Source organism: Hyperolius riggenbachi, chromosome 8 (assembly GCF_040937935.1).
Source record: "Hyperolius riggenbachi isolate aHypRig1 chromosome 8, aHypRig1.pri, whole genome shotgun sequence".
Classification (NCBI taxonomy): Eukaryota; Metazoa; Chordata; class Amphibia; order Anura; family Hyperoliidae; genus Hyperolius; species Hyperolius riggenbachi.
This window is the reverse complement of record NC_090653.1, coordinates 97,560,278-97,704,456: the sequence shown is the minus strand read 5'-3', so window position 1 is coordinate 97,704,456 and position 144,179 is coordinate 97,560,278. Positions and strand designations below refer to the sequence as shown.

Sequence of the window (144,179 nt, the reverse complement as noted above, 5' to 3'; positions counted from 1 at the left end):
TTTGCGCGGAAATTCGCATTTGCGCGCAAAAACGTTATCGTTTAGCGCGAAAATTCGCGATCGTGCGCAATGCGAAAATTCGCGCGAAAAACGGACGTGCTAACAGTTAGCACTCTTTTGTCAATCAAGCCCGATAAGTTTAAGCACCAACTGGGTTAGCACCGCAGTGCACAGCTGATCAAAAGTTTTGCGCTAGCAAAGTCTGGTGCACTTCACATAGAGTTTAATGACGCTGCTTTACGTGCGGGACTTTGCGTGCGATCTAAACTTATCTAAACTTAGCATGCCTAAACTTATCATGCCTAAACTTATCATGCCTAAACTGGCTTTTCACCAGCGTGGTGCAATGGTTATCATGCCTAAAGTCTCTAACTGGGTTAGCACCGCTTTGTGAATCGAGCCCCATGTGATTTCTGCCCTTAAAACGCTGCTTTGCGTCAAATCCAGTTTTTTTCCCCGGGACTGTTGGCGTCTATCCCACTAATCCATGCAAAAACTCAGATGTTAGACCCCTTGAAACATCTTTATCATCACTTTTGTGGCCAGCATATATGTTTCTAGTTTTCAAAGTTCGCCTCCCCATTGGAGTCTGCTGCGGTTTGCAAAAGTTTGCAAACCCGGTTCGTGAACCGAAAATCGGAGGTTCGGGCCATCTCTACAGGCAGCGCTTTGCTGAGCGGATCGAAAAAGAACCGCTCAGATGAGAACACTCTCATAGGGAATAATTGCACAAGCTTTTTAGGGTGATTTTCAAAATCGCCGGCGCTTGAAAAAAGGGCAAAAACGCTCTAGCTGTGAACGAGCCCTTAGGGCCCGTACACACTAAAAGCACCTTTCTGAGCGTTTTGCGATTGATGAACATTTTTTAAAATCGCTCCCATTCACTTTCACTTTCATTAAAATCACAGTAAAAATCACTGCGATTTTCGCATATGCGATCGTGAAATCGCAGCGATTTTTCTGCAATTTTCACAGCGATTTTTGTTTCAATCGTTTTTATTGAAGAAAAATTTTGAAGGAGAAAGAACAATTTTACAACATGACATTGCAGTTATAGGGATAAGGAAAAGCAATACAGTCATTTGATGCTAAACTTATTGTAACTTATACAATCATAGGACACTATTTATCATGTATCACATAACTGAAGGATTAAACATTAATTCCCAGGTGTAATCAGGCAAAATGTCCGGGATGCAAACTTGCAGGATAACCCGACATCCGTCACTAGCCCCAATGGGGTCGGATGGGGACTAACCAACTGTATCTTGTCCAGTACCTTTGGCCATAAAACCTGTCTTCCAGCGAAGTCAGGTTTTGCTAACTAGCTAGCATAAGCATTGATCAAATCAGTTAGGTACTAACTGCAACAATAGATATAGACTGTAAACTGGAAAGAAGTGACTTCGTTTTAATTTAGTGGTCATTATAATATTGTGGTATGAAGATCTAGCATCCATAACTCCACAGTAAGATCTAAAATAAAAGGGATTCAGCAGATAAAACAAGGTGCAAAAAGAAGTTTAAGAGTGTAGGAAAGTAAGGATAGAGAAGGAAAAGGGAAAAGTCGTAGAAAAGTTGTAGAAGTTCCGGAGACGAGGGATGCCCCAGCTGATCCTCCTTATACAAGTTATCCTTGCTTATGAGAAGTAACCATGACAAGGTCATTGATTACGCACCATCGCTATTTGTTCAGGGTTTAGTAAGTAGGTTATTAATGGGTCCCAGATTTTGTGAAACCTTTTCATATTGTCATTCATTCGGGCCCTCAATTTCTCGAAGAACAAGATATTGCCGTTTCACAGCGATTTTAATGAAAGTGAATGGGATCGATTTTATAAAACACTAATCAATCGCAAAAAACGCTTCTAGTGTGATTGAGCTCTCACAGGTGAGGTATTTAGTCTCAGCAGAGGTGATTGCATGTTTTATGGAAGCCCATAAAGATAGTCAGTGTTGGTGGAGCTTGAGGACACACTTTAAACAGTTGTCTCCTGAAATGAACTTTACAGACTGTTTCAGGTGGCAATTTTGAAATGCTTACAACACAAACAAGAAGTTTGGCATCCTAGCAGTGTGTTCTGTGGTGAGGAGAGGGGGTGGGCGATCTGCTGACACCTGCAGCAAAGCATAACAATTAGCAGTTAAGCATAAATTTCCAGGAAGTCCTAGCTCTAATCATTTCTCGCCAGTTACCTGTACACATTTACCCTGAGGAGATCTTGATTGGGTGATTGAATTTTAAGTGACTAAAGTTACAAATGTCTACAGAGCTCTAATCTTGATAACTGTTGAGTGAATATTTTCTTCCACAGTTTCTTTTTTACCATTTGTGGGATGGAGCTATGCATATTACCTCTTGTTTCTACCCCATTCCTTTAGATTGTAAGCTCGCAAGGGCAGGGCTCTCACCCTTTTGTGTCATGGACTGTTATTAATTCAATTGCTTGCACACTGTTAGACATTTATACATTTTAGTCATCATGTTAAATCAAATTGTAATCAGCAGTGCTGTATCTTGTATCAGTGTTTATATTTGATGTATATCATTGTCTGTATCACTATGTATCCCTTGTTTGTTTTCTTACATTGTGCAGCGCCATGGAATATGTTGGCGCTTTATAAATAAATAATAATAATATTACCCTGTTGGTGCACTCTGCTGCAGGGTAATATGCACGTGGACATGATGTGGTGGAATTGTCCTGCCTCAGGCATTCCTGCCGCAGGACAATCACACCGCACCATATGTGCACCTAGCCTAATACAAGCTGTACAAGGACTACTGTACATCATATCAAAATGTCATATCTTCAGTGTTGTCCCATGAAAACATGGAACAAAGTATTTGCAAAATGTGAGAGGTGTACTGTGAAATACTGTAGGTAGGACTACAATAGAAAGAACAACAAAAATAGTGCCTATCTTTTGGCCATTCGACCAAGAGAAAGATGTCTTTCTGATCAAATCTGATCGGAAAGATATCATAGTTACATAGTTACATAATTAGTTTGGTTGAAAAAAGACATCCGTCCATCAAGTCCAACCAGAAAGTAATGCCCAGGGGTTCATTCCCGGGGCATCATGTCAGGGTGCTTGCCCCTCAGGAGGAAGAGTTTAGAGGGGGGAGGTCACCTTTAAGATAGGCGAAAGTAAGGGGTGGGATCCAGGCAGGAAGGGGGAGCCACGGGGCTTAGAGGAAGAGAGGAAGTGACGCAGCGTCACATCGTAGTTTCTGCCTGGGAAGAAAGTCCTGCTGCTGCTGCTGCTGCTGCTCATGAGCACCGAGATGGCTGATCTTTGGCGGCGGCTCCAGGAGGATGCATGGCTACAGAGCCTGGTGGATCAAATTCCACCCTACCCTGCTCTAGCGCCACCAGCCGCCCCAGTAGCGGACCGCCCACAGAGGAACCGCCGTGCTGCCGCGAGGCTATCTCCCTCTCCTCCCCGCAGGTCTAGCAGGACGGTGAGTGCCACTTCAGCCGCCTCCTCAGGGCGAGCAAGCCCACACGGCATCCCGATCCACGCCACTGTTCCCCCGCCGGCAGATGGGGGGGCGGGGCCTTCCTCGGCACACGGTGGGACCCCTCCTCAGGCCACGAACCCTCATAGGGAGTTGCAGGCTGCTACAGCCAAAAAACGGAAGGGGAAGAAACGGACTGCTAAGGGAAGGAAAAACACTCCCCCTCCTCCTCCAGCCCAACAGGCCCACATGAGTCCGGGCGCCCCACTCACCACCCCCTCCTCCCTTTTCACCACAACAGCCATCGCCCTTCCACCTCCCCAGATACCCCTCTACAGGGGACGCAGGAAGTGACTGTCCCGGGCACCATTACGGCCGCAGGGCCCTTTCAGCCCCCTGATCTGGGTGGCCCCCGCGCGGTGGCCTCTAGCCAGAGCCCCCTCGCCATAAACACACCCATCTTCCCTAGCCCCACTCCCCTAGGGGTGGGGGTTTCCCATAGTCCGAGCACTACTAATACAGGTGCGGCGGCTGCTGCAAGTATGCTGGCGCCCCAGATACTGCTGCAGTTGAGCCTTGATGCTGCAGGAGCCCCAATTTGGGTCCCCTCGCTGCACCCACAGACCTCTGGGTCTCTTCACCCTGCTACCGCAGTGGGTTTTGCACCGGGTCAGGCGGTTGGGCACCTGACAGGCTCAGGTTTGTCGGCTGTGGGGGGTTCTGTTGACAACACCCCCCTAGGAAACTTTCTGTTATCATTGCAGACACCTGCAGCTGCTGCTGGCGGACCACGCGAGACTTCAACTGTGCCTCAGATGTCCTTACGTCCAGAACAGGGGACTGCATATGCGGCGGCTTCTCCTCAGCCGGCCGGGCCTACGGATGGCGGCCCTGATACCCCCGCGCATCCAGCTGGTGAGTCTTTGTTTTCCAATTTCTCTACTGCCAGCAGGGAGGCAAGGATGGGTGCATCAGAGGGGATTGAAGCCTCCTTGATGGAAAAATTGAAACAATTAATTGGTAATTTTGAGCACCCCTCGGCATGTGCGGGTGTGGGGAACCCGTTACAGGTGTGGGACAATGGCAGTGGTGGCCAGGGATCAAGTGTAAGAGCTTCAACCATGGTTACTGAACCAGAGGTGGCGACAGAATCTGGGTCGCAAACGACAGTAGTGGTGGAAGAATCGAGCAAAAAGAAGACCCCGATATCTGACACTGCACGGGGGCATTCATACATATGCTTTGAGGGGCCATTGGGGGCTCACGTGAAGATGGAAATGAGGGAAAAAATATGGAGGAGGGAGTATTTTGACATTTTTACGTTGCTCCCCCTAGAAAGATTTAATGTCGAGAAGTGGGAAAAGGGGAAAGAACATAGGAAAGAGGAGGACGAGGATCGGCGGAGGTACAGACTTATCCCGCGTACTTTCGGCAATTGGTTACAGGCGTTTGCCATTTTAGGTAGCATAATTGGGGAAAAGCATCCAGAAAAGTGCTCAGCACTATTTTGTTACCTTGATGCAATATGGGAAGCGCACAGGTCATACGGAGGCACTACGTGGCTCCGCTATAACGAACAATTTAGACAAAGGATGTCCGTCCTCCCTGAATTGGATTGGGATCATAGAGACATCGGGATTTGGATGAGGGTCATGGCAGGAAAGGGGGCGGGGGGCAAGTAGGGAGTAGTTCGTCCCCCTTTCAGAGTGGCGCCCCCTCAGTCGGCTTTGGGAGCGCGACAGCTACGAATAATCGCGATAAACGCGAATAAACGCGAGTCTGCTGGGCATTTAATGATTCACAGTGTAAGTGGGGAAACGGATGCCGTTTCTGCCATATGTGCTCAGGTTGTGGAGGAGGTCACTCGGTCGGGAAATGTTTCCGTAAAGGAAAGGGGATACCCAGAAGAGGCACTGATAGGCCTAGTAAAGGGGATGACTCCAGTGAAAGAAGAAGCGATGGCGCAGTGGCTAGATAGATATCCTCGACAGGACGCTGCAGTTCTATTGAGAAAAGGTTTTCAGGAGGGTTTTGTAATTCCCAGTAGCAACTTCCCTAAAACACGAACCACACGCAATTTAAAGTCTGCGCGTTTACACCCTGAAGTAATACGGGATAAATTGAGAAAGGAAGTGGAGCTGGGCCGCATGTCGGGTCCATTTGAGTGCTTACCGTTACCAAATCTAGTAGTTTCCCCCCTCGGGGTAGTTCCCAAGAAAGAGAGCAATAAGTTGCGGATGATTCATTATCTATCGTTCCCCAAAGGGAGTTTGGTCAATGATGGCATTGCAGCGGATCTGTCCTCGGTATCGTATACGTCGTTTGATTTTGCTTTGGATCTAGTAAAAAAAGCGGGCCCGGGTGCCTTTATGGCGAAAACTGACGTGGAATCGGCGTTTCGATTGTTGCCAGTTCACCCCGGGAGTCAGCATCTTTTAGGCTGCTACTTTGAAAATGTATACTTCATTGACAGATGCCTACCAATGGGCTGCTCCATTTCTTGCGCTTATTTTGAAGCATTTGCGACGTTTTTATAATGGGTAGTGAAGGAGCGGACGGGCCTGTCATCTGTAACACATTATCTAGACAATTTCTTCTGCACGGGCCCGGCTGGGTCTAGATTATGTGAAATTTTGTTGTGGGCAATTATTCAAGTTTTCAGTGACTTTGGTGTTCCAATCGCGCATGAAAAAACGGAGGGTCCTACAACGGTCATAAAATTTCTCGGGATCAAGATTGACTCAGTAATGGGTGTCTGTCGATTACCCGAAGACAAACTTCGGGATCTATTGGCAAGCTTGGACATGGCGGCACGGTCGAAAAAATTGCGCTTACAAAAATTGCAGTCCTTACTGGGCAAATTAAATTTTGCATGTAGGGTGTTACCGGTTGGGCGAATTTTTTCTCGCCGCCTTGCCATGGCCACGTGCGGCATTACGGAGCCACATCATTTTGTGCGTTTGAATAAGGGACACAAGGAGGACCTTTTGGTTTGGAAACACTTCCTTTCTCATTTTACGGGCCTAGTGTACTGGCAAACTCCTTCGGTGGATAATGACAGTTTGGAAATGTTCACGGATGCGGCGGGCAGCCAAGGATACGGGGCATATTTCGCGGGTCGTTGGTGTGCGGGGGAATGGCCGGTAACATGGGTTAGAGCAGGCTTAGTAAAGAACATGGCCCTTTTGGAATTTTTTCCAATCATGGTTGCGTTAGAGTTATGGGGGGAGATGTTACGGAACAAAGTAGTCCGTTTTTGGTGCGACAACATGGCAGTGGTGTCTATCATTAATACAGTTACTGCTTCTTCCCCTCCAGTTATGGCATTATTGAGGCATTTTGTTTTGCGGAGCCTGGAGCTCAACGTAACTGTAAAAGCTGTTCACTTGCCAGGAAAATGTAATGACATTACCGATGCCCTTTCTCGCTTTCAGTGGGATCGGTTCCGGCTCCTGGCTCCAGAAGCAGCAGTTCAAGGCGAACTTTGCCCGCCGCACCTATGGAAGGGGAAGGTATGTGGGCTTTGATAAAAAGGTCACTTGCACCAGCAACTTGGTCATCCTATGAGCGGGTTTGGTCGCAGTGGGATCAGTGGGAGAATACATTTGGTCCTGCACACACGGATGCGGATAGAAGGGATAGATACTTACGGGTAGTGGGTTTAGCCTTGGAAAAGGGGGAATCTTCATCAGCCATTCAAAAAAGGGCAGCGGCGCTAACATTTTTGTGCAAGTTAAGAGGCTGGGATAATTTTACGTGGCAATTTTGCATCCAGCAAGCATTAAAGGGGTGGAAGAGGGACAATCACAAGAGTGATAAGAGGCGTCCCATTACCTGGGAGATCCTAAAGACACTGTTGTCTACAATACCGTCCGTTTGTTTGTCACCATTTGAGACCTCTCTTTTTTCACTTACTTTTTCACTGGCCTTTTTCGGGGCCTTCAGGATCTCCGAATTAGTTAGCCGTACAGTTGATGTACAAGGGGGGGTTGTTGAGGGAAGATGTCCTGTTGCAAAGTGATTCTCTTGAAATTACGTTACGTAGGTCAAAGACCGACCAGGAGGCCAGGGGATCCGTCATTAAGTTATATTCCCTTCACGGCTGCCCAACCTGCCCAGTTAATAATCTCAGGGGGTACTTGAATACTAGGCCTTTAGGTAACGGGTCACTCCTGGTCCATGAGAATGGGTCTGCATTGTCACAATTTCAATTTGCAGCGGTTCTGCGTCAGAGCCTGGTGAAGATTGGGTTGGATGGGTCGGAATACACCTCCCACTCGTTTCGGATAGGCGCTGCAACCAAGGCGGATAGATTGGGGATGCCAATTGATAAGTTAAAAAAGTTGGGTCGCTGGCGCTCCAATAGGTACGCTTTATATGTTAGACCTCAAGGGGCCCAGAGTGTAAAAACAGTTGGAACATAGGTCACCCCATAGAGAGTCAACGCTTTTTTGAAGGTTTCGCAGAAGTAGCTGGGGGTTAGGGGGTTAGGTTTACTAGTTAAGGTTTCATTATATAGTATGCACAGTTTTTAGTTGTCATATTTAGTAGCATACTGGCACGTTGCTTTTTCTTTCTTTTAGAACGGAACTCCTTTGTCGTTTGGTGTATGGTCCACTCCTTCATGTATTGGGCGGCGCAGCGAGCAAATATTCGGCATAATAGCTCGCGTCTAGGTTTGCCGCCAGATCAGGCCCAGGTGAAATGGTTGAGGGTAAGGGGCCTATGCTGGGAAGAATTGCCTGACCAATTTTTCGATAGGGCAACCGCAAAAGGTTTTCCCGACGCGTTGATTTTACATGCCGGGGATAACGACTTGGCTAGGGTCCCAATGAGATCGTTAATAAGGTCCATAAAATGTGACCTGACTCATTTTAAAGCTGTCGCCCCCGGCATGATTATAATCTGGTCGGAAATAATTCCCAGATTCTATTGGCGTGGCGCGCGTGATATCGGAGCCATCAATAAAGCGCGGATAAAAGTGAACAGGGCCGTATCGCGGCTAGTGACTGAACAAGGGGGTTTGACTGTTCGCCATATAGATTTAGAGGGCGTTCGATGTTTTTTCCGAGCGGAGGAGGTTCATCTAACTGACGTTGGCCTAGATATGTTCAACTTTCACCTGCGTTTGAAAGTTGAAGTTGCGTTCGAGATGTGGCGGGCCGGTCAGAGTTAAGGTGTCAACTCCTCCCAGCTGGTGGCGGGATTCCTTTGCTCCTTGGAGGTGACAGGTCAGGATATCTTCGAGGTCAAGCCTGAGTTGATGCAAACGGCATGTTTAGCCCAGAGAGCCCAGAGTTAGCGATGCGACTTGGGCTTTTTGTTTGGTTACATGCGAAGATACCCTGGAGGTTACTGCTGGATTGCGTCACTCTGAGGGAAGCAAAGGAATCTATTTTCATGTTACGGTTTTTGGTTTGGAATGTAAGCTGTGGTCGATATCTATTAAAAGGTATCATTACCAACGTTAAGCAGGTGTTGTGTTTTATATATAGCATAAGTTGGGAAGGAAAGGGTAGAGGTAACATGGGAGTGGAACGAGTGGTTATGTTATTTTTATCGGAGTTAATAAAGTTAAAAGGTGTGGTTTGCTACTGACGGAAGAGGGTACAGGCTGCACCTGTCAAGGAAAAAACAAAAAAAGCACCAACCTTAACCTGCACATTTCCCAGTTGATCAAGGGCAAGGCGAATAACCTTACAAGGTCTGGGCCAATGAGCCTTAAAAAGGAAACATTCCTTCCCGACTCCAGATGGCAATCAGATAAATATAAAATATACAAATGTTAGGACAAATTTTAGAATCTGATGGTCAACCAGCCGCCAAGTCTACTAATGTATGTCCACCCTTAGTGTTAATAATATGCACCCAGCAAGCTATTTAACATGCGGCTAGTAGGATCTTATGGTGTTGTCTAAACATCTATGGTATTGTCATAGGCCAGCTTTTACTGTATAAACACATTTCCATTACTCTTGTGTGCTGTTGTGCAATATATTTACAGCAGATTCAGTTTATGTCATTCGATTCAGCAGGCTAATATCAGCTGTGGCCATTGTTTCCTTCTAAATAAAGTGTGTAGTGTGTTTTGAGTTATTGGATGATCAGGCAGCCTCCATCAGACCTGTTTACTGCACACTGGACAGAGCAACTGCCATTTACTAAGTGCTTTTAAAAATAAAGAGAACCCTGAGAACCCCCATGAGGAGATGGGCTAGTCCAAAACATTTCAGTTCTGTTTCTACTACCTACTGTAGGCAACAGCAACCTAGGAGAAAAGTAATGTATGGCTCATTTTACTCTGGAAGAAACTTACTTCTTATTTGTATGTATTTTACAGTAAATGTTATGATTTTCACTATAATAGCCCTTTAACATTAAATTTAGTCTACTTGTTGTAGAAGCTGGCATTACATCTGATGTCAAAAACACTCTTGTAGGATTTATCGGTCTATCTACTCTGCCAACTAATCTTCCTAAACATACATTAAATCATATGGTTGTATCCTCTTAGTCTGCCGCCGCTCGCCACACTCAATTGCTACTATTTCCTTTACAGAATCTGCAATCAAACTCAATGACCCAAGTGCAATTAGCAATCTGAACTATGCTTCCTTCACAGTTTTTTCACTGTGGGCGTGTCTTCTTATACAGCAGGGATACTCATTGTGTGCTTATGAGTGGATTTTTCTCTGAAAGAGATAGCTGTGAATACTATTATTTAATCACCAGTTGTAAACATGGGTCACTCAAACCACTAAACGTTCTGCTTATAGTCATTAGCAACCTGTTTTTCAAAAACCAGGCAACTTCCTTTCGAAGGTCATTTTGGAAGGAAAACTTGTTTATGAACCTAATCTTATCCTCTTGATTGTGAATCCAATCTTATCCTCAACTGTAGATTCAAGATAGGACTGTGTGCTGATAATCTGGCAGAAATTCAAATGGCTTCTGAGTAGTTACAGAATATACGGTTGTAAATCATCCATTTATTTTTTAATTAGGAAGTTGGCCACTGTCTGTAGTGCTCAATTAGTCCTGCTGCTCTTTCTGGTCAGTAGGGTCAAATTCACACACCTGAAACAAGCATGCAGCTAATCTTGCCAGATTTGTCATAGACATTTGATATGCATGCTTGTTATGGATTTATGACTTATAAAGTATAAGACCTCTTTCACAGTGGGACATTGCGTTTGATGCGACGTTAAGGTCGCACAACGTGCCCCTAACGCAATGCATGTTACTTTTGAAGTTGGACGTTATATTGAACTGCTTTATGCGTCTCTTGGTGCGCCGTTTTCGTCGCATACTGATAGAACGAAAACGGCGCATGCGTCACATTTAAAAAAAAAATCAAAAACATTACTGAGCATGTGCAAACAGCCCAACCTAGCTAATAACGCATATAATGCACAGCATGCAGCACTTTGTAAATATTGCTACATGTTACACACAACGCAACGTGAGCACTGTGAATGTCGCACAGACTTTGCATTGCTGTGCGTTAGTCTGCGTTTTTCCTTTTTATAACATACGACTTTAACGTCCCATTGTGAAAGCAGTCTAAAGGTGGCCATACATCAGAAGATTATGAGCAGATTCGACCACGAGACAAATGTATATGTAATTAAATCTGATTAGAGATAAATTTGTCTCTTGGTCGAATCTGCCCATACACTACAGGCCGATTCCCGTCCGATTTCAGCATGAAATCATCAGGGAATCGGCTGAGCCTGCCGCGTCTCGCCGGGTAACAGCCGCATACACGCTAGCGGCGCTTAGCATATGGCATCAGACACTATGCGACGCCGGCGTGTATGCGGAACCCGGCGAGATGGATGGAAACCGCGTGGAGGCTGACACCGGACTGCCGCGCACCTGACCAACCAACTTTGGCCCGACATCTTGCAGCATGCGCGATTGACCGTGCAACAAATTTCCGTCCCAAAATTGGTCGCTTTGTCGGTTGGGCATGAACTTGGCAGCATCAATTTTCATCCAATTTGATTATAATAATCAAATTGGAGGGTCGATTGGTTGGTTGATCCGCTGATGTATGGCCACCTTTAGAGGGAGAGAATCAGCAGGGCAGCCAGGTAATGTGCATTATTTAAAAGGAAATAAACATGTCAGCATTCATATTCCTCTCACCCCGGGCTCCCTTTAAATCACATGTGTTGAACTCCAGGCCTGGAGGGCCAGATCCATGCCAGTGTTTAGGATGAACTGAGAAAGAGAGGAATGTGTTCTACCTGATGGACCACACCTTTCCTGATTCAGACCCATCAATTCATTTGAGCTGTATCAAAAATGTGTGAGGATCCCTGCCCTCGTAGGACCGGTTTGACATACCTGCTTTAAATAAAGTTTACTTAGAGATCTGCTGTGACTTAAGATAAGATTAGAAAGCAGCATTAGGCTGGCTATACCTTCTCCCAAATCAAAATAGCAGCATCTTCTATGTCTTCCCCCCCCCCCCCCCTCCCTTTTCTTCTATGATTCATTTCCTTGTCATGGAAAATGTCAGGTCCTTGCCTGGGATAGTACATGACTAGAAAGTATATACCTAATTAAAATATTGTTGTGTAATTTCTATTAAATCAATTCTAACATAAAACTAATATTAACTAAAAAATTACATTTTGGTTCCTTCTGAAGATTAATTTTAGAGTGTGTTTTACTGAATCTGAATAAGCATTACCATAAAACATACACAATTTTACTACATTACAATTCAATGTTTTCTCCCCCAGTTAGTCAAATAGAGCAAAAAATTATTAGTATATGGCCCCCTTAATAATCAAATTCTGTTGAAACTATTGCATCAATATTACAATCAAAGTATCAATCTTATATAGACCAGAATGTGGGTAAGCGGATGGGTGTTTGGCGAAGGGGGAAATATTAGGGTTGCCAGGTCGGCTGATGGAGAAAACCGGACAGGGGGTGGAGTTAGGGGTGGAGTTAGGGGCGGAGTCAGAAGCACACTTTTATGTAGAGTGGGGCTAAGCAATGGGCTTTTTTAAAAAAAAAATTATAGTATTTATATCGCACTGACATCTTCTGCAGCACATTACAGAGTACATAGCCATGTCACTAACTGTCCTCACCAGTAGTACTGGTCCAGTGCACATAAGAGACAGTTTTTCACCAGTAAATGCACATTATAAGAGACACCTTTTCGCCAGTAAATGCACATAATAAGAGACAGCTTTTCCCCAGTAAATGCACAAGAGAGGAGAACAGTGCAGCAGAGAGAGAGCTGGGAGCAGCGGTGGAGAAGGGGGGCAATCTCCCCCCCCTTCCCTCACCTTAGGGTGCTCTCTCTCCCCCGCTGTCTCCTCCAATATGATGTGCAGGCTGGCAGGTGGCTGCGGGCGGAACTTACCTCTGTGTCGCAGGCGCCGGAAGTTCGGGTCCCGCAGCCGCTGAGATTCGACTCAAAAAAGATCCGGATCAAAGATTCGAATCATTCATGAGCCGGACAACACTATTCAGACTGATTAGTGTTGTCCGGCTCATGAATGATTCGGATCTTTGATCCGGATCTTTTTTGAGTCGAATCTCAGCGGCTGCGGGACCCGAACTTCCGGCGCTGGAGCGACACAGAGGTAAGTTCCGCCTGCAGCCACTCGCCAGCCTGCACATCATCCTGGAGGAGACAGCGGGGGAGAGAGAGCACCCTAAGGTGAGGGAAGGGGGGGAGATTGCCCCCCTTCTCCACCGCTGCTCCCAGCTCTCTCTCTCTGCTGCGCTGTTCTCCTCCTGCGCTGCGGGGGGGGCTCTAATTAAGTTGTCCGGTTTAGCATGCCTTTTTGCACCGGACACAGCGCACAAAAACCGGACTGTCCGGTGTAAAACCGGACACCTGGCAACCCTAGGAAATATCTGTTAAAATCTAGTCTAATAGCTAACTGTGCAGAGTGGTGAGAGAGGTAGATATTGTTACCTGTCCCACCTCTAATTGAATAGTGTATGGCTGCTTTTATGCCACCTCTTTGTGAGTGGAGAACTCTTGATGATCTTTGAAGCAACTAAGCATTGTTTGCCAATCACATGGACCTGTAGGCAATACCCCCCTCCCCCATTAATTACTTATCTTAATACAACTATTAGAGACAATAAACGACTCCGGAGCTGGCATTGCAAAGACCATGGCCAATTTTATTTGGTAACTATAAAGATAATAATAAATAATGAAATAATTGAGGTCGTTAACCAATTTTATTAAAATTGCACTTATTGCAAACAACACAAAATACCATATTTTTCATATCTAACTACCACGGTTCAGATATGATCTTATCACCAACAAAAAATACAACCCCAATAACTTGTCTTCAAGCTTGAACTTTCCAAATAAACTTGACCACAACAAATCCACGATGAGAAGAGGGGAAGGGTGGGTGGGGAGCTTACTTATGCCATGGAGGTTACAGGCAGCTAAATGGGGAACGGACCTCATTTATATACAGTTAAGTTGCCTCTGATTGGTTGGCCTAACCTTCCCAAGGGAATAGCAACACCTAGGTGACAACATTACCTAACCCTGCCGACCAATCAGAGACCCCCAAGGCTCCCCTGCACTGCAGTATTTTACTAACCACTCAGCATCCAGTTCACCTCACGGAGGGAAATTGAACCAGATGCTGGAAAGTATTCCTGACAGGCCTGACCCACTATACCTAACTATATCTAGTGGGGATTGCCAAAGGCCTATGTATGGCCTACCTGAATTTTCGGCCCTTTTTATGGACCTGTAGGCAATAGCCCCCCCCCCATTAATCACTTATCTTAACACAACTATTAGAGACAATAAACGACTCCAGAGCTGGCATTTCAAAGGATGTGGCCAATTTTATTTGGCAACTATAAAGATAATAATAAATAAATAAATAATTGATGTCGTTAACCAATTTTATTAAAATTGCACTTATTGCAACACAAAATACCATCTTTTTCATATCTAACTACTACAGTTCAGATATGATCTTATCGCCAACAAAAAATACGACCCCACCCGCCAGACTCCTAGACTGGCACCTACCCCATGACCATCTCAATGCAGCTCTGAGGGGCAAGGTTAAAGAGAACCCGAGGTGGTTTCTTAGAATGATATCCGCATACAGAGGCTGGGTCTGCTTATATTGCCCAGCCTCTGTTGCTATCTCAATCCCCCCTGCTGCGGGCTGTGTTGCAGCGGGCTGTGTTTACCTATGTAGTGTCAGTCTCGCCGCTCCCCCGCCTCCTCCATACCTCCAGTCCCCTCCCGCGTCCCTTCCCTCCTCGCTGATTGGAGGGAAGGGACGCGGGTGGGGACCGGAGCTATGCAGGAGGCGGGGGAGCGGCGAGACTGACACTACATAGGTAAATACAGCCTGCTGCATGTCGACAGCGCGGCTGTGATTTATGAGGGCATAGCAGAGCACAGGGGGAAATTAGGGGAGATTGAGATAGCAACAGAGACTGGGCAATATAAGCAGACCCAGCCTCTGTATGCTGATATCATTCTTAGAAACCACCTCGGGTTCTCTTTAAAAATATCTAGGCCTATTTCACTAAGATGGACCCCGTCCTGTCTGTACAGACCAGGAAGGCCACCCTATAAACGGAAAGAACTTGAGTAACCTGACTAATTCAGCTTTCAATTGAGGCCATAACATTCCCCTACAACCATACCAATTAACGGAGAACTTGTTCGGGTCCATATTCAAATTGGAAGAATAAGATCTTTTGCAAGCCCTTTGAGGTGCCCAAAAAATAAAAGAATGGCCCAGGATCCATATTACAGTTTTTCTACCTGTAAAACAAGAAACATAGTCAAACATGCACATACAACTTGTAAGCCGACGAACTCCAAAGCCCCACTCTTTTAATTACCCATTCATTAAGGCCCAGTTTTGCTGCCTCCATAGCCACACCTGTGCGAAATGAGTGGGCCGAAATTTTTAAGTGATCATAACCTGCTTGAATCACATATGGTTTCAACACAGCATTAAACTGAAAGAATGTAAGGGGCGAACCTAGCACATGCCTAAGCAACGTGCCATTCCCAAGGCCCCTAACTCACAAATAAGCATCCAGATTGGTGATCGGGCAAAGCCTAGTATTTGGCCAAGCATGCAATTCCACCTGCGTTCATTTACCCTCCTGGTCCGTTTTGGTATACATTAGCTGGATATTCAATTTATTGCCCGATCTACTCACATCCTCATTTCTCACACCCGAAACATTGGATTTACTACGTGAAATAAGCTCTGAAATCCAGAATGCCGCAAAAAAACATAAGTGAAAAGGAACAACGGAAAAGAAGAACTTCGAACTGCGACTCACAAACGAACGCTACTGCATCCCATAGCGCCGATAACACATCCAGTGTAATTGGGCTCCTACCATCCGGCACATGAGATTGCCTTCTGTATCCCTTAAGGAATTGTCAAACCAAAAAATAGGATTTACAGTGAGGAAGATTGCGTAACTTGCGTAAAAGAAACAAATTCCGGCAAAACACTTGGAGATATGAGAATGCGAGTAACCTTTTTGAACATTACTCACAATAAATTTCAAACCTAAACTTTTGGAAGCAGTACACTCATCAAAACCCAAAGTTTCCATGAAAATACTCCATTCTCTCCATGCGCTGGAGTATGCTTGCCAAGTTGCTTTGGAAACTGATTGTTGTATTCCCAAATGAACTAATTCCAAATCAGGTTCCACAAAAAGGCAGGAATTTCTTCCCCCAGTGGTTGCGCATGTGGAGCCAGAAGCCGAAATCTCCCCATCTGTAACCGGGATAGAGAATCAGCTATATCATTGTGTAAACCCGGAACATGCTGTGCTTTGCTCCATAAGTTACATTTTAATGCATACAAAACTAACCTTCTTAATAATTTAACCACCAAAGGTGATTTTGAGGACAAGCAATTTATAGCATATGCAGTACCCAGGGCCGGCCCTAGACTTTTTGCCGCCTGAGGCAAATTTTGAAAAAAATTGCAAAGCTTCTGAAGCGTGATCATCGAACAATCAAGCGTTTCATTCAAAATAGTCAACAGGGTCGCAAGAAGCGTGTGGAAAAACCAAGGCGCAAAATAACTGCCCATGAACTGAGAAAAGTCAAGCATGCCACTTGCCACCAGTTTGGCCATATTTCAGAGCTGCAACATCACTGGAGTGCCCAAAAGCACAAGGTGTGCAATACTCAGAGACATGGCCAAGGTAAGAAAGGCTGAAAGACGAACACCACTGAACAAGACACACAAGCTGAAACGTCAAGACTGGGCCAAGAAATATCTCAAGACTGATTTTTCTAAGGTTTTATGGACTGATGAAATGAGAGTGAGTGTTGACGGGCCAGATGGATGGGCCCGTGGCTGGATTTGTAAAGGGCAGAGAGCTTCAGTCCGACTCAGACGCCAGCAAGGTGGAGGTGGAGTACTGGTTTGGGCTGGTATCATCAAAGATGAGCTTGTGGGGCCTTTCGGGTTGAGGATGGAGTCAAGCTCAACTCCCAGTCCTACTGCCAGTTTCTGGAAGACACCTTCTTCAAGCAGTGGTACAGGAAGAAGTCTGCATCCTTCAAGAAAAACATGATTTTCATGCAGGACAATGCTCCATCACACGCGTCCAAGTACTCCACAGCGTGGCTGGCAAGAAAGGGTATAAAAGAAGAAAAACTAATGACATGGCCTCCTTCTTCACCTGATCGGAACCCCATTGAGAACCTGTGGTCCATCATAAAATGTGAGATTTATAAGGAGGGAAAACAGTACACCTCTCTGAACAGTGTCTGGGGGGCTGTGGTTGCTGCTGCACGCAATGTTGATTGTGAACAGATCAAAACACTGACAGAATCCATGGATGGCAGGCTTTTGAGTGTCCTTGCAAAGAAAGGTGGCTATATTGGTCACTGATTTGTTTTTGTTTTGTTTTTGAATGTCAGAAATGTATATTTGCGAATGTTGAGATGTTATATTGGTTTCACTGGTAAAAATAAATAATTGAAATGGGTATATATTTGTTTTTTGTTAAGTTGCCTAATAATTATGCACAGTAATAGTCACCTGCACACACAGATATCCCCCTAAAATAGCTAAAACTAAAAACAAACTAAAAACTACTTTCAAAAATATTCAGCTTTGATATTAATGAGTTTTTTGGGTTCATCGAGAACATGGTTGTTGTTCAATAATAAAATTATTCCTTAAAAATACAACTTGCCTAATAATTCTGCACTTCCTGTATATGTGCAAGTCCCTGGCCATTTACATTGTGCATCATTGAATGCATAGTATACTCCTTTCCTATATCCTGTAGTAACATTGCTGTGACCATGTTTAAACATAGAGACTCTTTGCGGCATCATTAACTCTAATCATAAACCCACATCCTCAGAGCTCCACTTCATTTCAGGATAAACAGCCAGCCTCTGACGAAAAGCCTCGTCGTATTGGTACCAGGCTAAGCCACCAAACGATCTATATGCTTCCAGTATGGAATCCAAATATCTGAACATGTGAGGACATTTTTTAGGATGCTTTTCACCTAAAACACCGACGTACACACAAAAGGCCTGAAGACAGTTATTAACAGACCTTGTAACTGGTCTTCTCCTACGTATCTTCTTCGCCTTTCTCATATACTTTCTCCTTTTTAACAAATTCCTTGGGTGCAGGTAACAAGGACAATAAGTCTACATAATCTCCCTTCCATATCTTTTCTTTAATGGTGGAAGATGATAAAAACCCAAGGGATAAATATCACAAGCCATGTTCTCCTTGTAACTAGTTTCAGCGACCCCCAGTCTAGTAACAGGAATGCAGGGGTTAACTGAAGAAGCTGGGGAACTAGCAGCAACCCTATCAGAATTCACAGCAGGAGAGAGCGACACAGCTTCACCTCCCTGAGTCTGGCTAGCTAGACCCATACCTGGTATATTGCTATCCCACACTGTGCTGGCACTGGCTATACCCTGCTGAACCCCAGCTTACTGCAAAGCTTGAAACAAAATATTTACAAGCGGTGATATATTTTTATACTCACCGACCACCGGAATGGGAATCGCAGGAGCAGGAGGCTGCCCATGGACTGTATTCCCAGCGGGAGCACCAGCATGAGACATTGCAGCACCACAAGCAGCAGCAGAAGGAGGCGCTAGCTGAGGCCCTGGAGATGCGCCTTAAGCCGCCGCTGTGGGCCTGCACCTGTCCCCACCGCCGGGCTCACCGCCATATCCAGCAAGCGCCGACTGCACTGATCCTCCGACATCAAGAGGGCGGCGGAACTCCAGGACTCCGCTCGCCAGACCTCCATTGGTCGCCGCTGCGGGGACGGGACCAGCGCCATCTTCCCGAAGCCCGAGACAGGGGGATCCAAAGGGCTCTCACCAGCAAGCACGACGACCCGATTGGTCGCCGCAAGAAGAGGGGGCCTGGGAACGCCTCCGCTTAAACTGGATTGGCCGCCGGATTTGTAACCAATCCACTCCTCCCACAATTCGGCGCTACGATCGGATTGGTCGGCGCCAAGCCTCTAGCCAAAGGCCCCACCTCCTCCGCTCCCGCATTGGCAAATTATCAAAAAGAACAGGTGCCATCACTCTACAGGCTGAAAATGCGAAGCACTTTATTAGTAGAAAAAGACACACATAGGGGTTGTACCATAAAACCATTTAAAAACACTGGAGCGCTCCAAATTCAAACACTGCCTGGAGCAGCCTTAGAGAGCAGCAGCACCCGTCTGGGCGTGCTCAGTAACGGCGGATCCTTCCACACCGCCACTGGGCTCCACTTCTTCCTGGCGAGATCTCTCCCTCTCCTCTTTAGCCAGCTGGAGGCATCGGGTGAGGACCTCCACACTGCCAGGTTCTTCGGCTCTTGAAGCCAACAGCCGCAGCACCTCCATAGTGGCAAGGTAAGCAGGTATTACAGCTCTATGTACTACAGCTCAGAGCTCACCTATGCCACGGAGGTTACAGGCAGCTAAATGGGGAATGGACCTCATTTATATACAGTTAAGTTGCCTCTGATTGGTCGGCCTAACCTTCCCCAGGGCATAGCAACACCTGGGTGACAACATAACCTAACCCTGCCGACCAATCAGAGCCCGCAAGGCTCCCCTGCACTGCAGTATTTTACTAACCAATCAGCATCCAGTTCACCTCACATAGGGAAATTGAACTGGATGCTGGAAAGTATTCCTGACATGCCTGACCCAATATACCTAACTATATCTAGTGGGGAGTGTCACAGGCCCATGTATGGCCTACCTGAATGTTTGGCCCTTTTTATTCTGATTCATACCTTAATGGTTTGCTGTTGTTGTTTTAAAACGTATTTACTTTTAGAGAGAATCTGTAACATAAAAAACGGCCCCTGGGGGGTACTTATTTTGGGAGGGGGAAGCCTCTGTGTCCTAATGAGGCTTCCCCATCCTCCTAAGCCTTAGGCTTCCAGTGCTGTCTGCCCCAAATATACAGCGGACAAGGTTGCTAACTGTAGCTCAGTAGCGCCTGCAATATTTACCTTCTGTGGTCCTGCGCAGGTGCAGTAGTGGCTTTCCAATCAAGCTCAGGCGGAAATAGCCAAGCCCAATAGGGTCCACTCTACTGCGCTGGCATGAATTGCCTGAGCAGTAGAGTGGGCTTGGCTATTTCCGATTGAGCTCGATCAGAAGGCTGCTACTGCGCCAGTTCTGGGGCTGCCAGCGCTGGATCCCAGAGGGTGAAGAGGAAGGGGGAAGCCTCATTCGGATCCAGAGGATTTCCCCTCCCAAGCTAATTACCCCCCAGGGGCTTTTTTAAAATAGATTTTATTTAATGTTTAGTTACCTTAAGCCCCCTTACCCTAAAGTAGGTTATTTAGGAGCGCGTCACTGAGCGCCGTGTGCCAAAGCTGAGTGCCGTCTTAGCAGCAATGCTATGCTGCATGCCCTGTGTAGCGGTAATTCGGGGCTCTGGCAGCTGCCAGACCCGAATTACATCTCCTTCCGAGTTGCAACGACATTTAACGCTGCCTCTGAGTTTAGCGGCACCAGGGAGAGCCGTAATACAGCTCTCCCTGCGCCAATACAATATGTACTTCCCCTACCCACCTCTCAACAAACAAAAAAAAAGGCTTGGCCTAGTGTATCGACTAGAGCTGTTCATTTTTCTACATTTTAGTATAAGCCTAGGTTCACACTTGTCAGTTTTTCTGTGCATTTTCTGCACAGAAACTAATGTTAATCAATGGACTAGACCAATACTTGAATGCAGAAAAACAATTTACAACAATGAATGCAGCACTGTCAGACTACTCATGCAGAAAACCGCAAGCAGAAAACTGATAGACAAGTGTGGATCCAGCCTTAGTTGTGGACCTTGTTACATTTATTAAACTGGAATGTAACCCTTGGGAAAGTCTCTTGTTCTGCATAGTTGTCCTGGGTCAATGACTCAAAAAGTATTGAACTCGCCAGGCAATTCACATGTTCGGTAGAGGTCAGAAAAGGGAATCCGCAAGTTTCTCTTAGTAGGTGTTGATACACTTTGTATTACACACTTTATTCTTCCGGGTTCAAAGAAAACTGATGGGAAGCTCACTGTACACTACTTATTTTTGGCAGCCACAATGTTTGCTCTTGACAAATAATGAAGTCTTCCTGGTTTGGGTGGTTAGTTATTGAAAATAACACACACACAGGAAAAATAATGATAGTAATAACTGAGGAAACATAAGAAATTGGCAGTCTGCACTATAATCCTATTCCGGGAGAGGCACAATAACTGGGTATTTTAGAATAATTACAGAGAACAGACTAGAATGGAATCTCCAAGACATAGGGCCCAATACAATTCACTTTTACTCCTATGTTTTCTATATCCTATGTGATATTTTCAAATTTTTTTTAACCAAATTGTTTTTAGGTCACCAGCAAGCAAGAAAATACTCAGAATAATGTCGACAGTACAAATTTAAATAAAAACACACCTGCAAAGCCACAATGCCATTTTATGAAGGATTCTGTGCAAACCTGTGATAATTTATAGCAATATGGGACCTGCTTTACTGGGAAGTGGGGGATAAGGTCGAAACATGAGGTATTTGCATGCCCAGTAGAACAAAGGGGCTTGTGCATGGCTTGTTCCTCTATGCTTGAGCGCAGGTGCAACAGTCGGTGATGGCTTGACTAGCCACTCAGCAAATCTGCCAGTCTGTGCGCTCTGTTGTGTACCTGTTCAATTCACTCCCTCTTCTGACTGTTCTCTGATGTTCCAGTGTCCTATCAGTTCACACATAGCTGCATGGTACTCACGTTGTGCCCAAGACATGTGGCAATTGTGTGCATTGGAGTAATGCAGCTCCAAGAAATGGTCTAACCTGAAAATGTGTGTCATGTGATCTGATATGTACAAAACATTTATTATTTGCATGTGACTCTCTGTTCTACCAGTATTGTGATTTGCATACGGCTACGTGCACTTCTTGATAATTTATACTGTGCCTTGACAAAGAAGAACCTGCATGCAGAGCCGGGACAAGGTCCTCCAGCACCCAAGGCTGAGACACCAAAGTGCGCCCCTCCATCCCTCCCACCCCAGCCATCACACACTGATTGCTATTAGACTAAGAGGCGCCACAGGGCCCACAACCTCCCCAACACCTTAATATCTAGTTATCTGGCTTGCAGTCACTGCCATGTATCCCCTTTTCTTATTTCTTTCTGCATCAAACACAATTAGGAATGACAGCTGAATGAATTCTGCGCCCCCTCCTACTCTGCGCCCTGAGGCTGGAGCCTCTACAGCCTATGCCTCGGCCCGGCCCTGCCTGCATGGCCCCTAAATGATCGTTGGCAATACAATCGGATGTGTATGGTGAACCCAAGTTTCTTAAAGGAGTTATCAGGCAAACAAAAAAATGAGTTTCACTTACCTGGGACTTCTACCAGCCCCATGCAGCCATCCTGTGCCCTCATAGTCACTCGCTGCTGCTCCAGTCCCCCTCCGCCAGCTAGTTTTGTTTTTGCCGACCTTGGAAGTCGGTGGGCCGCATTGCGTGAATTTTTACGCATTCCCGCTGGTGCAGGAACATTAACACATACGTTTTATGCATTACTGGTTCAACACGTAAATTTGTATGCGTTGAACCAGTAACGTGTAAAACCGTTAATGTTCCTGCACCAGCGGGAATGCGTAAAAATGGACGCAATGTGGCCCGCCGACCCCGAGGTCGGCAAAAACGAAACTAGCTGGCGACGGGGGAGTGGAGCAGCAGTGAGTGACTACGAGGGCACAGGATGGCTGCATGGGGCTGGTAGAAGCCCCAGGTAAGTGAAACTCATTTTTTTTTTGGCCTGACAATTCCTTTAACCACTTCGCCATATCTGGACGCATATATCCGTCCAGATAGGCAGTGGTGCTGCAGCCGTGTGGTGCGCGCGATCGGGCGCGCGCCCGCGCGCGCTCCCGCTGCCTCCCGCTGCCCCCCCGATCAGTGAATGGGAATATAATTCCCATTCACCGATCCAAGTCCCCGGCAGAAATACCGACGCTTTCTCATCAGAGAGCGTGGTATTTCTGCCCCCATGAAACAACTTCTCTTCATTTTAGTTCCTAGATGCGACATCGTTCGCATCTAGGAACTTTTTGAATGTGGCCATCTTGTGGCCAAATAGTAAACTGCACCCACATACCTGTATTGAATAAAAAATACATTATTTTACATCTAAAATTGGCTATTTACCTCCCAAACTAAAATTACCCAAATACATTTTTGTATTAAAAAAAATAATAAAAAAAATTACAATTAAAAAAAAAAAACTACATAAATAGTTACCTAAGGGTCTGAACTTTTTAAATATACATGTCAAGAGAGTATCTTATTACATTTTTTAAAATTATAAGCTTGTAAATAGTGATCGACGCAAATTGAAAAAATGCACCTTTGTTTCTAAATAAAATATCGGCGCCATAAATTGTGATAGGGACGTAATTTCAATGGTGTAATAAGCGGGACAAATGGGCACATAAAATGCATGGGTTTTAATTACTGTAGCATGTATTAATTTTAAACTATAATGGCCAAAAACTGAGAAATAATGTTTTTTTTCCATTTCTATCTTAATCTTCCTGTTAAAATGTATTTACAGTAAAGTGGCTCTTAGCAAAATGTACTACCTAAAGAAAGCCTAATTAGTGGCGGAAAAAACGAGATATAGATCAATTAATTTTGATAAGTAGCGATAAAGTTATTAGCGAATGAATGGGAGGTGAACATTGCTTGGATGCATAAGATTTTCGAAGCTGTAGGCTGAAGTGGTTAAAGAGGAACTGTTGCGAAAATCTTAAAATTTAAAACACATATAAATAAGAAGTACATTTCTTCCAGAGTAAAATGAGCCATACATTACTTTTCTCCTGCGTTGCTGTCACTTACAGTAGGTAGTAGAAATCTGACATTACTGACAGGTTTTGGGTTAGTCCATCCCTTCATGGGGGATTCTCAGCATGGCCTTTATTCTTTATAAGGACACTCCCTAAAAAAGATTTCTACAAAGATACTGGCCAGCCTCCGTGCTCGCTGCACACTTTTTTGGGCAGTTGGACGGAGCAACTTCCATTCACTAAGTGCTTTTAAAAATAAAGAAAACGCTGAGGAACCCCCTTCCCCCATGAGAAGATGGGCTAGTCCAAAATCTGTCGGTAATGTCAACGACCTTGCCTTAGCTAAAGCTAAAGGTAAATACTCCATTCTCCTCCTCCTTGACCTGTCAGCAGCTTTTGACACAGTAGATCATCCCCTACTCCTCCAGTCCCTCCAGTCCTTGGGCATTCACGATCTCGCCCTGTCCTGGCTTTCATCATACCTCTCCAACCGCTCCTTCACGACCGCCTTCAATGAGTCCTCGTCCACCCCCAACCACCTCTCGGTGGGAGTCCCCCAAGGTTCGGTCCTTGGCCCCCTACTGTTCACCCTATACACATCCTCCATTGGCAAGGCTATCTCCTCCATGGGTTTTAACTATCATCTGTATGCAGATGACACCCAGATCTACCTCCACACCCGTGACATATCCACCACGACCATGGACAAGGTCTCCTCCTGCCTATCAGCCATCTCCTCCTGGATGTCCGCTAGGTTCCTGAAACTAAATCTAGACAAAACGGAATTTATGATCTTCCCACCCCGGCCATCCACGAACCTCCCAGATGTGCATGTCACTGTTAACCACACTACCATTCGCCCTACCTCTCAAGCCCGCTGTCTGGGTGTCACCCTGGACTCCGCACTCTCCTTCACTTCCCACATCCAAAACCTCACAAAGTCCTGCAACTTCCACCTTCGTAACATCTGTAAGATTCGCCCTTTCCTGACCTCTGCCACCACCAAACTCCTCATCCATGCCCTCATAATTTCCCGCCTTGACTACTGCAATGCCCTGCTGTCTGGTCTCCCTATGACCCGAACAGCCCCACTGCAGTCCATCATGAATGCGGCAGCCAGAATGATCCACTGCTCCCATCGCTCCACCACGGCAGATCCCCTCCTAGAATCCCTCCACTGGCTTCCTATCCAGTCCAGAAACAGATTCAAGATACTGTGTCTGACCTACAAATCTGTCCACAAAACCTGTCCAACCTACATTTCCGATCTTACTCAGAGGTACACACCTAGCCGCTCACTCCGCTCTTCCAATGAACTTCGCCTAACCGCCCCCCGCATCACCTAGTCCCATGCACGCCTCCAGGACTTCTCAAGAGCTGCTCCAACACTATGGAACTCCCTACCTCCACCCATTAGGGCAGCCCCCTCCTTCAACATCTTCAAGAAAGCCCTCAAAACTCACCTTTTCACTCTGGCCTACTACCCCTCACAAGTGCTCTAAATCTACAGCTGAACTCTGGTCCCCTACCATTCGTGTCCTTACCTCTCCCTCTAGATTGTAAGCCTTTGGGCAGGGTCCTCCTCCTTTTATGTCCTACCTGATCTTGCACCTCCATTACTGTGAACCCATGCTATGCATCTGAGTGAACCTAACTTGCCTAATCTCCATGCTCCATCCAGTGACTGACTAAGCATTACCTGGTACTCATACTGTGCTGTGTGATCTGGTTTTCTTGTATTCCTGTATTGTCATATTGCTGTATGTCACCCCTAAATATTGTCTGTAACCTAAATTAATGTTCAGCGCTGCGTAATATGTTGGCGCTTTATAAATACAATAAATAAATAAATAAATGTCCGATTTCTACTACTTACTGTAAGTGACAGCAACATAGGAGAAAAGTAATGTATGGCTCATTTTACTCTGCAAGAAATGTACTTCTTATTTATATGTGTTTTAAATTTAAAGATTTTCGCAACAGTTCCTCTTTAAAGGAATTGTCAGTCAAAAAAAATGAGTTTCACTTACCTGGGGCTTCTACCAGCCCCATGCAACCATCCTGTGTCCTCATAGTCACTCACTGCTGCTCCACTCCCCCGCCGCCAGCTAGTTGCGGGGGCCGCAGGAAATAAGTAATTTATGGCTCATTTTACTCTGGAAGAAACTTACTTCTTATTTGTATAGGTTTACATGTATTTTACATTTTAAGATTTTCGCGACAGAGGTCCTTTAAGATTGTGGTGTGCGGACCTCCGTTTGTTTCTTCTATTTAAGTGGGCAACATATGACTGCTGGGTAAAAAACAAAGTAAGCTATTTGCAGAGATTATTTTTACGATTATTATTAGCATTGTAGGGATGTTTGCCAGTGAGTTAAGCTGGCCATACACTGGCCCGATTTGCCGCCGTTTCGACAGCAGATTCGATCACTGGGATCGAATCTGCTGCCAATCGTTCGCGCTACACGCCGAATTTCGATCCATTCCGTCCAATCCCGTCGATCGCGCCGTGCGGAAAATAACCGTCGATCGCCCACGGGTAAAGAGCGCATCGCTAGTGGCGTTCAAGTGCCCGACGACCGACGCAATAGAGCCGCAATACATTACCTGCTCCGCCGGCGCGACTCCCGGGTCTCCGCTCTTTTTCTCCGCTCTGGTCTGGTCTGGTCTCCGGCATGCTTCCCTTCTCCCTGTCCCGGCAGGAAATTTAAACAGTAGAGGGCGCTCTACTGTTTAAACTTCCCCCAGACAGGAAGAAGGGAAGCATGCCGGAGACCAGACCAGAGCGGAGAAGAAGAGCGGAGAACCGGAAGTCGTGCCGGCGGAGCATAATGTATGCGGGATGGGGGGAAGTGGCGGCAGCACCACCACCACCACCGATTGTGAACGGTTTCAGGCTGAAATCGGTTCACAATCTGTTTGCAGTAAAGGTAGCCATACGATTCCTCTCTGATCAGATTCGATCAGATAGGGATCTGTCTGTTGGTCGAATCTGATGGCAAATCGACCAGTGTATGGCTACCTTTAGGGTTTTTTATACCTGCTATTCCACTTGAACACTCAGTGCTGATTTTCTGAAAACTGCTTTCTCACACAAATTGTAAGTGATGTTATCATCAGGTTCTAACAAAATGCTGTACCCGATAAAGTTGTTGATGCAGTCAGAAAGCCAATGGCCTCAATTCACTAAAATCATGCTGGAGATAATAAGGCAAGAGAAAACTTGCCACCACACCGTGAGAGAGTTATCTTATCTCTTCATTCCTTAAGTTACCTCCTCTGTAGTTAATTTACCTCCTCTGTAGTTATTTTCACACACAAACAGCCTGTCTTTAACCTCCCTATCGTTTTGATTATGCGCAGCCACACGGCTGCGCATGGTTTTTTAAACCTATTTTTTTTTAATCATGTAGCTAGCCTAGCGCTAGCTACATGATACCCCCCTCCCTTCCGATTCCCACCCACCCTTCCGATCGCCGCCGGCGCCTATGCCCGTCAGGAAATCCCGTTCTGAACGGGATTTCCTTCAGGGCTTTCCCCATCGCCATGGCAACGAACGGAATGACGTAATCGACGTTGTGACGTCATAGGGAGTCCCGATCCACCCCTCAGCACTGCCTGGCACTGATTGGCCAGGCTGCGCATGGGGTCTGCGGGGGGGCCCTTTTTCGCGTCGGGTAGTGGCAGATCAGCGGCGAGCGGCGGCGATCGCAGCAAACACACAGCTAGCAAAGTGCTAGCTGCGTGTTTGAAAAAAAATTATTCAAATCGGCCCAGCAGGGCCTGAGCGGTGACCTCCGGCGTCTCTGGACGAGCTCAGCTCGTCCAGAACGCTAGGGAGGTTAACTCTGGAGTTATTTTAAGGATTGAAGAGCTAACTTAAAGACAGAAGAGTTAACTTTAGGTTTGCCTGAGGTAAAATGTTTCCTGAATACGACATGCCTCGTCACCATGGTGATAACTCTAGAAACGTTATTAAAGACAGGAGATAAGCTTAGTGAATTGAGGCCAAAATCAGATGTGATTTGAAGTAATTTCCATATGTTTATTCAGAGGCCAAAAGTACTCTACATTAGTTCTTGATATTCTGTGGCTGTAGCTCTAACACAGCCTGAGATTGGTGTGCATCAAGTAACTCAACAACTTTTCATTAAATATGTAATTCCTGTCTGCTACCAATTTACCCAAGCAATGGAGGCAGCTATGCCACCATTGGCTATGGTGTGCCACTAGCATGTAAAGTTTTTTTTTTTAATAAATATGCACCAGACTTTTGCAGTGCATGCTCAGAAAAAACTGCAACACTGTCAAAATAAAATTATATAGTACTCATAGGAAAGGCAACATGGTGCTTTTACAGAGATCTCATTTTAAATGTTTCACCCAAAACTACTCAGTGACTTTGCGCTTAGTTTGCAATTTTGATATTGAATTACTAATACTGATTACTGGCAGTAGACTACAAATTACAGCTTATAGATTCTGATTTTGCTTAGACAACCCAAAATTAATTAATCTTTTTTTTCTGGACTCTCAGCTTTGGACTACAAATTATGGTTTTGGATTTCGATTTTGCTTAGATGACCCAGCATTGATGAACCTTCTGTCACTACCCTTTAGCTTTAGACAATGGATTGGGCTTTGAAAAATAAAAGAACTAAAACTAAGAAGTCAGTATGTCACCACTCAGGCTGATGAAAAGCTCCTTGCCATCAAGCTCTTTGGACTAATTTTGCACAAAAACTCAGGCCCTCTGAGTAGATCTCTGATAAACACCCTCAAAGAACATCTGCCCTTCCTCATGCTAAAACTAGAAAGCAAAATGAATGGCGGAAGCTGCTCAAACTCTACTCTACTAGATAAAAACAGGGAACACCAAGAGCCCCAATAGTGTAATACGTACTGGATAAGGTGGCAATAAATTTGTATTGCTAGATACTCACAAGTCAGGGTCACCAGCAGGCAACCACTGTAAAGGCAGGTGGTGAGATTATCCTGACCCCACTCAGGATTAAGAAGGCGCTCTCTGTAGACAGGAAAAAAGGGTAGCAAAGGTGGACTCGAAATTGTATACAATGAACAGAGGCGCAAAAGTATAACATTAGATTAAATTAGCTTAAAAACCAACTTAATTGGCAAAAATGAAGAAAACTCCCAAAAAGTTGCAATGCGTTTCGCAGGCTCAATCCCGCTTCATCAAGCTATGCAGGGAGGAGTATCAAGCGATCTGCACAAGTTAAGCACCTCTGTGACAGAATCTTGTGCAGATCGCGTTGCAATTTTTTGGGAGTTTCTAATAAATGTGTTTGACTGTCTGTATCGCAGTCGTTGTCGTGTCTGCTTGAGGGAGGTAAGACCACCACTTCCTCCTTCATTTTTGCCAATTAAGTTGGTTTTTAAGCTAATTTATTCTAATTTTATACTTTTGGTGCCTCTGTTCATTGTCTACTCTACTAGAGTGCATTTTCCACCTGATGTTAGAGAGAGCCCCCTGATAATGCCTACCCTTTCATTGGCAACACAATGAACAACCACCGATTGGGGTAGAACTAATTAGAGACATATACAGTGGAACCTTGGTTTGCGAGCATAGTTCGTTTCGAAAACATGTTTGTAATGCAAAGCACTCTTATATCAAAGCGAATTTCCCCATAAGAATTTATGGAAACCCAGTTGATTCATTCCACAATCCAAAACCAGTTATAGTAAAATAGCATAAAATAAAAAATGTAAAAAGACTTTCACTAAACACAACAGAATCATTGCCATTTTTTGGCTCATCCCGACCTTTTTTTTGTGTGGCTTTAGCAAGAAACTTATCCAATGACAGTTACTTTTGCAGTCTGTACACTCGGATCAAGTGCAATTAAGTACAATCCTGCAGCACCAAAGGGAGAACAACTATCAGCTCAGTTTTGATGACGTGATGCATGTATACTTTTTTTTGCAACTCACTTAAAGGATTTTCAAAACATAACTTGTCCAAGCATATGGGTGAGAAACATAACTGTTGTATAAAAAAATCTGAAAATTTGTGGGATAGAAAAACTGAACCCGAGTTGGAGAGGGTGCAAGCGGGAAAGAAGTATTTCACAAAAGGAAACTGAATGGATACACAAAATGAGGACGTTGGTGCCCTTGGGACACAATGTGGACATTGACCTAAACTGTTTTATTGCAAATGGTTAATACCTAGCCTATTGTATGATGCTTTGATAGAACGTAGTGAGGATGGGGCTTAAGTGGGATGTATAGCGGTACGAGAAGGGTATGATGAATTATGCACTAAAATTTATATAACTGATTGATTGGTTGGGGTCTATTGATATGCAACTTTGGGGGGGGGGGGTATTCGGGGGATAAGTGGAATGTGAAGGGAATGCAAAGGATTACTGCATGAAGCTTACAAACTCATCATCCTCCCATATGCATATATTTAAATGGATCAGGAAGATTTGTATGATTTATTTATGATATTTATTTATTTATTTTATCCATACTTCTAATAAATATGGTTTATGTATTCTATGCGTAGGTTCTGTCTAAATTTACACTGGCAGGGGTAAATGCGACCTTCTAGCCGCATGCATTCTATATACTACGCTCAGAGAAAGGTTTTCCCATTCTGTTTATAGATAATTTCCCATTCTTAACTGTAGGGGTCGCTGTGCAAATGGCATATAGCAGACAGGTGTGTATTAACATGAGTGCCCTCTGCTAATAGCTTGCGCAGGCACAGAATTACAAGATGTGTATCTCCATAAATCGGCGTCACTATCCGAGGCTCCGTAGCCCCTGAGGAGTTGCTAAGTCAACGAAACGTTGGGCGGAGCCTCGGAGTGACGATAGTACGCACAGCCTCGACCGGACGCGGCTAGACGGCGTGTGCAAGAGGCAGAGGACATTGTTACTAACATCTAGCCAGAGGGAACTGCAGCAGGAATCAGAGAGTGAACCTAGTGGCAGAGGTATACACCTTGCCACTGTGCTAAGTGCAGCTAATCCCTGGATCCCCTATATGCGCTGTCAAGCGCTGTCCGTGTATTGAAGGGGCTGGCTATACTGTACACTCCATTGCTTGGAGGAACGTTGTTTTTTTTTATGTGTTTAAAAAAGTTTTTACAATAAACCAGACGCTTTTACGCAATGAGGAGGCCCCTTCTGCTTTGTTTATCTGCACATACAGATCCGGAGCAGCAGAAAGCGGATTGCCAGTGAGGCTGCGGGGTGGCCAATACCCCGAAGGCGATTACAGGCCCAGGTGGCCGCAGGATCTGGTAAGTCTCCCCTTGAAGGGGGGTCTGCATATCATATATTTATTCTTTGCTGTGTGGAGCATAAGCATCTTAGAGCGCTTTTCCCATCTGAATTTGAACCTTGTATATCAAGACGTTGTGTGTATATCAAGTAAAAATTACACAACATTTTTTGCTTGTATTGCAAAGCGCTCCTAAACCAAGTTACTCTCAATCCAAGGTTTTACTGTATTCCAAACTTATTAGCTTTAAAAATTTCAAATCAATCCTGAGAAATTGTGACAAACTATTACAAGTAGATGACACAGCAGCATTAAGAAGACTCATAAACAACAAAGAACAGCTTAGAACCACATGAGTTATATCCAGGGGAACTTTACCACCTACAACAACACATGATGAGAGGAATGGCCAGCTGTGAGCAGTCTGCAAGGAGCAACATGCACCTAATCATCCATGAGCAGTCTGCAAGGAGGAACATGCACCTAATCACCCAGCTCCTCGTGGATAAACGGCCAGTCAGTCATCCATGGAAACTGACGTAAACACGTCATCACTGGGTGAGTATTAAAGACATTGAAAAGCTACCAACTATAGAAAGGGTTAACTTATTAAATAAAAGGTAACCCCCCCCCCCCCAAAAAAAAAATAGAAAAAAAAATAGTCACCAACAACCTGAGACCTTTTCACAGGTACTTTTTTGTTGCTGTAGCTTATTAAAGGCTGATACATTACAGTAAAAGTATCAAACAGCATACACATTTATGATGACTTTAAGAGAAATCCTGCATAGAGGCTGGTGTGCAGGGCTGAGCTCTCGGAATCCGAGTTTCAAGTTTGACCTCGGAATTCACCAGTTCCGAGTACACACTGAAAGAACAATGCACACACAAGCACACACAAAGAACAATACGCACACAACGAAGTCCTGGGGGGGGGGGTTCATGGTGGCATCCGGGAGACCCCTTTAACAAGTGGATCCCTGGAGGCCTGCCCCCTCCCCAGGTGAAATGGGTATAGGGGTACTGAAGTACCCCTTACCCAACTCCGCAAAGATTTAAAAAAAGAAATAAAAACACAACAACGAAAAAAGCCATTTATTGTTCTAAATTATCCAGGGATACTTACCTTGCAATAATACCACACCAGTATCCTCAGAAGTGGTCCCACGCCAGTATCCTCTTAAGACATCCCACCACCCTCCCACACCTACAAACTCCCGCCGCTGAATGGTTACAGTCAGTCTCTGCATCTGTATAGGGCACTAAAATTTTGCCTTTGAAACACGAAATTTCGGCAAACAGTGATGCAAACAATATGGCCGCTGGGAAATCCCCAATCTCTGGAGGCCACACTAGAGTGGCGAAACAAGCCATTTTTTCACATAGATGGTGGGTCCAGGTGACCAGAGTAGGAGGTGCCCTGAACCCACCCATTAATGTGAAATAATGCTCATTCTGACACTCTAACGTGGCCTCCAGGAACGGGGATTCCCCGGCGCCATTCAATTCACTAGAAAAATGCCCTCGGAACACGAAAAATTTGGAACACAAAATTTGATTTTCGTCTGCGGTATACCAAATTTCGGTGAAACCAGAACGCTGTTTCGATCAGCCAAACTGGTGTGAATAAGATGGCACTTCTTTTTAGACTGGAATGTTATACTTGCTGGATTTTTGAGGCACTGTCATTTAAATATTCTGAGTCCTTCTTCTGATGTTTCATAATCTCCTGTACTCCTACATTCAGCAACAACAGTGGTCATGTGTGGAAATTCCTTTAATAGTTCAATGTAATGGTTGTGTCAACACATCATGGCAAGGGATAGGCTGATATTAAAATGAGCGAGTTTACCATCACTTACAGCAATAGCTGTGTGGCAATATCAAGAGTTATTGTCAGAGATATGTACTACTGAAGTAGAATGCAAATGCGTTACTTTTTCTGTAAGAGATAACTCTGCCTTCCTTACTCCCGAGTGTCCCTAAAGGTTCATGTACTATGTGGTTTTTTGATCAATAAGCAAATCACATTACTTACACCTAAACTTCATCAGCCTGTATCTTTGGATTTACTCCTTCTCTTGACAAGTGGATTTCTCTATTTCCACTTGCCACCGTGCGCGGCTGCGAGACGTACAATGGCACTTCCGGGTCTGCGGGTACGCAGACGAATCCCAGAAGCCATGCCATGCATGGCTATGGGATTCGCTGCCTCCCGCACAAAAACTGATGGCAATGGGCTTGAATCACTAACCCTCACTAAGTGTTAGCGCCGGAGTAAAAAAGAGTTTTTCGGCGCTAAGCCGATTAGTGTGCCTTATCTGAGGTTAGTGTGCCTTATCTGAGTTAGTGTGCCTTATCTAAGTTAGTGTGCCTTAAGTAGCTTTGTGCACACTAAATAGCTTTGTGCACACTAAAAGATGGACAAAGCTACATCGCAAACTGCAGAAGAGGCACACTAACCTCAGATAAGGCACACTAACCTCAGATAAGGTTAGCGCTGTAGTTTGTGCCCACTAAGTGATAAAGGCACACTAACCGGCTTAGTGCCAGTTAGTGAATCAAGCCCAATGTCGGCCGAATCACTAGGGCAAGCGATTCAGCTGGCGGCGCCATTATTTTCTATGGCAGAGTTTCCCCGTGCGATTTGCCTGTGTGGGAAACTGCGGATTCGGCCCGGTTTCCGCGCTAGTGGAAACGGGCCCTAAAGCTAACCCCTGAGTTTATATTGTTCCACCATGTGAGATGATTCAAATGGAAGACAGAAGAAGGTTGTGTGGAGAGCAGAGATTGTGATTGTAAGGTGGATAGAATCTAGACAGACATTTGGGGGAGAATGATTGTGAAGGGTTTTGCAGGTTAGGTTGCCGCTCACCCTACTATTTGCAGTATACCCTAGCAGGAGGCACAGCTGGGTTGTAACTCACTCTCCTTCCAGGGGCCTAACTAATAATTATGGGGCCCCTCAGCACAACTTTGATGGGGCCCCCCAACATTCACACCCGTTCCCTTGCCTCCCCTTGATGACCCCCATCTTACAAGGGTCATAAAACAATTGTGGCCATCATAAGCTTCACACCCATAATCAGTGTAGGCACAAAAATACCTGATCTGAAGGATGAAACCGTTTATTGGTGGAAGGGAAGGTTTGTAGTTAGGGTCCTCTCACAGCTCTGGGCCCCCCTGCAGTTTCAGGGGCTGCTCCCCTGTATTTATGCCCATGTCTCCTTCCTATTGTTGGTAGTGTGGGCATTTGGTATTGTTATCATGGGGTAGTGTTGATGTAATGAAGTAAACGGGAAATTTTACAAAGTGGTTTTTAATAGAGACTTCATCATTTGACCTATAGGAAAAAAAATAACTTTAGAGGGACGTATTTTATTACCATATATAGACTGAGGCTGGGTTCACACTGACAATGAAAATGTTCTGTTTAGCGGAACAAAATGGAATAGATCGAAACGGATCCTATGCAAAGCAATAGGATCCATTCACATAAGTCCATTTAGAATAGATCTCTTTGGTCTGTTCCAGTGAGTGGAATGCAAGTTCTGGTCCTGTACAACTTTTATGGATTGACCGGATAAATCAGACAACAACAGAGGGCAATGGAACCAATACTAGCCTATGAGAAAGTATTCTCACTAGGCTGCTTGCCATGTATGTTTGGCAAAAAATATTTACCTGCTGCCATCCATTCGGGTCCTCCGCTGCTGCTGTCGCTTTCCATTCGGGTCCCTGCGAACTATAAATGCTGGTATACCAATCCCAGAGCCCCATCAGAAGCATCAGGCTACAATTGATTTGCAATAGACCAATGGAAATTGTTGGTTCACTGAGTTATAGACCAATACAATGCTCTCTGGTGCTCAGGGAGGGTTCCCATTGGCCTATTTCAAACCAATGAGAGCCTGATGCCTCTGATGAGGCTTTGGGATCTGTATATGTCTGTAGATTTCTAGCATGCAGGGACCCAAATAGATGTCGGCTGGGGAGGATTGCAACAGGTACTAAGCAGGTTGTGTAGTGGAAATGGAATGGCAAACTGGATAAAAAACTGTTGCACAATATAACAAACAGATACATAGGAAATGGAAAACAGATCAGTTTTTACAGGATCAGTTTTTCATTCAGTATAGTGTAAAGCTAGCCTGAAACTAGTCTTCAATGTGTATCATATTTTCTCCATATGTCTGTCATACCCAAGTTATATAATGTTCTGCTCGTGGAGAGCTGTTCTTTGTTTTGGCCAGTAAGTATGTACCTGGCAACAGCTCCAATACAGGCAGCTAACCTAGTTGGATGTTTGTGGAATTGTGGAATTTTCCTGCGGAAGAGAACAAACTACAAGTCAAGTGCTATCAGCACTTCTATGCCGGACCACTCATGAGAGAATGAATCAGCTGACTGTGACCAACCTCTGAAATATCTGGAAGATTAGACATTTCATGGTTTGTCAGGAGTTAAACTTCAATCTCATCCATAAAAATTGAATATTTTCTGAGGATCCTCATGGTCATTTGAGGAAGCCTATTACCCAAGTGAATCGAAGAATGATGTTACAGAGTGACCTGATAGTAGTCCTAGACATAGTATATCCATTATTGCAATACATCTTGGCATACTGTTTTTTTTCTTTGCTGGTAATATGTTTTGAACTGTTATGGAAAACTGGGAATGGACGAAAATGCGTATTCCGATTTCCATACATTTCAGGTTTCTACCACAGCCGATTTCCTTTTTTCCAATTTCCAATTTTCCGTCTTACTGATTTCCGTTTTTCTGATTTTCTGTTTTCCCGATTTCTGAGGAGTTTTTTGCCATTTTTTTTTTTTGCATCAGACAATGCAAAAAAAAAAAAAAAAATCTGAAAAACTGAGTCTTGTAATTGGTCTAAAATTACAAAGGTATTCCGATTTTTGCTGAAAAATTCAGCATTCTCTGATTGGTCCAATGCTTCCGAGTTCTGTGCTTGGGCTAAATTTACAGAGTTGCAGTAAATCGGATTTCTGCAGAATTCTGATTTATGATTTCCATTTTCCAGTTGCCGATTGAGACTGGATAATTGGAGCTTAGCTAAAAATCAACGTTAAGGGCTTGTTCACACCTAGGCCATTTTGCATTTTTTTTGAGCGCTGGCAATTTTTAAAAAACGCCCTAAAATCGCTAGTGCAATGAATCCTTATGGGATAGTTTATATCAGCGTGTTGCGTCTGCTTTCCGTTCAGCAAAGCGCTGCATGTACCATTTTCGGGGCGTTTTTGCTACAATGGAAAGTATAGGAAATGCGCAGAATGCCCACAAGTCGCTTTATCCGGCAATTATCCGGCGATTGCGTTCATGCTGTTATGAATAAATACATTGTATTAATTCATTTCCGGGTGAAAGAGTCACTTCCTGCCTAACGTCAGGAAGTGAAAAAACAAAATCGCTCTGCAAAAGCGCCCACAAAACGCTTTGTACAAAATTGAAGCGCATAGTGTTGCACTGGGGGGGGGGGGGGCGGGATCGCACAAAAAAGCGCAAAGCGCGGCTGTCATCAATTTTGGATTTTAGATGCAAACAAAGCCTTAAAGTAAAGAAACGATGAATACCCGTACATTGCAAAAATATCAAATTTTATTTGTCAACATTCTAAAAAAGATGCATCAGTACTTATCCATTAGCCGGGCGCATCCTCTGGGTGGCGACAAAACTCCACCAGAGTTACATCTTTCCCTACTATCCATGGCGGCCTGGAGGGGGAATAGTAATTAGCGCCACCTGCCGGATGCGCCCGGCTAACGGATAGGTACCGATACAACTTATTCCTTACTAAGCATGTCCCAAACCGTGCTGTCCCCTTTAAAACCTCGGACACACCAAACCACTAATATACTGTATTGCTCAGGCCTCTAGCTAGGAAGATAAACCACTTCAGATCTACCTCCTTGCTACTACTACTACTAATACTACTAAAGTGCACTTGCTGCGCAGGCCTGTTATTACTGAATGTCCACCAATTCCCATAGGGATATGACTGTGTTCTATTGCTCCCTTGCTTGCATGTTATTCCATCTACATTGTGGCATTGATATTGATGACTGTATAGTTCTTCCAGCTGAATGAACCAGATCCAATAATTATCTGCTCATATGTTGAAGCATACTTCTAACAGTCTGTTTATAGAACAAACATGGTGGCGCTATTGCCTAGTTTATGCCGCCGGCTGTCTAGTGCATATGTATTGTAGAAGGCTTTATAGCGCTTACTTACCCAGCACTTTAGATGGGCTCTTTCTTAAGCATTTAGTGGGGGAGGGGAGCTCATCCACTAAAATAAATCCTTTTCTCTGCCTGAAAGAGTAAGGGCTCGTTTCCACTAGTGTGAGCTGGCCGCGGCTGCGCAGTCTGCACCTGCCGTGAGTGCAGCTGCGCAGCTCTAGGGCCAACCACCCGATCCACGCTACAGTAGCGTGGATCAGGGGGTTGGCCCTAGAGCTGCGCAGCCGCACTCGCGGCAGGTGCGGACTGCGCAGCCGCGGCCAGCTCCGGTGGCCATATTGGCAGAGGCAGGAGAGCCCGACCCGGGCCCTGCGGTTGTGACAGGCCAGGGGGGTCTATTGAGCGGCGGGGACCCGGCGGAATGACACGGAGGGCGCGGATGGCGTCCTCCGTGTCTTTTAAAGAGATGCAGGTACTTCACTTTTTTAACTTTTTATTTTAATAATTTGGCCTCGTAAGTCCTTTAAGTATAACTTTAAGTCCATATGTTGCTATAGAAGATGAGGATATTAAAATCATGTTTAAGGCCTGGTGCACACCAAAAACCGCTAGCAGATCCGCAAAATGCTAGCAGATTTTGAAACGCTTTTTCTTCTTTTTCTGTAGCGTTTCATCTAGCATTTTGCGGTTTTGTGAAGTGTTTTTGGTGTAGTAGATTTCATGTATTGTTACAGTAAAGCTGTTACTGAACAGCTATTGTAACAAAAAACGCCTGGCAAACCGCTCTGAAGTGCCGTTTTTCAGAGCGGTTTGCGTTTTTCCTATACTTAACATTGAGGCAGAAACGCATCCGCAGTCCAAAATCTGCAGCAGCCCGGGAGTATGCGTTTCTGCAAAACGCCTCCCGCTCTGGTGTGCACCAGCCCATTGAAATACATTACCCAAGCGGATCGCAAACCGCAGCAGAACCGCTCTGGTGTGCACCAGCCCATTGAAATACATTACCCTAGCAGATCCGCACCCGCAAGCGGATCGCAAACCACAGCAGAACCACTCTGGTGTGCACTAGCCCATTGAAATACATTACCCTAGCGGATCCGCACCCGCAAGCGGATCGCAAACCGCAGCAGAACCGCTCTGGTGTGCACTAGGCCTAAAGGTGCGTACACACATGCGACTATAGTCGTTTGTAACGATCGTTCCCCGATCTTTACCAACGACGATCGTTACAAAAATCGAACCAACGACTATTAAGGCAAACGACGAACGAGGCAAATCGCTACAAAACAAAGTTCTGTCTTGGCGGATTTTTACCACCGACGATCGTTAGCAAAAGTGGTACATCGTTGGAAACGATCGTTCGTACCAGGCTGGACATGCGTATTTCACTTTTTCTCCAAGGAACTTTACAATTTTATGCGCAGGCGCATTAAGTGCTTTTACGTGGTGTAACGTTCGTTCTAACGATGTGATCGTTACACACTTTTTACAACTAACTTTACTTCGGTCGTTCTTTCGTCAATTAAAAGTTCGTTCGTCGTCCTCAACGAACGATCGTTGTCGCATGTGTGTACGTAGCATTAGTTCATATTAAAACTGTTTTAACATTGCTTCATTAAAACCACTATTGCTGGTCTGCCAGACACCTGCACAGCAATTATACAGAGGCTGCTGGCATGTTGACACAAGTCTGATTGGCTTATTTGACTGATACGCTAAACAAAGACAGTGTTACACCTGAGTCAATCACTTAGCTTACTGAAACTCCTAATACTTTCATTGTTTTAACATCAGTAATTTTCCTGGGATGTTGAAAGATAATTTGTCCAGCCCACAAACTCATCATTACTGTAACTGAAGCAATAATGGGAGGCGGTGATTTGTCTACATAAAGCAGCCCTGTCTTACCTGCACAGGAGGCTGTGCCAGTGTGCGTGTGACTGGAGCTGTAGAGGACACACACAATTACAAGGACATCATTCATCCACTGTGAAGACCTGCTGCCAGCAATGGGTTTCTCTCTGCCTAATTTCCTCAAGTGCTGCAACAAGAAAGCCAGCAAAGACCTAGTGGTGAGTGACCAGAAATGTGCACAAGGATCATGTAGGAAAAGGAATCCAGGTGTCAAGTGTCTGGGAAGGTAGCCAGGTGGATGCTTTGTTCTGCCTGAGTTTTTCTGTGAGTTAGAGGAATTTTAGATGGAAGTTTAGCGTGGGAATTGATGTGTAAACAGTCTGAATTCCAACTGCTTTATTTTCTGTTCAGATGCAGATCAAGTTAAACTCAACTGTATTTATCAACCTGTTTCATTCAGGGATGTTTTCCCTGTTATTATTTAAGAAAGATTAACAGATAAAGTTGCTGAATCTATATGGCAGGAAAGCTCTTGTATGTGTCTGTGTAACATCAATTAAGAGACATATGTGCCATATAAACATTAAATAACACAAATTAGGCTTAGATCACAGGTCAGTGTACAGTAATCCACTGCTGTTACGGTAATTAAAACTTGTCTTGCATGGAAATGTAATTGCTTCTGAAGACCATGCTACTCAATTGACCTGGTTGAGATTGCCAGTAAGGCCTGGCACAAATGGGGGCTTTTTTCAATTCATTTTTCTTACTAAATTTTTTTCTTAGGTGATATTTTCACACCTTATAATTAAAATGCCTTTTAAAGGGGTTCTCTGGCATGTATAAAAAAACAAAAACTGACACTTACCTGGGGCTTCTATCGGCCCCCTGCAGCTGTCATGTCCTCCTACGATCTTCCGTTCTCCGCCGCTGGCACCGGTCTAATTATTCATTTAACTAGACGAATAGAACTGCGTGGCCATGCACATGCTCATTCCTGCGCACGTCATCGGGAGCTTACTGCGCAGGTGCAGTATAAGGCCTGGAACCCACTGCAAAACGCAATCGCTAATCGCAATCACTAGCGTTTTGTATGAGCAGTTTGTAAGCGATTTCATGAGCATTTTAAGGACTGTTTTTAAAAAGTGTATCAATTTGCCAGCAGTTGTGTAGGGATTAGCGTTTTAAAGTCTGATTGGTCCGTTCAATTAATTTTAATTTTGTTACAGTGTGCAGTAACTTTCAAACGCTAGCAAAATCTCTCTGTGCAGGTTTTGATGAGCAATTACGTCAGTGATGATATACGTAACATTGAAGCGCTAATGCTCCCAAAATGCTGCATGTCCTGCGCTTGCGATTTCAGGAAGCGCAATCGCTCCAGTGGAAGTTGCCCTATCCATTAACATTAGCTGAGCGTTTTTGGCAAAACGCTAGCATTTTGAATCGCTCCAGAAATGCTCACAAAACCGCTCTTGTGGGTTCCAGCCCTAAGAGAACTTTGTACTGTGCCTGTGCAGTAAGCTCCGGATGAGGCGTGCTAGAGCGAGCATGCGTGCGGCCATGGCCACGCAGTCGCAGTTCTATTCGTCTAGTTAGGTGAATAATTAGACCGGCGGCGGGGAACGGAAGATCGTAGGAGGACGGCGGAGGACATGACAGCTGGAGGGGGCCAATAGAAGCCCCAGGTAAGTGTCAGTTTTTGTTTTTTATACATGCCAGAGAACCTCTTTAAGGGCCCTTTTCCACCAGTGCGTTTGCGCTGGCTGAATCGCAAAAACGCAAACCGCTAGCGATTTTACAATCGCTACGGTTTGCTTTTTAACATAGGAATCGCGGTAGGTCATTTCCACTACCGCGATTTGTTTTTGCCGGGAACGCGAACGCGCGGCGGAGCGATATTTGCCGCGATTTTGCTATGCAGTGCATAGCATAGCAAAATCGCGGCCGCGAATGTCTGGGAATCGCCGGTAATTGCGATTCAGCTAGTGGAAAAGGGCCCTAAGGGCTGGGGCACACTGACCGTCTTTTTGAGCGTTGCGGCTGCGGATACGCTAGGGTAATGCATTTCAATGAGGGTGTGGACACCACAGCGGGAGGAGTTTTGCAGAAACGAATCCTCCCGGGGTGAGACATTTTTTGGATTGCGGAGGCGTTTCTGCCTCAATGTTAAGTATAGGAAAAACGCAAACCGCTCTGAAAAACGGCAGATCAGAGCAGTTTGCCAGGCGGTTTTGTTACAGAAGTTGTTCAGTAACAGCTTTACTGTAACAATATATGAAATGTACTACACTGAAATCCGCAGCAGCAATCCGCAAAATGCTAGCAAAACGCCTCATAAAAATAAAAAAAGCGTTTAAAAATCTGCTAGCATTTTGCGGATCTGCTAGCGGGTTTTGGTGTGCACCGGGCCTAAGCCACCACCAAGAAAATTCTCAGAATCATTTTGACTGGACGTTTTCACCTACTTTTTGTTAACTTTTCAGTTGCAAAGTGCTAAAAAGTGATTTTAAACTGAAGATGAAAAATTATCTCCTGGGAGAAAATGTAGGAGGAAAAGTGAATTGAATAAGGTCCCACATGGTCAGATCTCCTGCTGATCATGCAGGAAGTTGATTGTTTTCAATGTTGATTGTCATCAATTTTCAGATCAATAATCGATTGGATGTAGATGTCAAAGCAAAATGTACAGATGTTTGATCTTCTGTCCGATATTTTCGGAAAGATTGTACAGCCAGGATTGTATGGTGTATGGCCAACTTTAAGGGCTCTTTTCCACTAGCAATCGCTAGCGTTCACGCTGAACGCTAGCGATTGCCATTCAGCAAAAGGTAAAAAAATCCCAGTGATTTCCCGTTTGCAATCGCGATTTTGATATGCACTGCATAGCAAAAATGCGGCAATAATCGTTCCGCCGGGCGAACGCGATCAGGCAAAAAACGAATCGCGGTAGTGGAAATGACCTACCGCGATTACTATGTTAAAAAAAGCAAACTGTAGCGATTTGGAAAATCACAATTCAGCCATCGCAAACGCCTTAGTGGAAAAGAGCCCTAAAGGGAACCTAAACTGAGAAGGATATGGATTTTTCCTTTTAAAATGATACCAGTTGCCTGACTCTCCTGCTGATCCTGTGTCTCTAATACTTTCAGCCACAACCCCTGAACATACAGCTACTACAGGGGCTGACTGGCCAGGAGGGAAGGGGGGCAATCTCCCCCCAGGCCACCTTTCATTCAGTGATTTAGGGCAGGTCTGGTGTATTCAGGTTTGTTGTAAGGCAATGTGAAACACTAGGCTAGCAACTGCAACTGGAGGGCAGGCAAGTTGGTAAATTTACACAGCATGATGCAGAGCTTGCCTGGAGGGTCCGAGGGCAAAAATCTGTCTTGTCTCTCCCCTATGTTATAATGACTGCATGTGTGGATAAGGTGTTAAACAAGTTGAAAAGTTTTTGACAGTCCCTAGACTCCAGGAGGGCTGCTTTCTGGCTTGTGTGAGAGACTGGCAGGGACAGGAGTCAAATACAGGCAAGTAGCCTGTCTGATGTGGGACTGCAATACAGATAAGCTCTCTGCTCTTCTCAGGCTATTCTCAGTCTCTCTCCACTCCTCCTCTATCTGGGCTAGTGCACGCCAAAATCACAATAACAATCGCTAGCAATTTGTGAGTGTGATTTTGTGAAGCGATTTTTTTTTTTCAGAGCAATTTTTTATATGAATCGCTCCAAAAATGCTTCATGCAGTGTGTTTGCGATTTTGAAAAAAATCACAACGCTGCTGTGAGAACATCGTCATAAGTTAACAATAGCCAATCGCTTTTCAAATCACTGTCTATTTGACACACTGTTGGTGGGCACCAGCTCTCCCTCATTCACCTTTGTTTCCCCCCTTCCCCTAGTGCTGGGTGTCTGTGTCTTCTTGTCATACAGGAAAGCTAAGTAAGGGCTGGTGCACACCGAGCGGCTTTTTGGCCGTTTTTGCAGCCACTTGCGGCTGCAGATACGCTAGGGTAATGTATTTCAATGGGGGTGTGCACACCAGAGCGGGACTGAGAACTGTTAAGGAAGGAGGGATACCAAAACTTTGGAAATTAGCATTAAAAAGACAGGGATCATGGTGCCAGCAGGAATATCAGTAAGGATGTGTCTGGTAAAGGGGGAGAGGATATCCGAGGTGGAAGAGGAGCATATTTGAGGGTTAGTAGGGATGGTGGCGAAGGGGAGGACACAAGTGGGGGGGGGGATGAGCTTTGGGGAATTAAGGTGGCCATACATCTATTGACTTGACAGATGTATGGACAGATGTATGGCCACCTTAATTCCCCAAAGCTCATTCTGAGCTTTGACAGCCGATCAACCAACCGTTTTGATATTATTGAATTGGATAAAAATTTTGGGTGGAAATTGGTTGAATGTATCACTCTGAGATGTTGGGAAATGTCGGGCCAATGTGGTTGTCAGGTGCGATAATCACGGCATGCGATAACCACAAATGATAGACACGATGTAAACCCTGGCTGTTGTCCCTCAAAATGTATTATGTGCCCCCCCCCCCTTTCATGCCTGTACTTTACCTGTCACCCTAGAGTGTTCTTTCTGTATTTCTGCATTGGCGCTCCATGTGACTACTGGCATATACGACATGGGGTGCATGTGTGATGTCATTTGGCCTGGGGCCGCCATGATAATGGGCCTCTAGTTTGTGTTTTTTCCCCAGGCCAAAAGGTCCCAGTCCTCCCCTGTACTCACCTCCTTGGTTCCAATCGCCTCTCACTCGCCGCCGGTCTCCTCTCTGCATAGCCGCTGATACACAGGAATCAGTGTGTGTATCAGCGTCTATGCAGAGAGGAGAAGGCCGGCAGCGAGTGAGCGGCGATTGGAACCAGGGAGGTGAGTAGCTGTATACAGCGCTTCCCTGCGCTAATTACTCTGCAGTCCGAGGGGGGAGCATGGAGGGCGGCCCGGGGAGAGGTCGGGCTGCCCTCCCCGGCTGCGGCTCCCCCCTCCATTATAAGGGGGGGGGACCTACCTACCTAACTTATACTGGGGGAAGCTACCTATCTAAACTATACTGGGGGCACCTACCTATATAACCTATACTAGGGGAACCTACCTACCTAGCCTATACTGCGGGCACCTACCTACCTAGCCTATACTGGGGGAAGCTACCTATGTAAACTATACTGGGGGAACCTACCTATCTAACCTATGCTGGGGGCAACTATTCTGGCTACCTATATTAGAGGCACCCACCTAGCTAACTGTACTGGGGCACCTACCTATCTAATCTATACCAGGGGCAACAGACTATCTAATAATGGGGGCAACTATACTGGATACCTATACTGGGGGCAATTATACTGGGGCACTTATGCCTGGGTACCTATACTGGGGGGACCTATAGCCCACTACCTATACTGGAGCACCTATGCCTGGCTACCTATACTGGGGGGGGGACCTATAGCCCACTACCTATACTGAGTGCAACTAGACCTAGCTAACCTATACTGCAGGCACCTATACCTGGCTCCGGGGGGGGGGGGGGGGCGCAATTTTTACACTCTCGCCCTGGGTGCATTTGAGCCTAGAAACTGCCCTGACTGCAGCAGGACTGCAATTGGTATTATTTAAAAGGAAACATCCACATCCCTCTTGGTTTAGGTTCCCTTTAATTTTATCAGTACTGTCAAACTTAAGTTGATCATTTTGGTTATCTGGACTAATACTGAGCCTGCCTTCGCTAGCATTTATAAGTACAATATTCTGGTCTTTTCAACTTCAGCTTCAGATTTTTCTGTAGAATGTGCATGTTCCTGTTTTTCTCTAGTCTTATCTCATGTAAATAATGACATCAGCTCAGAAATGCCATACTGGGCAGTCTTCCATGAAATCAGTTGTCCCAGAAAAAACCACATATACTTTTTTTTTTTTTTTTTTAACCATCATATGGTTTTCATCATCATTTGTCATGTGTTATATCACTACTGTAATAATGAAGATATCCTTTTTGGTACATATCTTTTAGACTGATTGAGCAGGTGTCTCCCCATACACTAACTTTTTAATTGATTTTCTTCCTTGATCTTCCTTATGTGGATTGCATTTCCTTATGGTTTTGATAAAGATAGGTTATAGAGCACAGTAATGCTGGGGATACACGGTACGTTTCTGTACCGTGTATCGACCAGCTGATCCGACCAGCTGATAATATTCAGCTGGCCCGATCAAGCCGCTCGACCCCCGCCTGCTCAATCCCGCCGGGGACGAGCGGTAATCGATCCGGACGCGGGTCGACCCGCCTATTCCCAGCATTACACTCTAGAGATTAGCATTGTCTGCCAACTAGCCTATGTTCACCGAGATGATAGGAGCAGATTTAGGTGCATACATCTGGTGACTTGGCAGGCCAATCGACCATCCAATTAGATAATTATTATCGGATGAAAATTGGCGCCGTCAAGAGCATGCCCGATTGATGAAGCAACCAATTTTGGGTGGAATTTGTTGCATGTATCGATCGGACATGCTGGGAAATCTCAGGCCGACATGTTCAATCATGTGTGAGGCAGAAATGGTGTGCAATAGCGGGATGCGCGACAAATGCATCGAAAACCCCTGGCGCTTTCTCCCTAATGTAAATGTGCCCCCTGCCCATGCATTAATACTTTACATGTCCGCTATCACCCACTGTGGTGCCCATCCATCTTCAGCTTCGTCCATTCGAGTGTGAGGTGTAAATACGGAAGCGGAAGAAGGATAGGCGCCGAAAAGTTATTCATTCACACTCTGCTGTTTGTTCAACTCCCACGCAGAGAAATGATGACCTACTGAACTTTTAATCTCTCTATCCTGCTATCAGAAGTGTTTGCACAGCCACACAGAAGTTTTGTGACCATTAATTATGCCTAATACACACAATACAATTTCCCGCCCGATTCACGGGAATCGGCCAATTTTTTTTCTGATGTGTCCGATCGGCTCCCGATCAATAAAGTGATCAATTTTGCGGACTTACAATTGGAAAATTGATCGCTTTATCGATCAGGTGCACTTTGGACATGTACACACAATGCAACTTCCCGCAGGAAATTGCATTGTTTGTACCCAGCATTACCTATTAGGGAGAGCTGCCATTGTAGTTTATGTAAAGAGAAGAACCGAGAGCCAAAATATAGTGTAGTAGGTTATGGTAATGGGAAAATTAAAGAAGAGTACAATGATATACTCACAAACACGGGTTACCTCCAGGTAACCACTATATAAGCAGGTGAGGATATTATCCTGTCCCCACTCAGGAATAAGAAGTCGCTCTCTGTAGATAGGAAAAAGATGGGGTATCCCCCTCCACCAAGGGTGGATATTCAATATGACGAGAACAGAGGCGCCAAAAGAATAAAAACAGTACTTAAAAGGTTTAAAAGATGCTTAGGAGGCAGTGGTGGACTTATCTCCTGCAAGCAGACACAACAAGCTGTGTATTTGGAACAAATTAAATTTATTGGTACACTCCGGGGGGTAGTCGCAACGCGTTTCGCAGGGAGAACCCGCTTCTTCAGGCAATAGTAAACGGAGTACACAACAGCATTGGGTCCGGGTAACACCTGGCGCCTCGTGTTACCGTTACCGTGTTGTGTCTGTTTGCAGGAGGTAAGTCCACCACTGCCTCCTAAGCATCTTTTAAACCTTTTAAGTACTGTTTTTATTCTTTTGGCGCCTCTGTTCTCGTCATATGCCACTGTAGTTTGACTTTCAAACTAGCAGATATAGCCTTTAAAGGAATACTATCGATTCACATATTTTTTTCAATTGACACAGGAATTGTTTGGGAAGTGCTGCTAAGTACTGGTGTATACATTTTAGTAGCAGCCTCTTTGTTTACTGTTATCAAAATACTTTCAAACTTACTGACGCCAAAACTGACGGCTGACTGAGCCATGAGGAGAGGGGAAATTCCCCTCACACTTGATCAGTTAACTCTGTGTAACTCTGTGTGTGACAGAGAGAGAGAGAGAGAGCTCCCAACAGCTGCAGCTTCTGTGTCCTATGTTTCTGACTGAAGTGTCTGAAGAGAGCAGAGGAAATGTAACTAATTGTCACAGCTTTTCATACTGTTTTTGCTTTCAGAGTTTGATATGTTTGATATCTGCTTTCTGTAGTCTGATATGCAACTCTGGCTGTGCATTGAAGCAGACACCCCTTCTGCAATTGATTTGTCCCAATATAGCTAAATCCTACCCTCAATAAATTACAGCTTTTGCCTCTGATATTTAACATGAAAAGTAGGAAAATGTTTACACAGCTACTTAGACATTATTTGTACATTGTCATTTTAGAACACTTGGGTATTGACAGTATACCTTTAATGCTTAAGTAGTGTAGGACATGTGGTAAACAAATGTGACTCCTAGCCCTCTCCCTTTCCCCTACACATACCCACCCTCAATATCCTCTATGGAACTTCTTTTTCTAATCAATATTTGATCAGCAAAACAATTGTACATCAATCGAGGGGGCGTAGTTTGATCAGAGAGGGATCTTTTGCTTGACCATGCATTGCACAGAGATTTGCAATATATTTCAGCCAGTGATGCTCGGACCCCCCCAATCACGAATTTGAGTAAATCCGGCCATGGCAGAATCTAAATCCGGATACGCCGTGATTGTGATCCAGATTTGAATTGGAGCTCCGAATTCCATTCTGATTTTAGCCATGATTACATGTAGAATCCGTGATCACGGATCTCACTTTAAAGGGGTTCTGTGGCCCTTTTTCAAAATGTAATTTAACTGAGTTGTAATGTTCCTTTAATATTTTTAAATCTTTTCTTCCCTATCTTGTATGTAAAAAGGTGTGCTGTCTCTCTAATTCTCCTTTTAAATAATTTTTCTAGTTAAATAGACAAAAATGTTCTTCCTGGAAGAGGCAGACAATACAGCATCAGTTCCTCCCTGTCTGCCTATCCCTCCCCCTGCTACTCGTCCTCTGAGTCATCCATGACCTGTGTACGCATTCCAGAGAGCATGGGGGAGGAGGCTGACTGCAGGGAGGAGAGCTGCCTAGTGTAGTTTCAGCTCTGCCCGGGTGTACAGCACTGCATCTCAGCACTGCAGGATGCGCAACTCCGTGACCGAATCCTATGTCACGGAGGATGCGACTGTTTAGGTGCCTATGCCGAGCACGAGAGCTTACACGTGCACAGTTGGGAATGGCTCTTGTGCATGGCAGTACAAGGAGAGAAGGCGGAAAGCACTTCCGGAGTCACATGGGATCGCGGCCATCTTAGGAACAAGTGATAAAATATTTATTTTATAATTTAAGTTATTTATTGGCCGAGGGGAGCAGCAAAAATAGGACTGATAAAGAGGGGGCATAATGGGGGACACAATAGAATGTTTGTATCAGTGTGCTTGAAAACAACCACAGAACTTCTTTAATGTTAATAGCAAAGCATTCACACATGCTACAATTACCAAAATTGCAAGGATTATAAAGGTGATTAGTGGCTACAACTTACATTTTTTTTTTTTTTTTTTAAACCTTATAGTTTTTGAGAAAATCGATTTTAAAGTTTCAAATGAAAAAAGTATTCGTAATTAGAAATCCGCCAAAACCTGCCGACTTAAGTGGTTAATAGCAAAGCCCCCTTACATGATATAAATACCACATTTGCAGGATATGTTAAGTAGAACAAAGGGAATTTTTTTTTTTTCAAAAAGACCTTATAGTTTTTGAGAAAATAGATTTTAAAATTTCAAAGGAAGTTTCAAAGTAAAAAAAAGTATACATGTAAATGCGGTAAATACATTAACTGTCATTTACCGCATTTAAGTGTATACTATTTTCCTTTGAAACTTTAACATCGATTTTCTCAAAAACTTTTTGTGAAAAAAAATTCCCCTTGTTCCCACTGTTCTCCTTTACATATCCTGTGTTTATAGCATGTAAGGGGCTTTGCTATTAACCGCTAAAGTCGGTGGCTTTTCAGGTCATAATTACAGCTAAATCTGTGCTCACAAGCCGGATATGGACCACGATCACGAGTGCATTCGGAACTAAATCCGTGATCAAGAGGTTCCTACCTCATGATCAGGAAAAACAGCTTGTGATCAGGAGGCCGTGGAGAGCAACACTGATTTCAGAATGAAATCTATTCCTGCCTTCACCTGCACCCCCCCCCCCCCCCCACAAGTGTAAAATGTACCCCCTCCCATGCCCTGTGTTTTGGAGTCTCACCTGTCGGTTGGCACGACTCTTGGCCTCCTCCGGTGTTCCGCGTTACTGAGCATCGGTACCAGGTGGCTTAGCATATGTTATGAGGTCATATATGCACCATTGTCACGTGGGATTGGTGCTTGGAGTGAGGGTGGACACCAAGGGAGACCAGGAGTCACACCAGCGGATAGGTGAGACACAGGCACAGAGGGGGACAATTTGAATTTGGGGGGACAGCGGCTGGGGTCCGTTGGGTCCGTCGATGGTCCATTTTACCAGTTTCGTCCAGAAATCAAATCGAAATCGAATGAAAGATCAATTCGGCGACCATGTCGAGGCACCTATTATCTTCCGTTTTGATAATTTTAAAGGTCGATCGGACCACAATATCAAGTAGTGTATGGGCATACCCAGATCTCAGTTTAATAGCACAAGGCAAGAAAGGGCAACTTTCTGAAGAATGTTTCACTAAATATGGAACAATGGCCTCGATTCATCAAAGTGCTTGCGTTCAAAATTTGCTTGTCGGTAATTTATTGCATTCGAAATTTACTGAATGCTTAGTATTATTCAGCAATTTTTTTTAGTTGTTGGCAGTTGTTTGTTAAAAGATGTTCATTAATGATGCGGTAACAATGCGATAAGCTGTCGGTAAATATCGAGACTAGTGATCTTTTATCAAATCAAAGCCATTGTGGGCTATGGAGGCTGACCTAAGAAATCACGTGGTTGGCCTTTTGGTGCCACTAGGAAGAATTTAAATGTACCGGTAATTTAAATAAAAAAAATGTATTTAAATAAAAATTAAATTAATAAAATTGTATTAAATAAATACAAATATAATAAATATAAATAAAATAAAAATTTTAGATAAATTGAAAAATTTAAAACCTTTATTAAATTATGCCCTTTTAATTTAAATTTTTAAGAATGTAAAATGTTATTTTGATAAATGAATGCATCAAACGGCTCCATGACTACAAAATGAATGTATCATAAAAGAACAGAGGATAATTCAATACCGCCAGGCAAGTGCAGGAGATATTTAGCTCAGTATTTAGCGCACAGAAACGCCCACTTTCAGGTTCATGAATACAAGAAAGAACACTGCACTCATACCAAGTGAATACTGCACTGTTGGTATTTGCTGTCGGTAATCTTCATGAATGCAAACAATTAGAATATGGATTGCTATTTTACCAAACCATCAATAAAGCGTTCGGTAAGCACTCGGCAATGCTTAATGAATCGAGGCCAATGTCTGACATTGGCATTTAACTCCATAGGACCAATGTTGGACATAGTCAAACCTGGCTGCCCCTAGATGGTACTGTTGCCAGTTAAAATCTGGCATAGAGTCAGCCCCTTCAGATCAATGTGTCAGACAAAGTCCGACACTTTGATCACCGCTGGCCCCATCCCCCGTTGCTGCACCATGTAGTATAAATATTATGTGTGCACATTTGGGCTGATCATTAGGGGAGCCACTGCCGAATGTAGCCTGGCATGGCTCCGCCCAAGCACCGTGCAGTGCGGAGCAGAGTTGCAGTGTGTGAGCTGGCGCTGGCCCTGTCCCCTACCACTGAAGCAGGGTCACCTCCTCACTTTAGTGCAAAAAGGTACAGACCCTTCGCATCCCTGCCTACCCCATCAACACAACCACCCACGCCACGCCTCCAGCACAGCAAAAAAAAATTAAGTGCGGGGGGGGGGGGGGGATGGGGGTGAACGGGAAATTGGATTGGAAAAGGTTTACTAATGTCTGTTAAGAAATGTATTAGCATTCTAGCTGATATCTCAGTATTTCTGAAACACTATGGCCTCCATTCATAAAGCATTCCCGCATGCGGTAATGCTCAAAACAGCTGACTTTCCTGACCATTTAGCAAAGTCTCAATTCATAAAAGCGGTTTCCGCATGAAAAGCTACAATTCCCCAGCAGAGCGATACATTTCCGCCTTGTGCGGTGATAAATATTAGAGGAAGCGGTATGCGGACGGGAAATACCGCTTCCTCGGATGTAGCGATAACCGTGCGGAGACCATGTAACTGAATGGGACAGACCTCCCAAGCAGCAGCAGAGAGAGAGCAGCGCACGGAGGGACTCTGCCAGCTTATGTGTTTCCGCAAGGCTCCCGACAGCCTAAAGTGGGAAATCTCCGTACTGCTATCGCAGCTGGCAACATTTTTATGAATGACCACCCAGAAGTCTAAAATACCGATGCGGTATTTTCCCTCCACGATTTTTTTTCCCTGCAAATGTTTTATGAATAGAGGCCAATGTTGGGTAATCAAGGTCACAAAATAAGTCAATTTTATCTTATTGAAGTAAAATCAATAAAAGGTGAATTTTCATTGAATTGTGGCACACATTCCTTTTTTCTGAGTAATTCTATATTAAGGATTTAACAGAAAATCCAAACCCTTTTGTTCATTTTTTTTTTTGCATTTTATTTTACCAGGATTCCAGCGGAAGCAGTGATGAGAACACAGAACGTGGAAACTGGTCCAGCAAATCCGAGTATCTCCTGTCTATGGTTGGATATGCTGTCGGCTTAGGAAATGTCTGGAGATTTCCATATCTTACATTCCAACACGGTGGAGGTAAAAAAGACAAGTGGATTATCTTCAGACCCCTTTCATCAAATGATCAGTTATTGCATTATTGTTGCAGTTTATCATGAGAAAAAAGTGTAACCCACCATTGCCAAGTTCAGGGGCGTAACTACAAATCATGTCCCCCTCCCCCAATGCTCACACCCTTTCTATTACTTCCCCCTGGTGACCCCCGCAGCCTGAAGGGCCCATCTTGGAAGGATTATAACACAAGTGTGGCCAACATCTTCAAACCCGTAACAAGTGCAGCCACAAAACCAGAGCATCTGAAAGATGGACGCCATTATTGGAGAAAGGGAAGGTTAGTAGCTGGCACCACCTCACAGCGCTCCCCCCCCCCCCCCCCTCTGCAGTTGCTGCTTCCCTATAGTTACGCCCCTGGCCAAGCTCCTCCTCAAAGATAATTAATTGGCTGTATGGCTAAAACAGCAAGAAAACTGCTCGTGAAAACGATCACCAGTTTTACATAGTTTGATTACAAACATTTTTAATGCAAATTTTGACTTGTAAGAATTAACATAACCTGTCCCCTTTATATTCTCCAAGCATCCTTATTGGTCATCAGCACTGTGTCAACACTGATCAATAGAGATGGGCCGAACCTCCGATTTTAGGTTCGCGAACCTTCGCGGAAGGTTCGGTTCGTGGAAAAGTTCACGAACCGCAATAGACTTCAATGGGGATGCGAACTTTGAAAAATAGAAAAAATTATGCTGGCCACAAAAGTGATGGAAAAGATGTTTCAAAGGGTCTAACACCTGGAGGGTGGCATGGCGGAGTGGGATACATGCCCAAAGTCCCGGGGAAAAATCTGGATGTGACGCAAAGCAGCGTTTTAAGGGCAGAAATCACATTGAATGCTAAATTGCAGGCCTAAAGTGCTTTAAAACATCTTGCATGTGTATACATCAATCAGGGAGTGTAATAAGAGTACTTCTTCATACTGACACACCAAACTCACTGTGTAACGCACCGCAAACAGCTGTTTGCATAGTGACGGCCCTGCTGGACTGATGCGCAACATGGCCAGAGTGCAGGCCATGGCAGTTTTCCAGCCCATATGGTCGCCGGGCTGTGGTAGCTCAATGACAGAACAGTGACTGTCCAGCTGATCAAATTTGGTCTGTCCACAATGAAGCAACGACCTTATTATCTTCTTGTATGTAGGTAGGCATAGGTAGGAGTCCCAGTGTAGGTAGGTAGGCATAGGTAGAAGTCCCAGTATAGGTAGGTAGGCATAGGTAGGCGACTCAGTAGTTAGCTAGGCATAGGTAGGAGTCCCAGTATAGTTAGCTAGGCATAGGTAGGTGTCCCAGTAGTTAGCTAGGCATAGGTAGGAGTCCCAGTATAGGAAGGTAGGCATAGGTAGGTCCCATAGTATAGGTAGGTAGGTAGGTTTCCCCGTATAGGTAAGTAGGTGCCCCAGTAGTTAGGTAGGCATAGGTAGGTGTCCCAGTATAGATAGTTAGGCAGGGCCTGGCTGGCACAGTAATAACAATTACCAAGGTCCAACTGCAACAGATAGGGCTGCATAATGTCAGTGAGCAACACACACACAAAAAAACACATCTGGAAAACATTGGCTCAGCTGTAACAAAAATGTTTTTCTTTGAAGTTTATTGTGCTGTTGCTTATCTTTTAGAGCAGAGAGGAAGTTCTGAGTTCAAGTCCACTTTATCACTAAACAATTACACTGCAACTATTTTGGGCAACCTCAAGAGAGAAAAAACATAACTAATGACCTCTAATGCATTACTGACTAGTGGGTACTTCAAATCATTCTGTGAAGAATGCTGTAAGAGGGCCCTGTTCCTTTTCAGCAAATAACTTACGCTGTCTCTACCTTTTCACAGACACTTTATGAAAATACAAATCATTTCCTTGTACAGTTTATTAATGCTTCAGATATGGAAGTTCACAAATTACACAATGTTTACTGAAGTTCTTTACGTTCTGGCACACTGGTGCTGAAATTTGCTGCCCTTTCCAGAAGAACAATGGGAATAATCAACAAAGCCTGGTGCCATGACTCAGTTTACACTAATCCCAGCATTCATAAGGAGGCATCGATATCACTCCTTTCACGAAAGGCTCGTGCACACGTTGGATTTTTCTAAACGACCGGTCGTTTGGACGTTTGAGGCCTCTTTCACAGTGGGACATTGTGTTTTGATGCGACGTTAAAGTCGCAATGCAAATTACAATGCAACGCCCCGAAAAAGTCACAAAACAACTTCATGCCCCGTTATCGTTGCATACAGTAGAGCATGCAGGCAATGAAAAGTATGCTTCCAAGTCATTACTGAGCATGGGCAAACAGTCCAATGCAGCTAATAACGTGTATAACGCACAGCATGCAGCACATTCTAATAATGCTACACGTTACACACAAACAACGTGCACTGTGAATGTCACACAGACTTACTATTGCTGTGCGTTACTCTGCGTTGAAACATTTTCTAACGTGCAACTTTAATGTCACACTGTGAAAGAGGCCTGAACGTCCGGTCGTATGGACGTGAAATCGGGTGTGTGTACGCTCAGTCGTTCAGCTGATAAGACTGGATTTGAACGATCTGCCAAGCGGATCGTTGAAATCCAGTCTTATCAGCTAAACGACTGAACGTACACACTCCCGATTTGACGTCCAAACGACCGGACGTTCAAACGTCCAAACGACCGGTCATTTGGAAAAATCTGACGTGTGTATGTACCTTAAAGAGAACCCGAGGTGGGGATCTTAGAACGAAATCTATACACAGAGGCTGGGTCTGGCTATAGTGCCCAGCCTCTGTTGCTATTTGAATCCCCCCTAATTCCCCCCCTGCGCTCCGCTCTCCCCCATAAATTTCAGCCGCGCTGGCGACACGCAGTGTGTCGCAGCGGGCTGTATTTACCTCACTAGTGTCACTCATGCCACTCCCCCGCCTCCTGCAGAGCACTGGTCCCCGCCCGCGTCCCTTCCCTCGCCGCTGATTGGAGGGAAGGGACGCGGGCAGGAACCTGCGCTCTGCAGGAGGCGGGGGAGTGGCGTGAGTGACATTAGAGAGGTAAACCTTACCCGGGAGCGCGACTGTAATTTATGGGCTAGAGCGAAGCGCAGGGGGCACTTCGTGGGGATTCAAATAGCAACAGAGGCTGGGCACTATAGCCAGACCCAGCCTCTGTGTATAGATTTCTTTCTAAGATCCCTACCTCGTGTACTCTTTAAAAGTATATTGAAACTGCTTGATATGATGCCATAGCTTAATATAATGTAAAATGACATAGTTGCAGTGTTCACCTTTGTTAGCATTTCAGAATGTATCCTTATGGATTGTGGTGGACTGTTTGAAGAATGATTTAAAGGACTTACGATACGAAGGTCCTAATAAAAGTTGTGTACCTCATAGCAATTACAGACCTCGGGGCAGACAATCAGAGGCTCCCTTTCCACTTTGCTGCGCTCTATTATCTAAATCCAGCTTTCATTGCACTGCCCGACCCTCCGCGGGGTCACCTTATCTAATGGCCTCTAGGAATTGCCGCTTTAAAAATCCATCACCTGTGCAGTTCGCCGAGCCACTAGTGTGGCTGCGCAGGTTTTCAGCCCTGTCCGCGGACCGTCCTCTCTCCCAGCGCTCCGATCTACGCGATGTGGGCATGCCAACATGACCACCCACATGACTACTAGCAGTGCCTGTCAGCCGTGCCCCCTCAGCAGACACGAGTAGCACTGAGCAAGCAAGCGAGGATGTTCCCTGAACGTTTCAATTTTTCTAAGCTCAGCGCTATTTGTGTCTGCTGAGGGGGTGCGGCTGACAGGCACTGCTAGTAGTCATGTGAGCGCGGGGATAGAGGATGGCTGCGGACAAGGCTGAAAACCTGCGCATCCACACTAGCGGCTTGGCGAAATGCACAGGTGATGGATTTTTAAAGCGGCAATTCAGAGCAGCCATTAGATAAGGCGACCCTGGGGAGGGCCAGGCAGTGCAATGAAAGCTGGATTTAGATAACAGAGCGCAGCAAAGTGGAAAGGGCTGATCGTCTGCCCTGAAGTCTGCAATTTTAGGCCCTTCGCATCGTAAGTCCTTTAAGGTGGCCATAGATTTAACGATGATAGGCAGATCGACCAAGAGACAGATCTCTGTCTGATCGAATCTAATCAGAGAGAGATCTGTTGGCTGCCCATACACAGCAAAACAATTCCCAATTGGTTTCAGCATGAAATCTTTTATCAAAAGGCCTCTTGATGCTTTTTCTCTTGCTGTCCCCCAAAATGTAAAAGTGTTCCCCATGCATTTAAATGCATAACGTCACACATGTGCCCCATGTGCTATATGTCGGTAGCCACTCGAGGTGCCAATGTGGAAGATGTAGACCTTTGTCACTACCAGCTGGTGTCAGCAGACAGGTAAAGTATTTTAATGCACGGCACAAGGGGCATATTACATGTGGGGGGTGGACAGTGGCCTGGGGTTCTGTCATATTTGTCGATCTTTCCAATATCGCATGCCGTTATCAATGTGCACCTGATTGACCACGTCAGCCCAAGCTTTTTACAGCATGTCCTATTGATACATTAGACCGATTCTGGCCTGAAATTGGTCAAATTGTTTGAGCATGCTTGTTGCTGCACCAATTTCAGCCGATTCTATAATAATTATCGAATTGGATAGTTGAACGGCCACAGCATCATTAGATATATCTCCACCTTAACTCACAGCTGTTGGTAAGAGGTCAGATCCATCAGATGATCCACATCTACTGTAAGGACTCGTTTCCTTACAGTGCCAGCATGTGTTTTGCAAGTTGCCAACACAGCTGTGCGTTTTGCATGGTGCCAACACAGCTGTGACGTGAGACGCATCCAAATCCCTCAGCCAAGCCAAGCACAGCTGTAGGGATTTAGATGCATGATGTAAAAAATGCAGCACGTCATCTGCTTTTCCCCCGCTTGCGAATCAGATGGAAACCTATTAATTTTAATGGTCTTCACTTCCCTGTTCAAATGCCGGCCAACACTGCAAATTGGCCCTTAGGCTATGTTTCCACTATTGCTGTTTAACCACTTGAGGACCGTGGGCTTTACCCCCCTTAAGGACCGGCCACTTTTTTCCATTCAGACCACTGCAGCTTTCACGGTTTATTGCTCGCTCATACAACCTACCACCTAAATGAATTTTGGCTCCTTTTTCTTGTCACTAATAAAGCTTTCTTTTGGTGCTATTTGATTGCTCCTGCGATTTTTACTTTTTATTATATTCATCAAAAAAGACATGAGTTTTGGCAAAAAAATGATTTTTTTAACTTTCTGTGCTGACATTTTTCAAATAAAGTAAAATTTCTGTATACATGCAGCGCGAAAAATGTGGACAAACATATTTTTGATTTAAAAAAAACCCATTCAGTGTATATTTATTGGTTTGGGTAAAAGTTATAGCGTTTACAAACTATGGTGCAAAAAGTGAATTTTCCCATTTTCAAGCATCTATGACTTTTCTGACCACCTGACATGTTTCATGAGGGGCTAGAATTCCAGGATAGTATAAATAACCCCCAAATGACCCCATTTTGGAAAGAAGACATCCCAAAGTATTCACTGAGAGGCATAGTGAGTTCATAGAAGATATTAATTTTTGTCACAAGTAAGCGGAAAATGACACTTTGTGACAAAAAAAACAATAAAAATCAATTTCCGCTAACTTGTGACAAAAAATAAAATCTTCTATGAACTCACCGTACTACTAACAGAATACCTTGGGGTGTCTTCTTTCTAAAATGGAGTCATTTGTGGGGTTCCTATACTGTCCTGGCATTTTAGGGGCCCTAAACCGTGAGGAGTAGTCTTGAAACAAAATTTCTCAAAATGACCTGTGAAATCCTAAAGGTACTCATTGGACTTTGGGCCCCTTAGCGCAGTTAGGGTGCAAAAAAGTGCCACACATGTGGTATCGCCGTACTCGGGAGAAGTAGTACAATGTGTTTTGGGGTGTATTTTTACACATACCCATGCTGGGTGGGAGAAATAACTCTGTAAATGGACAATTGTGTGTAAAAAAATCAAAAGATTGTCATTTACAGAGGTATTTCTCCCACCCAGCATGGGTATGTGTAAAAATACACCCCAAAACACATTATACTACTTCTCCCGAGTATGGCGATACCACATGATTGGCCCTTTTTTGCAGCCTAACTGCGCTAAGGGGCCCAAAGTCCAATGAGTACCTTTAGGATTTCACAGGTCATTTTTGTTTCAAGACTACTCCTCACGGTTTAGGGCCCCTAAAATGCCAGGGCAGTATAGGAACCCCACTAATGACCCCATTTTAGAAAGAAGACACCCCAAGGTATTCCGTTAGGAGTATGGTGAGTTCATAGAAGTTTTTATTTTTTTGTCACAAGTTAGCGGAAATTGATTTTAATTGTTTTTTTTCACAAAGTGTCATTTTCCGCTAACTTGTGACAAAAAATAAAATCTTCTATGAACTCACCATACTCCTAACAGAATACGTTTGGGTGTCTTCTTTCTAGAATGGGGTCATTTGTGGGGTTTGTATACTGCCCTGGCATTTTAGGGGCCCTAAACCGTGAGGAGTCGTCTTGAAACCAAATGTCGCAAAATGACCTGTGACATCCTAAAGGTACTCATTGGACTTTGGGCCCCTTAGCGTACTTAGGGTGTAAAAAAGTGCCACATATGTGGTACCGCCGTACTCAGGAGAAGTAGTATAATGTGTTTTGGGGTGTATTTTTACACATACCCATGCTGGGTGGGAGAAATACCTCTGTAAATGACAATCTTTTGATTATTTTTTTTTACACACAATTGTCCATTTACAGAGGAGAGATTTCTCCCACCCAGCATGGGTATGTGTAAAAATACACCACAAAACACATTATACTACTTCTCCTGAGTACGGCGATACCACATGTGTGACACTTTTTTGCAGCCTAGGTGCGCTAAGGGGCAGTGGCGTAGCTAAGGAGCTATGGGCCCCGATGCAAGTTTTACAATGGGGCCCCCCAAGCACTCTATACATAACAATTGATACGGCGCACCAAAACCTGCCAATGGCAACTACAGTGTCAGAGGTGCAAGAAGGGGATGGGGAACAGCTTGTTACTGATTACCACTATTCAAAGTATCTATAGAAGTGATTATTATGAGCACAGGACCAATAGAGAGCTAATACTGTAGTTGAGGGAGGGCCCTTCAGGGCCCCTCTGGCCCAAGGGCCCCGATGCGGTCGCTACCTCTGCACCCCCTATTGCTACGCCCCTGCTAAGGGGCCCAACGTCCTAATCACAGGTCATTTTGAGGCATTTGTTTTCTAGACTACTTCTCACGGTTTAGGGCCCCTAAAATGCCAGGGCAGTATAGGAACCCCACAAGTGACCCCATTTTAGAAAGAAGACACCTCAAGGTATTCCGTTAGGTGTATGGCGAGTTCATAGAAGATTTTATTTTTTTGTCACAAGTAAGTGAAAAATGACACTTTGTGAAAAAAAATCAAAAATCAATTTCCGCTAACTTTTGACAAAAAATAAAATCTTCTATGAACTCGTCATACACCTAACAGAATACATTGGGGTGTCTTTTTTCTAAAATGGGGTCAGTTTGTGGGGTTCCTATACCGCCCTGGCATTTTACGGGCCCAAAACCGTGAGTAGTCTGGAAACCAAATGTCTAAAAATGACTGTTCAGGGGTATAAGCATCTGCAAATTTTGATGACAGGTGGTCTATGAGGGGGCGAATTTTGTGGAACCGGTCATATGCAGGGTGGCCTTTTAGATGACAGGTTGTATTGGGCCTGATCTGATGGATAGGAGTGCTAGGGGGGTGACAGGAGGTGATTGATGGGTGTCTCAGGGGGTGGTTAGAGGGGAAAATAGATGCAATCAATGCACTGGGGAGGTGATCGGAAGGGGGTCTAAGGGGGATCTGAGGGTTTGGCCGAGTGATCAGGAGCCCACACGGGGCAAATTAGGGCCTGATCTGATGGGTAGGTGTGCTAGGGGGTGACAGGAGGTGGGTGATGGGTGTCTCAAGGTGTGATTAGAGGGGGGAATAGATGCAAGCAATGCACTGGCGAGGTGATCAGGGCTGGGGCCTGAGGGCATTCTGAGGGTGTGGGCGGGTGATTGAGTGCCCTAGGGGCAGATAGGGGTCTAATCTGATAGGTAGCAGTGACAGGGGGTGATTGATGGGTAATTAGTGGGTGTTTAGGGTAGAGAACAGATATAAACACTGCACTTGGGAGGTGATCTGACGTCGGATCTGCGGGCGATCTATTGGTGTGGGTGGGTGATCAGATTGCCCGCAAGGGGCAGATTGATGGGTGGCAGTGCCAGGGGGTGATTGATGGGTGGCAGTGACAGGGGGTGATTGATGGGTGATTGACAGGTGATCAGTGGGTTATTACAGGGAAGCACAGATGTAAATATTGCACTGGCGAATTGATAAGGGGGGGTCTGAGGGCAATCTGAGCGTGTAGGCGGGTGATTGGGTGCCCTCAAGGGGCAGATTAGGGTCTGATCTGATGGGTAACAGTGACAGGTGGTGATAGGGGGTGATTGATGGGTAATTAGTGGGTGTTTAGGGTAGATAACAGATATAAACACTGCACTTGGGAGGTGATCTGACGTCGGATCTGCGGGCGATCTATTGGTGTGGGTGGGTGATCAGATTGCCTGCAAGGGGCAGGTTAGGGGCTGATTGATGGGTGGCAGTGACAGGGGGTGATTGATGGGTGATTGACAGGTGATCAGTGGGTTATTACAGGGAAGCACAGATGTAAATATTGCACTGGCGAATTGATAAGGGGGGGTCTGAGGGCAATCTGAGCGTGTAGGCGGGTGATTGGGTGCCCTCAAGGGGCAGATTAGGGTCTGATCTGATGGGTAACAGTGACAGGTGGTGACAGGGGGTGATTGATGGGTAATTAGTGGGTGTTTAGGGTAGAGAACAGATATAAACACTGCACTTGGGAGGTGATCTGACGTCGGATCTGCGGGCGATCTATTGGTGTGGGTGGGTGATCAGATTGCCTGCAAGGGGCAGGTTAGGGGCTGATTGATGGGTGGCAGTGACAGGGGGTGATTGATGGGTGATTGACAGGTGATCAGGGGGATAGATGCATACAGTACACAGGGAGTGGGGGGTCTGGGGGGGGGGTCTGGGGAGAATCTGAGGGGTGGGGGGGTGATCAGCAGGGGGCAGGGGGGGATAAAAAAAAAATTAGCGTTTACAGATAGTGACAGGGAGTGATTGATGGGTGATTAGGGGGGTGATTGGGTGCAAACAGGGGTCTGGGGGGTGGGCAGGGGGGGGTCTGAGGGGTGCTGTGGGCGATCTGGGGCAGGGGGGGGAGAAATCAGTGTGCTTGGGTGCGACATAGGGTGGCTGCAGCCTGCCCTGGTGGTCCCACGGACATTGGGACCACCAGGGCAGGAGGCAGCCTGTATAATACACTTTGTAAACATTACAAAGTGTATTATACACTTTGTATGCGGCGATCGCGGGGTTAACATCCCGCCGGCGCTTCCGTATGGCTGGCGGGATGTTGCGGCGGGTGAGCGGTGACAGGCGCCGGCGGAGGATCGCGTCACGGATGACGCGATCGCTCCGCCCATGCCCTTACAAGGACCGCCGCCTCTGTGGGTGAGATGGTCCTTGCGGGCTCCACTTCCCGGCCGCCCCTGTGCGTTAGGCGGTCGGGAAGTGGTTAAAGCGGAATATAACCCTGCATTTCAACTTTGCTCTAAAACATTATTTACAGTATATTATATGCAACCAGCATTTTTTTTTTTTACTAGACCAGCATTGGAAGGGTTACACAGAGTTTTAAAGTTCCTGGAGATTTCTGCAGACGCAGAAGCTGAAATAGATACATTTTGTTTACATAAATGTATCTAAGTGTTGAATGTTACACACTTCGGCTGTCCTCCAGCTCAGTCAGAGAGATGAGTCACATTCAACACTTAGATACATTTATAATATGCTGTAAATAATGTTTTAGAGCAAAGTTGAAATGCAGGGTTATATTCCGCTTTAATAGCATTTTCCTGCATGCAAATTTGAATATGAAATCACAACCAAGTGAAATCAACAGGCTGCTTCCAATTCGCATGCCAGGAAAAGAAGATTGTGTCTGATGCATTTTTTTTGAACATCGCATTTGAATCCCCAAAGCAGAGCTACTGGATTCGGATGTAAATTCGCCAGATCGGGTGCCATGTCCGTTTTTTTTTGTTTGTTTTTTTTTCTGAGATATACTGTAGGTACTGTACATTGTGCATATGTTCGTTTTTTGACATATCCCCCCATTAAGTGAATTGGAAAAAAAAACCACCCAGGGGATAACAAGACTTAATAGGGCCCTTCCTGCAAAAATTATAGTATGGGGCCTCCTTGGTCCTTAAACCCCATGCGGATCACATGATCAGGAGCCCGCGAATGGCAGCAGAGAGTGTTCTGCTGTGAAGAAACGTCTGGAAGCAGGAAAAAATTACACACGCTCCTGCACATGGTTTTTGTACGCAGACAGGGAGATTTTTTTTTTTGCTAATTGGCTGCATTTGGGGAGAGGGAGGAGCCCCAAAAGCCTCTGGGCCCACCTGTGATGGCAGAGGTTGCAGGGGTGATTGCTACGCCCATGCCCCCACCACATCTCTCCAGTTATCAAAAGTAATAGTGAAGTGCATTGCTTCCATCATAAAAATAAAGAACATATAAGACTTGTCTCACACACATCAATATTTCAGCATTATGTATTTAGATGTGATTCAAAGTTTTGACATTGTGCTTTCATCCAGCCAAACAGTACAATAATGTAATGACAGTATTACAGCTAAAATATCCAAGTGTTACAATCATTATAATTGTTTCATAATTCTTCATTGCTTCATTTTTTTAATTAGTATTATTGATTTATAAAGTGCCAACCTATTCTGTGGCACAGTACAAAGTGAGAAACAAACATGGGGTACATAATAATACAGACAAATGGTGTACACCAATATACAAAATACAAAGTTGGTGACAAAATACAGAAATGGTAATTGCAATGACAAAAATGATGACTAAAATGTATAATACATTTCGGGAACACAGAAGGGTGAGAGAGCCCTGCTATTGCGAGCTTACAATCTAAAGTAATAGGGGGGAAACAAGAGGTGGGGTAGTATACAGTAAACATTTTAATGCATTGTTACAATGCAGTTGCATACAATCTACTATATATATTATTTTGTGTAGATCTTTATTTACCTAGCCACAATACACACAAACAGATAAAGAAATTAACCATTTCAGCCCGCGGGGATTTTTCACCTTATGCATCAGAGCAATTTTCACCTCCCATTCATTCGCTAATAACTTTATCACTTCTTAACACGATTTATTGATCTAGATCTTGTTTTTTCCGCCACTAATTAGGCTTTCTTTGGGGGGTACATTTTGCTAAGAATATTTTTTTTATAAATGCATTTTAACAGGATTAATAAGAAAAAATGGAAAAAAATTCATTATTTCTCAGTTTCTACCATTATAGATTTAAAATAATCCACGCTACCATAATTAAAACCTATGTATGTTATTTGCCCGTTTGTCTCGGTTATGACACAATTTAAATTTTTTCCCTATCACAATGTATGGCGCCAATGTTTTATTTGGAAATAAAGGTGCATTTTTTCCATTTTGCGTCCATCACTATTTACAAGCTTATAATTTAAAAAATGTTCGTAGTATACCCTCTTCAAATGCATATTTAAAAAGTTCAGACCCTTAGGTAACTATTTATGGTTTTTTTTTGTTTTTTTGTCGTTGTTTTTTTATTGTATTTTTTTTTTCCATTAAAAAATTTATTTGGGTAATATTTTGGTGTGGGAAATAAACAGTTAATTTTTTATGTTGTTATATGTGTAAATTGTAATGTAAAAAATATGTAGATGTAGTTTTACTATTTGGCCACAAGATGGCCACCTTGAGTTTATTTTTTTTTTCTCCTTGTGCTTCTCAATCACCGGAAGCACAAGGAGGACGCGGAAAATTTTATTTGCAGAAAGACTGAAGCCTCTAGTAAGAGTGCTTCGGTTTTTCTGCTGGGGACACGGATCGGTGATCGGGAACCATGTTCCCGTTCACTGATCCCAGGGCTACTGGGGGACAGCACGGGAGCGCGCCGAGGCGCGGCACCGCAGCAGAGCAGCCGCCTGGACGCGAGGATCACATCTGGGCGGCTGAAATGGTTATAGACCGAAGAAAATAGAAAACATGTGGTTGGTCTACCCAATACATTATTGGAGATACCGCTATCTCTCCTATATGCTCTTGCAACTTTAATAGAAACAGAAGAGTCAAAGGGTCAGGAACAAACTATTCCCCACCTGCTCCTGTGCCTCATAACCGCCCCTTTGGTTGCTATGATATTCCTGTAAACCTATAAAAATATTTCTGATCCATGTTACACCTTCATTATGGAAAATCAGTTCACTCATCCATAATGCTGATCATATCCTGTGCCAGTGACTTTGAATACATGATTGCCTTATATTCCGATGTTTGGAGATTGGACATGTTGGAAATTTCAGACCAACTTTATCAAGATTTGTATGGTGCATGATGGATTGTAAATTATTAATGTACAGCTCCAATTAATTTTTTTTCTGAGCTTCCAGTTATTTTACTCAAGATGATTGGGGAAAAATGTATCATGTGTGTGGTACATTGGTCAGATTTTTGAATTGTTATAAAAAAATTGATTGCTATTCTTGAAATGAACAGATATTTAAAAAATAGTATGGTATCTGGCCACCTTTACCCTTGGCACCTCTAACAGCTGTTTTGTTGCTCCCTCTGCAGATGCAATAATTACCGTATTTTTAGGACTATAAGACGCTCCTGACCATAAGACGCATCTAGGTTTAGAGGACAAAAAAATGGGAAAAAATATATATACTAAACTTGGCGCATCCATGGTGAAGGGGCATCGTGTAGATTATGCCCCCTTTGTACCTCATGTCTCCTTGTACCTCTTGTGTCTTTCAGTGTCCTCCTCTGTCCCCCTTGTGTCCTCCTGTGTCCCCATGTGTCTGCCTCTGTCCCCCTTTATGCCTCTTTGTGTCCCCCTTGTGTCCTTCTCTATGCCCCTTTGTGTCGCTGTGTCCTCCATTTGTCCCCCCTGTGTCCTCCTCTGCATGGGCCCAGTACAGGGAGTCCCTGACATTGCGGTGTGTTGGAGGTTCGTATTGGCCAGCGTTCACAAGTCAGGAATTCCCTGCATATGGACTATAAGATGCTGTGACTTTTTTACCCCACTTTTGGAGGAGAAAAAGTGAGTCTTGCAGTCCAAAAAATACAGTATTAGCTTTTCTGCAATCATCAGTACTTTAGTGCTTATGTGTTGTATTTGTTGTTGTATTTTATGTTGTTTCCTTTCACACTATTGCATATATATTGCAGGTGCCTTCCTCATTCCTTACACCATCATGCTGGCTCTGGCAGGGTTACCTCTTTTCTTCCTGGAATGTTCTCTTGGACAGTTTGCCAGCTTAGGACCAGTGGCCATGTGGAAGGTGCTCCCAATCTTCGAAGGTCAGTAGAAGCGGCGGGCATAAAATCCAGAAGGTTTTCATGATATATAGAAAATTAAACCTTAATACACATGTATCTATGCCAACGTATTAAAGAGAAAACGTAACCAAGAATTTAACTTCATCCCACTCAGTAGCTGATACCCCCTTTTACATGAGAAATCTATTCCTTTTCACAAACCGATCATCAGGGGGCTCCGTATGGTTGATTCTGTGGTGAAACTTTTCCCACAGTGTGATAGCGCCTCGCAGCACTGAGGTCCTGACATCACACTGTGGGAGCCTTGTTGCATTGTGGGAAATAACAGCTGTTTCCAAATGCAAGCAGCATCTTCTTCCAGTGACATAACCTGCCAGCAGTAAAAATGTTACCATGTGGTAAATGTCAGAATGTAAATCAGGGAGAGGAACATTTTTACAATGAGCACACACTGACTAAATCATTTATACATAATTATTGTAAAAATTTAGCACTTTTTTTATTACATTATTTTCACTGGAGTTCCTCTTTAAATACCCAACCCAATTTGTCTCCAATAAAAAGGAAGGATTTTTTTCCTTACAGTCCTTTGCAATACTTCCCATGATACAATGGCAGTACATATCAATGTATCAAACTTAGATTTTGTTTTGTTGTATGTTATTTTTCTTTATACAATACTGTATGTATTTATTTAAGTGTGTAAGTCCTAACCACAATTGATGCATATAGTAAAGTATTTCATAGACTGCAAAGTGATCTTGATTCATTCTTGTGGTTCATGTAATGACAACTGTTCACCCTTGCTGTGTTTATTGAACTGCCGTCTATTTATCTAATGATATTATTATTCACTCCCATTCACTTGAATGGGAGCGTTTACCGCGACGTTCCGAACGCTTGCGGTAAACGCTCCGCAAGCGTCCGTCTGAACCAGCCCTTACATATCTGGCAAATTTGGTGTTTCTGGCAGGTAAGGGTGCTTTGCTATTAACTGCTAAATTCGGCGGCTTATGGCGGCTTTTTAATCACAAATACTTTTTTGTTTGAAAATTGATTTTCTCAAAAACTAAAAGTTCTCTTTGAATTTTTTTTAAGTTGTAGCCACATCTCACCTTTATAATACATGCAATTTTGGTGATTTTAGCATGTATGGGGGCTTTGCTATTAGCTAAATGCTATTCCGTGTTCACGACCGTGATTAGCCGTGATTGCCTGATTCACGGGAAAAATCTGAGTTGGATTCGGCAGTTCGTTTAAAATCCGGAAATTAATTACAGCATTTCCGGATTTTTTTTTCAACCCTGGCCGAATAAGTCGAATCTTTGATTGGGGGTATCCGAGCACCACTGATTACAATAAAGTAGTTGAAAGTATGTTAACCTTGGGGAAGCCATAGAACCCAGTCTTTAAGCACAGCATGCCCACAAACAGACTTATGGCTGGTTCACATGGGTGTCTGCACGGCTTTCGGTGGTGTCGCGTTCGGCGGGGTTGCGGCGGCGTCACGTTCAGGCTTTCAGCGGCTTCCCTTGGCTTTCAGTTGTGGTCTGCGTTTTTCTTCCCCATAGGGGGACATTAGTCGTGGTGGGGTTGTAGCAGCATCGCGTTTCGGGCTTTCAGGTGGCTTCCCGTGGCTTTCAGTTGTGGTCGCCGTTCTTCTTCCCCATAGGGGGACATTAGCCACGGCGGTTAACCACCCTAGGACCCTACATGTAGCATCCAGGGTTGCCTTGAAAACCAGGGAAAGTCAGGATTGGAACGCCACCTTCCCACGAACGTCAGTAAAAGCCCAGTACAAGCGCTTCCATTCACTTGAATGGGAGCGTTTAATGCCGAGTCCCAAACGCCGGCAGGAAAAACGCGGGGCAGACGCCCATGTTGACCTGCCCTAAGATGTTGGATTTCCCCACTGTGAGTACTGCTAGTGATTCGTGACCGGTTGGTTGAGACTGCTGGTTAGTTGCGTTCTGGATAACTGGGACTCTACTATAAGTGCAAAAGTAACAATTAAGATGACCATGGTTTAACTTTTAGAAACTTACATCTAAACTCTTCTTGCTAAACTAGTTACGGTAAGCATTTATGTGGTATAATAGATAATAAATGCCTGTTCTTTTTTCCCGTTACAGGTGTGGGAATTACAATGGTCCTAATTTCCACTCTAGTCACCATTTACTATAACATCATCATTGCATACAGCCTGTACTATTTGTTTGCTTCCTTTACAAGCGTGTTACCATGGTCAGAGTGCTTCGAATGGTCTGACAGCAAGTGCAGCAAAGTGCCCAAAGGTAAAGCTATTAATTTATTGACAAAAAGCCAACATCCACATCCAGTTATCATTCTCTAGTTATCAGCATTTTCCACTGTGGCGCAGAGGTACATATAGAACACCTGTCCATGTGGATACATTATCTGGAACTGTTTAAATATATCTATGTAAGAATGTTCTGTCATTTTCCCCATCTCTTACCTGTTAATCATCAAATGTAAAATCTGTAAAACCCCATGAAAAGCAAGTTTTGTACAGTTGAAGATGTATTTCTTGATGTAGCTTGCTTAGAACAAAATTGTGAGGTGGCTAAGTGGTCAGCAATGTAGACTTGTGGCAGTGGGGACATAGGTTCAATCACCAGCCAGGTAACTCTCGCCATCAAAGAAGAATTAAGACACAATGGGACTCAAAGCAAGGTAGTAGCTTTGATGCCTCATTACAGACTTTCTAGTAAGCTAAGATAGGAAATGGGCCAATAAAGGTGGCAGCCAGACCCCTTGAAACCCACTGGGCCCAAGACACCTGCCTAAATTGCTTTGTGGTTCATCCTGCTCTGTTCTTCATAGTGTTTTTATCCTATTGGGTGTGCTCTGATTTCCTGCTACGCCCTAAATTTCACTAATATGTCAATTGCCTTTCCCTGAATACTGTCCCTAGACTGTGGCAGGGACATTAGACTGTGAGCTCCTGTCAGGGAAAGTTAGTGTGTGAATCACTTATTAGACTTGGTGAAGTGTTAGCTGAATATGCAAATGCATAATTATACAAAATAAGGAGATTTCTCTTGCTGAGGTGTGTTAATGACACATGCTCTGGGGCAGTCATCCTGATTCTGAATTTACCAAGTAACCCAATCATTCTGAATTCCCCTTATGTATGCTTATTCTGGTTCTGATCACTAGGTATTGAAACTGGGCTCCTCCCCATCCCTTTATCTTCCTGTCTCTTTCTATTCTCCCCTCCATATAATGGACATATGCTCCATATAAAATATCCCTCTCCCTATACACACACAGTGACACACACACACACACAGTGACACACACACACACACACAGTGACACACACACACACACACACAGTGACACACACACACACACACACACACACACACACACACACACACACACACACACACACACACACAGTGACACATACAATCTCTCTCACACACAGTACACAAACACACTCTCTCACACACAGTATACACACACACAGACTCTGACACACACACAGTACATACACACACATGTGTATGTATATGTATGTATGTATGTATCTATCTATCTATCTATCTATCTATCTATCTATATCTATGTACATACATACATACATACATACATACATACATACATACATACATACATACATACATACATACATACATCTATACACACACGCACTGACACACACACACACACACAGTCAGTGGCGCACACACACAAACACAATGACATAAACACACAGTGATACACACACACTGACGCGCACACACACACACTTTCTCTCTCTCTTCTCTCTCTCTAGCCTCTCCTATTCTTTTTTTGCCTATTCTCAGGGCCAACATTTCCCAAGGTCCTCAAGTTCTTTGTGCCCCCCAAGTCATTGGTTGGAGAGCAGCAACCAGGCTCCAGAATTTTTCCTCTGGATTCCTCCTTCAGCCCCCATTCACAACCCTCCCACCCCAATGCAAAGGATCAAGGAACTAGGACTGCAGATGTCACATGGGCAGATGTAATGGTTTTGGGTGACTTGTAATGGCTTTTAAAGTCAGTTTAGTTTCAGGATACATTGCTTTCTTATTCATTAGCATAAAGGAATTATCTCATGATGTGACATTAAGGGAGGAGTGGATTTTGAAGTAGAATTTAAACTAAGATTCAAAGTTATATTTTTAAATGAAGTAGCTTGCATTTACTCATGGAACGACTTGACCATGACTTGACTGTTCTCTTTTTCCTAATCTCTCCCTGTATACTTTCCTAAAATGGTCACATTTCCCCTATGTTGTGCATCTAGGAAATTGCATTCAGTGTCTACAACATTTTCAGTGGATAACCCACTGATACAAACTGCCCGAAAATGAAAAAATGTCATACTGGAGGAACAAGTAAAAAGAATTAATTTTTCAAAAAGGCCTTGCAGTTTAGAGAACATCCATTTTAAACATTTATAAGAAAAAAGTTTTTTTAATTGGTATGACATTTTGCTGTGGTACACTATACTGTATATTATGTTCTGAGTTCTGCATACACCTTTTATACATTTTAAAGCAGACCTGTGATCCAGCACTGGGACAGAAGGAGGCACAAAAGTGGGGCAGAAGTGATACAGAGGGGGCACTGGGAGCACAGGGGAACAGAGGTGACACAGAGAGGGACACTGGAGGCACAGAAGGGGACACTGGAGGGACAGAGGGGGACACTGGAAGCACAGGGGAACAGAGGTGACACAGAGAGGGACACTGGAGGCACAATGGAACAGGAGTGACAAAGAGGGGGACACTGGAGGCACAGGGGCACAGAGGTGACACAAAGAGGGACACTGGAGGCACAAGGGAACAGGAGTGACAAAGAGGGGGACACTGGAGGCACAGGGGCACAGAGGTGTCACAGAAGGGGACACTGGAGGCACAGGGGGGCAGAGGGGGACACTGGAGGCACAGGGGAACAGAAGTAACACGGTGGGTACTGGAGGCACAGGGGGCAGAGAGGAGTTACCGGAGACAGAGATGGCATTTTTTTTGACTAATGGACAGATTCAGGTTAAGAACGAACCTACATTCCCTATCTCATGCATTGACACGGGGCTGCCTGTATAGTATATGTATGCTAGTATTCATCCTAGAACAATATCAGAGCAGTGTTATTCGTTTTCAGTACACTGTTGCAATTATGAACATACTTAATCACAGCAATAGAATACCACCCTCTACATTTTCAGTCAATATTGCCATAAATGACTGGGAAATGTTTTGATAGGCCTGTTAGCATCTTCCTAGATGGGGTTAAATCACCATATCAGTTTTTAAGACCACCATTTAATAAATTACCTGGGTTGCAATCAATAATGTCCTAGACTTGGCTCAGATATATGGCCCATTGACCGTTTTTTTATGTAAGAGAGAGACACTTTATCTTTAGACTGAAAAGACAGTATCTAAATTGCTAGTGCCGATGTTTATACATGTGACAGTGTACTAACGAATAAGACAGATTGATTATTAAGGGTTTTCATATGAACAATCCCTTTTAATTAGTTGTTGCTGATCGATAGTGACTTTTGTGTTCACAGGGTTTTGCAACATTACTCTGCAGTCAGATCTCATTGAGACTGTAAACCTTACCTGGGTCAAAGACAATAATTACACCTGCTTGGCAAACTCGACGTGGTTTATGGATACCGAACTTCCTAGCAAACAATACTGGGAGTGAGTATATTTAGCTTGTTATTCATTTAGTTGATTAAGGCTGTGTGTTCTAGCACATTGATTTGCTGCTTGCCACTATTATGTGTTGCACCGCGCTTGTTTGAATGGCAACATTTAATATACTGTAAAAGTTTGTTGGGCAACATTTTGATTGCATTGACTGATTGGAATAAGAATAAGCCCTCAGTGTCTCAATTCTGGCAGCTCACAGAAGAATTGCCATCCCCATAAACAAGGCAAAGGTTTTTTAAACAGACCTAATTGTATTACATTTATAGTATAGACATGGGGCCCCATCCAACTCAGTTTTTCTACGTTTTCTCCTAGGAGATAATTTTTCATCTTCTGTTTCAGCACTTTGCAATTGAAAAAAAAATAAAATGACAGTATTTTCTTGCTTGCTGGTGGCTAAAAAAGCATTTTATTGACAAGCTGTGAAAATATCATCTAGGAGAAAACTTGAAGAAAAAGTGAATTGGATCAGGCCCAAAGTCTTCAATCCCAATTAGTGAGAAAGCAGCTTCAGCACTGAAAAAATCCTTTAACTATTTCTTGCAGTGTGAACGTTTTTTTCCTCCTATCCAGGCAGTTAAAAAGTGTATTGAAATTTGAATATAGCACGGTCAGCTCTGTGGTTCAGCCTTTCTCCTTTTAGGCCCTGTTCACAGTGCTCAGTTGTGTTGCAGAATAATTCTGCGTATCAACTGCCCATACAATACCATGGGCCTGTTCAAAGTATAGCATTGTAACTGATCACATTATTCTAACTCGCTGCATGCAGGCTTTTGGCTTGATTTACCAAGACAAATAGCATGCCTTATCAAAGTTAGCACTCCTTATCAAAATTGACTCGCCTTATCAGAGTAGCATAGTGGACTTGTGCCTGCTAATTGGCCGTCACAGGAGCTCCACTAGTCCTGCCCTGAGCCCCTGCGGGTTCGCAGTGCTCGCTATGCTACTCTGATAAGGCATGTTAACTTTGATAAGGTGTGCTAACTTTGATAAGGCATGCTATTTGTCTTAGTGAATCAAGCCCTTTGTATTAAACTCTATGTCCAGTCTCCATTGCAGTTCACACACGTTAACACATTTTAACATGTGCGTTATGCAACGGACTACTGTGAATTCAGCCTAAGGCCTGGAACCCACTGAAATCCGCAAACGCAAAACGCAACCGCTAGCGTTTTGCATGAGCGGTTTGCAAGCGGATTCATGCGAGTTTTCAGTCGCGTTTTGCAACAGTGTATTTTTTTCCTCAGCGGTTGTGTAGCGTTTTGCGTTTCACGTTTTTATCCTGATTGGTCCTGTGAATTATTTTTAATTTTGTTACAGTGTGCTGAACCGCAAAACGCTAGCAAAACCGCTCAGTTTAGGTTTTGCTGAGCGTTTCTGCTAGCGTTTCAATACTTTACATTGAAGCGCTAACGCTCCCAAAATGCTGCAGGTCCTGCGTTTGCGTTTCTGTGAAACGCAAACGCTCCTGTGGAAGTTGCCCCATCCATTAACATCAGCTGAGCGTTTTGGCAAAACGCTAGCGTATCGCAGCGCTGCCAAAATGCTCAAAAAAACGCTCTTGTGGGTTCCAGCCCTAAGGGTCCTTTTCCACTGGGTGTGTTTCAATCTGAAAATTGGATTGCAATTTGCACACGATTTGTCAGAGCTTCACTGATCGCAAGGCACCATAATAAGCAATGTAATTGTGATGTCCCGTTCACACTGATGCAATTTGATCTTTTCCCAAACCTAAATGTAGTTCAGGTTGCATTTTTTTTTTCCCGTGTTTGGGCTTAGTCTTAGTGGTCAGTTGCATAACACATGCTTTATCATGTGTGTGAACTGCAATGGAGACTGGACATAGACTTTAACCCTCCTGGCGGTTTGCAAAAAAATCGCCAGGGGGCAGCAAATCTTTTTTTTTTTTTTTTTTTTTTTTTTCATGTAGCGAGACAAAGTCTCGCTACATGATAGCCGCTGCTCAGCGGCATCCCCCCAGCCCCTCCGATCGCCGCCGGCGATCGGAGATCCGGAGATCCCGTTCAAAGAACGGGATCTCCCGGAGGGCTTCCCCCGTCGCCATGGCGACGGGGCGGGATGACGTCACCGACGTCATCGACGTCGTGACGTCAAAGGGGATTCCGATCCACCCCATAGAGCTGCCTGGCACTGATTGGCCAGGCAGCGCACGGGGTCTGGGGGGGGGGCGGCTGCGGCGCGACGGATAGCGGCGGATCGGCGGGTAGCGGCGGCGATCGGGCACTGCACGCAGCTAGCAAAGTGCTAGCTGCGTGCAGCAAAAAAAAAATTATGCAAATCGGCCCAGCGGGGCCTGAGCGGTGCCTTCCGGCGGCATAGCCCGAACTCAGTTCGGGCTTACCGCCCGGAAGGTTAATACAAAGACTGCATGCAGCGAGTTAGAATAACATGATCTGTTGCAATGCAGTACTGTAAACCGGCCCATAGAATTGTACAGTATGGTCAGTGAGTTGACATGCAGAAAATATTCTCTGACGCAACTGAACACTGTCAACTAGCCCCTTTATGCTTGCCATTTTGCTATTTTAGGTTTTTATTTCATAATGAATCACAAATGCAATTATAATTTGAAACCAGATCAACCCCAGAAAATGACATGTTGCAGAACAGGGAAAATGGTGATTGTGCCACAGTGCGTTTGCGATCTGAATTTTTACTGGTACAGAGCTTTAACTCCTTCCTTACTCCTTTTTGTTCTAAAGAATTGTGTTGACTTATATCATGTGTGCAGAGACAAGACAACTGCGTTGTGTGTTTCTTCTGTCCCTGGCATGAGCTGTTGTATGTGGATGCATGCACAGTTGGTCTGAAACCAGCAGTATCAGCTGACGCTAATCGTATCTGTGTTTGCTTGACTGCTGAGTAATGAGTGATGGATGGATGAAATAGATAAATACTATCTCATTAGTTATACAAACCTGATAGCTTTTTGTTAGGTTGTGATCAGGATCCCTGGACATTATTTACTGTTCACTGACTGAGTTGCTTTTCTTGTTTCCTGAATCTGCTTTTTAAAGTAGACCTGTCACTAAAATGACAACACATAGTTCAGGAGGACAAAGCAAGGGTGGGGGCAGCCATGTTTGCTGATAGTATGAGTAGATTTTCTTCTCAGCTATGTGTACACACTGCTTCAATTAACCAGAGCAGCCAAGGCAACCTGACCTGAATCAGGTCAATTGGGCGCCATGAAAGGCAGGTGTCTAATAGACTCCTGTGTTCATTTTCTGTAATTGGGTGTCCAGTCAGTCATTTGGATGCCCGATGCAACCAAATAATGTAGCAGTTTCTGGAATCTTGACTATTAGAAGCTACTCACAAAATAAGGGTGAAAAATACAGTGGGGGAAAAGGCGGCCAAGTTGAAAGGAAAATTGGATTAAAAGCAAATAAAAATTACCTCAGGAGGTGACACTGGTAATTAGTAAGGAGCTGAATAAATCATTGGCTAACAATGGTGATGCGTTTCATGGAATCGTGTCTACATCCTCAGGCCAATATCTCATGCCCGTGATAACACACAGCCGAGCTTTGAGCTCCTCTTGTAAGTTGCGTTACTATAATTACACATGCGAAATTTGCTATTACGATGCGAAATTATGGTAGCGTAATTGCCATTAAAATCGTATTTGAAAATACCGTAAGCGTAATTTTCAACGCGTAATTCTGCAGTTCGTTCATAACGTAATTTCGCGTTAAACCATAACGTAATTTCGCGTTAAACCATAACGTAATTTCGCGTTAAACCATAACGTAATTTCGCATTTCTTCGTAATTTCGCGAATTTCGTAATTACTTGTTAGCAGGGTTGCGTGCGAATTTTCGCCAAAGGCATTTTCGTCTGCATGGCGAATTTTGATGCGAAATATCACTACATGGCGAATTTTATGTGCAAAATAGCATGCCGTAACGCAAAAACAACGCGAAAATTAACGCTTACAGTAATATGAACTATCGCGAAATTACGTTATGTAACTACGCTTACAAACGGTTGCATGCAAGGCAAACGTAATTTCACGATACCCACTGTAATGCGAAAATTACGCAAAATCGTAATTAAGTCATTACATCTCTAGTTAATACTCCCAGGATCGCCTTGAGCTCTGAATAGATAGATTAGCAGAACAGTTAATATTTTTTATTTATGAATCCTTTCCTAATCATAATCAATAAGGTAATCAACTCTGTCTAGTTCCTGTTAAGTAATAGATCAATGAATTTCCTACACGCATGAAGGTGGCAATTGTGTTTGTCTTGTTTACTTAAATAGCTTGTTATGCTGACAAGACCCCTTCACACCTTTTTCCTAGTAAAGTGGCACTTCGTCGGTCAAGTGGACTTGATGAGACAGGAAATGTTGTTTGGTACTTGGCCCTCTGCCTCCTCTTGGCATGGATAATAATTGGTGCAGCTTTATTCAAAGGCATAAAGTCTTCTGGAAAGGTAACACTCTTATACGCTCTGTATAGTATATGTTTTAGAGAACATTTATTGTATAATACAATGTGTCATTAAAGCTAATGGGAATCATACAAAAAAAAAAAAATTAACCAGATACTTACCTAAGGAGAGGGAAGGCTCTGGGTCATATAGTGCTTTCCCGCTCCTCTCCCGGTCCCCTCCGTTAAGCGCTGGCTCCCCCAGCCCCACTGCAGGAGGCTTCGGAAGTCTTTGGGAGATGATTGCTCCGGAATAGGTTGGCTCTGTACTGCGCACATACAAGTGCACAAGAGAGGATGCTCGCACATGCACAGTATCGAGCCGCCCGTCTTCAGGAGCACTTGGGCTCCCGAAGACTTTCGAAGTCTCCTTTGGCAGCAGAGAGAGCAGTATTTGACCAAATTGGTTGATTACTGCTACCAGGGAGGTAGCACTGGAACGCGGGGACCGAGAGCCTTCACTCTAATTAGGTAAGTATCTGGTTCTTTCGGTTTTTTGTTTTTATGATTTCCATTCACTTTAAAGAGGAACTGTACTGAATATAATGTAATGAATAAAAAGGCATATATATATATATATATATATTTTCAAAATATTCATTTATAAATGACTTAGTCAGTGTTTGCCCATTGTAAAATATTTACTCTCCCTGGTTTACGTTCTGACATTTATCACAGGTTCTGACATCTTTAGTCCTGACAGGTGATCTCGGCAGAATGTTTGGTTAGTGAGAGCTCTGAAGCCAGTTCAAAACATACTTAGTCTCCCAGACTGGGGGGAGGGAGAATTCCCCATAGTTAAACAGCTGAGGCTAAACATCACTGGAAGGGTGGGGTTACATTCAATACACAGGAATATATAGATGTAGGAAGTGTTTCTGATGCTGAAACCAGAAGAATTACCTTACCTTAACTACTCTGCGACCGCTCCACGCCAGTGGGCGTGGCCGCGGCGGCAGCCCCAGAACCGCCTGACGCCGATTGGCATCAGGTCCTGAAGCCGGCTACTGAAGGAGATTGCGTGCAGGGTGCGCGCGCATCTCCTTCTCGGGGGGCGGAGCTCTGCCCCGCCTTCAGTCTCCGAGCGGCTATTGCAATGATAAATGCAATTTTGCCTTACATTTAGCATTGCTTTCTGATAGAGGGCTTTTTGGTCTCTTTAAGCGAAGCAAGTCACTTCGGTGCTGGGGCGTGGCTGTGTAATGTCTGATCTTGGCTCAGCTATAGTCTGCATCCGCATGCCTGTAATTCTGGTGCCTGGCAATAGCCCAAATTATGTGTCCTTCCCCCTGCTACGACTTGGAGGGGGAATACTATTTTACACCGCTGGGAATTTCAGCGGCAGCAGGGTCTCACCCTGCACCCAACTGGCCGGGGGTGTACGCCTTAAGCCCTTTATACCTTCCAGGTGGTTCTGGGTCACCATGAGCTGTATGGGTATTCCTTAGCGGTTAGCCACTAGTGAATTAACCAATCTGGCTTGCTCCTGTTGTCCCATTTCCTGTTAATACAACAGTGCAATTTTATTGAATAGAATTCTGTACAGACTACTGCACTTTTCATCAGCACCCACGAGTCAATCAGGGAAGAGCTGGAAGTGGGCAACATTTTATCTTCCACTATCACAGATCTCCATCACCAGCTCCATCTCACTGCTGACCTGACCACACACAGTGAATCTGTCATTGGCACTTGGCAGGGGTAGGAACTGGACAATGACAGGTGCTCTCTAGCTAGGGAACACCCAGTCTGCTGCCACCTACATGCTCGCAGGAGAGACCTCTGAGTTACATGAGTTTTTCAAAAGAGATTTTTAATGAACAGTGGCATGGGCGTTTCAATCACCCCCTGCAAACCCTGCCAACGCAGGGGGGCCCAGAGGCTTTTTGGGACCCTACTCCCCTACCGCAAGTGCAGCCAATTAGCAAAAAAAATCCCTGTTCACTCACAAAAAACATGTGCAGGAGCGTGTGTAATTTTTTCCTGTTTCCAGATGCTGCTTTACAGCAGAACACTCTCTGCTGCCATTCACGGGCTCCTGATCACGTGACCTTCATGGGGTTTGGCGAACAAGGGAGCCCCAATGTATCATTTTTGCAGGAGGGCCCTATTAAGTCTAGTTACGCCTCTGTACAGTGGCATCAAATATGGATATTGTGCAAGTAATGGCACAGTGCCCTATTCCCCTTTACTAGCAATGACAAACCTGGGAGGGTCAATTAGACAGATTAGCTTCGTGGTAATGAAAGTCATATTCAAAGTCAATTAGCTCCTGTGCATAGATAGTGACACCTAACATAAAACTATATGGTATCTGCCACTGCAGTATAGCAGTATATTGTACACATCATTAACAGACTAAACGCAGAATCTACTATTCCAGACTACTGTAGAGCAACCTCCCCAGCTAAAGCACATACCATTAAAGCACATTACAATTACTAACCTATGAACTTTAGAGCACGAACCCAACTCTAAAGAGATGACCTCAAAGAGAAATCTGCACTATTTGCCTGGAAAGCTCATCCCACAGTAAACCAATAAAACCATAGCCTTGTAAATGATACACACAGCCATGTATTAAAATGCATTGCTCCGTAAACCATTAGGAGTCACTGCATCATAAACTGTACAGATGTCTCCAGCATGACATTATATTATCTCATAAAAAATCCATTTCAACCAAATATTAACATGTGCCAGTTAGTTTGGCTAATATGTCAAACTGTAAAGTCAGGTTTTATTGGGAGGATTTAGCTTAGCTACTGGTTGGCCGTCTTAAGCTCTTTTTTCCTGTATACTAGTTGTGAGTAAGGTGCATTATTATCATATATTTTTCTTCAATGAGGTTTGTACAGTCAATACACTGTAATTCCTGCTATATAAGTATCTTTTCATTTTATTAAATAAAATCTGTACTGCCCGATTTGTACAATAATAAAACCTACCAATCGAGTCACTGTGATCTCTTGGATCCCTCTATGCTGTTTCCGCCTGCTCCCGGCCACGATCCTGGCTTTTAACCTTTTGGGGACCAAGTACATTGAATCAACGTCCAGCAGGTGGAGCTACCGTTCTGACTGGACGTTAATTCAACGTCCGCGCTAACGAACCGTCCCGACACGATCGTGCGCACCAGAGAGGGGAGATTAAGCTGTCATATGACATCTGACATCTCCCCTCAGTGATCAGCAGCCATCACGTCGGATCGTAGTGATCAATTTGACAGCTGCGGCGGTAGGGGGGGGAAAGAAGAGGATCCACTCACCTCCCTGACGTTCCCGCGATGATCAGCGCCCCCCACCGCTTTTGCCGGCATCTCTGCTCCTTCTGACGTCAGCGTCGGGTCCCGGCTCAGCAGTAGGAGCTGAGATGCCGGCCGGAGCGAAGGGATCCGCTGCGGCTCGTCGCTGGAGCCTGGAAGGTGAGTGATTGCTGCTGACAAGAGGGGACACCTGGCCACACAGGGGGGGGGGGGGGGAGACAGCCCAGCCAGACCCTGCAGGGATCCGGCTGCCTGACCCCTCGAACGTGCCCCCCTCCCCTTCTGCAAAAACGCACACACACAAACACACCAGCAAGCTCATGGTGACCCATAACTCATTGGAGTGTGTACGGGACTACAATGGTCCTAAAAGCCCCCTTACTAAGATGTTAATGTAGTGCAGTGCCATGCACTGATGAGAATCAAACAATCCGAAACAGTCTCTATGCATGTTGGATTATTATGGCTCTGTACAAATTAACAAGCTGACACATCATTGCATTCCAGCGGTTCTGGAGGTGTGTTTAGCTTCTAAGGGTACAATGGTTAATTTGCATATATTCAGCAGTGATGCACTGGGAGACATCTCAAACTCACTCCAACCTGAATTATCGCAAATTCTTTGTGTTTTAAGAAAGCAAACTTTTGTTTATCTTAACATCTTAGTAAGCAGGCTTTTAGGACCATTGTAGTCCCTTACTCACTCCAATGAGTTCTGGGTCACCATGAGCTTGCTGGTTAGTCTGTCCCTCTCGGTGTTACAAGCCCTACTGCATAGAGCCAAATTAATCCATGCCATGCACTGATGAGGATCAAACAATCCGAAACAGTCTCTGTACAAATTAACAAGCTGACACATCATTGCATTCCAGCGGTTCTGGAGGTGTGTTTAGCTTCTAAGGGTACAATGACACACGCACACACATACGCACACATATATACACATACACACACATATATACACATACACATACACACACACACACACACACATACACACACTAATATGTGGGTATGTATATGCATAGGCAAACGCAGGGGGGATTACAGCTGCCCAGAATTCCCCCCTCAGACCAAGGCCGGTGCATTGTCTGGGGACAAGCACAAGTTGAGAAACCAGAATATCTGCAGGTATCCTGCAGCTCACAGCACTGCCCCCTTTCTTTCCCTGCTACAGTTTACTTTGGATGGTGCAGCAACATGTGTACATAGTATGGAGCAGCTCTGGGGAAGTTAACAGAGCACAGAGACTGGTATGAGCACAATCCTGTGCCCCTGCTGTGTGAATGCTTAACTTTCCCCTTTATTAGCAATGTTGGCTGTCTTCATTATTATCTGTATCCAAACTGCTCCCGTTGTCGATCGGGAGCAGATTGGACATATCGGAAATAATCATCAGATCCTGTCAGCCGGACTGGAAATTGCATTGTGTACCCAGCATGATGCCCTACCATATTATACTGTATTGTGCGTGACTGAGGGAAACCTTTCAGGAATCCCCCTTGAAAATCCTTGGTTGTGTGTGTATGTATGTATGTATGTATGTATATATGTGTGCGTGTGTGTGTGTGTGTGTGTGTGTGTATATATATATATATGTATGTATGTATGTATGTATGTATGTATGTATGTATGTATGTATGTATGTGTGTGTGTGTGTGTGTGTGTGTGTGTGTACAGTATACTACAAGTTTTTATTACATGGTGAATTATCTGGGATTTCTCAGTTTCTTAGCATGTGACAGGCAGCTCCCTCCACCCCCCTCCCCCCACCCCCTCAGCCTCACAAACTGCTGAAACTGAGAGCAGAGCGTGAGGAATAAACCAAGCACACAGAGCATGCAGGGGGCATGCATAGCTTGTATTCATTACAACAGAGACAGCCCATTCCTCCCTGGGTCGACAAAGCTTGACAAAGAAAAGATTAGAATATTACTGAGACAGTGCAACTACGAAAGGCTGCAGTAAGACAGACCACATTAGAACAGGTATAGGAACTTATAGGATAGAAGAAATAAGGCTGAACATTTTGTTACAGAGTTTCTTTAAGTAGAGAGGCATACCGATATTGCCTATCACAACCAAATGCAACACGTAAGCATGTAAAATCCAGATTTGTACAATTTACCATGACATATGCATGGAGATAAAATGGGAAATGAAGCCTCTCAATTTATTTTATTTTGGACAACTGTAACCACCTTGGTTATTTATACCTGAGTCTATTGTCATGTTATGAAGGTGGTCCAAAATCACTTAGAGTCCAAAACTGACTCGCAGGTAAAGAATTCTACACTTAAAACTGTAGACTGTGGTGCGTAGTACACCATATCGTGTTGTAGACATATATAATAAGGTGGAAACAAATAAAGCATAACCACTAACATCTATACCAAAATAAGTAGTATCGTCTTATTGTGGCTCCATAAGTATCTACTGCTATTATTCTCTCTTGAAGCACAATTTTAGACAAAGATGCACATTTGTTCTTCTGGAATTTTGTACACAAATGCTTCTTTTTTTCTGTCATATAAGGCTTTTACAGTTGGACATTTGGATCAGTGGCGTAAATATAGAGAAGCAGCCCCCACTGCTTCCACTAGGGCCTCCATCTCATGCTCTTCTGGCTCTGTCCCCTCATTCAGACATACAGATCAGCACGGCCAGATACAGGGCTTACCTCTTCCACTGTCAAATCATTCCTGTGCTCCCCCTACAGCCACTACGTGTCCTCTGACCTTTGCCTTCCTCTCGGTCTACCACACGCAATGTACGACATGCAGAAAATCTCAGACCAAGAAGAAGGCAGAGACCAGAGGGCACCTAGTGGCTGCAGTAAGAGCTCGGCAGAGACACAATGGTGAAAAGGGTAAGCTCCATACCTGGTCGGGCTAATCTGGGTCTAGATGAGTACAAAGAGTCATGGAAGCATGGGAGGGGTCCAGAATAAAGAAGTCTGGGGGCCCTTCTTCCTGCCAGGACTTATGAGGGGGAAGTAGGCCTGAACATAGTAAAAGGGCGGATCAGCTTATGGGCGCCCCATAGCAGCAATGCTATGCTTCGCGGCTGCCAGACCCCGATGTACATCTCCCTCCGAGTTGCGACAACTTGGAGGGGGAATAGTTTTTAACGCCACCTCGGAGTTTAGCGGCAGTGGTGGGAGCCGTCATTTGCTCTCACCGTGCCGAACTGAGCGTCACCAATACAATATGCACCCATAAAAGGGGCCCAATAAATGTATTCCGGAGAGCCCTGTGAGCCAAAGATTGGTTCCTGATTTGGATATAAATTTTTGGTCAGGTGACCTTAAAGGTGCACTATAAAGTGAATAACACAACCTGGTAGAGGAATGGAAGGAATAATATACAGATGACTTCCTCCAATCACAGACTCTCAAAGCATTCTATTGTTTTTGTATTTAGTGACAGAAATGCAGAGCAGTTCACTCACTTGCGGGGGCCAACAAAAGCAGCGAAAAGAAAAACTCTCCCTGTGTGCAACTAGTAGGAATGTTTGTACGTACCTAACTGTCACTAATCTCATTTACTGCTGGAAAGGTTTTTATTCATAGCTACATAGCTCTTTCAGCTGCAAGGGATCACCGAAAGTTAGGAATGTACAAACGTTCCTACAATGTGCAAGCAGGGAGTTTTTTCTCTTTTTTTTAAACTTTAGCTGCTTTTGTTTGCCCCCACAATTAAGTGAGCTGCTCTACAACTCTGTAGGCTCTGTCACTAAATACACAAGACGTTTTGGATTAGAATGATACCATTTATTGGCTTACTTAGAGATTAATAAACAGTAAGCTTTTGGCTAATAATAAGCCTTCTTGGGACTTGGTTCCTGCATAAACTGTCCGATGAAGGCTGATTATTAGCCGAAAGCTTACCGTTTATTCATCTCTGAGTTAGCCAATAAATGATATCATCCTGATCCAAAACTTCTTGCTTATACTGATGGCTAACATGGTACAACACTCTACTGCTTCTACTAAATACACAAGTGATAGGATACCCTGGATAGTCAGTGATTAGTGTGAGTCATCCTTTTTCTTCCTCATTTTGTTTTTATGTCACACGCTTACCACTTCCAGGTTGTGTCTTACTTAAAGGACACATCCGAGGAAAATAAAAAAATCAAGATCTACTTACCCGGGGCTTCCTCCAGCCACTGGCAGCCGATATGTCCCTCGCTGCAGCTCTGATGTCATGGGGTCCCCTCCATTGTAGATGTCGACCTTACCAGGTCAGAATCTTCTGCGCCTGCGCAAGTCCGCCGCCACGATGGTCGCGATCTAGTGGCTGGGAGCATTATGCGCAGGCACAGTATTTCAGTGCCTGCGCAGACACAGTATTTCCGTGCCTGCGCAGAACACAACAGGCTACATGAGCACGAATGTGAGCACGCTCGCGCAGGCGCAGAAGATGGTGATCAGGAGCATCAGGATCTGCAACGGAGGGGACCCCATGATATCAGAGCTGCAGCAAGGGACATATCGGCTGCCAGAGGCTGGAGGAAGCCCCGGGTAAGTAGATCTTGATTTTTCTTTTCTCGGACCTTCCCTTTAAGCCGTAATTTAACATTATGGTGCTCATGGTGCATCAGAATTTCCCTGCGCTGTTGTGTGCTGTCTCACCACTGATCACATTATGAACATCTGCCTGTTCTATGCAACAAGATTATTGTTTATCCACTAGGATGCTGTGCAGTGTTTAAAACTTGCACAATTACTAAGTTACAGAAATTAGGAAAAAAACATGACTAGTATATAAATGCTGACACCACAGGAACTGCAATTTGTGGGGGATGAATGGAAATGTTGCAGGAGCGAACTGTGTTTGGGGGCTGTCGATGAATACACCGGTAGCTGTCAAACCTGATTACCAGGAAATGAAGGGCCAGCCTGACGACTGTTTCAGGAACCCTACTTTAAACTCCCAAAGGGGACATTACAGAGGAAAAATATATCAATACCACTAACATGACTTTCAGTAGAAAACCAGTCAACGCTATGTAAATAAAAAATAAATAAAATGCCTTTAAGCAGGAAGCAAGAAACACTGAGAATAGCTTCAGCATTGTTTTTTTCACCTACATTTTGATAATTTTTTTTATTGTAAATTGCTGAAAAGTTAGTTTGAATAGAAGATTATTCTTTTTATTATTATTGTTATTGTTGTTATTGTTATTATTATTAATTTATAAAGCATTAACGTATTCCATGGCGTGACACTGGTACAAAATACAGAATTGGTAGGCATAGTAATTACAGTGGCAAATGTAACACAATGAATAAAATGTAAAACACATTTCAAAACACAAAAGGGTGAGAGAGCCCTGCCCTTATGAGCTTACAATCTAAAGCTGAAAAAGGAAAATTTATCTCCTTGGAGAAAGCTCAGGAGAAAAAGTTAATTGAATAAGGGCCTGCAAATCTTGGTTTTACTTTGAATCATTCCTCACAAAAGTAAACCCATTTTTTTTATCTTCTTAGATATATTTTAAGGTCTGCAATGAATGAATTTCCATAATTACTAATAAAACATTATAAAGCTAAATGATGATGCAACTATAATGAGCTCCTGGTCACATAAAGTACAGCCATTTAGAAGCTTAGGAGGTTTTTTTTGTTCATTACTTTGGGTAATAAAAGCTGTGCTGTTCTTTATAGGGCATTTAAAACTAGCACTGCAATGGCTAGAAGGAAAGTTACAACAAAGCCAATTTCATTGCACATAGCTGCCAACTTCCGCTTCTTAGTATTTCAGCTTTTTGGACGTACACAAGTCAAGTGACGATTTATCTGTTTTTACGTCTTGAGAAAATCATTTAATAGAGCAGACAAACTGGTATTACATGCTCGGGATGTGTTGTGTTAGCAGTTCTCACATGCAGTGAAATTAAATTTTAATACACAGTTGAGCAGATAAGTTGCAGCATGCTAATCATCCGGCCCTTGTTTTCACAGGTGGTTTATTTTACTGCTATATTCCCGTATGTGGTCCTGTTGATTCTCCTGGTACGAGGTGTTACTCTGGAAGGAGCGTATGACGGAATTAGTTTTTATATTGGAACACAGTCAGACATTTCCAAACTTAATAATGCTGACGTAAGTTTATGAATTGCCATATTTTTTCTCCCTTGCATGTACTATACTTTTGACAAGTTTTTTAAAATGGCCTTTTTTGGTTGTATTATATCTGTATTGTTTAACATATTATTTTGCATATTTGAAAAAGCATAGAAAAGGGTAGTTTAAGGCCCCGTTTACACTTGCGGTTTGAGTCCGCAAGTGTCCGGGGTCTGGGTCCGGGGGCCGCAAAGAGACCGTACGGGTCTCTGTGGTGGCCACAAGTTGCCACAAGTAGCGGATCTGGAATGTATCAGTTCCGGCTACAATAAAGTAGCCGGAACTAGATACATTGCAGTGCCAGAAAGTCACCGCAAGCATGGGGGATACCGGCGTGTAGTCCGGGCCCCTCAAGTGGCATAGGACCGGTGCTGGAAGCATCCGGTCCTATTGCTAGTGTGATGAGAAACATCCGTTTCTCATTGCACAGCATGGCCGCATGTTCGGGTCAGGATCCGGCCTGGGTCCGCAGCCGCACGGGGACGTACGGCAAAAATGGAGCATGTTGGAAAAAAGCCGTATCGTCCCGGAGCTGCGTTCCCGGATCCGGACGGTCACACGAGTGTGAATGGATACATTGATTAACAATGTATCCATTCACCATCCGCTGTGTACGGAGCGTTCCGGGTCCGGGGAAGCCGGACCTGGAACGCTAATGTGAACCGGGCCTTAGGATACCCGAAGTAACATGTGACAAGATAAGATAGACATGGGTATGTACAGAGCCTTGCACACAAATAACTAGGCTCTCAAAAATTCATTTTTAGGAGAAGGAAGATAGATATAATTGTTTATTTCTTTATTTATTTAGTTTATTTTTGCCTCGGGTGTCCTTTAAAGCCTAGAACACATATTTAATTTTGATTGGCCAATGATTGGCCATTTTTACCACCTCCATATAGTATGAGGGCCAACAGAATTTGAATACTATAATCAGATTGTGAAGGTAAGCTCTCATACTACATGGAAATGGTTAAAAAAAAAAGGCCAATCAATCAGGGCCGGGCCGAGGCAGAGGCTGGAGAGGCTCCAGCCTCAGGGCGCAGTGTAGGAGGGGGCGCAGAATTCATTCAGCTGTCATTCCTAATTGTGTTTGAAGCAGAAAGAAATAAGAAAAGGGGATACATAGCAGTGACTGCAAGCCAGATAACTAGATATTAAGGTGTTGGGGAAGTTGTGGGCCCTGTGGCCCTCTTAGTCTAATAGCAATCAGTGTGTGACGGCTGGGGTGGGTGGGAGGGACGGAGGGGCGCACTTTGGTGTCTCAGCCTTGGGTGCTGGAGGACCTTGTCCCTGCTCTGCAATCAATTGGATATGTGTGCCAGCCTTTAGCCTCCAGAAGGTCACCACTGCAATAAGCACTATCTCCTAAGCTGTCACATCATTGCATTCCAGCAGTGTATGGGGAAACAAAGGATTAGCATATTCAGCAGTGATGCATCGTGGGAGACATCATATGCTCACTCCAATCTGAATAATCACAAATGCCTTCTGTTTTAACAAGGCAAACTTTTGTTTTCCTCTGCAGGAGAAATGATGTAAGAGAAAAATAATCTGCTTTCACTTGTACTTGTAATTATGCATGTGTTCTAATGGTGCAGTGTTGTTGTTCTATTTCCTGCTTGTTTTAAGGTTTGGAAAGATGCTGCAACCCAGATCTTCTTCTCGCTCTCCACGGCCTGGGGAGGGCTGGTAGCCCTTTCTTCCTATAACAAATTCCACAACAACTGCTATGCAGATGCCATAATGGTGTGCATCACCAACTGCCTCACCAGTGTGTTTGCCGGATTTGCCATCTTCTCTATATTGGGTCACATGGCATTCAGAGCACAGAAAGAAGTCAAAGATGTAGTGGATTCAGGTAATGGAAACTATTCTATTGGCTGTATATGACAAATACTGTTTATTGCCCTTAGAACTGTATTTGCAAATATATGAGTAAAAGTATTACCAATGTCAATTAATTTCCCTCTGTGGATTAAGCAAGAAATATCATACCTCCCAACTTTTTGAGATGGGAAAAAGGGACACTTAAGCCACACCCTCACCACGCCTCTAGTCACACATACCATAAAGATTTCATAAGAAAAATGTTTTATAATTTTTTTTCCGTCATAAACTGTTTTATTGTTTTTAGAACAAAATTAAACATAACATTGCTTTAGTTATAGATATTATCAAACGCACAGGATTATATATCTATTAACTTGTACATTATCATAATGATGGAAAGAATCATTCATATATATATAGCTACATGTTGCACCATAAGGCCTGGAACCCACTGAAATCCGCAAACGCAAACCGCAACCGCTAGCATTTTGTCTGAGCGGTTTGCAAGCGGATTCATGCGCGTTTTTGCTCGTGTTTTGCAACATTGTATTTTTTTTCCCAGCGTTTTGCGTTTTGCGTTTTTATCCTGATTGGTCCTGTGAATTATTTTTCATTTTGTTACAGTGTGCTGAACCGCAAAACGCTAGCAAAACCGCTCACTTTAGGTTTTGCTGAGCGTTTCTGCTAGCGTTTCAATACTTTACATTGAAGCGCTAACGCTCCCAAAATGCTGCATGTCCTGCGTTTGCGTTTCTGAGAAACGCAAACGCTCCTGTGGAAGTTGCCCCATCCATTAATATTAGCCCAGCGTTTTGGCAAACTGCTAGCGTATCGCAGTGCTGCCAAAACGCTGCCAAAAGCACTCCTGTGGGTTCCAGCCCTAACAGTTGCTCAGATTGGACAGGAACTTGGCTGGTGTTTACTAACCACATTGGTAACTAGCCAGTGTACTGTCTGTGAGGGATTCTTCCAACGGATCCAGAGGGTCTCTATGACCCCCGTTGGGTATTCCTATAATCCGCTGCATTTACGTTAAGGTGGTGATAGTCCATTCGGATTCTTTATCCATTAACATATTTTTCTAAGTCTATGATGCCAATAATAATGCCGATAGTAGCTTGTATAGATTTTAACCTTATATTCCTGATACAGTATCCAGTATATCATCGAGTGCGATTGTAGCATATGGGTAACTGGTTGCTGAATCAACCAAAAAGTAGTCGAACATAGGAAGAACGAAAATGTTTTATAATTTAAACCACACTGGTGCTTCCTATCCTGGTTCATTTTCATTCATAGTAACATTTTAAAATTAGTAATAGATCAATTTAAAGGTTGGGAATAAAGTTTAGAGTCAATCAAACACATTTTTAGTATAGAAATATATATATATTTACATAGAAAAAGGGACAAAGTCCTGAAAGAGGGACAAATGATGGTGACAGAAGGACAGGGCTCCCAAAAAGGCACTGTCCCTCCAAAAAAGGGACAGTTGGAAGCTATGCAGAATATACAGTACCATAACTTTCTATAGGAATTGGTACTATAACAGAGATGTGGTGTTAACTGCTTTGTTATAGGCCACATTCACAGTGCCCGTTGCGTTCCCTGTGACAGCAAAAACGCAATGGATTGGAACAGTGCGCCACACGTTATGATCGCGATGTGTTGGGTACAGTGAAGCCTACAGTCAATGAAAAGTATGCTTCATGTTTACTGCTAACTGGTGCATTTAACAGTAACACTCTACATCCAGTGCATTATCATACCACAACCCGTTATACCGCAGCACACCCGCTGCACTGTGAATGTCACGCATAGGTGGTGTATTGCAGTGCAGAAAGCGGCATTACACTGCATCGCACCACTGCAAACATGGCCTGAACCGGAACTGAAAATTAAAATTCAAAATAAACATAAACATGTCATACTTACCTCACGTGTAGTCTACTCATCAATCTTTATCCTTTTTCGCGCCCTGTTTTGTCCACTGTGATCAATACAATTCTCTGTCCTCCATTTTGAAAATGAACATTACCCCATAACAGCTTCCTGGTCAGCAAACTGTTAAACTGTTATATCGCCCACTTGAGCCATAGGGAAACATGGACATTACCCTGCACTTTCAGTTGTAACTGACAGCAGCTGATATATATAACTGACACCAATTAGTATATTTTCGTTCTGACAAAATATTGAGAGAAAGTGGCGGTGAGGTAAGTATGTAATATTCATTTGCAGCTACATCATGCATTTATTTAAAATAATTTTACTCAGTTCAGGTTCCCTTTAAATATTTCAGGGTCCAATGCAAAGTTAAAATAGTGCTTTCAGTATCCTACCAAAACAGAAAAAAAAAAATTTAGAAAATATTTTTAGAAAAGGATTAAAAAAACTCTCTTGGGATTTCATTTTGTCATGATCCGAAAAGCATATTTTCATGTTTTGGCTATCTGCTGAAATTTCAGTTTTTTTTTTTTTATTATTTTTACAAATCACAACAAACTAATAATCCCATAAAATGCTGTTGCAGTTTTTTTGTCATATATGCCTTATGAAGATAGTAAAAACCTCCCGGTTAATCACCTGACCTGTATGAATTAGATGTGTCACTAATGAATAGGCTGTAGACCTAGGTACGAGCCCAAATACCTGTCATATTGACTTTAATCCAATCTATTATTGTCTTTTACTCTAGGATTTGCCTTGGCATTCATTGCATACCCTGAAGCCTTGTCGCAGCTTCCTGTGTCGCCCCTCTGGTCCATTCTCTTCTTCTTTATGCTGCTCACTTTGGGACTTGATTCGCAGTTCGCCTCTGTAGGTGAGTATACCTCATAAACTTAAACATTTAGCAAATTGGTCCCTCCACCCAAATAAACAACAATAATAAATGTCAATGAAGAGGAAATGGTTAATAAATCAACAGTATTATTGTCTCTTTTATAAACCTGCTGGAATAGTTCACATATCCGCATCTCTCACTGATAGGAGTTACAGCTGAGTAATCAGAATTATGTAATGTCCCTCCTCACTGAGTCAAGCAGTAGGATTTATGCTGTGGGAAAAAATACTGGTTTGATAAGTAAGGATGTGATTTAGCATGTATGTCCAATTATCGTCTGCAGCAGGGGAAACCGTAAAGCAGCAAAGCAGTGCAGAGGCTGGAACTGAGCTGGCTGTTCCCAGGAAACAGAATTTCAAAATGCCAATATGTTCATAATTACAGCAGAGTGGGGCGATCCACAACAAGCTTATTTTTGCCGTAGATCCTTATCCCTCCTTACAGGCAGAGTTGGATCATCCAGAAAAGCAATTCTAGGCATCTAGCTAGAGCTTGGAGAGAGTCTAGGGGCCTGGTGGATGCTAGCCCCTACCAAATCTAATTAAAAGACAGGTGACCATCAGTGCTGGGCAAAAAGTACTATCTTGCCTAGGGCCCTATTTCATAGTAATCATTTTCTGCTTGTTCATTTTTCTGAAGAACATTTCTCGTACCAACCTAATTAAGGGTGGAGCACTATTTAGCTTGCACTTTTCTGATTGGCTGCTCATGATCAGGTGATCATTTCTCCCAGTTGCAGCCTGGGTAAGCCGATTATGACCAGCTATTCATAGTAGTAGGAATCGGCTGCCTAGTGAATCGGTCATGTGTCTTTCAATTAATCACCCTTGCAGGAGACACTTCTAAAAAGGGATGTCCAACACCAGTCATCAAGAGCCAATGTCCACACACAGGCATTGGCACAGCTCAATTTAATTGATGGGACTGATTCAGGAAAGGTGTGGACAGTGGCGTGGATAAGGAGCTTTGGGCCCCAGTACCAGTTTAACATCCCCCCCCCCCCCATCCCCAAGCATAGAATTCTATACATAACAATTCATATGGTACAACAAAACCTTCCAAGGATATCCTCAATATAACAGGTGTAAGCAGAAGGGGAACACTTTGTTAATGATTACCATTCAAAGTATATATAGAAGTGGTCATTTGCAGCATAACACAATTGAAGAGCTCCATAGAACTATTTAGGTGACCATACCTAACTTCATATATAGCCAGAACGACCATTAGATTGATCCCTCTCTGATCGAATCTTTTGAGAGAGGGATTTATGCTTTATTGCCTGGTAACACAGTGCACAGTTATTTCCAATAGATTGCAACCTGAAACCTATTGGAAATTGTCCCCGCGCTGCTGCCACCTGCTTGGCTGCAAACCCCCCCCCAAGTGTTAATGTCTCCTTCAACATGCCTGTGCTCAGTGAATCTCACCTCTCCACCATGACTACTGGCCTCCTCCCAGGTTCAGTGTTACCGAGAGCCCCAGTACCACATGTTGTGACATCACGTGGAACAGGCACTCACGGTGTCGGCAAACACCGGAGGAGGCCAGAAATAACACCGGTGGATAGGTGTGCCTTTAGGGACATCAGGGAGGGCAACACTAGACACTTGAGGGAATACCGGCAGGGAGTCTGTTGGTTGTCGCAATATCAAATGCAATTAAAGATGCACACTTGACTGAGCCCTTGTAGGTAGGGGATTGATTGAACTGTGGCTGAAATCAATAAGGTGGCTATGTTGCAGAATCAATTTTCCCTAATTTAATATAAACAAACCGGAAGGTTGGTCAGTCGGGCCACAGTATTGAGTAATGAGTAATGTATGGGTACCCTTACAGTTATCATGTTAATTCCCTCCCCCCACCCTCCACCCCGGCATTGATTATCTGACTTTTTGATTGACAACTGAGCAACAAACAGATCATCATTGTAAACCTAGTATGAAAATCACCAATCTGAATTATTAATTATGAGCTGAAATTTCGTTTCCGGAATTACAACACAAAGTTTGCAATTATGACACAAAAATTGTAATTCGTAATTATAAAAAAAATCGTAATTTTGGAATTTGTTATTTTGTGTTGTGATTTTGCTTTAAATCTTAATTGTGGCCTCAATTCACGGAGCTTTATCAAACATTTTATCAAACGTTTGATAATTTACCTCATGGGTAAAATCTAATTTTAAATTAACTAAGGTGTTATATATTTATCGAATGTTTTATCGATAAAACGTTCAATAAATATATAACACCTTAGTGAATTTAAAATTAGATTTTACCCATGAGGTAAATTATCAAACGTTTGATAAAGTATTTGATAAAGCTCTGTGAATTGAGGCCTTTGTGTTTAAAACGGAACTGAAGAATACTAAAAAAAAATAAGAGTTTCACTTATCTGCGACTCCTGCCAGCCCCCTGCAGCCGACCTGTGCCCAAGAAGTTTTCAAACAAGCCTCCGTTCCCCTGCCACGGCTCACTTTTCTTCACGTAGTAGAAGTTGATTTCTAAGTCAATGTCCACTGCGTCTTGGCCATGCTTATTCTCGTACGCGTTCCCTTGGCCAGGGGCATCCTGCTCAGTATGAGAAAATCTCGAGGACACACACGGCCAGGGCTGCGCAGTTGCAGTGCACACCAACTAGGTGAAGTGAAAGTGAGCCACGGCACGGGAATGGAAGATCAGTATGTCACATCGCGGGCACAGGTCGGCTGCAGGGGGCTGGATGAAGCCCCAGGTAAGTGAAACTCTTAATTTTTTTTAGGATTCTTCAGTTCCACTTGAATTTCGAGTTACCTGTAATTTTGTAATTCCTTGTAAAACAATTATGGGTAACGCGGAATCATAACATCGTGTTTTACACAAAATTTCATCTCTAAAAATGTCATCCCTAAAATTACTCGTCACTACGAATATGTTAGTAATTACAACAATTTAATCATAGAAGCAATTTCAATTACAAAAACGATCTTAATTAAGAAAAATGCGTATATGGTCGTGATTACGCAAAATTTCGCAAATGTATTCAGGATTATGAGTTTCATCATTGTAATTGGAATTACAGAAATTACACAAATTTTGCGAAATCTTAATTAGCACATTACATTCTTCCCTAGCAATGAATGTCGATAGCTCCAGTCTGCGTTCTATTGTGGTGCAAGGTGTTGTAATGAGATTTCACATGCCTACGGCTGTCTGTCTATTTGCATGGAGCTGTATTACTGCGCCTTGTCTCACTTGCCCTGCAGCCTCACCCTGCCCTGCTGTACAATATGTTCTTCTAACACTAACACTGTGTGAAAGCTCTGTACAGGCATCGCATTATCCTCACTTGACTTGTTCAAGGGAGAAACTTCTATATGCTTGTAGAGGTTTTTGCCACCATCTGCAAATGATCCTGTTTAATGAACAGCCAAGTTGCGTTTTCTAACAGAAGGTCATTGTATTACCCTGTGGCAGAGGTCCTCCTCTTACGTTCATATTTCTATAGGAAATACCATGCATGTCCAGCTGTCCCAAGCATGCCAGTTTGCCAAATATCATCTAATGTGAGTACTAGATTGTGTCGCATTATCGTAATTTTGCATCAAAATTTGCAATTACAATGCAAAATTGTAATGCAAAATTTTGGGCAAATTTGTAATACATTTTGTACATAAACATAATTATGTTTCATAATAACACACTTACACATAATTATGCAGGAATTTGAAATTTCATTGGAGGGAACTAGTAAAAAAAAATTGTCAAAAGGACCTCGTGTTTTTTTTTTTAAATAATCAATTTGAATTAAAAAAAATAAACAAAACCGTTTTTAAACTATTACTTGGCAAAGTAACATTATACTGCAGTACACTTTAATATATAGCGAGTTCCATAAACGCATTTAATAAAATGTAAGTAAACGGACAGCATAAGGTCCCCCTCCCAAGCCTCTTTAACCCCTTGTCACTCATGTTGGCTGGTATATCTAGTATTTGTAACCCAGACCATGTGGAGCTATGCACCCTGAACTATACCAGCTCGCATGGTCATGATGGGGAAGACATCTAGAAGAGATAAGCGGGAACACCTCTCGATCTCCCCCCAACCTCCGGTGCCCTGTATAAAATCAGTATGGCACAGTATGTGTATGGTCATAGTTTAAAGAGAACCTGTACTGAGGAAAAATATTTAAAATAAACACATGAGGTAACTTCAAATGAACATTACATAGTTACCTTGCCATCAGTTCCTCTCAGAAGCTCAGCATTTTCTTCTGACAATAATCCCATCCAGTTCTGACAATATTTTGTCAGATCTGAAATAGATCAGTTGCTGTCAGTAAAATATCAGTTGCTGTCAGTTATAGCTGAGAGGAAAACGGATGTACCAGGTAATGTTTATGTTTCCCTATGGCTCAAGTGGGTGATGTTACAGTTTAACTGTGTGCTGACCAGAAAGCTGTTATGGGGTAATGGCTATTTTCAAAATGGAGGACGGAAAATTCCCTTGATCACAGTGAACAAATAGGACGCGGGACAGGAGAAAGACACTGAGGAGTAGACTATATGGAAGGTAAGTATGACTTGTATATGCTTATTTTCACTTTTATTTTCAGTACAGGTTTTCTTTAACAGTCACGTTACTGTTAGAAAAAAAAGTTACCCATATACAGTTATGGTATGTGCAAGTATGGTCGTAGTTTAACTGTTAAAAGTTACTGTTAGCAAAACAAGTTACAGGCAGCAGAGCAGGCAGGTAGGTTTGGCAAGGTGTACAGCAAAAGGGTTGTATACAAATGAAAGAAAGTGATGGCTTATGAAATCTTCTTAGTATAATCCAGTGCAGTACAACAGTACATTACAGTATATCCCCAATATGGCTAAGGAGACCTCAATCTAAAACTATATATTTTCTTCAAATGTTAATAGGAAAGGATTAAAAAGGTTTTTACAGTTGGTACATTTTTATTTCTTTCTATATCCCCTCATGGAAATATTTTCCCCCTGCTTCTTGTCCTTGGTGAACCTGGTACCAAGACAGGAAGTGAAGCATGTCTCAAAGGCAATACAAAATAATTTTGAAAAATATTTTAACACCCCTCCAGTCCCTATTGGCATCATGCTTTTAAGTTCATCATCCTTTTGAGATTACTTATTGGAATAGTAAGACCAGCAATTAACTGAAGGGAACTGGCACATGAATCCATATTTTTCATCCTGTCCTGATTAGAGTAGAACTAGGATGACCCGGTTTAGCTGAAAGCATAGACAACAATTTTGTTTGTTGCTTTTGTAGTACATAACAGGAGTAGTTGTGTCGCCAATAGTGGGCAGGGCAACCTGTGACAAATATTGTGTGACAAAGTTCCAGCGCTCTCAGTAGTGTCTTTGGGGGACTGACCATTTGAGCTGGCAGATTAGAAGGCCAGGCAACCTATTAGGAGTTCTACGAGATCAGGAAGCGGGGTCTGTCACTGATGTCTGGGGAGGCTTTTATTTGTGCTGCAACTGTTATATTTACCTTCCCTCACACCTCCTTGAAGCCAGAAACCTCTCACCTAGCCCTGGGCCCTCTCTACTACCTCACAATTAGCACTTTGCCAGGCACACCGTTAACTTCAAATGTAAGAAGTATTCTTTATTTAGTGATACAAACCATACAGAGGGTATAGAATGTAACAAGAATAACAGAGGCGCCAACAAAGGATAAAAACAATTAAAATTCATTTAAAAGGAGGGAAGTGGGTGGACTCACCTCCCTCAGGTAAATAATGACCGGACCAAATGAGCCATTATTAATATAACAGTAACATTTATTAAAATCTCCAAGTGTGCAACGCGTTTCACAGTCCACTATCCCGCTTCATCAGGCAATCATGTTTAGAGAACACGATAGGTCAGTCTCATGGACCAAGCGCCTCTGTCTATAGGGTATAGAGGGTATAGGTTGCTTCAACTACATCCAGCTAAGTCCTCTGCATAAATCTGGGACAGGAAAGTATCTGCCTGGAGTTTGTATGTTCTCGCTATGTTTGTGTGAGTTTGGTCTGGGCACTCAGATTTCCTCCCACATCCTACAATTATATAGATAGGTTAATTGGTCTCGCTCCACCTCCACCCCCCCAAAAAAAGACCTTCGACTATAATAGGAAAAGACTGGTTGTGGTAGAATTGGATTGTAAGAGCCTTTGAGAGGCAGTTAGTGATATGACTATATACACTGTGAAAGATGTCAGTGCTATATAAATACACAATAATAATACTAATAATTGGGCTTTAAAGAAGGTGGATACCCCTGTATGATACAAATATAAATAGTTACCTTCTTTTTCAGAAACCATAACTACCACGATTCATGATGCATATCCAAAAGTGATGAAGAAGATGAGAGGCATTATCACTGTTGGAGCCTGCATTGTATTCTTCTTACTTGGACTTGTCTGTGTTACCGAGGTAACGTTTGGCTTTGCTGTTTGGTTTTTTGTGCGGTTGATAATATGTTGGTACACTTTAAAGAGGAACTCCAGTGAAAATAATGTAGTAAAAAAAGTGCTTCATTTTTTACCATAATTATGTATAAATGATTTAGTCAGTGTTTGCTCTTTGTAAAATCTTTCCTCTCCCCGATTTACATTCTGACATTTGTTACATGGTGACATTGTTACTGTGGGCAGGTTATGTAGCTGCTGCTAGCTGTTTTGGCTGTTAGAGACAGCTGTAAACAGCAATTTCCTGTCTGTGAACCTTGTTACATTGTGGCAAACTGTCAAAAGTACCGCGGTCCCAGAGCTTCTTGTGGGAGGGGTTTCAGCACAAAATCAGTCATACAGCACCCCCTGATGGTCTGTTTGTGAAAAGCAATATATTTCTCATGTAAAAGGGGGTATCAGCTACTGATTGGGATGACGTTCAATTCTAGGTTGGAGTTTCTCTTTAAGGAAAAAAATGTACTTCTGAAATGAGCAGTTATCGTGTTGCCAAATGATCATCCTGATGAAGGGGCAGCATTTATAAAGAGGAAGTTCAGACCAGTATGTAACTCACTTTTTCTCCTGAGTTTTCACCTAAGTGATATTTTCAAACTTGTCAATAAAATGCATTTTAAATCACCTGCAAGCAAAAAAATGTTAAAAATAGTTTTGATAGTACCTTGCCACCCACTTTTGGTATTTTTTCAATTGCAAAGTTCTGAAAAGTTATTCTAAATAGAAGATGAAACATAACATTATCTCCTAGGAGAAAACTCAGGAGCAAAGGTTAATGACCTATGGGCCCAGGGCAGCTAAGCAGGTAGTAGAGGTACGTTTTTTACAGGTTATATTGTATGTTGCAAGTACAAAATGCAGTCCTACAAGCCTGATACTTCTGCTCCCAAGTACCCATAAAACTGCTCATAGATTTACAAGTAAAGATCTGGGAAGAGGAGATCAGGTAAAATGATTATTAAAAGGTTTTAAACAAGAATTTTACCTCCAATAACGGTCACAAATCTTATGTAAGATATAGATAAAGGCTTTATTATGTCTGGTTTACCCCATGAAAAGTCCCCCCGATTAAACAGATAATTTCCGACAGGTCCGATCAATTTTCCGATCGATTTTGTGCAGAAGTGATCGGATCAAAAACCTGATAGGACCTGTCAGCAATGATTGATTTGAAACTGGGATCTCAAGGGGCAATTGCATGGTGTGGCACCTGATAAATATCAGTCATCACCATCGTGGGCTAAATTTTGCCCCTATTGCTGATATTTCTATGAGCGCCTTTGGCTTTTCCCAAACTTCCTCCAGTTCTAGACTTTTTACTGACTGAGGCAAACTTGCAAAAATGCCCCCCCCCCCTCCCATTTGGAATGATCGCACACCACCCAACAATTTACTCTGCTTCATTTAATGTTCTCACATGACACGCTGCACATCAACACAAGAGCACACTGGATGGCTGTGAGTCTGTGACAAGCAAACTGCTCACCCTCAGCTACTCCATTCCTTTTCAGTCAGGACAGCAGTGCCACCTCCTCCCTTATGCTGTGCAAATCAAACACTGCTGCTTTCCTGCCTCCTCCCTCCTCACTAACTGTCAGACTCCTCACACAGCACAACAAGCTGCTTTTCCCCAGTGATGACCTGTTCACCTCGCTCTCCTCTCCTTTCTCCTCCTATTCTTGACTGCATGCTGTTAGTGTAAACACAGTACAAACATGCTGCCCCTGTAATCTCTGCGCCTGATGCAAGTGTTTCACCTTGCTTCATGACAGAAACGGCCCTGCTGCTACTTTCCCAAACTGCCCTTGCATGCGCTGATAATGAGGAGATGATCTGTTTGTGCCAGGGAAGACACAGAGAGATGATCACTTGACCTGTTATAAAACTACTGGAGAACATTTAGATCATGTCTGTGGATCTTACTATACCATCAGTTTGCACTTTTATCCCACTTCAACTGTGTAAAGGCCTAATTAAACAATCTATACAAATTATATTTGGTCTGTTTACCCTCATACTACATAGCCATTAAATAAGCTTGTACAATCCATTTGCAAGATGCCTGACTTTCAACATTTAATGCTTAAAAGTAAGAGCTTTGCATCCTTACACACATCACAGAAACTGGCCCAACAATTAAAGCAGTGCTGTTTTAGCCTAGTGGGAAGTTAATTCTATATATAGCTTGAAATGACTGTGTATTAATATATTGCTGTATAGTGCCCCCTTGTGGTCAAAAGGAAACAAAGCAGAATTGCAGAATTTTTTGCATAGTTTACCAATACTGTAATCACATACTTGCTTTACACTATATAGTGATTCCTGCTATGTATCCTTACTTTACAGGCTGGTATCTACTGGGTGGATCTAATTGATTACTTTTGTGCTGGATGGGGAATACTTATTGCTGCAATCCTTGAGCTTGTTGGGATCTGCTGGATTTATGGTAAGAAAAAAAAATGATTGGATATTTTGCTTCACTACCAAAGGGATGTCATTATTATGTTACAGCGTTTCTAAGAACATATCTATTAGTACCATCTAGTTTCCTGTAAAGTTTGTTCACCAGAACCAATCTTTGTTGATTCTGAAATATAATCGAATACAAAATAATGAAACTATAAACACGTCATAAAGAATTTAGAAAGAGAAATATATATAATGTTACATGGCAACCTCCAACACTGATAGTACTGGAAATGTAATGATCCTTTTTTCCAGTTCCTGAGCATGTAAGAAAAATCCTGTTTGTGTGCTTGAGAAAGAAAAAGTGCTGCACCCACCAACCTATGCCATCATCTACAGAATTAATCGAGTGATTCCCAGTCATCTCTATGGATATTTAAGTTCCAGGAGATGTAGTGGCTGCAACGATCACCATTCACCAGCAAATAGTTGCCGATGCCAACTTCTACAAAGACCTATATACCGTATTTTTCAGACTATAAGGCACATCCCCCCCCCAAGGTGTGTGTGTGTGTGTGTGTGTGTGTGGGGGGGGGGGGTGGTAGAGAGTTGTTGCGCCTTATAGTGTGGCCCACAGCAATTGGGGAATCTGCAGAGAATACCTCCATCCTCCCTTCAGGTCATGCTGTCTCCCTGTCCTCCCTTCAGGTTACGCTGTCACTACGCAGTGAATGGGCCCCCCTTGATTGGTGTGAGCCGCAGTGGGGGGGATTGTGATTGGTTGAGAACTGTGCCTTTATCCCACCCACAGGGACATCGCCACCAATCACAGCATCAGTCACTCCCTAAGCCCAGCTCTAACAATATCTCTGGGCTGAGGTGTGTGACAGCACCAGCGCTGAAGAGGCTGCTTGCAGCTCTAACCTGTGTTAGACTGGGATCTGGAAAAGCTGAGGAAATACACTTGCTGGCCAAGCAGCAGTAATCAGGTGTTGCTGTTCAGGTTTCTATTGGGAGTGATAACACAGGGTTACTGCTGCTTGGCCAGCAGGTGGATTTCCTCAGTTTTTCCACCTCCCAGTCCGACACTGTCTCTAACTGTAGCTCCGGACAGAAGTGTGTGACAGCGTCAGCGCTGAAGGGGCTGCTTGCAGCTCTAACAATAGCTCCGGGTGGAAGTTTGTGACACCATCAGTCACAAAGAGGCTGCTTGCACCTGGTAATAGCTCTGAGAGGACCATCTGTTACCCTGGGAGTGATAGGACAGCAGTGGCTCTTACACTCCGAACTGAATTGAAATATCAGTGCAGATTTCAGGATGGGCAGTTAGAGGGGGTAAGAAGGTTCCTAATTGTTTGTCTGAAGAGAGCTAATCACACTACATTGATTGGTGACAATTATGCAATATTGATTGTAATTGTCTTCACTGTAGGTGACAGTAGTAGGAACTATTCTTGTTGTACTGGAAGCTCATTAATCAATTTTAAATGCTAGCCATTGGAACTGGCTTAGGTATAGGTACTACCTTAGCAGCATTAATGACTAATTTTGCAGCATCACCCTTATTCTGTTTTCATTGTTTATATTAGTAGTTGCCTTGCGCTTTATATTGTCATGCTAATATTTTTCTATGAATTTACATCATATTTAATTGATGCGGCTTATTTGATCAGTGTACCTAGCTACTGTAGCTTAAATAGAGACATTTTGTGGGGAAAAGGTCCATAAGACAACCCTGCTTCTTAGACGCACCAGGTTTAGTATTTTTTCCCCTGGTTTTTGCTTTCTAAACCTAGCTGTGTCTTGTAGTCTAAAAAATATAGTACCGTATATACTCACATATAAGCTGACCCGCGAGGTACCCACTTTTCCCTTACAAACCAGGAAAAAGTGATTGACTCACATATAAGCCCTTTCCCAAGTATAGCCCACTCCACAGTAGCCATATGCGCCCCCAGTACAAGTCAGCCCCCCTCCTCATAGCCAGATGTGCCACAAGGTTGATAGTTGTGTCTCAAGACACCACTAGATGGGGTCATAGTAATGAGACAGCAATTGCCACACAGGAAGAATACCTGATAATTGCACCGCTGACACACTGCTTGCACACTCTGCTCCACAAGCCAGATGACACAGGTAGTCTTGAGCAGCCACTCTGCACACCATGTTGCAGGGGATGGGGGGCACGGACACAGCAGGGAGCCAGCTGGCAAGAGCAGGATCACTAGTACACGATCCTTATGCTTTTCTGCCAGTAACAAAACCTGCTCCACCATCCGTTCTGCTCAACTGACTCGCATTTAAGTCGAGGGTGTAACTTTTCAACACATTTTCTGTGTTGAAAAATTAGGCTTATATGCAAGTATATACAGTAATTGTATTTGAAAATAACAGACACAAAGAAACACACAAGTCTTTATTAATATAAGTCAACGTTGTAATCTTCATTTCAAGGTGGAAATCGTTTCATTGAAGATGTTGAAATGATGATTGGGAAGAAGAGTTGGCCATTTTGGCTGTGGTGGAGAACCTGCTGGTTTTGTGTAACTCCTCTCCTGCTAACAGTGAGTTCCGTTATTAATAATGTCACACTGCAGAAATTATCAAGCAAAAAGAATGATTGTCTTCTGTGTCTTTATGATTGCCACGCCTGCTTTTATGTACCGTTGATGGCAACAGCATTGTACTCCTTTAAAACTGATTAATCATCATACGTGTCATGCATATTTGCTTGACAGGTACACGAGGTGACGTGTGACATGTACAGTGCCAAACACACAAATAACTGCTGTGTTCCTTTTATTCTTTTTCTACCGGAAAGAGTTAAACATCAGGTATGCAAGTGACAGTTTCTCTCAAATCGGCACCAAGTCAGACTGTAGTATAGATAAAGTATTACAGCCATAAAACTTTTTTCCTGGAAGATAATAGCTTCGGAGAGTAGGGGATAGATAAAAAGGGTCAATAGTTCATATATTTCAACTTACTACTCTCTCAGGCTGTGAGAAAGATTGTATCATTCATTTGCAATTTGGCAGTACCATTTTTTTAACTGACACAAATAAAATTGAGATTCTTAAAAAGTCCTTTTTAAAGCGGTATTGTCACCATAAACATCAAATTTCAACAGCAACTGGTCTGGGTGTATTAAGTGATAAAGATGCTAATCCTGCATTCAAAACTACTTTTTCTGCTGTTATGGTTTGTAGTTATCACACACTTTAGGAGCACTGTCCCTAGTGCCAAACCGTGCCAAAGAGTTGAATGCTGGGAGTTCTTTTTATGTATAATATATTCCTCCTCTTCCATGTATTTCCCTGCCTAGCTGCTTATCAGAAACACCCTCTGATTACTTGTGTTTACAAGCAAGGCCGAGGTGACTCAGTGATTAAATGTGTGTAACGATTGGTGTCAGCGAGAACAGATTTCTCTAATTATTGGTGATCTGCATTATCACCAATAATACAGATGCTATACCTGATTATGTGTGATCTGCAAAATCACCAATAATACTAGTATAGCCAGAACCAGGACAACCAATGTAATGATAGGTGCTTGGTGCAACAGTAATGATAGAGATATTTGTTCCTCCAGAGGAGCTGGGAGAGGGGAATATCTCTATATAACAGACGAGAACCAACTCCAGCAAGCTGGAGATGTAGACAGTATTGAAATAGATCTCCCGAGGAGCGGGTAGAAATATATGGAACAAGTGTACTGATCACCCGAGGAGTGGGTGATTCAGACTGTACTGAAGTTACTGATCACCTGAGGAGCAGGTGATTCAGGCTGTACTGCAGCTAGTATTCACCTGAGGAGTAGGTGATACTAGCAGAGGATCCCTCACCAGTGATTAACTCACTGGCGAGGACAGGAAGATCAGACAAGCAGGTTTGGCAACAGGCAGACAGAGACGGTACAGAGACAGGAAGCTAAATCAGAGTAGTATTTCAGGCAGTCGGCAACTATATCAGATAGGCAAAGGTACGGAATCAGTGAGCAGAAGAATAGTCAAGCTAGCAGAAGGTCATAACAAATACAATTCAATTAGTACTTGTGCTATCAACAGAATCTGGCTAAGTGTGGATCCCCAGCTCCAGCTGGTTCTAGCACACTTTGGGATCTGACTAGGTCTGAGTGCTAACACGTAGCATTTGCAACAGCAGACGCGGAGCAACTGACAGGCAGGTCTTATATATACTAAATGCGCTCCATAGCGCCGCCCCAGTCACTCAGCCAATCCTGAGCATAGCTGGAGTCAGCTGACCGGGTGATCAGCTGACTCCCCTTCTAGATGCATAAAGGTCCTTTCGCTCGGTGTGCGCGCGTGTAGCCCTTAGTCTATGAGCGATAGGACCAGGCAAAGCACCAGCATGTAACTGTGCGGCGGAAACCGCCAGCTGCGACGCGGAGATGGCCGCCATGCCGCTTGCTGTTGCGGCAGTATCTCCGCTATCCATTACAATGTGTAAATAAAAAGACAGTGCAGTTGTTGGTATACACCTCAGTGGGAGTGTCTGAAGACTCTGGGAGGAGGGCAGCTAATGAATACACAATGATCAAGAGAAGGGAGGGGGTAAAACAAGAGTCAGGGAGGATATGATGTCAGCATTAGCTTGGCAAGATGGCCACTGCCTAGAATAGGATTTTCTGCTTTTCCTTTATAAAATTCTCAGGAATCATTATGTGGGTAGCACAATACATCTGTTCAGGGCCGAGGCATAGGCTGGAGAGGCTCCAGCCTCACGGCGCAGTGTAGGAGGGGGCGCACAAATCATTCAGCTTTCATTCCTAATTGTGTATGAAGCAGAAAGAAATAAGAAAAGGGGATACATAGCAGTGACTGCAAGCCAGATAACTAGATATTAAGGTGTTGGGAAGGTTGTGGGCCCTGTGGCCCTCTCAGTCTAATAGCAATCAGTGTGTGACAGCTGGGGTGGGAGGGATGGAGGGGCGCACTTTGGTGTCTCAGCCTTGGGTGCTGGAGGACCTTGTCCCTGATCTGCATCTGTTATGTAAGTAGAAGTAGTATTTATCTACTTATATATGTGTTTTTTATTTCTAGGTTAGCATGGGTGTCGCTTGTTCTTTAAGGTGGCCACTAACAATCCAATTTCTAGCGAAAAATCGTTCGAGCGATCAGAAATTCTGATCGGAAGTGAAATCATTCACTACACCATCAACGAACCAATCTTTGCCTCCTATCTATCACAACCAACAACAAAATCCAAATTTTGGTTCAACGAAAATCCCGTCGTGCGACTGATTTTATAATTGATTGTGTCCATCAACTGAGATTATGTACATTCAATTCAATCAGAATTTCTGATCACTCAAACGATTTTTCGCTAGAAATTGGACCATTAGTGGCCACCTTTAGGAGTATGAGGATAGATACAATTTATTTTCACCACTTTATATTCACCTCAAGTTTCCTTTAAAGAGAATGGATGTTTGTTTGTTTGTTTGTTTGTTTTGTTTGTTTTACTTTTTTTATAAGGACAAATTATCTTTGAAAATATGATTTTATTAGAAGCTCAATTTACTGGTTTGACAAACCATCTTTTTGAATACAAGAAAAAAATCCTCACTTTGCTGCTGTGCAGTGCAGATAAGTTACCTCCACAGAGAACAATGGAGTCTGTTTATTAATCGTCAGGTCTGCACTCTGCAGACTTTGCTGTTGTAATGTTAGTGGCTTCTTTACCATAAGAAAACATTATCAAGTGGTTCTCCATTTGGAATATGAAAAAAATGGAAAAATTAATTTAGAATGCTTGAAATGTTTCTTATTAAAGATATTTTTAACATTTGCATTTAAATACTAGACACAATCAACAAATAATATAAAACCGATATAAAAACAAACAAACAAACCTTATACATTCCTTTGAAGAGAATGTGTATGGGATCAGAGCCAGATTAACACAAACACAGAACATTTATATCGCGCTTTTCTCCTGGCGGACTCAAAGCGCCAGAGCTGCAGCCACAAAGACGCGCTCTATATGCAGTAGTAGTGTTAGGCAGTCTTGCCCAAGGTCTCCTACTGAATAGATGCTGGTTTACTGAACAGGCAGAGTTGAGATTTGAACCCTGGTCTCCCGTGTCAGAGACAGAGCCCTTAACCATTACACCTTCCAGCCACTACCTAAAGACCATGCAGGGCCCCAAGCAGAGCAATACATATAGCCCCCGTCCCCGCCACACTGTTGAAAGGATGTCTCCCCAGCATACAGCATCTCACAGAAGTGAGTGCACTGCTCACTTTTTTGTAAATATTGTATTTAATCTTTTCATGGAACAGACAGCACTGACAGTGGCGTCCCTACCATAGTGCGCAGGGGGGTGGGGCGCACCGGGTGTCAGACACCCAGGGGGGTGTCACCACGACCCCCCACAGCAGCACAGCAGGAGGGAGAAGCAGGGCTAGAAGGAGAGGCAGTGGGGGCAGCGGTGGGGAGGGGGGAAATATCCCCCCCTCCCTCACCTGGGACCCCTCCTTCTGCCTCTCTCCCCCTCCAGAATAGCGGCGACAAGTGCGGAGCGGCCGGAGGCGTATGAACAATTACTCACCTGATTTCCGCGTTCCAAGCGTGGAGCGCAGCGTCATGACGTCACAGGTCTCCGTCTTCAATGCCGCCCACTGTGCTTCCTGATTAGCGGAAGCACAGTGGGCGGCATTGGAGGCGGAGACCTGTAACGTCATGACGCTGGGAACGCGGAGATTAGGTGAGTAATTGTCTATACGCCTCCGGCCGCCCCGCACTTGTCGCAGCTATTCTGGAGGGGGAGAGAGAGGCAGAAGGAGGGGTCCCAGGTGAGGGAGGGGGGGGGATATTTCCCCCCTCCCCACCGCTGCCCCCACTGCCCCTTCTAGCGCTGCTCCCCCCCTCCTGGGCATCTTTACTGGGGGGAACTGTACTAGCTATACTGGGGGCAGCTATACTGGGGGCAACTAAACTAGCTATACTGGGGGCAACTACCAGCTATACTGGGGGCAACTATACTGGGGGCAGCTATACTGAGGGCAACTAAACTAGCTATACTGGGGGCAACTATACCAGCTATACTGAGGGCAACTATACTGGGGGCCACTAAACTAGCTATACTGGGGGCAACTATACCAGCTATAGTGGGGGCAACTATACTAGCTATACTGGGGGCAGCTAAACTAGCTATACTGGGGGGCAACTAAACTAGCTATACTGGGGGGCAACTATACTAGCTATACTGGGGGCAACTATACTAGCTATACTGGGGGCAACTATACTAGCTATACTGGGGGCAACTATACTAGCTATACTGGGGGCAACTATATTAGCTATACTGGGGGCAACTATACTGGGGGCAACTAAACTAGCTATACTGGGGGCAGCTATACTGGGGGCAGGTATACTAGCTATACTGGGGGCAGCTATACTGGGGGCAACTATACTGGGGGCAACTAAACTAGCTATACTGGGGGCAACTAAACTAGCTATACTGAGGGCAACTAAACTAGCTATACTGGGGCAACTAAACCAGCTATACTGGGGGCAACTATACTGGGGGCAACTAAACTAGCTATACTGGAGGCAACTATACTAACTTCATTGGGGGCAACTAGTTTCACTGGGGGCAACTATACTAGCTTCACTGGGGGCAGCTATACTGGGGGAAACAACTAGCTATACTGGGGCAACTATACTAGCTAATACTTTAAATTACAGTTAGCTCCGCCCTCATCCGGTCATGACCACGCCCATTTTTGCCGCGAAGCATGCCGCAGGTTGTGGCCACTCCCATTTTTTTTTTTGGGGGGGTGTCTTTTAATACCCAGCACCGGGTGCCAAATGCCCTAGGTACGCCACTGAGCACTGAAGATATGACGCTGTGATACTATGTAAAGCAGTCAGTGTACAGCTTTTCTAACAGTGTAAGTTATTTGCTGTGCAATAACATCAACACACAGCCATTAAAGGACAACTGTAGCAAGAGGTATGTGGAGGCTACCACATTTACTTTTAAAGTGAACCTAAAGTCAACAAAAAAAAATGAGATTAACTCACCTGGGGCTTCCCTCAGCCCCCTGCAGACGATCGGTGCCCTCGCAGCCCCGCTCAGATGCTTCTGCACCCGGCGGCGAACACTTCCGGTTTGGCCGTCACCGGCCGACAGGCATGGGAACGCGAGTGATTGTTCGCGTTCCCAGCCTGTATATCGCCCCCTATGCTGCTATTGCGGCCTCCCGCCAGGGGGCAGCAATGCCGGGTTTCTTTTTTTTTGTTTTTTTTTCATGTAGCGAGACAAGGTCTCGCTACATGATAGCCGCTGCTCAGCAGCATCCCCCAGCCCCACCGATCGCCGGAGGCGATTGGAGATCAGGAGATGCCGCTCAAAGAACGGGATCTCCTGGAGGGCTTCCCCCATCACCATGGCGACGGGCGGGATGACGTCATCAACGTCGTGACGTCAAAGGGGACTCCGATCCACCCCACAGCGCTGCCTGGCACTGATTGGCCAGGCAGCGCACGGGGTCTGGGGGGGTGGCTGCAGCGCGACGGATAGCGATGGATCGGCGGGTAGCGGCGGCTATCGGATTGCACACGCAGCTAGCAAAGTGCTAGCTGCGTGTACCAAAAAAAATTTATGCAAATCGGCCCAGCGGGGCCTGAGCGGTGCCTTCCGGCGGCATAGCCCGTGCTCAGCACGGGCTTACCGCCAAGGAGGTTAATGTCTAAACCACTGGCAACAAAAGTGAGTACAGCGAGGCAGATTTAATATTTACTTCATGATTGTTTACACCGAAAATGTGATGGCCCCTTGTACTTCTTTATTGTTGCCTACGCCTGCCACGTGGCAAATGTGACTGTAATGTCTTGTACACACCATGCAATTTCCCATTAGACAGATGAGTTGAATCAATTATTTCTGAAAAGTCTGAATGGATTTCCAATCATTTTTCTTATTTTCCAAACCCTATACAAAATTGATCAGAAAAACGATCGTAAATCAGAATCGGATCACGATCGGATCTGTCACAAATTATCCATTTGACCTATCTGACGAGAAATCGCATGGTGTGTACCAGGCTATTCAGGTTGTGAGGATCTCGTACAGCAAGATTGGCGTTTATTTACTGCAAGACCAAATTTGGCAGTTTTGCTCCCTCATTCTCACTAGTCATACAAAGGTCAATAATGCCCCAATATGTCTAGCCTATTGATCATTATTCCATTAAATTGGTTAGTGATCAACCTCTATCACAGCAAGCTTAGTTCTGATAGGCTTCAGCAGAACTCCATCAAGCTTCAATCAAACTGCAAGTGCTCAATGCAGAGGAAAGTTATGGACCATCGATCCCCCACCGCTCTTGTCCTGCCCCCATATCACAGAGATTGATAAATAGCACAATATCACTTAAAAGTTAATCAATTGGATATGTATGAGCAGTAGATTACTGGAAGATTCAATCAGTGTTCAAAATCGATGTGTGCATAGCCAGCTTTAAATATTTTTTGGCCAACTAGGGTGATAAAATTAACGTCAAGTTCAGCAATGACGGGAACCAACTGTGAACATCACAATCAGAACTCTTATCTTTGTAGTAGAGCATTGCTGCAGAGATCTAAAGACTGAAAGAGTTGAACAGAGACAATAAACAGAACAGAGACAGACAATAAATCTTTATGTGCCAGACAATAAATCTTTATGTGCCTCTTATGTGGGAGATAAAATTAAGGCGAATAAGTTCAGCAAACACTGGAACTAAATGTAAACATTACAAACATAAGTCATAGGCTTTTGAGCAAATGATGCTACTATGAAACAAAGTTTAACTACAGAGGTTTTTGCCACATCAAATTTCTCTAGCTAAGCTAGCAAGCGGCTCCTGTATGAAGAGATCATATTCCAGCACCCAGCCCGTGTCTGACAGCTCTGAGCTAAGGGGAGGGGGTAACTCTGTGTGTGCCTGCTTGTTACTAAAGAACTACATGAACAGAGGCAATAAATGTTTATGGGGCCCTTTTGACCTCCTGAGGGCCCATAAGCAATTGATTGCCTGGTTGAAGATCCTGCTCTGGTTGAAGATCCCTGCCTGGTTGAAGATCCTGCTCTGTATGGGATTTTATTTTCCATATCTCTAGTAGCTTTAGTACTCAAAAGTTTAGTTTTATTGTGAGCTTCAAAAATATATAAAATTACAAACTGTAAAATATTTAGCAATTTAGGTGAACCCGAGGTGAGAGTTGTAATGAGGCTGCCATATTTGTGCCCTTTTAACCACTTAAGGACCACGGGCTTACCCCCCCCCCCCCCCACCACCACCACCACCACCACCCCCACCCGTGACCAGGCCATTTTTTACTAATCCGGCCACTGCAGCTGTAAGACCTCGCTGCAGGGCCAAACAAATCAGCACACAAGTTATTCCTCCCTCCTTTTCTGCCCACCAACAGAGATTTCTGTTGGTGGGCTGTGATAGCTCCCCCAATGATTATTATTTTGTTTTTTACAAATTTATGTTTGTTTTTTTCTTATTAACCAACCCAGCCAATCAGTGCGATCGACTGTCATAGGCTTCAAGCGGAGATGTGCGTGCATCAGCACACAATCTCCTGCAAAACCCTGCCCCAGGACTTGACGCCAATTGGCGTTAGGCGGTCCTGGCGCTGCTACCGCTACCACGCCTGTCGGTGTGACGCGATCGTAGACAGGTTAAGCAATACCACTTGCCTGGATTTCCTGTTGATCCTCTGCCTCTGATGCTTTTAGCCATAGACCCTGAACAAGCATGCAGCGGATCGAGTGTTTCTGACAATATTGTCAGAACTGACAAGATTAGCTACATGCTTGTTTCTGGTGTACTTCAGAAAATACTGCAGCCAAATAAAATAATTTTATCGGATATATCTTAATACATTGCCCATATATAAACTGCATTGCATGATCAAAATTACATACAATCAAAATTCAGTAACAAGAACTCTTTTTTTAATTGTGCTGCACTCCAGTTTTTTTTTTTTTAAATGTGTTATGGCCTAGCCTTCAGCACTGTTTAGGTTTCTGGCTGTATACAATATGTCCAACATTTGCCATTTCATCTTACAAATTTTCTTTTGTTGTGTATCTTTTTTACATTATTTTTTTTTTAAAGCGAACCCGAGGTGGGGTTCTGAGAACATAATCCCCATACAGAGACTGGGTCTGCCTATAGAGTCCAGCCTCTGTTGCTAGTCAGATTCCCCCTAAGCCCCCCCTGCGCTCTGCGAGACCCCATTAATCACAGCCACACTGTCGACACGCAGCGTGTCACAGCAGGCTGTGTTTACCTCTCTAATGCCAGTCTCGCCGCTCCCCCGCCTCCTGCATCGCTCCAGTCCCCGCCCACGTCCCTTCCCTCGCTGCTGATTGGAGGGAAGGGATGCGGGCGGGGACCAGAGCGATGCAGGAGGCGGGGGAGAGCGGAGACTGACATTAGAGAGGTAAACATAGCCCGCACAGCGCGGCTGTGATTATTGGGGTCTCGCAGAACGCAGGGGGGAGGGGTTTAGTGGGAATCTGACTAGCAACAGAGGCTGGGCTCTATAGGCAGACCCAGCCTCTGTATGGGGATTTCGTTGTTAGAACCCCGCCTTGGGTTCTCTTTAATGCTCAAAGACAGTAAGCAGTTTCCCAAAACTTCATGTACGGCAGCATAACAGTGACATCTACTGCTTTCTTAAACTGGTACAAGTTGACTAAGAAACAGGTAGCTTTGGAATATCAGTTTTATGTCAATTGGTGTGAAATATTGAGAACTTGAAGCTGCTTTTTGAATTTTAAATGGCAATCTTTTCATTGTCCTGTGCAAAAAACAAAAAACAAAACAAAAACAGTTTTTTTCAGATGAGTGTTATAGTAGACACAGCAAACGTTTAAAGTATTTTGTCTTGTTAGTTGACTTAGTGACTTATTTTAAGCTCTGTATTAGAGCAACACTACTGGTCAAGAAATTATCCTTACCTCTGTTTCCTATTCTCTCTATAGGCTATATTAATCTGGTCTCTGGTTACCTTTGACACGCCAAAGCATGGCAATGTTGAATACCCTGTTTGGGGAGTTGTTTTGGGCTGGTGTATGATCATATTTTGCATCATCTGGATACCCATATTAGCTGTTATAAAAATATGTAAGGGTAGCGGATCTTTTTTGCAGGTGAGTAATGTTTTGTATTCTTCTTCTTGCTTTAATTTCTTATAATCTCAATATGAGTTTTCTGAATCTAAGGACTTATTTTTTTACCCTTAGACTCCCAGCTATTTTTTTTTTTTTTAAAGCTACATGCCAGTCGCAACTACAGTATGTTTGTATTTTGTTAAATGTCTTGCCCAAATCTACATGTACGAAAGTCCACATTAGTCAGTAGGGATGTCATTGAGCTGCAAAGAAATTTGAGATGATTGAGAATTATACAAATGTTATGATACAGAATAACGCAAATTATTATTAAAATCTATTGTAAAGTGTACTCATCAAATCTTGCAGTGAAAGCATTTGATTGGGAGAATGTCCAAGCTGGATAGATTTGCAGTAACATTTGCAAAGTTCTGCATCATATTAGTACTTTACTTGAACTATGCAAATAAAGCTAAGTTGACACTGAGCCAAAACTTTGTACTAAATGCCGTTTAGACGTCCGTGGTAAAGGAATGTGAAGAAACAAAACCGCCTATAGATTTCCTCTGTAGGCCGAAGTGGTTATGTTCTAAAATGCCTTTAGACATCCATTGTTGTAAAGTAGAATGAACTTCCGGAAGATCCGGAGGAGCGATCAGTTGTGCTGTGTATAGTTGGTGCAGCTCTTAATTTCTCTGCAGGACAGCTAAGATATATGGAGACAAAGTAGGAGAAAGCACACTCAGTGTGTGAATTATGAAAAGTGGCCAGCCGACCGTAGAATGACCTCTCCTCAGTGTAGTGCTGGTTGCCCGTATGGGTGTACCAGCTCGCAGGCTTTGTCCCTTTGAGCCAGGGACCAGGCTAGTGGCAGTTGTGATGCCTTCATTCCTCTCCTCTCACAGCTGTGGATAGCACCACTCCCCTTGCAATCACCAGCGTTCTGCACTATGCAGGTGCTCAGTGGCCATGGCGGGCGCCAATTGTATGAGTATCTTCCCTTTGTCTGAAGAAGGGGCGACTTTATCCCTTTCGAAACGCGCTACAATAAACAGATGTTTACATGGCTTCCCCGTGTATTGTTGTTTGCACAGACTTACACTGCACCTCGCCCCTGCCAACTCCATTATACACCACCAGCTAACAAGCAGAGTGCAGGAACCGCTTGTGCTGGAAGGTGGAAGACAGCTTGCACATTGATCCCTCCACAAAAGGGAATATACTCATACAATTGGCGCCAGTCATGGCCACTGAGCACCTGCATAGTGCAGAACGCTGGTGATTTTTGCAAGGTGAGTGGTGCTATCCACAGCTGCGAGAGGAGAGGAAAGAAGGAATCCCAACTGCCACTAGCCTGGTCCCTGGCTTAAAAAGACAAAGCCTTTTAGCTGGTACACCCATACGGTCTAACAAGCACTACACTGAGGTGAGATCATTCTACGGTCGGCTGGCCACTTTTCATAATACACACACTGAGTGCGCTTTCTCCTACTTTGTCTCTATATATTTAGACATCCATGGCGCCTATAGATGTCCCTGGCAGTCTAAGGGTCAGTAAGTTTCCTACCTTATTCCTCCTTTCTTCCTCCATTCTCTCTTTCACTCTCAGTGATGAGCAAAAATGCCAATATTCTTTTTGCATGAATTTTCGAGAAAATAATGTTAAATTTGATTTTCAAGCAAGAATGCAATCAAAAATAAGTTTTGTTAGATTTGTGAATTTTTGCTGAAAAATATTGTTTTTTTTTTTTTTGAGTTTTACCAAAAAAACCCGTGAGAACATGAAAATACAAGCTATATTTCTTGAAATCGAAAATAGCATTTTCGATGTGAAAATCAGCAAGCAACACTGTTCACTATACTGTTCATATAATATTCTACACATAATAATAACTGAGTCATACCATAATTGCAATCCTAATAAATGGTTGTTCTTGTCTATCAGCGTTTCCGGAAGATATGCTCTCCAACTGAAGACTGGGGTCCTGCACTGGAGCAACATCGCACTGGGAGATACAAAGACACAGTTGCTGCTAAGAAAGTTACTAATGGCATGGAAATCCCTACAATTGAAGGGGGTTTGTCTGGATACGACAACAAAGCTTTTTCCTAATGGTAACGGACTGGAGTTCCTGAAGTGCTGTATAATGGACCAATTAGAGATGTTGTTTTTATGTTAACCTCTGTTCAAATAATTTGCACATTAAGGAAAAAGATTTCTGTATGTCACTGTCTACAACATCCTGCAAACTTGAATATGTTTAAAACATGTTGATAATTTATGCCACAAAAGGCAAATCGAGGCATATTTAGTAAAGCAGGTCAGTACTGATTTGCAACTTGCAGCAGCTCAAACTAACCAATCAGAATTTAGTTTACTAAGGGAAACTTTAAAGGATACCAGCAACCATGGAGGGGGGGGGGTCATACTCACCTTAGAAGAGGAAAGGCTCTTAATCCCTTATAGCCTTCCTGGTCCTTTGTGTATCCCCTTGTTCCACTGCCAAGACCCCCCCCCCCCCTCCCGCATTCAAATGTCCAGCCAGCAGCGTCTTTGGGTCTACTCGGAAGGCTACAGATGTACTCGGGTCTCCAAGTACTTCCAAAGAAGAGTGGCTCCGTTCTGGGTATGCGTTAGTTCACACATGTTGCATGTGCGCAGTGGCGTAGCTAAGGAGCTGTGGGCCCCGATGCAAGTTTTACAATGGGTCCCCCCAAGCACCTATACATAACAATTGATATGGAGCATCAAAACCTACCAATGGCAACTTCAGTGTCAGAGGTGCAAGAAGGGGATGGGGTACAGCTTGTTAGTGATTACCACTATTCAAAGTATCTATAGAAGTGATTATTATGAGCACAGGACCAATAGAGAGCTAATACTGCAGCTGAGGGAGGGACCTTCAGGGCCCCTCTGGCCCAAGGCCTCTGATGCGGTTGCAACCTCTGCAACCCCTATTGCTACACCCCTGCATGTGTGCAGTATAGGGCCTCTCTTCTTTGGAAGTACTTGGAGACCCGAGTACAGTACTTCTGTAGCCTTCTGTGGAGGCCCAAAGGCTTCCTTAACATTAAAGTCAGATTCTGAAATCGGGGGCCAGCAGTGGAATGAGGGAACATACAAAGGACTGGGAAGGCTCCAAGGAATTCAGAGCCTTCCCTCTTTTTAGGTGATTATGTAACCCCCCCCCCCCTTCCTCCTCCTGGTTGGTTAGAGGTATCCTTTAAGAGTGAACCCATCTTGCACATCTTTTTTGCTTTTCTAGTCCCTGTTGAATAAAGCTACTGATAAACTTACATGGTGTGTCACCCAATCTGGTCATGAGTGGTTGGGTCAGGTGACAGTTAAAAGTAGGTGGATGACCTCACCTACTGTAGACCTCCCATGCCTAACCCTACCCTGAGGAAAATGTAATTTGCCAGGTTATGATTTCCTCCTTGCAATGACACATGTAGTCAGCAGTGTAAACAGTCCAGGCTGTGTCTGACAGAAAAGTTTTCGCTCCTGAGTTTTATAACAGTAGAGTAAGTCGTTTTGGAGTGGCACAACTTACCATTTGTTTGAGTGCATAACGTAGGTGCAAAGCAACATACTGTAGATAGTAAGTCCAAGGATCGGTTAGCACACCATTCTTCATTGCATGTGTCAAAACACTGTGAATGACAATTGTTTCAGGGTTCCCGAAGCAATTGTCATTCATAGCATTTTGACACATGCATTGAAGAATAAAGAAACACTTTAGCTTAGGAAAGCCTGGTGTGCTAACTGGTCCTTGGACTTTTTGAGTTTTCTGAAGATTTTTTTTAATGTTTACACAGCTAGTCGGCAGATTACTAAAAATATTTTAGCATCTATCAAGTGAAAAGTGCAAAAAAGAAAAATAACAAACTTAATGAGGAACCGTAATGATATGGTAGAACATAATACATTATTCAGGATACCCAGTATTACTTTAATTATTCTGGTTTCAGTGTCACAAACACATCTTCTATTTACATATTGTTTTACATAAGTATGCAACTCCACCCTTCCAGTGACATTTATCCCAGTCTATGATGTCACACAGCCTCCTGCCCCAGAGCACTCTGGAAGATCATTTGCTGTTCCTGCTCACTGCACAGTGGGACAAAAGAAACAGACCACTGTGATTTACCTTGCCAGCAGTAAAGATGCTGGCATCTCTGACACATTTAAGAATGTAAATCAGGGTGAGATACGTTTTTTTAGAATGGGTAAACACTGACAAAATAATTAAGTATTGTAAAAATAAGCAATTTTATTCATTATATGTAACCAGGAAAGTTTTTATTTATTTATATTTGGGAATAACCAATTTTGAGTAAATGTTTGCCTGTTGGCAGCTTAAAGAGGAACTCCAGTGAAAATAATGTAATACATTTTTTTTTACAATAATTATGTATAAATCATTTGGTCAGTGTTGCCCATCGTAAAATCTTTAAAATCCCTGATTTACATTCTGACATTTATTACATGGTGACATTTTTACTGTTGGCAGGTGATGTAGCTGCTGCATGCTTTTTTGGCAGTTGAAAACAGCTGTAAACAGCAATTTTCCACAATGCAACAAGGTTCACAGAACGGAAACTGCCAAGAGTACCACGGTCCTCAGTTTCTTGTGGGAGGGGTTTCACCACAATATCAGTTATACAGTGACCCCTGATGGTCTGTTTGTGAAAAGGAATAGATTTCTCATGTAAAAGGGGATATCAGCTACTGATTGGGATAAAGTTCAATTCTTGGTCGGAGTTTCTCTTTAATGTAATAAGGTGTGAAAACTCAAGATAACTGAATTATGGCCTAAGGGCCCGAGCCCACTAACGCAGTTGTGTCAGCTTCTGTCTGCTTTTCAGAATCTGTAACATTGATGTGTAACTGAAAAGTGGACAAAACTGCGTCAGTGAGCTCAGGCCCTAAGTAAGATAACATATTAATAGCTGGGACTTTCATCAATAACTATAGCATCAGTTTTGAGTGGACTGAAGATCATTTATAGTAATCAGTACAGTATAATAGAACAGTACAATTATATAGCATGACAGTCTTACCCATACATAAAACGTTATTGTAAGTGAAATTTTGTAAGGGATATCAACATTATTATAAACTAGTAGACCCAAGCCCACTTAAAAACAGGCTCTAGGTCTCTTTTTTTTTACCGCCGCTGCCAGTCACTGCGCATGCACCCGCCGTGCGCATGCAACAGCCCACCCACCTCGCTCCCTGGTCCTGTCCAGCTGTTCGTTACTGCACACATGGGCAGTAACAAAATAACAGGGACACAGGGACAGCTGCTGGATGCAGCGACAGTAGGGGATTATTATAGAGGATTACTATTTGAGGCCAAATATGTGCAAGTTCTGAAGGGCCATATTCAGAGGAGTCCAGTTAAGTTGCTGCATGCAGCGAGAGCATGGCAATTTTACTGCTACTTATGCTGTCAACACAGCGGGCGTTGCACAACTAGAGCGACTTGCATTACCTAGGTAATTCAAGTAACGCACACTATCTCCTATGGTTACTTTATTAGGCTTTTTAAGAACATGGCCCAATGTTTAAGATGTACAGTCTGCAAGCATGTAATGGCACATGTATGCTTTTGTCCAATCACAGCCACGTGTATGCCTCTGGTACTGTAAAGCACAATAGGGACATGTGTATGCTGCTGACAATCTGCAGCTTTGCTGATTCCCACTGCCTCTATGGGTACTGTAGTTTTGTTATTGCTCAGGCAAAACTGGTGCCATTTTTTGTATATGCTATAATGGAAAATGCTTTTAGCTTTACATTTTTTTTTCTATGATATGTATTTTGGTTTTTTTTTTGTTCGTTGTTGTTTTCGGTTTTTGTATGTACTGAATATTTGATAGTTTTGGACTGTATAACATTGTATAACATTTGGCACTTTGTTTACGTGCAAAAAAATTTAAAGAGATATCCACTAAAGATAATTAAAGGTGAACACCAGGCAAACAACAAAGTGCAGAGTTCAAATACTGTATATGTAAAATGTCCTCCTGTCAAACATTTTGCAATTTGATCTAACCAGTTCTGTGACAAAATACATAGAACAGCCAAGAAAAGTGCCTAGCATTGTCTGTACCCGCCTACCCCTCTGCAGTATGGGCAAAGCATAAGCAAAGCCCCTCCTTAGCTTGCTGTTTAAACATGCGCAGAAAGTCCTCGGTAACATGCAATGTTCTGTGCACTCCCTGCATACGTTTGAATATTATTGGGAATGAGCTCCGGACAAAAAAAAGGGGGAGCTTTAATTGGTGTAATGATCCACACTTGAGTACACCACTATGCTCAGAGTAGTACCAGGTTTCTGTATAGGAGGATCGATTTAGATACAGTGATGCCACAAACCAGTGATTTGTTTCCAAAATTTACGTTTCACTCTTTATTATATTCAAAAATAACTTTTTTGCTTTGTAAAGGCCTGACGAAGGGTTAATTACCCGAAACGGACTAGTGTTGTTGCCTGATTCAAAAATATCTGAAATACTTTATTTCATCAAACAAAGCATACAGTGTCTACGATCTGCTCAATTCATTGATCATCTATGTGTATAATATGAAGTATTTTTATTGTCTACAAAAAACTTTTCTACCTTTTTTTTGAAGTAAAAAGTTATTTTTGAATATAATAAAGAGTGAAACGTAAATTTTGGAAACAAATCATTGGTTTGTGGCTTCACTGTATCTAAATCGATCCTCCTATACAGAAACCCACTCCCTGCATATTGCAGTTTTACTGACATTTAGTGAATCAACCTCATAGTGAGATATTTGAGTCTATACAGCCCCATCCTACTTAGAACTAGATAATGGGCTTGATTCACTAACACAAATAGCGTGAGTTACCTGCTGTTACTCGTGCTATTTAACACTGCGTGCATTAATGCACGCTACTGGCAGCATAGCGTGCATTAATACCTGTTGTCAGAGTAATGCTCGCTATGCCCAGCATACCGAGCGCTTGTAGTTTACGTTGGCTATTACCCATTAACGAGTGCTCTGAACATCCTGCCCTGAACCCCTTCGGGTCCAGTAACTTTAAAGGAAGTGATCCTGGCACTCTGATTGGCCCAATAGACTGACTGTCGTGTGACATCACTTGACAGGCAGTCTATTGGGCCAATCTCAGTGCCAGGATCACTTCCTTTAAAGTTACTGGACCCGAAAGGGTCCAGGGCAGGATGTTCAGAGTGCTCGTTAATGGGTAATAGCCAGCGTAAACTACAAGCGCTCGCTATGCCCAGCATAGCGAGCATTACTCTGACAATAGGTAATAATGCACGCTATGCTGCCAATAGCATGCATAGTGTGCATTTAGGTGCACAGGGTTAAATAGCGAGAGTAACAGCAGGTAACTCACACTATTTGTGTAGTGAATCAAGCCTTATGTTCCTTATATCTAATTTTCTCACTATAGTGTAAGCACTACAGAAAATTGCTTAAACTTAACATATCAAATGTAGCGAAAAATGTTTTCATATACACTTGAGGAGATATGAGGTCCTTTTCCTTTAAGGATCAAATTAATTGGCCATCCAATATGCAGAGGTGATGTTTATCACAAACTTTTTGTGAGTGAGGCAGCATGGATTTCCTACTTGGGTATTCATATGGCCGATGGTCTAAATGCATGCTGGGATTTGAATCGGATAAATTGATTTTGATGTGTATTTTGCTTTTCCTCTCCCCCCCCCCCCCCCCCCTCCAGGATAACATGGATAACTGGTGCGATTTCTCCCTCCCTTATTTTAGGGTGGGCTCATTTCCTGTGGGAGGGGTTTTTAAACATGTATATAAGAAAGGACACATTGCTGTCTGAAGCACGTCAGCCATTTTGTCTTTCTTATCTTGCAATTTAATAAAGTGGAAGTTTTTTATTGGAACCATTGGAGAGCTGCAGATTTGTTTCCATGATCTACAGTACAAACTTCAAGCCTCCATTTTTTTATTTTTATATACAAAATAAAACTATGGGATTCCAGGAAATTCCTATTTAGGTTTAGGACTATAGATACAATTACTTATCTCATCAGTTTATTTTTATTTCTGGTTTTCTTGTTGGCTTTGCAAACAGGTAACTCCATCATCACTGATTATTCTATCTCTATTCTCTTACCAATGATTGGGTTTACTTTCTAACATTATTGTTTTTTGTTATATTTAAAGTTATCCTAAGAATTTTAAATGTTTCATTATATCTTCCTATTTTGTTGTGCGTTAGCTTTTTATGCAGAATGCATGTATAGGGTCTAGAGATGATCAGAAATGCAAGTTCTTCCAAGGTTATGCTTTTTTTATACAAATATATGTAGCTTGAAAATGGACCAATCAATTTAAACCTAGGTTTAAATTGATTGTTCAATTTTTAAACTACATACAGTATATTTGCATAAAAAATGTGCTTAAACTTGCATATCATTGATCACCCTTAATAGAGTAGAATAAGGAAATGCAAAATGAGACCTGTGCTACCCAAAGTGACAAATAAAAAGCAAAAAATAAAATTTAAGGTTTAGCTATGTCTTATTATGTACTTTGTCCTTACATATTGACTAATCCTGTAAAGTGTATAAAATGTTTTAAGTCCGAGTCTATTTTTCTAAATCCTCTGACTGCACCCCCTATTGAAAGGAAACTCAGGGATAATACGTTGTAATGAGATCATTACCTGTTAAAGACATTTGGGTTAAGCTGGAGTCTATGGTAACATAACAGCTGATGGGTTACCCTTTTCAGTCTGGACTGCTAAGTAAGGTCCTGCATTCTGTGTATTGCTTAGAGGCCAAACCACACCCCTTCCTATAAGACACTACTGGAGGTGGAATGACACAGCCTTATTGAAGTAGCACCTTATGCTTTGGGTTCCAACTAAACAATAAGCTATTTATAAGATTTCATTTTCTATAAAGCACCTGCCATTCTTAGGGCGTTAATCAATGGGAGGTGCAATAAGGGGATTTTGAAAAATGAATTTAATTTTGATGGTACTCTAGATAATAAACCAGTTATAAGTTATATTTGTCAGTTGTCACCAACTCTTGATACACTTCCTCAATGAGGAAAAAAGTTGTGTGTGTTTTACATGAATAAAATCATTTTTTGAAATAAGTGCATAGTATGTATTTTTTTTTTACTGTGAGTTATGTAAATAAAATAAAGATTTTATTCAAATGTTCTGCAAATGTGGCATTCTTTAAAGTTTAAACTTATATTTTTGCTCTACATTGTCATCTCTATACAGCAGTAGAGATAACTCAGTGCAGAACTGCCAGTAACGTGCTAACTCAATGCTTTGCCCAACTATATGCTGCACTACTCCTGCAGAAGCTGCTGGTGCATACCGTATTTTTCGGACTATAAGACGCACTTTTTCTCCCCTAGAAGTGGGAAGAAAAAGTCCCTGCGTCTTATAGTCCGAATGCACCAATCTGAATGTGTCCGCAGGCTCCCCAGCGTACCAGGTCTCAGTACACGGTGCGGGAGGAGTACCAGGAAGCCCAATGCGGGCGAATCTGCAAAGAGAGGCATCCACACTGCAGCCGGAGACGCTGCTCCAGCTGAATGTTCGCCGTTCTCCCCACAGTCCTGCCTGCACGCGTAATGAAGAGGCGCCAGCAATGAATCACACAGTTTCACTTCCAATGTATACAGTACGCAGTACAACTACCAATCAGGCAGGGGGCGCTGCCCCGGACCGCCTATCACAGCGCTCGTTGCTTCCTGCTCGTTTTATTACAGGCAGCGATGGTCTCGCGGGTGGGACCATTGTGGCCAATCACTGCACGGCATCTGAGCAGGAAGCAGCGAGCGCTGTGATAGGCGGTCCGGTGCAGCGCCCCCCGCCTGATTGGTAGTTGTACTGCGTACTGTATACATTGGAAGTGAAACTGTGTAATTCATTGCTGGCGCCTCTTCATTACGCGTGCAGGCAGGACAGTGGGGAGAACGGCGAACATTCAGCTGGAGCGGCGGGCATGTGAAAATCGGCATTGCAGTGGACCAGGCGGGGTGTCAGAGCTTTTCTGCCTCACATGGATCTGCTGGCTCAAGGCACTTAAAAGGTACCTGAAGCGTCTCCGGGTGCAGCGTAAGTATGTGCATGGGGACAGAGACCGGCCATAGGAACAGGACATTGGAGCGCACAGGGAAAGAGGAGGGGGGGGATCACTGGACATAGGGGGACACTGGACCCAGGGGGCACTGAACACGGGAGACACAGGAGGACACAGGGGTCACTGGACACAGGAGGACACAGGGGTCACTGGACACAGGAGAACACAGGGGTCACTGGACACAGGAGGACACAGGGGTCACTGGACACAGGAGGACACAGGGGTCACTGGACACAGGGGTCACTGGACACAGGGGTCACTGGACACAGGGGTCACTGGACACAGGGGTCACTGGACACAGGGGTCACTGGACACAGGAGGACACAGGGGTCACTGGACACAGGAGGACACAGGGGTCACTGGACACAGGAGGACACAGGGGTCACTGGACACAGAAAGACACAGGGGTCACTGGACACAGGAAGACACAGGGGTCACTGGACACAGGAAGACATGGGTCACTGGACACAGGAAGACACAGGGGTCACTGGACACAGGGGTCACTGGACACAGGAAGACACAGGGGACACAGGAGGGCACAGGGGGTCACTGGACACAGGAGTCACTGAACACAGGAGGACACAGGGGGCCACTGGACACAGGAGGACATGGGTCGCTAGACACAGGAGGACACAGGGGTCTCTAAACACAGGAGTCACTAGACACACAAGGACACTGAACACAGGGGGACACTGAACACAGAAAGTCACTGGACACAGGGGGACACTGGTTAAAAGAGGACAGTGGACACGGAGTTACTGGACACGGGGAACACAAGAGGTATAAGGAAGGCACAAGGGGAACATAATGGAGGGGAGGTCCATAAGATGCTCCTGCACCATGGATGCACCAGATTTTTTTTCCCTTGGTTTTTGTCCTCTAAATCTAGGTGCGTCTTATAGTCCGGAGCGTCTTATAGTCCGAAAAATACGGTAAGTTGCATTCTCCTACAGTGCCCAGTAATGACCTGTCCTGTGAGTGGATCTGTCAATACGCAGACACACTAATAACTATTAGAGAGCTTTAGAGCTTAAACAAGAAGTCCTGTAGGAGGGTGTGGGTAAAACAGGCGGATCAGTGAATAATGGCGCACAGCGCCTATGCATAAGCATGGCGCCGCATTAAAAAGATACGCTTATTGCTATTTATCGTTAGTACTGCATAATAATGGCGCACATTGAAAAAAGAAGAAAAACGGCACACCATAACGTTATTTATCAATAGTGATGTTGATATGCCAAACAGCAGAAGTTATTGTGCACAGTAACGTTATTTATCAATAGCGCCCTACATAAGCCAAACTGCAGACGTTATTTAACTGCAAAACAGTGAATGGATTTAATGTAAGACATCCATGGCTACAATTACTAGGTATTGCCTAATGATGTTGATCCAGGGATTTTATCTGATTGCCATCTGGAGTCGGGAAGGAATTTTTCCCTTTTGGGGCTAATTGGACCATGCCTTGTAAGGGTTTTTTTGCCTTCCTCTGGATAAACAGGGATATGTGAGGGAGCAGGCTGGTGTTGTACTTTAAACTGGTTGAACTTGATGGACGTAACTATGTAACACTTTCAAGGTTAGGGTTAGGCACCACCAGGGGGGTGGTTAGGGTTAGGCACCACCAGGAGGGTGGTTAGGGTTAGGCACCACCAGGGGGGTGGTTAGGGTTAGGCACCACCAGGGGAGTGGTTAGGGTTAGGCACCACCAGGGGGGTGATTAGGGATAGGTACAGAGAGGGTTCTGTGTGTTAACACTAAATAACAATAAGGCTTTAACGTTAAATAGCGATAAGCGTCAAACGGATTAGCGGCAACACTGTGCACCATTATTCGCAGGCGCCATTTTCAGATAGACCCAAAACAGGATTCGCAATGATATCTGGGGACAATGGCATCAAATAAAAAAATAAAAAATAAAAAACTGCTTGATAACAGTGGATTAATAAATTGAAAACAAGCAGTTTAATAGTACAAAAAACATAACTAGAGGTTGTTCTCCTGTCCACCCATGAAGATACCCTATAGTGCACTGGGTGAAAGAGGGACAACACTGCTGTACAATTTTAAATGATCAATTGAACAGTTTTATACAAATCAAAACAACATTTTGGGTGGGAGTGCAACTAACTACTGGGCCTAACTGCAACTCCTCAAATCCTGACTAACTACTGGCCAGTGGTGAAGCTGCTACACAGACTGCTAGCAATGGGGCCCATTTCAGTTAAAATCGGAGCACTCAACCCTCAAAGGAAGGTAGTTGTATTCCACATGGCTTGGCCAGCTCTCCCAAGAAACTTAAAGACGAGTTGAGAAGGATAGGGTGCCCCTTCTCTCTGCCAGGTGAAATCAGTTTGACCCAAAGGACAGCTACCACAGGCCTCTCACCAGTCTTGTTGCTGCAGTAGGTACCACTAAGAATGGCTTGTTCTCTGCGGTGGACAGGAAAATTGGTCCTCCAACGACCATTATTTCCATCTGGGTCTCTGGTGGATGGGTCCAGATCCAGCTGTATTCGCTGTCTTAGGTTTCCGTGCATGGCTGGAGCAGGACTGGATACTTGGGTAGTAGTCCATTCTCTGTTTTTGTTTTTCACAACACTGATGCATTACGCAGAGGCTGGGACAGAGAAAACTCATTTGTCCCCCCAGCAGCCTTCACCCTCTCCTCCTCTTTCTTTGTCCCTCTCTTAGGTCCCCTCCCCCCTCCTCACATGGTCCTACATCATCCTCTTTAGTTCTGAAAAGGTTTGGGTTGTCACATAGTGGTGGGTATCAAAAATTCTTCAGAAAAATGAGTAAGCGCTTCATATAATGCTTGCATATGATAATGGAGACTTTCAACCTGCATAAGATGCAACAAAATCCCCCCCCCCCCCCCCCCTTCAGGTGGGAACTCACCGGATGTGGCAGCCTTTAGGGCCCATAATCGCCTCTGGGGTATAGGTCACCCCACAGCCTCACTGGCAATCCACCATCGGCATTTTTCAGTCCTTAGTTCTCATAAAGTCCTCAATCCTGAACAGTCCATAATCGGGAGGGACACACACTCTTTCTGGATAGCACAGCTCTTCTCCACAGAGCTCAGTGTTTAGCACACAGTAGCTTGCAGCTCACCTGCTGTATACACACAGTCCCATGAGCCTTGCACCTGTGCCTCCTCCAGGCCATGGGAAACTGAAAGAAAACCCAGCAACTGCAAGTTGCTTGAAAAACTTAGAGGAAGTGGAAATGGACACAAGTTTAGGGGTTAGAAAAGTCATGTCAAGTAAGAGGAAGGTTAATCTGAGGTTTCATGTTGAATTTTGATTATCAAAGGGCTAAGATCTGGGTTAGCAGCAACTGCGGCCATTGCAATCCTCCCCACCCCCACTTTAATAGCCAGCCATCGTGTCCCCTTTGTGCTCCCCCCAAACATTTGAAGCTTGTGCTGCTACTGGTTAATGGAATAAATCTTTTTACTTTTATACCCCTATATACCTTACACGCTGCACACTTCCCGTATCTAAAAAGGCCCCTGCATCCATCCCCATTACTAATGGTCTATATAACTTTTTTAAACTCTTCCCAGCTCACTCTTATATGTAGATACATTGGATAATGCCTTTCTTCTTTTTATCTATTTGATGGTCATTCTATATCATGATTTCTCTTGATCTAAACCACTTGATTCCCTTCCATCTGTTAACTTGTCTGGCTTAAATCCTCTCTCTACAAAATTTGGGATGATCTTATAAGAACAAAGTTCCTTATCTCTGTACAATTCCTACTCTCCTGATGAATTGGGACTTTGGCATTTGAAAAATTTAAATAACATACCGTATATCCTCAACTAAGTTGAGAAATGTAGATATGACTTAAAGAGAAACTCCGACCAAGAATTGAACTTTATCCCAATCAGTAGCTGATACCCCCTTTTACAGGAGAAATCTATTCCTTTTCACAAACAGACCATCAGGGGGCGCTGTATGACTGATATTGTGGTGAAACACCTCCCACAAAGAAATTCTGAGTACCGTGGTACTCTTGGCAGTTTCCTGTCTGTGAACCCTGTAAGCATTGTGGGAAATAGCTGTTTACAGCCGTTTCCAACTGCCAAAACAGCAAGCAGCAGCTACATCACCTGCCAGCAGTAAAAATGTCACCATGTGATAAATGTCAGAATATAAATCAGGGATTTAAAATATTTTACAATGGGCAAACACTGACTAAATCAGTTATACATAATTATTGTAAAAATGACGCACTTTTTCATTACATTATTTTCACTGGAGTTCCTCTATAATAAAGAAAAGTTAGGGGTGTAGCCTTATCTACGAAACAGACCTAAATTTCTGACTTGTAGCCAAGATATTGGTTGATAGTGCTGCAAAAGGGGGGGGGGCTGATAGCAGTGTGGAGGGGACACAGAGGCATGGCATAATGTAGTGAATATGCCTCTGTGTCCCATTTAACCCTAAAACATTTCCCTCAGGTACACTTCAAACCCAGAGTTCTGCATTAGAGAAAATAAATGCTGTAGTTCATAGTATGTTGCAATCAGTCAGGGCAAATGAATTTGGAACAGACTCCAGGAAACTATTTGTTATTTTGTAATTATTATCAGCAACTCCCGGTTTTACAATGTACAATTATAGCAGCTCCTTTCACAGGCCAGACCAGGGAAAGAAAGTTACTACCTGTCATCCTTGTTTAGAGAAGGGATAAGAGAGGGTTGGAGAACATAAATATGGGGCTGGAAATTGGCCATTTCAAGATTCGGTAAGATAAACTCAGCAGAGTGTGGAACAGTGTTCATTGTCATCCAAAAACAACAAACAATGATTTACGTCAATTTGCTTTCCTACCAGTACTGCTTCACAAGGTGTTGAGCACCGTCTTGTTCACCTTTGCCTTAAAGGAATACTATCGATGTATGCATTTATTTTTAAATGCTGTATGTTGTAGCACACATTAGGGCAAGTACTAGGAGCAATGTGATTCCTCACACAGCTGTTCCTCTCAGCTGTAAAATCCTCCGTCAGTTTTGGCGTCAGTGTTGGATACAAAATGTATCTAATACTGACTGCTCCCAGAGGGCTAGACCATGTCTGCACAGGGGAGTTGCTATCAACTCCTCAGTTTATAGTTTAATTATCACCTTGCTGAAAGAATCTTGTTGATATGGTGGTAAGGGGTTAAAGATTCTAGCAATGTGTGTTTATTATCTTTGCTTCTCTTGACTGATAAAGATACTAATAATGCTAATTGTAAACAGTGATCTGCCCCTCTCAGCAGCTTGTAAAGTGGATGCAGCCTGGAGTGAATCTCCTCAAGCAGACAGCCAGGCAAGCAGTCTGAGTGTAAACACAATAGCTAGTTATATTCCAGCAATATTACAGCTCATTTAGTTACCTGTTACCACCTCAGATCAGCCTATTTCTCCTCATGTCTGCTGCATGCTGTGAGTGACACAGTGAAATATATTTGTGAGCTGTGTGACAGAGTAACCAAGCAGCTCAGGGTGACCCAAACTTCTATGAGCTGTGTGAGAAATGAATTTTTAAGCAGGGATAGTGAGAGAGAGACCTGGGTGAATAAATAAAGTGCCCCTAGCACTAGTGGTAATGTGTACACTAATATAGAGTATTAAAAAAAAAAGTCGTTTCAATCGATAGTACTCCTTTAAGTGGAACCAAAGGTAAGAGGGATATTGAGGCTAACATGTTTAATTACTTTTAAATAATGCACATTGCCTGGCTGTCCTGTTGCTCCTCTGCCTCTAATACAGACGTCTATGACAAATGTGACAAGATTAGCTGCAATCTTGTTTCAGGTGTGTGGTCTAGACCATACTGACCAGAAACATCAGCAGGACTCTCAGGCAATCGGTTTTGTTTAAAAGGAAATACATATGGTAGCTTCCATAGGTCTCACACCTTAGGTTCCTTTTAAAGAGACGCTATAACAAGAAAAACGTCCCCTGGGGGGTACTCGCCTCGGGAGGGGGAAGCCTCCAGATCCTAATGAGGCTTCTCGTCCTCCTCGGTCCCACGGGGGTCTCGCTGCAGCCCTTCAAAGCCGGCCCGACAGATCCGACAGCCTGTTCGATATTTACCTTTCCAGGCTCCAGCGGGGATGCTGTTTCGGCTCTTCTGACAGAGATAGGCGGAAATAGCCGATCTCCGTCAGGTCCGCTCTACTGCGCAGGCGGAGGAAACTTGCGCCTGCACAGTAGAGCGGCCTGGCGGAGAGCGGCTATTTCCGCCTATCTCCGTGGGAAGGAGCAGATACTGCGCCTGCGCTGGAGCAAAAAGGTAAATATTTACATCGCCACCGCTCTGGGAGGACTTTTGCCCCCACCTTGGGACCGAGGAGGACGAGGGAAGCCTCAATAGGATCCGGAGGCTTCCCCCACCCGAGGTGAATATCCCCTAGGTGGGGGTTTATTCGTTACAGATTTTCTTTAAGGTGCGTACACACCTTTGACTTGTGATGCTTATTGGGAATAGAGACCCAATCCCCATAGAGGACATTGCTGGGCCGGCCAGTACAGACACGTGTCAGCTGAAGACGTGTCCTGCAGAGGCGGATCTAGAGGGATGCACATGGGGGGGAGAGAGAGAGAGAGAGAGAGAGAGAGAGAGAGAGAGAGAGAGAGAGATTGTGTTTTACAATGTAGTATAATCTGTGTCCGAGTTTATGTTGTGTTTCTGGAGTGTAGGAGGCCTTGTGATGTCAGATTTTGTGTGTGTGTATAGTGTGTGTGTGTACAGTGTGTGTGTGTACAGTGTGTGTGTGTGTGTGTGTGTAGTGTGTGTGTGTGTGTGTGTGTGTGTGTGTGTGTGTGTGTGTGTGTGTGTGTGTACTGTGTGTGTGTGTGTGTGTGTACAGTGTGTGTGTGTACAGTGTGTGTGTGTACAGTGTGTGTGTGTGTGTGTGTATACAGTGTGTGTGTGTACAGTGTGTGTGTGTGTGTTCAGTGTGTGTGTTCAGTGTGTGTGTGTGTGTGTTCAGTGTGTGTGTTCAGTGTGTGTGTGTGTGTGTGTGTGTGTGTGTGTGTGTGTGTGTGTGTGTGTGTGTGTGTGTGTGTGTGTGTGTGTGTTTGCAGTGCAGTGTACTCTCCTTGTGAGTTTCTGTTGTGGGGTAGTTTCTGGAGTGTAGGGTCTTTTGATGCCAGGTTGTGTGTGTTGTGTAGTGTGTCTTCAAGCCCTCTAAACCCCCTCCCCTCCCAATCCTTGTCGTGTGTGTATATAATAGATAGATTGTAAGAGATAGAAATCGATATAGATATATATTTTAACAGTGTTTTAATACACTGCAACAACCCCTCCCCCACCGCCCCTGCCTGCAGGGGCTAGAAAATATAAATGCTGCCTTGTGTGCAGTGCCCCTGCTCCCCTCCCCTCACCCGCATGTGTGCAGCTCCTGTCCCCACCACCTACATTGCTTGCAGAGTAGAGTGGCAGCTGAGTTTCATACGTTACCTCATTCGTGGCGGGGACAGGACCTCTTCACTTCCTCTTCAGTGTAACTGCGCTGTGTAGCCTAGCACTGTTGCGACTCTGGACACGGCACCTTGACTTGACTTGCATCCGGAGCCCCAAGGTGATAGGTTGCATGGCACTGCTACACTGATGTGGGAAGTAAAGAGGACTTGTCCCACTGCCAGAACGGGGCAAAGCATGAAGTTTCGCTGCCACGCTATTCCGGAAGCTCTAGGGGTAAGGTTGTGGCTATTCAGGGGGCTCTGATGGGGGGGAGGGGAGGGCAGGGGCGCAGTTTTTGTGTTTGCCATGGGCGCCATTTTACCTAGATACGCCTCTGGTGTCCTGTTACTATGCGGGGGGTCAGATGGGGATGATGGAGAAGCGCCTGCGTGACGTCACCCGGAAGGCGAGGGAGCGATGTCTTCAAAGAAGTTGGCTATCCATCAGGAAAGTTGATCCACCGGCGGATCACCTGTGGGTTGGGGGTCGGGCCCGTTTGGGAACTGCCATTACGATGGATGTACTATATCCCATTCAGAAAACTCTTGCAGTGAGGAAAAAAAAACATTCTTACACGTAGTCCCACGAATCCTGCCAACCCCTCCTTTAATGTTTGCTCATCCTTATTACCTGCAATTAGTGATTAAAGGGCAATCAGGGAAGCTGCAGCATGTAACTGATAAGCTTCTGAGAAAAGTGAAGCTTTAAATCTATTAATCATTTCAGTAACTATCTATAAGTGCTTGTTTATAGGAGTTTATATGATGTGGTTAACCTATTGGAGCGGAGGGGATATTTTGACTGACTCTTCCTCCTATCCTGTCATGCTCCACCCTATTACTAAACGGAAGCTAAATGGGTATCACCGACTGAGATTCTCCAAACCCTGCACTTACAAAAAGACAGAGTTCCAATTGCTTTTATGTGACTTTTCTTGCAAGGCATCATCCCTATTATCTATATACAGTCCTGGCCAAAAGTTTTTGAGAAAAATATAGGAAATTAGAAAAGTTGGTGCTTAAGTTTTTATAATAGCAATTTGCATATACTCCAGAATGTTATGAAGAGTGTTCAGATGCATTGCATAGTCCTTCTTTGCCATGAAAATTAACGGAATCCCCAAAAAAACTTTCCACTGCATTTCATTGCTGTCAAAGGATCTGCTGAGATCATTTCAGTAATCGTCTTGTTAACTCAGGTGAGAATGTTGAAGAGCACAAGGCTGGAGATCATTATGTCAGGCTGATTGGGTTAGAATGGCAGACTTGACATGTTAAAAGGAGGGTGATGCTTGAAATCCTTGATCTTCCATTGTTAACCATGGTGACCAGCAAAGAAATGCATGCAGCCATCATTGCTTTGCATAAAAATGGCTTCACAGGCAAGGATATTGTGGCTACTAAGATTTCCCCTAAATCAACAATTTATAGGATCATCAATAACTTCAAGGAAAGAGGTTAAATTCTTGTTAAGAAGGCTTCAGGGCTTCCAAGAAAGTCCAGCAAGCGCCAGGATTGTTTTCTAAAGAGGATTCAGCTGCGGGATCGGAGTGCAACCAGTGCAGAGGTTGCTCAGGAATGGCAGCAGGCAGGTGTGAGCGCATCTGCATGCACAGTGAGGCAAAGACTTTTGGAAGATGGTCTGGTGTCAAGAAGGGCAGCAAAGAAGCCAGAGGACTGGGGCAAAGTCATATTCTCCGATGAAGCCCCTTTTCAATTGTTTGAGCCATCTGGAAAAAAGCTTGTCAGGAGAAGAAAAGGTGAGCGCTACCATCAGTCCTGTGTCATGCCAACAGTAAAGCATCCTGAGACCATTCATGTGTGGGGTTGCTTCTCATCCAAGGGAGTGGGCTCACTCACAATTTTGCCAAAAAACACAGCCATGAATAAAGAATGGTACCAAAACACCCTCCAACAGCAACTTCTTCCAACAATCCAACAACAGTATGGTGAAGAACAATGCATATTCCAGCACGATGGAGCACCTTGTCATAAGGCAAAAGTGATAACTAAGTGGCTCGGGGACCAAAACGTTGACATTTTGGGTCCATGGCCTGGAAACCCCTCAGATCTTAATCCCATTGAGAACTTTTGGTCATTCCTTAAAGGGGAACTTCAGCCTAAACAAACATACTGTCAATAAGTTACATTAGTTATGTTAATTACAATAGATAGGTAATATAATCTTTTACCCACCCGGTTATTCATGGGGGCTGCCATCGTTGTCATGGGGGCAGCCATCTTTTTGGTTGAAATGAGGTGACAAGGAGCATAAGACACAGTTCCAACTGTCCTTTTCCTGATAACCCCTCCCAGCTGCATGCGCTAGGCTTCAAATGTCAAATTCAAAATGTAAAAGAAAAAAAAAAAATGCACCAAAACAGCAGAACGAGAACAACAACATCAGAAATCCCATCATGCTTTGCACAGCATCAGGGGAAAAAGCCCGGACAGTTTTCTTCTGTTCAGCTAAAAATTACGCTTGTATAAAAGAAACAAAGTTCTGATGCTGTGAAACTGTTAAAGAAACACCAGGCCTTTTTAGTGCTGCTGAGTAGATTTTTAGTCTGGAGGTTCACTTTAAGAAGTGGGTGGACAAACAAAAACCAACTAATTCTGAGAAACCCAAAGAAGTGATTATGAAAGAATGGGTTGCTATCAGTCAGGATTTGGCCCAGAAGTTGATTGAGAGCATGCCCAGTCGAATTGCAGAGGTCCTGAAAAAGAAGGGCCAACACTGCAAATACTGACTCTTTGCATAAATCTCATGTAATTGTCAATAAAAACCTTTGAAACGTGTGAAGTGCTTATAATTATATTTCAGTACATCACATAAACAACTGAAACAAAGATCTAAAAGCAGTTTAGCAGCAAACTGTGGAAACTAATATTTTTGACAGTCTCAAAACTTTTGGCCAGGGCTGTGTATATAAAATTGGACGTGTGTGTGTGTGTACTGTGCGTGCGTGCGTGCGTGTGTGTGTGTGTCACTCACTATAACTCGAAAATGCCTTTATCAATTTCAATGAAACTACCAGGGAAGATGTGTTGTGAGGGTCTCACGCTCACCCCACCCCACCTTCTTTGCACTCTTGGGCAGAACCACAAACTGCTGAACAAATTTCACCCATTCATGTCATTGGGGACATTTAGAAGGCTGACATTATCACAGTAATAAAGCCAGAGTCCCTAAACTTGGCACACTTGGTCACTTGGTGACTGAGGTTAAAAATGCAGGAAAAGTGGGCGGCGCATAACGCAGCTAATCAAATTTCAGCCATAAATTTTAAATGGAAAAATATGCACTGCAGACAGTCTTAGACTATTAATCACAGGGTTCTAAAACTTGGCATAGTTAATTGCAGGGATTCATATTCCGAAAAGTGGGTGGAGCCTACAACATCCACTCAAAATCCCCCCCAAAAAAACCCTGATTTTCAAGGGTTATATTGATTTTTCTACCATTCTTACACTGTTAATGGCAGAGGCGTCAAACTTGCTACAGTCAGTTCTTGCATGACTTGGGCTCAAATGCAAAAACGGGTGAGGCCACAAACAGCCAATCAGATTCCTTTGATTAATAACCTGCTTCCTTTCTCACATTATTGATGCCAAGGACCCCAAAGCTCACACACTTCATCAGTGAGTCACTGTGTGTCAAGGTTAAGAAAGTGGGTGGAGTAAACCACAACCAAATACATACCTTAAATTATTGCTTATGGAGTGCGCTACCCTTTCCCAACAATTTCAATTTCTGCAAACAGTTCTCTTTGAGTGCATCCTCCAATGTCCACCATTCAAATCCAGAAGCTCCAAACGAATCCTCCAGTTAATGGCACAGTTCACATGCAAAAAAGGAAAGAAAGACACACGATCATAGTACGATCTGTTAGTTCAACCGTATGGGGGCCAGCACCCTATGGGGTCCAATTGTGCAGCTTCTACTATGGGGTCACCTTCTATTTCCGTGATAAATGACCAACAAATGGCACGCTCACCTTGCTGCAAGGCTGCCCAGCCCTACAGACAGCAACCGCACTTTAGAGAGTTGACAAACTTCTTTTCAACGGTTTATGATGTCTGTAGGGCTGGGCAGCCTTGCAGCAAGGTGAGCGTGCCATTTGTTGGTCATTTATCACGGAAATAGAGGTGACCCCATAGTAGAAGCTGCACAATTGGACCCCATAGGGTGCTGGCCCCCATACGGTTGAACTAACGGATCGTACTATGATCGTGTGTCTTTCTTTCCTTTTTTGCATGTGAACTGTGCCATTAACTGGAGGATTCGTTTGGAGCTTCTGGATTTGAATGGTGGACATTGGAGGATGCACTCAAAGAGAACTGTTTGCAGAAATTGAATTGTTGGGAAAGGGTAGCGCACTCCATAAGCAATAATTTAACTGATGAGATGTTCATGTGGCGTCTAATTTGAGTTGCAGCAAGCCTTTGCATAGAGGGGAGGGTGAGAGGAGGGGAGCGCAATTGGTAAAAAATACACATTGTTCACACAAAATACATACCTTATCAACACCAGGTCTTCAGCTGGTTAATTTATATAATCAGCGGAAGCAATTGAATTTAAATAGACGATACATTTTAAAATACTCATGGTGTGCATGTCGCTCTTGTTAAGCGTTATACTTACTTCCGTGGTGCTTTCAGTATAACTCACCCTCTGAGAGACCCCTTGTGCCACAACTTTTGGTGTTTAGCCCCAACTCCATGCAGCCGAGCACCATGGTACTCTTTGTATCAGATATACAGAGTTCCGCAAAAGCACTACAGCACTCGGCTGCAAGGGGGTGGGGCTAAGCACCAGACATTGCAGCACAGGGGGTCTCTGAGAGTGATTTATGCTTAAAGCACCGCAAAAGTCTGCATAAACTTTTCCAAAGCGTCATGCAAAACGTTTTACAAGAACGTCATGCACACTATGGGCTTGATTCACAAAAGAGTGCTAACTGTTAGCACAGCCGTTTTCGTGCAAATTTTCGCATTGTGCGTGATCGCGAATTTTCGCGCGAAATGATAACAGTTTTTGCGCGCAAATGCAAATTTTTGAACGAAAAACGATATCGATTTCACGCGAAAATTCGCGCGAAAAAGGCAGTGCTAACCGTTAGCACTCTTTTGTGAATCAAGCCCTATGAGTATTTTAGACTTTATAGTCTCTTTAACCACTTGAGGACCTAGGGCTTTACCCCCCTTAAGGACCGGCCACTTTTTTTCCATTCAGACCACTGCAGCTTTCACGGTTTATTGCTCGCTCATACAACCTACCACCTAAATGAATTTTGGCTCCTTTTCTTGTCACTAATAAAGCTTTCTTTTGATGCTATTTGATTGCTCCTGCGATTTTTACTTTTTATTATATTCATCAAAAAAGACATGAATTTTGGCAAAAAAATGATTTTTTTAACTTTCTGTGCTGACAGTTTTCAAATAAAGTAAAATTTCTGTATACATGCAGCGCGAAAAATGTGGACAAACATGTTTTTGATAAAAAAAAAACCATTCAGTGTATATTTATTGGTTTGGGTAAAAGTTATAGCGTTTACAAACTATGGTGCCAAAAGTGAATTTTCCCATTTTCAAGCATCTCTGACTTTTCTGACCCCCTGTCATGTTTCATGAGGGGCTAGAATTCCAGGATAGTATAAATACCCCCCAAATGACCCCATTTTGGAAAGAAGACATCCCAAAGTATTCACTGAGAGGCATGGTGAGTTCATAGAAGATATTATTTTTTGTCACAAGTAAGCGGAAAATGACACTTTGTGAGGAAAAAAAAAAAAAAAAAAAGTTTCCATTTCTTCTAACTTGCGACAAAAAAAAATGAAATCTGCCACGGACTCACCATGCCCCTCTCTGAATACCTTGAAGGGTCTACTTTCCAAAATGGGATCATTTGTGGGGTGTGTTTACTGTCCTGACATTTTGGGGGGTGCTAAATTGTAAGCACCCCTGTAAAGCCTAAAGGTGCTCATTGGACTTTGGACCCCTTAGCGCAGTTAGGCTGCAAAAAAGTGCCACACATGTGGTATTGCCGTACTCAGGAGAAGTAGTATAATGTGTTTTGGGGTGTATTTTTACACATACCCATGCTGGGTGGGAGAAATATCTCTGTAAATGACAATTTGTTAATTTTTTTTACACACAATTGTCCATTTACAGAGATATTTCTCCCACTCAGCATGGGTATGTGTAAAAATACACCACAAAACACATTATACTACTTCTCCTGAGTACGGCGATACCACATGTGTGGCACTTTTTTGCACCCTAACTGCGCTAAAGGGCCCAAAGTCCAATGAGTACCTTTAGGATTTCACAGGTCATTTTGAGAAATTTCGTTTCAAGACTACTCCTCACGGTTTAGGGCCCCTAAAATGCCAGGGCAGTATAGGAACCCCACAAATGACCCCATTTTAGAAAGAAGACACCCCAAGGTATTCCGTTAGTAGTATGGCGAGTTCATAGAAGATTTTATTTTTTGTCACAAGTTAGCGGAAAATGACACTTTGTGAAAAAACACAATTAAAATCAATTTCCGCTAACTTTTGACAAAAAATAAAATCTTCTATGAACTCACCATACTCCTAACGGAATACCTTGGGGTGTCTTCTTTCTAAAATGGGGTCATTTGTGGGGTTCCTATACTGCCCTGGCATTTTAGGGGCCCTAAACCGTGAGGAGTAGTCTTGAAACCAAATGTCGCAAAATGACCTGTGAAATCCTAAAGGTACTCATTGGACTTTGGGCCCTTTAGCGCAGTTAGGGTGCAAAAAAGTGCCACACATGTGGTATCGCCATACTCGGGAGAAGTAGTACAATGTGTTTTGGGGTGTATTTTTACACATACCCATGCTGGGTGGGAGAAATACCTCTGTAAATGGACAATTGTGTGTAAAAAAAATCAAAAGATTGTCATTTACAGAGGTATTTCTCCCACCCAGCATGGGTATGTGTAAAAATACACCCCAAAACACATTGTACTACTTCTCCCGAGTACGGCGATACCACATGTGTGGCACTTTTTTGCACCCTAACTGCACTAAGGGGCCCAAAGTCCAATGAGTACCTTTAGGATTTCACAGGTCATTTTTGTTTCAAGACTACTCCTCACGGTTTAGGGCCCCTAAAATGCCAGGGCAGTATAGGAACCCCACTAATGACCCCATTTTAGAAAGAAGACACCCCAAGGTATTCCGTTAGGAGTATGGTGAGTTCATAGAAGTTTTTATTTTTTTGTCACAAGTTAGCGGAAATTGATTTTAATAGTTTTTTTTCACAAAGTGTCATTTTCCGCTAACTTGTGACAAAAAATAAAATCTTCTATGAACTCACCATACTCCGTACGGAATACCTTTGGGTGTCTTCTTTCTAGAATGGGGTCATTTGTGGGGTTCCTATACTGCCCTGGCATTTTAGGGGCCCTAAACCGTGAGGAGTAGTCTTGAAACCAAATGTCGCAAAATGACCTGTGAAATCCTAAAGGTACTCATTGGACTTTGGGCCCCTTAGCGTACTTAGGGTGTAAAAAAGTGCCACACATGTGGTACCGCTGTACTCAGGAGAAGTAGTATAATGCGTTTTGGGGTGTATTTTTACACATACCCATGCTAAGTGGGAGAAATATCTCTGTAAATGACAATTGTTTGATTTTTTTACACACAATTGTCCATTTACATAGAAATTTCTCCCACCCAGCATGGGTATGTGTAAAAATACACCCCAAAACACATTATACTACTTTTCCTGAGTACGGCGGTACCACATGTGTGACACTTTTTTGCAGCCTAGGTGCGCTAAGGGGCCCAACGTCCTATTCACAGGTCATTTTGAAGCATTTGTTTTCTAGACTACTCCTCGCGGTTTAGGGCCCCTAAAATGCCAGGGCAGTATAGGAACCCCACAAGTGACCCCATTTTAGAAAGAAGACACCCCAAGGTATTCCGTTAGGTGTATGGCGAGTTCATAGAAGATTTTATTTTTTGTCACAAGTTAGTGAAAAATGACACTTTGTGAAAAAAAACCAATAAAAATTAATTTCCGCTAACTTTTGACAAAAAATTAAATCTTCTATGAACTCGTCATACACCTAACATAATACCTTGGGGTGTCTTTTTTTTCTAAAATGGGGTCACTTGTGGGGTTCCTATACCGCCCTGGCATTTTACAGGCCCAAAACCGTGAGTAGTCTGGAAACCAAATGTCTCAAAATGACTGTTCAGGGGTATAAGCATCTGCAAATTTTGATGACAGGTGGTCTATGAGGGGGCGAATTTTGTGGAACCGGTCATAAGCAGGGTGGCCTTTTAGATGACAGGTTGTATTAGGCCTGATCTGATGGATAGGAGTGCTAGGGGGGTGACAGGAGGTGATTGATGGGTGTCTCAGGGGGTGGTTAGAGGGGAAAATAGATGCAATCCATGCACTGGGGAGGTGATCGGAAGGGGGTCTGAGGGTTTGGCCGAGTGATCAGGAGCCCACACGGGGCAAATTGGGGCCTGATCTGATGGGTAGGTGTGCTAGGGGGTGACAGGAGGTGATTGATGGGTGTCTCAAGGTGTGATTAGAGGGGGGAATGGATGCAAGCAATGCACTGGCGAGGTGATCAGGGCTGGGGTCTGAGGGCATTCTGAGGGTGTGGGCGGGTGATTGAGTGCCCTAGGGGCAGATAGGGGTCTAATCTGATAGGTAGCAGTGACAGGGGGTGATTGATGGGTAATTAGTGGGTGTTTAGGGTAGAGAATAGATGGAAACACTGCGCTTGGGTGGTGATCTGATGTCGGATCTGCGGGCGATCTATTGGTGTGGGTGGGTGATCAGTTTGCCCGCAAGGGGCAGGTTAGGGGCTGATTGATGGGTGGCAGTGACAGGGGGTGATTGATGGGTGGCAGTGACAGGGGGTGATTGATGGGTGGCAGTGACAGGGGGTGATTGATGGGTGGCAGTGACAGGGGGTGATTGATGGGTGATTGATAGGTGATTGACAGGTAATCAGTGGGTTATTACAGGGGAGAACAGATGTAAATATTGCACTGGCGAATTGATAAGGGGGGGTCTGAGGGCAATCTGAGCGTGTAGGCGGGCGATTGGGTGCCCGCAAGGGGCAGATTAGGGTCTGATCTGATAGGTAACAGTGACAGGTGGTGATAGGGAGTGATTGATGGGTAATTAGTGGGTGTTTAGAGGAGAGAATAGATGGAAACACTGCGCTTGGGTGGTGATCTGATGTCGGATCTGCGGGCGATCTATTGGTGTGGGTGGGTGATCAGATTGCCCGCAAGGGGCAGGTTAGGGGCTGATTGTTGGGTGGCAGTGACAGGGGGTGATTGATGGGTGATAGGTGATTGGCAGGTGATTGACAGGTGATCAGTGGGTTATTACAGGGAAGGACAGATGTAATTAATGCACTGGCGAATTGATAAGGGGGGGGGGGGTCTGAGGGCAATCTGAGCGTGTGGGCGGGTGATTGGGTGCCCGCAAGGGGCAGATTAGGGTCTGATCTGATAGGTAACAGTGACAGGTGGTGATAGGGGGTGATTGATGGGTAATTAGTGGGTGTTTAGAGAAGATAACAGATGTAAACGATACATTTGGGAGGTAATCTGACGGCGGGTTTGCGGGCGATCTAATGGTGTGGGTGGGTGATCAGATTGCCCGCAAGGGGCAGGTTAGGGGCTGATTGATGGGTGGCAGTGACAGGGGGTGACAGGGGGTGATTGATGGGTGATAGGTGATTGGCAGGTGATTGACAGGTGATCAGTGGGTTATTACAGGGAAGAACAGATGTAATTAATGCACTGGTGAATTGATAAGGGGGGGTCAGAGGGCAATCTGAGCGTGTGGGCGGGTGATTGGGTGCCCGCAAGGGGCAGATTAGGGTCTGATCTGATAGGTAAAAGTGACAAGTGGTGATAGGGGGTGATTGATGGGTGATTGATGGGTAATTAGTGGGTGTTTAGAGGAGAGAATAGATGTAAACAATGGATTTGGGAGGTGATCTGATGTCGGATCTGTGGGCGATCTATTGGTGTGGGGGGGTGATCAGATTGCCCGCAAGGGGCAGGTTAGGGGCTGATTGATGGGTGGCAGTGACAGGGGGTGATTGACGGGTGATTGATGGGTGATTGACGGGTGATTGACAGGTGATTGACAGGTGATTGACAGGTGATCAGGGGGATAGATGCATACAGTAAACAGGGGGGGGTGGTCTGGGGGGGGGGGTCTGGGGAGAATCTGAGGGGTGGGGGGTGATCAGGAGGGGGCAGGGAGCAGGGGGGGGGGATAAAAAAAAAATAGCGTTGACAGATAGTGACAGGGAGTGATTGATGGGTGATTAGGGGGGTGATTGGGTGCAAACAGGGGTCTGGGGGGTGGGCAGGGGGGGGGTCTGATGGGTGCTGTGGGCGATCTGGGGCAGGGGGGGGAGAAATCAGTGTGCTTGGGTGCAGACTAGGGTGGCTGCAGCCTGCCCTGGTGGTCCCTCGGACACTGGGACCACCAGGGCAGGAGGCAGCATGTATAATACACTTTGTAAACATTACAAAGTGTATTATACACTTTGTATGCGGCGATCGCGGGGTTAACATCCCGCCGGCGCTTCCGTATAGCCGGCGGGATGTTGCGGCGAGCGAACGGTGACAGGCGCCGGCGGAGGATCGCGTCACGGATGACGCGATCGCTCCGCCCATGCCCTTAAATGGACCGCCGCCTCTGTGGGTGAGGCCGTCCTGCAGGGCTCCACTTCCCCGCCGCCCCTGTGTAGTGGGCGGTCGGGAAGTGGTTAAAGACGGATTGTCAGCCACAAAATCAAATTCCATTTAAGCACTGCAATGTGTTTGTAATGCTGCCAGGAATCTCACCCTGCAGTGCAAGCTCTCCAATCTATTCAGAATGTCTCTGCTGTAATTATCTTATCTTGGTCAGCTGAGCTCTATTGTTTCTCCAGTGCTGAAGACAGAAAGAGAAGGAAGCTTGTCATCTCCCCTCCTATATTCCTGCTCCTCTCTGATTGGTATGAGCACACTTCAGTGTTACAGGCTGAGGCTGCAACATGATCCTGTTCTCACACGTGTTTACAAGCAAGCTAGCTATGACACTGCAGATTGGAGGAGAAAAGAGAAAAACTTAAGGAAAGGAAATTACATCAGGATTTGGTTTCACTCTAAGGAAAAAAGACATGGCCCCTGCCAGGAACAGAATTCTCTTCATTTATTATATGAAATTCCCTGAAATCAAAATGTGGACAGTACAATACATATGTTTTGTAAGTTTGAAAGATCTTATATACTGTATATATATATATATATATATATATATATATATATATATATATATATATATACTTATATATACTTATCTATTCTACTTTTTGTTTCCTGGCACAGTATGGCTGATCCTCCTACTGTAATAGATGCTTTTTTATTAGTATATTGTTGTATATCAAAGAATAAAGGATGAGGAGGAGTGTTTTACAACACACTATAGACTAGCAGCTCTCTACCTTAAGGGTCCCATACACGTACCGATTTTCCCGACGATATACAGCCGATTCAATCACTGTGATCGAATCGGCTGTGAAATCGTTGCGCAAACGCTGACCGAACAATCGATTTCCGTCTGAAATCGATCGTTCCCGTCGATTCCCGTCGATTCCCGTTGTTTCTGTCCATGCGTAATATTTCGCTCAATCGCTGGCGGGTCAGGAGTGCGTCAATAGTGGCGTTTGAATGCCCGACGACCGACACTAGTGACAATACATTATCTTTCCGCCGGCGTGAGTCCCCGCTCTCTCCGCTGCCTCTTCTCCACTGGGCTTGAGTCTGGCAGGCTTCACTTCTTGCTGTCCCGGCAGGAAGTTTAAACAGTAGAGCGCCCTCTACTGTTTAAACTTCCCCCGGCAGGAAATAGAGTGAAGATGGAGCAGAGCGCAGAGAAGAAGACAGCGGAGACTGGGGGACTCGCGCCGGCCAGATCAGGTAATGTATGCGGGTGCCCGGGGGGCGGCGGCAGCTTCACAGATTGTGATCGGTTTCATGCTGAAATTGATCCACAATCTGTTTGCAGTAAAGGCAGCCATACGATCCCTCTCTGATCAGATTCGGTCAGAGAGGGATCTATCTGTTGGTCGATCTGATGGCAAATCAACCAGTGTATGGCCACCTTTACAGACACAGACTTCACTACATTCTAATAGTCTACAAATGCTGTAATATTTAAGCACCCTCTCCTGCTTATTCAAGCAAACCTGAAGCGAAAATAATGTTGTTTTATGATATAATGAATTGTATGTGTAGTACAGCTAAGAAATGGAACATTAGTAGCAAAGAAAAGAGTATCATATTGTTTTCCAGTACAGGAAGAATTAAAAAAATTCAGTTGTGGTCTATGCAAAAGAGCTTCTCTGAGCTTTTTGACCCAACTTAACTTGGGTCAACCTGCCTCTCACTGTTTCTTGGTTGTTTAAAGTTTTACTGCAAGAGCGTTCAAATCAAATGGCCATTAGCTCTGCCTTGTTTTACAGTTTAAATACAGAGTGTGGTTTGTAAACTGCAAATATGACAGAATGATGCAATTTTATAAAAAAAAGCTATATAACTAAAAATAAAAATACTAATGCTACTAATGGAACTCCAAGAGAAGAGACCCAGCACCGTCTTCAAGTGTATTATAAGCTCTTTTATTTATTTAAAGCATCAAAAAGACAAAAAGGGCAAGTCTGTGCGACGTTTCGAGAGGTGACTCCTCTCTTTCTCAAGCTGACAAGCCCTCTGAATACATGAAACACAATCAGCCTTAAATAGTCCTTGCTCCACTAGGGAGCCAATCAAAATGGTCTGGACGCCCTGTCATCAACCAATTAGGTTAAGTTCCTGCTTGCAGGCCCTCCCATCTGATGGAGGACCTGATGGGGAACTACATCTATTTATACACTCCAATCATTTTAAAATGGCCGCTAGAGGGCCGACCAATGAGGGTAGAGCATGTTCTGAATGCAAAAAACGTCATTCAACCGTCATGCGGAAATCCGCATTGAAAAACCGCATGTGGTTGCGTTCAATGCGTATGCGTAAAAACGTACGCGTAAAAAACATATTCCAATACTATAACCACGAGGAAATCCACATTGGATATCCGCATATGGTTAAAATTAATGCGTATGCGTACAAACGTACGCGGAAACACCCGGAAGCGAGTTGGGTCCATGTGTTTATAGATAGATGTCTTGTTGTTTATTGTTTGGTCTGGACGCCTGGAGTCTTCTTTTTGGGTTGGTTCTGTTTCCTTTTTTCCCCGATCCTTCCCGACCTGCGGCCACATTTGGTGGCCGCCGGTCGGGGGGGAGAGGAGCTTATAGCAAAATTTATTATCATTTGTTTGAAAAAAATATTTATTTATTGACTATGTTGATTTGTTGGCTCTCCTGGACTGGCCGCCGCTGATATGTGTGCCGCCAGTCCGGGTTGGCCTTCAAAGCATATATTTTTTTGATTTTTTGCCTGTTTCTTTCCCGACTGGCTGCCAGGGATGGACGCCAGTCGGGACAGAATTGGTAATTTTGTTCTCGCCAGCCCAGACTGGCCGCCGCTATTAAGGCGGACGCCAGTCTGGGAGGGTGAGATGTGGTCTATTTTTGTTGTGATGTTCGGTGTCTGGCCGCCACTGTGGGTGGCCACCAGACACCAAGCGTGAGTTTTGTCATTTTTTCCTTTTTATTTTTTTTAGATTTCTCTTATTATATATTGTTGACACTCATTCCTATTAGGGTTAGGAGCATGTACATTTTTCAATCTGTAAAGATCAGTTTTATGCGTAACCATAATAGGCGATTGGATTGAAACGTCTATGGTTTAGACGTTTTTTCGCTTCCGGGTGTTTACGCGTACGTTTGTACGCATACACATTAATTTTAACCATATGCGGATATCCAATGCGGATTTCCGCGTGGTTATAGTATTGGAATATGGTTTTTACGCGTACGTTTTTACGCATACGCATTGAACGCAACCACATGCGGATTTTCAATGCGGATTTCCGCATGACGGTTGAATGACGTTTTTTCTATTCAGAACATGCTCTACCCTCATTGGTCGGCCCTCTAGCGGCCATTTTATAATGATTGGAGTGTATAAATAGATGTAGTTCCCCATCAGGTCCTCCATCAGATGGGAGGGCCTGCAAGCAGGAACTTAACCTAATTGGTTGATGACATGGCGTCCAGACCATTTTGATTGGCTCCCTAGTGGAGCAAGGACTATTTAAGACTGATTGTGTTTCATGTATTCAGAGGGCTTGTCAGCTTGAGAAAGAGAGGAGTCGCCTCTCGAAACGTCGCACAGACTTGCCCTTTTTGTCTTTTTGATGCTTTAACCCTCCTGGCGGTTTGGCAAAATCCGCCAGGGGGCAGCAAATACGTTTTTTTTTTTTTTTTTCATGTAGCGAGACGAGGTCTCGCTACATGATAGCCGCTGCTCAGCGGCATCCCCCCAGCCCCTCCGATCGCCGCCGGCGATCGGAGATCAGGAGATACCGTTCAAAGAACGGGATCTCCTGGAGGGCTTCCCCCTCGCCATGGCGACGGGGCGGGATGACGTTACCGACGTCATCGACGTCGTGACGTCAAAGGGGACTCTGATCCACCCCACGGCGCTGCCTGGCACTGATTGGCCAGGCAGCGCACGGGGTCTAGGGGGGGGGGCGGCTGCGGCGACGCGTATAGCGGCGGATCGGCGGGTAGCGGCGGCGATCGGGCACTGCACACAGCTAGCAAAGTGCTAGCTGCGTGCAGCAAAAAAAAATTTATGCAAATCGGCCCAGCGGGGCCTGAGCGGTGCCTCCCGGCGGCATAGCCCGTGCTCAGCACGGGCTTACCGCCAGGGAGGTTAAATAAATAAAAGAGCTTATAATACATTTGAAGACGGTGCTGGGTCTCTTCTCTTGGAGTTCCTGCTTGCTGTTCCTGGAGACAGAGGGACAACGACCAATAGCACGTCGCATCTAGATGGTTGGGTGCAGGGGCGCCTAAACCAGCAGGCACTACAAGCGGCCGCTTGGGGGCGCTGGACATGTCACCAGGCGCAGCTGCGGCCACTTGCCGGCCGCTATGTAAACACATTTTCCATAATAATTTATTGCGTGCCAAGAGGACTCCAGCGATGAGGGAGATCACAGCCCCACCTACATACACTCCCCCTCCTCCCCCAGCCAATAGAGGGAGAAACAGAGCTCTGCTCCACGCCTTCACCTCTAAGGCCCCCCCCTCTTCACATCAGTGGCCACAGTGTTTACTGAGTTGCGGCGCCGCCTCTAATTCTGCCCCCTTGCCAGAAGAGTTAGGGTGACGTGCTGGTTACTCACACAGGCTGAAGTTCGCCATGTCCTCTGCGTCCCCCTGAGACTCCAGCTGCCGCTAATCACACTGCACTACAGGGGGTGGACAGACCGGAGTTGTGTGTGAGGCAGCAGGAAGCCTTCACACACATGTACAGCAGCCATGAGGGACAGAATAGTGACACTGGCACAGGAGGAGGGGGAGAGGAGGTGTCCTGTGTCTTCAGTTTGCCGCTCTGTGTTGCCAACAATCCGTTAAAATTACCCTAATTGTTGCTGTCCGCTTTGCTCGTCCTTTTGGGACAGCCATCCGTCCAAATAGATGCTCATTTGGCGAGATTGTCAATGTGCATGTGCGCTTCGAGATAGAGGCATTCAAGCAAGCTAATCTCCGACTTCAGAGCCAGAAGTAGGCTTTCTTCTCCGAA

At 44.0% G+C, this 144,179-nt stretch overlaps 1 protein-coding gene across 1 annotated transcript; it reads left to right on the top strand.

The window, feature by feature from the left end:
- The first annotated feature begins 39,210 nt into the window (after positions 1–39,210).
- Positions 39,211–117,445, top strand: LOC137529037 (sodium- and chloride-dependent neutral and basic amino acid transporter B(0+)-like). Its single transcript, XM_068250921.1, has 14 exons — positions 39,211–39,361; positions 51,817–51,958; positions 65,416–65,547; positions 67,659–67,820; positions 71,099–71,234; positions 75,577–75,709; positions 84,939–85,079; positions 86,733–86,961; positions 89,632–89,757; positions 96,096–96,214; positions 98,593–98,692; positions 101,107–101,216; positions 110,665–110,832; positions 112,739–117,445. Exons 1-14 carry the CDS (start codon positions 39,299–39,301, stop codon positions 112,904–112,906), a joined length of 1,929 nt encoding a protein of 642 aa, XP_068107022.1. The 5' UTR covers positions 39,211–39,298; the 3' UTR covers positions 112,907–117,445.
- Positions 117,446–144,179: the final 26,734 nt, after the last annotated feature.

Bases quoted from the DNA above. Each gene is read 5' to 3' on its own strand.
- LOC137529037 (XM_068250921.1), top strand. From the start codon at position 39,299: ATGGGTTTCTCTCTGCCTAATTTCCTCAAGTGCTGCAACAAGAAAGCC. The intron at 51,959-65,415 runs GTAAAAAAGACA...TATATATTGCAG, and splicing joins TACATTCCAACACGGTGGAG to GTGCCTTCCTCATTCCTTAC. The intron at 89,758-96,095 runs GTGAGTATACCT...CTTCTTTTTCAG, and splicing joins TTCGCAGTTCGCCTCTGTAG to AAACCATAACTACCACGATT.